The 144,179-nt window shown below is 41.6% G+C and overlaps 1 protein-coding gene across 2 annotated transcripts; it reads right to left on the reverse strand.

Moving 5' to 3' along the window:
- Positions 1-50,576: 50,576 nt before the first annotated feature.
- CHKA (choline kinase alpha) lies at positions 50,577-107,538 on the reverse strand. 2 transcript variants are annotated; one of them, XM_073605277.1, is made up of 13 exons: positions 107,095-107,538; positions 86,851-86,959; positions 78,388-78,441; positions 75,361-75,387; positions 74,975-75,088; positions 70,300-70,433; positions 68,878-68,982; positions 67,895-67,953; positions 65,923-66,010; positions 63,008-63,116; positions 62,428-62,534; positions 60,365-60,446; positions 50,577-56,337 (listed from the first exon to the last, which is right to left on the reverse strand). In XM_073605277.1, the coding sequence occupies exons 1-13, from the start codon at positions 107,352-107,354 to the stop codon at positions 56,278-56,280; spliced, it is 1,308 nt and encodes a 435-aa protein (XP_073461378.1). In that variant the 5' UTR covers positions 107,355-107,538; the 3' UTR covers positions 50,577-56,277. The 2 variants fall into 2 exon arrangements, with proteins under 2 accessions (XP_073461378.1, XP_073461379.1); XM_073605278.1 differs by lacking the exon at positions 75,361-75,387 and having other exon boundaries at positions 107,095-107,536.
- Positions 107,539-144,179: the final 36,641 nt, after the last annotated feature.

Below are 144,179 nucleotides of genomic sequence, written 5' to 3' on the forward strand. Positions count from 1 at the left end.
AAATATATAACAATTTTATTTAAGAGACATTAAAATCCATATGTAGACATAAAACATGTTCTGAATGACCATATAATACATAAACAAATGCAGACTGATTGAATCTCCACATGTTTCGCCACATCATTGGCTTCTAAAACTAAGGCACTAAAAACCAAAAGATAAAGACTTTTTTTTAGAGACACAAAATATATTATATTACAATTTTAAACACGTAAATACACCTTTAAATTTTAATTTCCTGAATCGGCAAATAGGTTGAACAGCAAATCATGGGTCAAATAAATACTTGTATAGTCAATGGATAAATTTGAAAAATGTACAAGCTCCAGAGTCATAGGGATGGATCAGTTTGATCAATTGGTAAAACCGTAGAGAGAGGTAGATAAGTGCTCACCGGGGGTCCATCTGTGAGGAAGATAGCAAAAAATCAATATCGCTATGATACAGATTAATAATCCCAGTATTTGGCAAAAAAGCATACCTGAGGCCAGCAGTTATAGAAAACAACTCCTAAATACCATAAACTTGTTAATATCCAAGTTTTGATTCACTTCCCAGATAACAAAGGAAGCCACATAGGCTATGTTGATACAGCTCCAATTCGTATAGAGACACCCAAGGAATACTGAAAGATATAGCCATAATCAAAAGACACAAAAATCAGTATGGTTCTTCAAATAACTAAAAAACTGATTGGACTGCATAAATGTTGCCATTTAAGGAAAGTTCATTACCTGCCGTGGGAAAATCACCAAGGTCCTCTCCCCCTCCTATGCTGGACCATCGCAACTCAACCGTTGCTGGCCTCTATATAAAGGGGCACCTCTAATGGCGGCATTGTCGCCAAAAGAGGTGCAGACGCTTCAGAGAGCCAGTGCGCATGTCTGGGTCATGCCGGAAATGACGTTAGATGTAAAAAAACGTCACATATCCAATGTGATGATGGAAAAGAAACACCGTAAGGATGCCTAGTTAAAATTAACCTAAAAAAACTCCCAAAAGCCACGCTAAGATTGTTTAAAGCTGCAGCTTTAAAATAGGGGACAAAACAAGTGCAATGGCAAATGGCGCCACCTAATGGAGTCCAAGGAAAGGACAACATCAGAATGACGCCCTGGGCGTCTGTATGGTTACCTAACCCAGATCCATTTCCTAATAATTAAACTCATAGCTACAATTCTAAAGGTAACACATCTCAAAAAGAGACATGCCAAATGAAACTTCAGACAAAGACGACTTGGGAGAAAAACTTAATCAGATAATATTGTGACCCATATCTAGAATAAAAGGATAAGATGCCCATAGGATGCTGCTCAAACCTTAATTATTGCCAATCAAGATTACAAATCAATGTACAATACAACAGATTATAAATTCAAGAGAACATAAACAAAAAATTATTTATGAGAAATTAATCTCTAAAATAATGGCAAAGAAACTACAGAAAAGGCTTAAAGCTGATGGATTCATTCAATCCTGGATACATGGTGGCAGCCAGAGAATGAACCCATTTGGTCCCCCTCTTTCATGTGTGGGCACATATTCAAGAGCACAGAATTTCATCTTTGATGCCTGGAAAGAATGATAGAGTCCCACGTGCCTACTAATTGGTGTCTCCATTTTCTTTTTAAATACAAGCAAAATATGGACCCTAATTCGGTGGAAAAGGGGCTTTTTGGTCTTTCCCACATAGAATGCCCAGCATTTGCACTCCATGTAGTAGACCACTCCTGTCGACTGACAGTTGACAAAGAAGTTTGGATTATATAGATTGCCATTAGGGATAGCTACTTCCACAGGGTTCATAAGAAAACTGCAGAAATCACATCTCCGCAGAGCCCCTATGAGATTGTCCTGCTAGCTTTGGGATCAGATGGCTATGCACCAACTGATCCTTTAGGGATTTCGACTTTCTGTAGGTAATCTGAGGATATGAACTCACATATTTGGATATCACCTCATCAGTAGCCAGGAGGTGCCAGTATCTTTGAATGATTTGTCAAACTTTTCTATGTTCCCCCGCATATCGTGTTATTAATCAGACCTTTTTGTTCTCTTTTTTTATATTTCTTTGAATGAATTAAGTTATTTCTATCACTCTGTTTCACTCTGTGATAGGCTTTTTTTAAACAAGATCGACTGTAGCCTTTCTCAAGGAGGCGAGTCTGTAAAGCTCTTACTTCATGCTCAAAATCCTCATTACTACTACAATTGCTTTTTATTCTGAGGTAATGACTATATGGTATACTTTGAACCAAGGGCTTAGGATGGGAGCTCGTGGCCTGTAGGATTGTGTTTCCAGCTGATGGTTTTCTATACAAAGAGGAACCAGTGGTTCCATCAGGGTTAACATAGACAGTGATATCCAGGAAGTTGATAGTTTTCTGATCACAGGTCATGGTGAACTTTAAATTAAATTTATTGATCTTTATCCAAGAACGAGAAAAGTTCCTCTTTTGTTCCTGTCCAAACGATAAAAATATTGTCTATAAATCTGCGCCTCTCAAAAAACTCCTGAAATTCTTCAGAAGAGAAGATTTCACGCTCCCACCCCCCCAGGTACGAAGGGGCACATTTAGTCCCCATTGCAACATCCTGCACCTGAAGGTAGTGGGAGCGTCTAACAGGAAAATATTATTTGTCAACAAAAAAGCACAATAACTCAAGAACAAAGTTGTTATATGGACTGGCCCTAGGGCCGCGCTCGGAAATAAAACTCTCCACCACTCGAACCCCCAGTGTAGACGGCCTCTACATCGATGGCCACCAACCATGCTCCCTTGGGCACACAGACTCTATCCAGGGATTTCAAAAGATCTACCGTGTCCTGAATATATGAACTCAGAGCCTTCACATGAGGACGTAAATAATCATCTATCAGCCTTCTAGCTAATTCGGTTAAACAACTGTTTCCGGGTACAATTAGGACGTCCAGGGGGACATTCAGGATTTTTATGTATCTTCGGTAAAGCATATAGGGTAGGGTGGGGGTTTTTATTGTCAAAAAGTCACACTTTTTTTACCAATCAGACCCTCGAAGAAAGCTCAAGAGATCAAGATTTGATATTTAGTTTGGGCACAATTCACCTGGGACAGAGGAATAGGCCTATACCATTGACGGTTCAACAGAAGATCCATAACCATTGCTTTATATTTTTCTAAATCCATAACCACAATATTACCCCCTTTGTCAGCGAGTTTTATAATTAATTGGTGGTTATTTTTAAGCGAAGTTAAAGCTTTTCGTTGAGCTAGGTTTAGATTGGATGATCTGTTGAAACGTTTCCAATTGGTGGTTTGAATTTCCTTGGTTACCTGTTGAGTAAATGCCCAAATGTTTGGATTTCCCTGAAGAACGGGAAAATAAAGTGATTTCGGTTTATAGAGATGTGGTGGTGGAAAACCTCCAATTGGAGAAACCAAGTTAGAAGATGGATTTAAAGCTGGATCCTCTAGAGCAGTGGTTCTCAACCCTCTAGTGGCGTGACCCTTTGAGAAAATTTCCCAAGTTGTGGGGACCCCTAACAGTAAAAATATTTTCATAGCGTGGGTTGTCAGCACCCAAGGCAAGACAAGTAATTTTCGCCCCTAACCCACGGACAGTTAGCGCTCTGAGTCCCTTCCACTCATACAGTATTAAAACCCCTTATGGTACATTTTAGAATGTACCACTCTTTCTCTTTGTTCTTCTTTCTTTATCTTTTATCCCTCTCTATCCTAATTTCTTGTTCCCCCCCCATCCCTCTCTCTAGCCGTCTTTCTTGTTCTTTCTCTTATTCTTTCTCTCCCTTTTTTGTTTGTTCCTCCCCCTCTTTTCCTCTCCCTTCCATGTATTCTCTTTTTTTAATCCTTCTCTTACTCCTTGGTGGGGGGTGGGGGGAATAGGATGAGTGGCAGTGCTGGTGGGGGGTGGGATCAGTGGCAGTGCTGGGGGGAGTTCTGATCAGCCAACTTAGGTGCTCTTGATCAAGGTCATCTGCTGATCTGAGAACTGTAGTAGGGACTTTGAATGGCAACTATAATCACATGTATTGTTACTCACTGTGTCTCTGGATTCACTGTGTCTCTGACTTTGTGGTGTCTCATAGCAGTGACACCTATGCCAAAATCAGGAGATAGGGTCTTCTCCAGCCCCTCCCACTTAACATTCCCCACCAGTCAGCTGACCTCTAGTCTCTGTCCCCCAGCCATGCCGTGAACTGAATGGGCGGCTGCAAAGAGGCTAAGTGGGTGGCCACGGGCTCCAGGAATAGACCAGCTGGGCAGCCACAGGCTCCGGAGACAGCCCTGCTGGGTGGCCACAGGCTCCAGGGACAGCCCCGCTGGGCTGCCTCAAAAAGGCTGGGAGAGCGGTGCAGGCTTCAGGAACAGCCCAGTATTCGGTGACCCCTGGCAAAACGTCATTCAACCCCCAAGGGAGTCCCGACCCCCAGGTTGAGAACCAATGCTCTAGAGGGTCATCAAAGGGATTGCTTTCTTCCCATAGTTCCATTAGATCATTAAGGGCTTTTATTTAATTTATAGTTAGATTTTTACAGATATCTTCAGAAAGTGAAACCTTCGGAGGATTTCTTTGATCCTTATCAAAGATGATCTTAAACATAAGTTTCCTTGCAAAAAGGTTGACATCTTTTATCACTTCAAAAGCATCTACCTCCTGGTCAGGTCAGAATGTTGCATGCGAACTCTGACAAAGTGCATCCGCACCAAACATGTAAGTTATGGCAACAGAACAGAACAGTGGATGTTTGAAGCACTTGACCTCAGTGATTCCCCTCTACTCTCCGGCATGGCATTGACGTCACGGAAGGCTCGCTGAGAGTATCGACTTTGCTCGGCTTGGGTGTTACCCCCTGGAGCGGTTACCATCATTACAGGCTGCCTAGTTCATTCCTCCATACAGCCACAGAAATTACTCTGGAGCTAGCAGTTCCAGCTAGCAGCCAGTAAGTTTTTCTCCACTCCTCCGGATGTTGATTGGGGTTTAACCATCCCCAAGCAAGCCTCCCGGATGATTGTTTCCCCCTATCTATCCTGAGGTCACTGGTAACATTTACCACTATCAGTTATTTTTATTCTGATTGTTATACAGTGCCTTGCAAAAGTATTCACCCCCCTTGGCATTTTTCATGTTTTGTTCCCTCACAACCTGGAATTAACATGGATTGTTTGAGGCTGTGCATCATTTAATTTACAGAACATGCCCACAACTTTGAGGATGTTTTTTTTTTTATTGTGAAGCAAAGAACAAATAGGACAAAATAACAGAAAAAATCAATGTGCATAACTATTCAACCCCCTAAAGTCAATACTTTGTAGTGCCACCTTTTGCAGCTATCATAGCTCAAAGTCGCTTTGGATAAGTCTCTATGAGCTTGTCACATCTTACCACTGGGATTTTTGCCCATTCCTCCTTGCAAAACTGCTCCAGCTCCTTCAAGTTGGATGGTTTGTGCTTGTGAACAGCAATCTTTAAGTCTGACCACAGATTTTCTATTGGATTGAGGTCTAGGCTTTAACTAGGTCATTCCAACACATTTACATGCTTCCCCTTAAACCACTCAAGTGTTGCTTTAGCAGTGTGTTTGGGGTCATTGTCCTACTGGAATGTGAACCTCAGTCTTAGCCTCAAATCACACACAGAGTAGTACAGGTTTTGCTAAAGAATATCCCTGTATTTAGCACCATTCATCTTTCCCTCAACTCTGACCAGTTTCCCAGTCCTGACTGCTGAAAAACATCCCTACAGCATGATGCTGCCACCACCATGTTTCACTGTGGGGATGGTGTTCTTTGGGTGATGTGATGTGTTGGGTTTGCACCAGACATAGCGTTTTCTTTGATGGCCAAAAAGTTCAATTTTAGTCTCATCAGACCAGAGCATCTTCCTCCATACATTTTGGGAGTCTCCCACGTGCATTTTCGCAAACTCAAAATGTGCCATTTTGTTTTTTGCTGAAAGTAATTGCTTTCTTCTGGCCACTCTGCCATAAAGCCCAACTCTATGGAGCGTACGACTTATTGTTGTCCTATGTACAGATACTCCAGTCTCTGCTGTGGAACTCTGCAGCTCCTTAAGGGTTACCTTAGGTCTCTGTGCTGCCTCTCTGATCAATGCCCTCCTTGCCCAGTCGGTGAGTTTTGGTGTGCGGCCGTCTCTTGGCAGGTTTGCTGGTGTGTCATGTTCTTTCCATTTGGTTATGATAGATTTGATGGTGCTCCTAGGGATCATCAAAGATTTGGATATTTTTTTATAACCTAACCCTGACTTGTACTTCTCAACAACATTGTCCCTTACTTGTTTGGAGAGTTCCTTGGTCTTCATGGCAGTGTTTGGTTAGTGGTGCCTCTTGCTTAGGTGTTGCAGCCTCTGGGGCCTTTCAAAAAGGTGTGCATATGTAATGACAGATCATGTGACACTTAGATTGCACACAGGTGGACATCATTTCACTAATTATGTGAATTCTGAAGGTAATTAGTTGCACCAGAGCTTTTTATGGGCTTCATAACAAAGGAGGTGAATACATACGCACATGCCAATTATCAGTTTTTTATTTCTGAAAAATTGTTTTATGTATATATTTTTCTAAAAACGCAGGAAAGTAGGGGATGGAGGGAGTTTTGCGGTGTCTAGCATAAATTTATACACTTGACTTATTATAAGTAAAAAATGTAATTTTTATTAACATATTCATTTTAAAAGAAAACACCAAAAATGCAAGCTTTTCAGTTAGCAATAAAACATTGTATACATTTGGTGGTCATCGTCTTATACAGGTGGATTATGAATCGCAGCAAAAGATATTGCACATTAGCCCGACATGTTTCGCTATTCTAGCTTCCTCAGGGGATGTGCAAAAGATTTATTAAATTGAGACCACTAAATAAACAGAAAAGAAAAAAGTTATAACAACAATTTAAGGATCATTGTAAAAATTCTGCACATACAGTATCAGTGTTGGTTATGAACCCAGTTACCTATAGATGTCAGACACTTACCCCATGCAATGGTTGCACCTTTAAACTGCCTGGCCAGTTCCCTGACTTGGTCCCAGATACATCGAATCCAAGGAGGTCAATATGGCAAGATCATAGAGGGCCGATAGGGAAACACTAAGGAATAGTGGGTTGCCAATGGATTAAATGAATATGGTAAGTCTGGAGCACAACAGTACGGAGACTCTCTGGGACAAAGCAGCGGTCACAAGGTTTCTCAGGAGGAGCATGGACCTGAGCGGCAAGAATTTTGTCACCCAAAGGAGAAGTGAGACTGGTGCAAACCGTAGCCAGGATATGATCAGGAGGAGTCCACTTCCATCTTGGAAGTGGAAAAAAATTGTAGTGACAAAGCGACAGCCCTTACATTCTTAGTACCAGGTAAGAATGAGACAATGTAATTGAAACTAGTCAAGAAAAGAGAAAGGCGTTTAGCCCCAGACAAGAATGTGAGATTCTTATGGTCAGTAAGAATGAGAACCGGCACAGCTCTCTGTCACCAATCTCGTAATTGCACTCCGCAGGTGACAATTTCTTGGAAAAGTAGCCACAAGGAGGAGCCAACTCCAGTCTTAGAAGCATCATCCTCAAGGATAAAAGGTAACGTAGGATCAGGATGTGCCAACAAGAAGCAGAAACAAAGGCAGCCCCGAGACTCTCAAAGGCCTTAATGGACTCCGGAGACCAACTCTGTGGGTTACCGTCCTTTCTGGTAATATCAGTCAGGGACTTGACCAGAGACGAGAAGTTACAAATAAACTTCCGATAATAGTTGGCAAAGCCAAAAAAAAGCTGCAGCCACTGCTAGGACTTCTGAAAGTTTCTCTGGGTCCATCGAAAAACCAGCAAGGGAAATGACATTTCAGGAATTTAACATGTTCACAATGGAATTCGCACTTCTCCAATTTACAATAGAGATTGTTCTCTCTTAGATTTTGAAGCACATGACAGACATCTGTGTGGTGGCTCTTCAGGGACTTGAAAAATATGAGGATATCGTCGAGATAAACCACCACATATAACTGCATCAAATCTCGGAAAACATCGTTAATAAATTCCTGGAAAACTGCCGGGGCGCTACAAAGGCCAAAAGGCATTATGAGGTACTCATAATGACCTGTTCTGGTATTAAACGCAGTTTTCCACTCGTCGCCCTCCTTAATACTCACGAGATTGTATGCCCCTCTCAAATCAAGCTTTGTGAAAACTGTTGCTCGCTTGAGACAGTCAAATAACTCCGTAATCAATTAAATCGGATAGGCATTCTTAATCATGAAACGATTGGAACCCCTATAATCAATACAAGGTCTCAGCTCACCACTTTTCTTCTTCACAAAGAAGAAACTAGCACCAGCAGGAGATGAGGATTTGCAAATGAAATCTTGATAAAGTGCATCTGCAACATACTCCTCCATGGCCCTATCCTCCAAGACCGACAAAGGGTAGCAGCTGCAGCGGAATCGAGTTTCAATACAAAGGCAGCATCAATGAACAGGCCTGCAGCCCCAGAGTTGATTAGAGCCTGTATCTTGATGGACGACACAGCCCAACAAAGGGTAACCAAAACCAGGAGCTTATTCTTCTGGATAACTGGGAACGAAACAACGTCACCTAAGGTCTGTCCGTGACAGGACCTCAAGGTTCAGGCGTTCCCTGGATGGGTAGGACAAGACTTCAAAAAGTGACCTGCCTGGCCACAATAAAGGCACACTCTCTTCCTCCTCCTAAGGTTTCTCTCATCCGCAAAGAGACGCGTGAAGCCTGAGTGCACGGGCTCATCTTCACAGACCTACTCAGTACCAGGAGGCATGGGAGGTGAGGGAGGCAAGGGTGGGACTGCAAAGTTCAGAGACAAATGTACAGGAGGCTTACGCAAGCGCTCCTTAAAAGGAAGTCTTTCTCTGAGTCTGGAGTCAATGAGGATGCCAAACGTGATCAACTTATCCAGCTCAGTGGGTATATCTCGGGCTGCTATGTCATCCTTAATGGTATCTGAGAGATCATGAGAAAAAGCAGCCTTGAGGGCCTCATTGTTCCAAGCAACCTCTACTGCCAGAGTACGGAATTCAATGGCATAATCGGCAACAGTTCTCGTACTGTGTTTGATGAACATGAGGCACTTGGCAGCAGAAGCGGACTGTGTGGGAATGTCAAATACCCTTTTAAAAGAAGCCACAAACTCTGGCTAACTCAAGACAACAGGTTTTTGTGTCTCCCATAGAGAGTTTGCCCAGGCCAGGGCTCTTTCAGAAAGCAAAGATATCACAAAACCTACTTTGCTTCTGTCCGTGGGAAACGCCTGGGGCAGCATCTCAAAGTATATCTAACCTGGTTGAGAAACCCTCTGCATTGGACTGGATCGCCCCCAATCGCTGGGGAAGCAGAGTGGAACCACACATACCTCTTTTATTAGGGTTAATACTTGTGGCGGGTGCCTGCACAGAGACTGGAGGAGCAGCAGGGACGGTCTGCAACAAAGGTTGTACCGGAACAGACACAGTACGAGATTCCAGGTGAGCCGTGTGACTCAGAAGTGTTTGTAACACCATGGCAAACTGATCCATGCGGTGATCCTGCTCATCCAATTTGGAAAAAATATTACCAACAAGTGGATTGACTGCATCTTCTGAATTCATGGCCTTCGCCTACTGTCAGAAACCATAGCCAGTCAAAACATAGCCAGAGTTCAGGAAACGGAACGGATAGTCAGACAAGCCAAAATGTCAGGGAGCCAGAGATGAGCATAGTAGAATAGCAAGCAGGATCTGGAGCCAGAAGGAATGTCAGCCAAGCAAGTATTTAACAGGAACACAGGAGAGCGTCTCCAGAGATGTGACCAGGGCGAAGGCAGAGATCATCTGGGCTTGACGGCTTAAGTAGGCAGGACTGATGAGCAGGATATCATCAACAGGTGAGTGACTGTGGAGGGAAAAGAGCTGGCAATTAGCCAACAGCTGAGCGGCCAGTTTTGAGAAGGAAGGGCTGAGCCCAGCCCTGACAGTTTGCTTATAGCAATGAATTACTTTACTATAAGCAAGCATTTTACTGAATGAAATCGATTCATTGATTTTGTTTTATTGTGATTATCTGTGTTTGCCAAAGCTGATCATATGGCACAGATGGAGCTGTGATTGGTCCAGTCTGTACCATGTGATCACTGTGACCAGTCACAGCTAGCAACACACTTGTACAGAATAGATGGCATGAAAGGAAGCCATCCATTGTTTACATTGTCATGTGAACTGCTGTGATTGGTTACAGTGGTAGCATGGTACCGGCAGCAGGCCCGTACAGTGATCAGTCAACAGTCAACAATCCTTAAACAATCCATGCTAATTCCAGATTGTGAGGCAACAAAACATGAAAAATGCCAAGGGGGTGAATACTTTTGCAAGGCACTCTATTTGAGCCCCCCTTAGGGGCCAGATCACTTAAGAATTGCACAGGAACGCAGTGCAATTTGGCAGCCCTGTAATACTATTGCCATTATACACAGGGTTATATGGGAAAAACATATTTGGGGGGGGTGACACCAACCGTAATGAATCCACTGCCTCATCAGCATGCATCAGTACAGCCTCACCAAACAATAGTGCACCTCAGTGTATCCTCATCTGTCCCAGTGTCCCCATCACAGCAATGTGTCACCATGCACCAGTGTACACTATGTCTAAAAGATTCTTTACCAGCAAAGAGGCATACCAAATTCTCAGTATGACCAACAAGAGCAGCGGGGAGCTCTTTTTTTCTGGTTCTGGTTTAGAATACGAACTGGTGTTAAGTAGTGGGTCTGTAACAGAATCAGAGAAGAAAACGAAGGCATTCTGGCGAGGAGCAGGTAACCACCAGTAATGCAGTGGCAACCACCACTAGCGCAGTACCTCTGCATGAAAGATCAGCTAACTAGTGGGGTGGTACATCAGCCACAAAAGGTTAGGGCCCATGCCAGTCTCCGATATGCACTTGAAAACCCTGTAAGGCTTCCCACTAACTCAGGAGCAGCCAATATTCCCCCTTTAACTGCAAAGCCAGGTATCCTGGTCAACATGGAAAATTTTGAACCCATTACCCACCCACTACATTTAATTGTGGAGCAATGTGACCTTTATGCCTGACAATTTATAGCCAACAAACAAAACTCAAGTTATGCCCATGCCTACAAATGGAAACCGTGGAGGAATTCAAAATCTTTTTTGGCCTCACATTTAATATAGGACTTACAAAAAAAATGAGTTACACTCTTACTAGTCCACCCACCCTATTCATCACATGCACATTTATTTGTCAGTTATGCCAAGAATACATTATTTCATGATCACGTGGTTCCTCCATTTCAGTGATAACACCCAGTGCAGTCATTCATTCACAGTGCTCTGTGAATGAGAAACTACAAGTACTGACAGCCTTTGCAGCTGTCGACTTGTAGTTTCAATTAACTAACATGGCACTGTTGAGCGCTTTGGTACAGTAGTTCATCCTCTCTTCCTGTCAGTGTGTATCTACCTGCCCATATGATACACAGACAAGTCTGCAGGAGTCCTGCATGGCACCCACGATCTGCAATGCTTTACAGACTCCAAGTAAAAAAAATAATAAATGCACATTTTTTTTTACCTGCAAAAAGATGTGCATTTATTATTTTTCTTTTAAAGGGTGATGTCAGGAAGGGCACACCAGCAATCAAGATGGCGACCATTGATGTCCCGATGTTCTGCATGTCCCACTGAGAAGGGCTGCGCGGGCACGTTTGCGCGCACCTATGCACACGCGCACACGCTTGAGCACTAGTGCCGCATGAGATGCCAATGTTGGTGCGCACTCGTGCGTGTCCAGTGACGTTTGTAGCGCTAACAGACTTTTTAAACTGCCTTACTTCCTTGGATTGGTGCTGTCCGGTCTACAGCGTTACCTGTGATCCCTGATTATCATTTGCCAGTACCTGCTCCAGTTGACCTACCTGGCTTGCTCCTGACTATCCCTGCTTATCCGTCTGCATCTGACCTCGGCCTGTCTTGACTACGTTTCTGCCTGTTCCTTCATTTACCTTGCTGCCAGCCTGTTGCCGAACCTGCCTGTACCTGAGACCACGTTCCTGCCTGCTCCATCTGCTACCTCGCGGCCAGCCTGTTGCCGAACCTGCCTGCACCTGACCCTGCTCCAGTGTCCACCTGCTCTGGACTCTTGTGCCAACGCTTCCAGTCCATTTGCCTGCACCTGCCTGAGCTCCAGTTTCTAGTCTACAGCTGTTCCTGGGTCCGTTCCAGTTCCTGCTTCAGTTCCGGTCCAGCTCATCCACTAGCAACCTTGCCTGGCACTCGTGCGACTCTGCACTCCTGCGCCTCCTGTTTTCTGTATCAGGGGCCTCGAGTCAGAGGTGTAAGAGAGGCCTCCCTCTGCATTCCAGGCTTTACCACCAGGTACGTGACAGGTGAACTTATCCTTTAACAATCTACTGAGCTGGACAAAACTATTTCTTGAGGGAGCCTATTTCACATTTTCACACCTTTTACTGTGAAGAAACTTTCCGTATGTGAAGGTAAATTCTGTTTCCTCTAGAAGTAGTGTCCCCTTGTCCTCTGTATTGACCTGAAAATGAATAACTCTACACCAAGTCCACTATATGGAGGAGCGAAGCAAGCAGTGAACCAGAGAGAAAAGAGAACTTTGGGGAGAGGTCAGGTGAAAACCCTTGTAGACTGTGGAATGAGGGGCATGACATACTTCCAACAAGGGTTAGGCCTTAGTAAATGCAGGACTCCTGGATAATTGTAAAAATGCCAGGTGGTATTTAATATCTACCTGGATTTGTCTATACTATAGTGGTGACAGTGTTCAGAGACAACATACTGCAGACAGGATAGCAATGCGGAGAAAAGGGAGCACATAATGACAGCGACAAAAAATGGAGATGAGGAAACAGCCACAGAGCTCAGTTTTGAGGTTCCATACATACCCCATGGGATGGGAGACTGTTAAGTGCCGCAGCAAAATGGTAACATAAAGAGAAGTCATTGAAGAATGTCTGATGAAGAAGAGAACATAGTGTGAACAGTGGTTTATATTGTGTAGAGGGGTGACGATGCCAGAAAAGCAGTAGCTGACAGTAAGGGGAAGCTGCCAGAAAAACTCTTACAGACAGTGCAGGAAAGCTGTGACATGATCTAATGCAGCCAGTGGGGGTGGTTGTCAAATACACGGATCCATAACTTTTTAATATTGTGGACACTGCTACAAGAACATGTGGATGTGTAATAAAGAACAATGTGTGTCAACATTGCAGGTTGGAAAAAAGAAAGGTCTCCACCAGGGCATAGGCTCTACTGAGTGAACAATGTACGTACGCATGTGAGGGCTTGTCAACATTGCAGGTTAAAACTCCAGACCCTTAAAATAGCTCTAGGCAAACATATTTCTCTCAAGAGCTAGGAGATATGTGCCCAAATTTGAATAACTCAAATTTAGCCACGACTGCACTTCCAAACCTGGATGGACAATCTAGGACACGTACAGTGAAGTTAGTTTTCTTCATAGATAAAGAAATATTCTGCTGTGCACATATATTCATACAGTTTTGACAGATGTGGAGTGCAGTGGGTTTCACATGTGAACTAGAACTGATGGAGAAATCTACACCCGTGGTTATTATTTTGTCATGCTTTGTGTGGCTTTGCTTTTATACCTCTCCATAAGTCATTGTAAATGCATCTCATATTCTCCTTAAACCGACCTCAAATTGATCTCACATGCAATCTATTTTATACATTTTAGACATGTCACAATATACACCAGCATTATTCTTTTTTTACTGTACCATGTATCAATAAAAGAAGTCTTTGGAATCCACTGAAGTAACAGAGAGGGATCAATCTTGGGACAAAGCTAGCACCAGCCTTCTTGGAGGAAATTAATGCGTTAGAATTTGGGGGTCTTTGGGTGGTCGAGAAAATGTTCAATTTAGCCCTGTAGCCAGTTTGGCTACTTTTTATTACTTATTATACCAAGCTGTCGATATCTATTCAACGCATTAACTTACACTACTATTTTAAAACTCAAATAAAAAAAGTCTTAACTATCCACATTATCATCGTCATCAATTCTATCATGTACATTTGTATGTCAGTCAGAATAGATAGAAAGTGCCAGAAAATTTGATGCATAATAAAGAACAGGTCCCCACTGCATTTATGGCACTCATAGGATATGTGGTTAGTTAAATAAACCTAAAATCCTGATACAATAGACCACATTAATTTTAATATAAGCCTGTCATGAGACATATGCAGATGTTTATTGTTTGTATATTAGAGCTGGACTAGACATGTGCACTGCTGAAAAATGTTTTAGTTTTAAACGTTTGTTTTTGTTTATTTTTTTGTTTTTCGGGTCATTCGTTATGATCGCAATTTGTAAATTCATAAATTAAAAAAAAAAACGTAAATTCAAAAATTCTGAAAAAATCTGAAATTCAGAAAAAAAATCGGAAATTCGAAAAAAAATCGGAAATTCAAAAAAAATTGGAGATTTGGAAATTCAATAAAAAATCAGAAATTTGAAAAAAATTGGAAATTCTAACAAATCGGAAATTCGAAAACCCGAAAATTCGAAAATCTAAAATAATAACTAACTAATAATAACTTAACTATTACTTTGAATTTCCAAATTTATGATTTTTTTTCTAATTTCCGATCTTTTCGAATTCATGATTTTTTTTTTAATTTACAAATTTTCGAATATTCGAATTTACGAATATTTGGAAAAGTTCATTAAACAGGTTTTCGTTAATTCGGACATTTACGAATCAATGAATTTGTCGAAATTCGTTAAAAAACGAATTTGGAACGAAACAAATTGCACATGTCTAAGCTGGACCACTGAAAGTAAAAATTAGTTCTGATAGATAAAGTGTATTTTCCTTCAACAAGGCCTATGATGAAATGTACACCATTCCTACTGTGAAAAACTGAGATGGATCGCTGATGTTTTGGGGATGTGTGAGCTACAAAGGCACAAAAAATTTGGTCAAAATTGATGACAAGATGAATGCAGTATGTTATCAAAAAATACTGGAGGAACATTTGCATTCATCAGCCAGGAAGCTGTGCATGGGACATACTTGGACATTCCAACATGACAATGATCCAAAACACAAGGCCAAGTCGATCTGCCATTGGCTACAGCAGAATAAAGTGAAGGTTCTGGAGTGGCCACCTCAGTCTCCTGACCTCAATATCATTGAGCCACTCTGGGGAGATCTCAAACGTGCAGTTCATGCAAGGCAGCCCAAGAATTTACAGGAACCAGAGGCTTTTTGCCAAGAGAAATGGGCAGCTTTACTATGTGAGTAGATAAAGAGCCTCATCCACAAATACCACAAAAGACTTCAAGCTGTCATTGATGTTAAATGGGGCAATACACGGTATTAAGAACTGGGGTATGTAAACTATAGATCAGGGTCATTTGGGTAGTTTCTGTTGTCATTATGATTTAAAAAGAGTAAACACAGTTGATTGATAATAAATGGCTTCAGCCAAACACTAACTATGAGTGAAAGAAAAGTTTTTGTGTTATTATTCATATTCTCTGAAAAATGGCCAAGAAAGCATAGATTCTGCCAGGGTATGTAAACTTATAAGCACAACTTTATGCTTGTTTGGGGGAAAAAAGAATGCTTACTGTGCAAATTTTTCTTTTCTCTGTTTTTTTTTTTTTTTTTTTTTTTTTTTTATAAATAGGCACCAATGTTTTGTAGGTACCCACAATAAAAAGGGAAATAAAGAGGGAGGAAGGAAAACTAGGAGACTCAGCAAGCACATACATTCACTAACCACAACATGAGGCTGCACGCAATGCTACTTTTTAGTTAGTTTTGTGTTTACAGAAAAAATACTTTTACACAGTTTCATAATTAAAAACAAAAAAGATAAAATTGTTAGAGCCAAGAAAATGAAAATGATTATTATAGTGGACTACTACCCCTAGAGGAGCCGCTGAATTGTTTTGTGATTTCTCTGCACACCTAAGGATGACACACCTCGGTTACCCAGCACTCACCAACACACCTGGAGGTATTTTAAAGAATTTATTAGGCAAAGCATAGCCTGTAAGAAAAGAGAACTGACAAGTGCACTTATGCAAACAATCATTAATACAATACCTTTACTCTGAGAGCTATGGTTAAACACCTGTAGTATTGTTTCTAACAGAAATACAGTAATTAACAGAACTGAACTGCATTTTCTTAACAACAGTATATAGAGACAGCCCTAACTTGCCATAACAATCCCTGTTTTGTCACACTCGGCAATGAGTGAAAAAAAAATATTGGTTGGAAAAGTTGGGCGTTGAAGTAAGCACAACAGTTTCCAGCAGACAACAGATTAACTTGTATGATGTTAGTTTCTTACCAGGCCCAGGGCACCCTCTTCTTGCTTTGATTTAGTAAAATTGAAGTTCAAGTTAGACAGAGATAGAAGTTGCTTTGATCTCTCTCTTTTAATCCTGCTGAGACAGTCCCTCTTTTCCTTCTTTACTGGTGGTGGGTGCATTCCTTAGTACAGAATCTCTAATCCAAAGGGTCACTGGATTGTTCCCAAATAAAGGGGAGGCAACCCCACTGGGGCAGAACTATTTCACAAAACTAGGAAACAGGAAAAGTTGGTGGCCAAGAGGCCTCTCACCACAGAAGGCACTCTCTGAACCCCAGGCATTTCCACGTGAATTTGCGAAAGGGTCCTGCCTTGCAAACTAGCACCCAGCAGTAGTAGCCAGTGGCCCTTTCCTGATGGTCAGGGGTTAGCTGATGGGGACAGAAACAGATAGCTCTGGCAAACTCTGGTCACACATCACTGTTTCCCCTTCATTGCAACCTTGTGGTTGCTCCCTCTCAGCTTCTCAGCACAGGAAATGGTTGCAGTAACACATGGTCCCCAAAGTGGCTTCCTCCCTGCATTCTTCAGGCTGGTTCCACAATACAGCTCCCTTTTCCAGCAGCGCCGTTCACTGTCATCATTTTAATAAATATGTTACATTAATAAAATTGTAAAAATATGATTTATGCCGCGTACACACGGTCGGACTTTTCGTCTACAAAAGTCCGACGGACGCCGACGGACTAAAGCCGGCTGACAATCCGATCGTGTGTGGGCTTCCCCAGACTTTCAGCGGACTTTTCCAGCCGCAAATCTGACGGACTTTAGATTTGAAACATGCTTCAAATCTTTACGTCGTAACTACGCCGGACCCAGAAATCCGCTCGTCATTATGCTAGTCCGACGGACAAAAACCCACGCTAGGGCAGCTATTGGCTACTGGCTATCAACTTCCTTATTTTAGTCCGGTGTACGTCATCACGTACGAATCCATCGGACTTTTGTGTGATTGTATGTAGGCAAGTCCGTTCGTTACAAAGTCTGCCTCAAGTCCGCCAAAAGTCCGCCAAATGTCCGTCGAAAGTCTGTCGGACGGGCTGTCGGACTTTTGTAGCCGAAAAGTCCAACTGTGTGTACGCGGCATAAGACTCCATGGGAGTAGGTAGTCATAATGAGGTTGTTACTGGTGTCAGAAATCAGTTTTTCAGAGTATAAATAGGAAGCCAAATCTACATAACTAGTCCCTGAATGGACAACATGTATCAATTGCGCTCCAGTAATACATAAAAACAAAAAATACAAAATTGTAAATGCAAACAATTTTCTACATTATAGAGGGCTGTTAGGAGCATCTGGCATGCTCTCTCCCCAAAGCTGCTGCGCCTGCACCATTTCCACCTCCTTGGTCTCTCTTCCCAAGCATCAGTTGATGGACAATGCCTTCTCCTCTGCTATTGGCTGGTGGAGCCACTCCCCTTGATTGTCATCCTTGTTACGTGATAGCAGGTTAGCCCCATCCACCTAACTTCTTCCCCCTTGGATGACTGGCAGCGTTGTGGCTTTATTTTTTATAAACACAAGAGTTTGTAGTAGCATTTGCTACCTGGCGCCTGAACCTCCATATTATCTTGTCTTATCATATTTGGATTCTCCTGCTGCTGATCCCTTGCCTGCAAGGTGGTCTTCTCTCTGATTGCCACCTACCTGACCCTAATTTGCATAATGGACCTGTTACTGATTGTCAATTGTCCTGACCCTTTTTTGGATAAGGGTCTCTGCCTGTTTTGGGCATTGCAGGCTTGGCATCCTGCCATCACTAGTCCTGGTCACTCCTGCATACAGTACCTGCACAGTATCTTTTTCCACATCATGAAGCCATATGGCATGATACGTAAACCTTCTCTCTCTAAGGTCAGTTGGAGAGCATCCCAGTCCTGGAAATATAGCACTAAGCCTTCAGTCCCAGGGGCATCCATGTACCTTAGCCATACTACCTTCAAGGGAAAGACAGCTGCTATAGGTGAAACTATTAACGAAAATTATTAGTGCTTTTTGCTCATGGATCAACGTCGGCACCAGGTTTACACTCCCCAATGGGGAAACCTTCACCCCAACCTTTTTTGCAGATTATGAGACACAAGGGTTAATTTACCTTATGTTCTGCAAATGTGGGACTTTTTGTGGGGGGAAAACAGCCAGACAATTTCGACAAAGGATCAAAGATCATATATATTATTCGGCTAATGGAAAAATGGTGACGTTGGTCAGTAGACATTTGGACCTGTGTCATAGGTTTGAAGTTTCTCTTGTTTCGTTCATTGCTCTGGCTGTGGTCCTCAGGGATCCTAGAGGTGGGGAGTGGGATAAACATATTCTTTGAAGAGAAGCTATGTGGATTGAACGCCTCAATGCCACTGGCATCAATGAGACCCAGTCGTAAAGACCCTTTCTGTGATCAAAGGTTCCAACCCTTGACAGACCAGCCCTTTATCTGGTCTGTTATTTATTCCTCTATATTAGTGGCCTCCAAACTGCGGCCCAGGGGCCATATGTGGCCCTTTGTTATCCTCTATCAGGCCCTTGGGGCACTACTTCTCTGACACCAATGATTGGACACCATTCCTCTCACTGACAGCACCAATGAGGGACTATTCCTCCCGCTGATAACAACAAGGGGCAATATTATTCCCAATAAAACTAAGGATGAGGCATTGCTTGCTTCTACTGACCACAGTTCGGCCCGCCCAAAACCTGAAGGACAATAAACTGGCCCTTTATTTAAAAAGTTTGGAGACCCCTGTTCTATATATGGTCCCTTTAAATTGCAAGATCTTATCTACAATTTTTCTGATGTTTTGGTTAACACCACTGATGTTGGTATGTCTATGCTTGCAGTTTATGCTCATTCAAGAAGGTTTACCACCTTCGGGTTCATCATGTCAGGTTTGTTTAGGGCGTACCTAATCTCATTTTACTGTACATACTTGCACCCTATAATTCATAGTCTATAGTATATTACATAGTTACATAGTAGGTGAGGTTGAAAAAAGACACACGTCCATCAAGTCCAACCTATGTGTGTGATTATATGTCAGTATTCCATTGTATATCCCTGTATGTTGCGGTCGTTCGGGTGCTTATATAATAGTTTTTTTTAAACTATCGATGCCCCCCCGCTGAAACCACCACCTGTGGAAGGGAATTCCACATCCTTGCTGCTCTTACAGTAAAGAACCCTCTATGCAGTTTAAGGTTAAACCTTTTTTCTTCTAATGAGTGAGTGGCTTATTAAACTCCCTTCTGCGAAAAAGTTTTATCCCTGGGGTCACCAGTATGGTATTTGTAAATTGAAATCATATCCCCTCTCAAGCGTCTCTTCTCCAGAGAGAATAAGTTCAGTGCTCGCAACCTTTCTTCATAACTAAAATCCTCCAGACCCTTTATTAGCTTTGTTGCCCTTTTTTGTACTCGCTCCATTTCCAGTACATCCTTCCTGAGGACTTGTGCCCAGAACTGGACAGCATACTCCAGGTGAGGCCAGACCAAAGTATTGTAGAGTGGGAAAATTATTGCTTTATCCCTAGAGTTAATCCCCTTTTTAATTCATGCCAATATTCTGTTTGCTTTGTTAGCAGCAGCTTACTGAGCCTATCATCTACTAGGACCCCAGGTCCTTTTCCATCCTAGATTCCCCCAGAGGTTCACTCCCTAGTTAGTAGATTGCATTCATATTTTTGACACCCAAATGCATTATTTTACATTTTTCTACATTAAACATCATTTGCCATGTAGTTGCCCACCCCATTAATTTGTTCAGATCTTCTTGCAAGGTTTCCACATCCTGCTGAGAAATTATTGCTCTGCTTAGCTTAGAGTCATACGCAAATACAGAGATTGAGCTGTTTACCCCATCCTCCAGGTCGTTTATGAACAAATTAAACAGGATTGGTCCAAGCACAGAACCCTGGAGGACCACACTTCCCCATTTATCACCACCCTCTGAACTTGCCCTTGTCGCCAGTTTTCAATCCATGTACTCACCCTATGGCCATGCCAACGGACCTTACTTTGTACAGCAAACGTTTATGAGGAACTGTGTCAAATGCTTTTGCAAAATTCAGATACACCACGTCTACGGGCCTTCCTTTATCTAGATGGCAGCTCACCTCCTCATAGAAAGTTAATAGATTGGTTTGGCAAGAACGATGCTTTTTGAATCCATGCTGATCACTGCTAATGATACCGTTTTCATTACTAAAATCTTGTATATAGTCCCTTATCATCCCTCCAAGAGCTTGCATACTATTGATGTTAGGCTAACTGGTCTGTAATTCCCAGGTATCGCCTGTAAAAGAGTAACTCATCTCTTTTCTTGCCAAAGACATACTTGTCCTCCCACTCCCCCATAAATAAATTAGTTATACTAGGCGCGAATTCGCACCCATAGCTACACCTTTCCTTTGTGAGAAGAAATTATTGTTAAACCAAAAATAATTATGAGAGATACAGAATTCAAGGGCATCTCGCAAGAAAATTTTCTGGTGATGGGGCAAATCTTCCCTTTTGCTTAATGCCCAATTAAGGGCTAATAACGCATCGTCATGCTGTATAACCATATACAGCAAGAGATGTCTGAGGTGACAAGAAAAAATTCACCTCTCCCAGCCAATTTAACCTCTTGCAAGAGTTGCAGTAAATTTTTCGTATCTTTAAGGTAAGCCTTAGTGACTACAACACTTTTTTGAAGGAATTGGTAAAGATATTGTCCCATTCTGGATGTAATCGACCCAATCCCATTGACAATTTGCCTTGCGGGTGGGTTTTAGGGGTCTTTGTGTATTTTGGGGAGGGTATAGATAGTAGGGATGCGGGTACAACTCAGAACAAGGTATTTTTTCTCTTTCATTGTTAATATTCGAGTTTGGTAACCGTGTTCTACCAAGGCCTCCAGCTCCTTATTATATTGGGAAGTTGGGACATTCTCTAATTTTTTAAAAGTATCTACATCAGAAAGCATTTCGCTAAATTGGTTATTGTAGAACTCTTTAGGCATCTCTAACATCTCTATTGCTTCCTTTATATATCTGGGATTAACTCTTTTTTTTAGGGACTACCATCTCCAGATCCCGCAACACCAACCCTTTGAATGTTTCCAAGTGATGTGCAGCCGTATTGGGAGGATTAAATAATGACTTATTCCTCAGTCTGCTGTCTATTGCAACAGAGGAATTCCCACTGGAGCTCACTGGATTTGAGTTTTTATTCAAAAAATATTTTTTAATACTGAGTATTTATGTACATCGACATATACATCAAATATTCTGATGGGCCTTTTCAAACCACACTTTAAACCTAGATGAAGAATGTTAGTTTCTTTATGGGTCAGTTGAACGTTACTTAAATTGTAGATTCCTGTTGATTTGTCTCTCTTCTCTTCAGCCCCTTCTCTTCAGCCCCTATTTCTTCCCTCTTTGGGCCTTGTTGTTGGGCATGGTCTCTTGCCCAGTATGGTAGCTCTCTCCATTGGGGTTCCCTGTAGATGGGTGTCATTGGGGGATATGGGAGCTGTGGCCTGTCTCTGGTGGTTGAGCTTCTTTAATGGGGTCAGTTTAAAATTGCAGGATTTGATACTGCAAAGGAAAAAGAAGAAAATGAATAATTTGGACATAAAAATTAATCAACTGCAGTTGCAGCTGGACCTTATTAAAGAATTACAACAAATTGCTGATTTTAATAGTCGCATTAAGAAACGATTGGAAAAAGTCGATAGAGGTACCCATAAGAAAAAGACCAAAAAGTTTTATCGAGATCTTAGGCCTCTTTCACACGGATGATCCGTATGTCCGTTTTTCATCCATCCGTTTTCGGATGAAAAACGGACATACAGTCATCCCTATGGAGCGTCGGATGTCAGCGGTGACATGTCCGCTGACATCCGACCCCGCTCCGATCCGAAAAGTGTAACGGAGGAAAAACCTACTTTTCCCTCCGTTTTCGGATCGGATCGGATGACGACGGACACTACGGACCGTCATCATCCGATCCCCCCATAGGGGAGAGCGGCGCTCTGACAGGTCCGTCGCTGCACAGCGTGCAGCGATGCACCTGTCATCTTCCTGCTCAGCGGGGATCGGCGGAGCGATCCCCGCTGAGCCAGCGTGTGTTCACGGGGCGGATCATGACTGATCTGCCCCGTGTGAAAGAGGCCTTACTGATTTTAGAACAAATTCTATTTATTGTTGGCAAACCTCTACAAACCCCGATATGAACAAATCGAACAAGGAAATGGACTCAAGTTGAGAAGTCACAACAACATAATTCTCATGCACAACAACAGGTGTATAGGAATGAAAATCCCAATAAAGGGAATTTATCCCAAGTCAAATGATCCAATCGCTATTAGGGGAAATCATGGTTGGGGGGTAGGAACCTGTACCATATGAGGATTCATATCAGGTTACAGTGATGAATAGATTCAAACCACTGTGGAATTATAATGATAGAAATAGATCCTATTGACCACGCCCTTTTTTTTGGAGAGGGAGGGGGGCAGAGGAGAGGTCGACGGTACCCACCCTGTAGAGACAGGCCACTGCTCCCATACCCCCCAATGACACCCCTCTACAGGGAACCCCAATGGAGAGAGCAGCCATAATGGGAGAGAGACCATGACCAACAATAAGGCCCAAGGAGGGAAGAAATAGGGGCTGTAGGGCAGGATCTAGGGTCTAAAAAAAGAAGAAGAGAGATGGATCAACAGGAATCTACAATTTAAGTAACGTTTAACTGACCCATAAGGAAACGTTTAAAGTGTGGTTTGAGAAGGCCCATTAGAAAATTTGATGTACAGTCAGGTCGATAAATATTGGGACATCGACACAATTCTAATCTTTTTGGCTCTATACACCACCACAATGGATTTGAAATGAAAGGAACAAGATGTGCTTTAACTACAGACTTTCAGCTTTAATTTGAGGGTATTTACATCCAAATCAGGTGAACGGTGTAGGGATTACAACAGTTTGTATATGTACCTGCCACTTTTAAAGGGACCAAAAGTAATGGGACAGATTAACAATCATCCATCAAACTTTCACTTTTTAATACTTGGTTGCAAATCCTTTGCAGTCAATTACAGCCTGAAGTCTGGAATGCATAGACATCACCAGATGCTGGGTTTCATCCTTGGTGATGCTCTGCCAGGCCTCTACTGCAACTGTCTTCAGTTCCTGCTTGTTCTTGGGGCATTTTCCCTTCAGTTTTGTCTTCAGCAAGTGAAATGCATGCTCAATCAGATTCAGGTCAGGTGATTGGCTTGGCCATTGCATAAAATTCCACTTCTTTCCCTTAAAAAAACTCTTTGGTTGCTTTCGCAGTATGCTTTGGGTCATTGTCCATCTGCACTGTGAAGCGCCGTCCAATGAGTTCTAAAGCATTTTGCTGAATATGAGCAGATAATATTGCCGGAAACACTTCAGAATTCATCCTGCTGCTTTTGTTAGCAGTCACATAATCAATAAATACAAGAGAACCAGTTCCATTGGCAGCCATACATGCCCACTCCATGACACTACCACCACCATGCTTCACTGATGAGGTGATATGCTTTGGATCATGAGCAGTTCCTTTCCTTCTCCATACTCTTCTCTTCCCATAACTCTGGTACAAGTTGATCTTGGTCTCATATGTCCATAGGATGTTGTTCCAGAACTGTGAAGGCTTTTTTAGATGTTGTTTGGCAAACTCTAATCTGGTCTTCCTGTTTTTGAGGCTCACCAATGGTTTACATCTTGTGGCGAACCCTCTGTATTCACTCTGGTGAAGTCTTCTCTTGATTGTTGACTTTGACACACATACACCTACCTCATGGAGAGTGTTCTTGATCTGGCCAACTGTTGTGAAGGGTGTTTTCTTTACCAGGAAAATAATTCTTTGGTCATCCACCACAGTTGTTTTCCATGGTCTTCCGGGTATTTTGGTGTTGCTAAGCTCACCGGTGCGTTCTTTCTTTTTAAGAATGTTCCAGTTGATTTGGCAAAACCTAATGTTTTTGCTATCTCTCTGATGGGTTTGTTTTGATTTTTCAGCCTAATGATGGCTTGCTTCATTGATAGTGACAGCTCTTTGGATCTCATATTGAGAGTTGACAGCAACAGATTCCAGATGCAAATAGCACACTTGAAATGAACTCTGGACCTTTTATCTGCTCCTTGTAAATGGGATAATTAAGGGAATAACACACACCTGGCCATGGAACAGCTGAGCAGCCAATTGTCCCATTACTTTTGGTCCCTTAAAAAGTTGGAGGCACATATACAAACTGTTGTAATTCCTACACCGTTCACCTGATTTGAATGTAAATACCCTCAAATTATAGCTGAAAGTCTGCAGTTAAAGCACATCTTGGTAGTTTAATTTCAAATCCATTGTGGTGGTGTATATAGCCAAAAAGATTAGAATTGGGTCGATGTCCCAATATTTATGGACCTGACTGTATATGTCGATGTACATAAATACATGAGGAAACTCAGTATTAAAAATTATTTTTTTGAATAAAAACTCAAATCCAGTGTGCTCCAGTGGGAATTCCTCTGTTGCAATAGAGAGCGGACTGAGGAATAAGTCATTATTTATTCCTCCCAATGCGGCTGCACATCACTTGGAAACATTCAAAGGGTTGGTGTTGCGGGATCTGGAGAAGGTAGTCCCTGAAAAAGGAGTGAATCCCAGATATATAAAGGAACAAATAGAGATGTTAGAAACTAGAAATGATGTAGTAAGAAGGCCAGCAGACAAAAGGGGTGGGGTGGTCATTTTGTCTAAAGAGTTCTACAATAACCAATTAAGCTAAATGCTTTCTGATGTAGATACTTATAAAAAATTAGAGAATGACCCAACTTCCCAATATAATAAGGAGCTGGAGGCCTTGGTAGAACACGGTTACCAAACTCGAATATTAACAATGAAAGAGAAAAAATACCTTGTTCCGAGTAGTACCCGCATCCCTACTATCTATACCTTCCCCAAAATACATAAAGACCCTCAAAACCCACCCGCAAGGCCAATTGTCAATGGGATTGGGTCGATTACATCTAGAATGGGACAATATCTTGACCAATTCCTTCAAAAAAGTGTTGTAGTCACTAAGGCTTACCTTAAAGATAGAAAAAATTTACTGCAACCCTTGCAAGAGGTTAAATTGGCTGGGAGAGGTGAATTTTTTCTTGTCACCTCGGAGGTCTCGTCGCTGTATATGGTTATACGGCATGACGATGCGTTATTAGCCCTTAATTGGGCATTAAGCAAAAGGGAAGATTTGCCCCATCACCAGAAACTTTTCTTGCGAGATGCCCTTGAATTCTGTCTTTCCCATAATTATTTTTGGTTTACAATAATTTCTTCTCACAAAAGAAAGGTGTAGCTATGGGCGCGAAATTTGCGCCTAGTATAACTAATTTATTAATGGGGGAGTGGGAGGACAAGTACGTCTTTGGTAAGAAAAGAGATGAGTTACACTTTTACAGGCGATACATCGACAACTTAATGTTTATATGGGAAGGACCAGAATTTATCTTTTTTTTTTTTTTTTTTTTTTTTTAATAAATTTTTATTAAAGAAAAATAAAGACAAGATATACTTATATCACAAACTATGTACAAGCATGATGAGAAAGCAAAGTTAATTTCCGCGCTCGGAGATTTACAATGAGTGTCGAGAAGCCAGGAATACATTAACCACCTCTGTATATTCAAGAAGGAAGATGAAAATTAATGTAGTAATTGAGTAGAAAAAGGCTTCTTTCTATGCAAACATAGGAATCAAAATATAAAAACAAGATGAAAAACCTTGCTTCAGCTAGAAAAAGAGAGATAAAATAGAGTGAATAAAAAGAATGAAAAGCATAGAACTAGATAATGGGAGAGAAAATAAAGGGAGAAAAAGGGGAAAGTAGGTAAGATAGAGGGTGAAATGGGAAGGGAGGGGGGGAGGGGGATGCTGGCATGCATGTGCAAAATAATGAGTTATCGAAATTTAGCTGGCGATGTATAAATGGTAGATCTATGGGATTTGCACTATAATATCCTTATATGAGGGGGTGGACTGAAATTTTACCCAGGGAGCCCAAGTAATTGAATGTTTTTCTGAAGTCCCTTTAATGTTATGGGTAATACTTTCCATGAGTTGAACTTCATTAACCTTCTGAAGCCAGTCTTTTATAGACGGAATTGTTGTTTGGCCCCATAAGGTAGGTATTAAGGCTTTGGTGGTGTTCAATAGGTGAGGAATGAGTGAACGTTTATATGAGCCTATGGGGGTTTTAGTGGCATGGAAAAGGACAGTCCATGGATCCATGGGTAGACTGACCTCCGAAATCTGTGAGATCAGATTGCAAATGGCCGACCAAAAGGGGCGAATGAGTGGGCAGAACCACCAGACATGTGCATGAGTTGCTTCGTTCCCACAGTTCCTCCAGCACAATGGGGAACTGGCAGGGAACATTTGGTGTAGTCTAACGGGGGGTGTAGTGCCACCTAGTGAGTAGTTTATAATTGACCTCTGCCATTTTAGAAGCAAGGGAGGAGGTGTGAGCTAGTTGTAAAACCTTATCCTTTAGGTTGTCTGAGATGGGGGAGCCCAGATCAGTTTCCCACTTTGCCAGGAAGGGTGGAAAGGCGGGGTTTTGAAGAGCAAAATAGAGAAATACTATGTAAGGGAGGGTCTTTTGGGTGGAATATTTCTTCTATTTGATTTAAATCTTGCAAACTTCTAAGCGGGTGAGGGAGAGAACTCAAGAAACATTGCAGTTGATGATATCTCCATTTATCAAGAAACGTGGCAGGGTTAGGATCAAGGATCATATGTAATGGTTTGAGTGTGTTGCCACGGAGGACGTGATGTAGTAAGAGAGGTTCTCTCGGTCTCCAGGATTTGAAGCCGGGATCTAATAAGCCTGGTAAAAAATATTTGTGATTAAGGAGAGGTGTTAAAGGGGAGTCATACCCCCATGAGAATTTTTTTATGTAGGGCATCCCATATATCTAATGAGGATATGGTGAGTACTGAGGTGGTTCGGTCAAGACTCCTGCAGGAGCGAGGTATCCAAGGAACCACCGAGAGATCAGCTCCACTCAAAAAGTATTCAAGTTGTACCCACAATTTTGAATTAAAAGCATATTTCCAGTCGGCCACCCTAGACAGTATAACCGCTTGATAATACGCCTTAAAATTAGGGAGTGCCAGTCCCCCAGTTCCCTTGGAGCGAAACAATAGCTCCCTAGATATCCTGGGGTGACTGTTCCTCCAAATAAAATGGGAGATCATGGTTTGTAAAATAGTAAAGAACCCCACTGGTACCCCCAGTGGGAGCATTTGAAAAAGAAAGAGTATGCGGGGCAATATATTCATTTTAATAATATTTACTTTTCCTAACCAGGTGTGAGATAAACTGGACCATTTTCGTAAGTCCTCCCTAATCCTGTTAAGCAAAGGGATGTAGTAATGCCGGAAAAGGGAGTGGGGTTTGGGAGTGAGATAAATACCTAAGTATTTCATATGTTGTGATACCCATTTAAAGGGAAAGAGGGGCTTCAGAAAAGTCACCTCGGAGTGGGAGAGATTAATGTTTAAAATTTCCTATTTAGGTTTATTTTGAAGTTGGAAATTGACTGAAAGGTGGAAAATGCTGACATTAGGTTAGGTATTGAGATGCGTGGCTGCTGAATAAAAAATAGTATGTCGTCGGCGTAAGCTGCGTATTTATGGGAGCTTTTACCTACTTGTACGCCCTGAATATTACCATTGTTCCTAATTGTCGCTAGGAAGGGTTCTAAGGTAATGGCAAAAAGGAGGGGGGACAGGGGGCAACCCTGCCTAGTACCATTATGTAAAACGAAAGAGTCACTCAACGTCCCATTGATTCTAATTTGTGCTGATGGGTTAGAGTATAGGGATGAAATACGGTGATACATCTTAGGTCCCAATCCAAAATGTCTCAATGTCATCTTAAGATAGTCCCAGTCCACCCTATCAAACGCTTTTTCAGCATCAGTGGAAAGAAGTAGGGTGGGCTGGGCGCTTCTTTGAACATATTGGATTAGGGAAATCGCTCTGAGGGAATTATCTTTTGCTTCTCTATTGGGAATGAAACCTGATTGGTCTTTAGAGATCCAGCTAGGCAATAGGGGGAGCAGGCGATTTGCCATTACTTTGGCAAATAATTTAATATCAGTATTTATTAATGAGATTGGCCTATAACTGTTACAGAGGGTAGGGTCCTTATCGGGTTTAGGGATGACAGTAATGTGAGTGGAGAGGGATTCTGGACGTAAGCCTGAGGATTGAGAGACTGAGTTTGCATAAGCTGTGAGACGGGGAAGCAGAATGTCACTGAATGTTTTGTAGTATAATATAGTGAACCCATCCGGTCCGGGTGCTTTACCGGAAGGGGTAGACTTCAAGGCAGCCTGAAATTCCTCTACCGAGAAATCTTCCTCCAGTTCTTTAAGGATAGACGCAGGCAATTTAGGTAGATTAGCTTCTTTCAAGTACGAGAGCATGTGTTTACGTCTCTCTTTCTGAGGTAAGGAGGACAAGTCATTTTTGACACAGTAGAGATCTGCATAGAACTCCTTGAAGGCTTTAGCAATGTCTGGAGTGGCATGGGCAATCTCTCCTGATGATAGTTTAATTTTGGGAATAAAGGACTGCGTTTGTTTAGCTTTTAATGACCTAGCCAGTAATCTACTTGGTTTGTTTCCCCACTCATAAAATTTCTGTGATATGCGTTGGAATTTTCTCTTAGTGTCTAAATTAAGAAGAGACTTTAATTCCTCTCGTTTAAGTGTGAGGGATTGGAGATGCTCAATATGGAGAGAGAGTTTATGTTGCTTGTCTAGATCAGCTATTTGATGTAAGACCTGTTCGAGTCGCTGACCATGCTCCCTTTTCTTTCTGGCTCCAAGCTCGATAAACCGGCCTCTAATAGTAGCCTTATGAGCTTCCCAAACAATGGAGGGAGAGGTGTCAGAGGGTTTGTTTTCCTTAAAATATTGTGAGAGATAAGAGGACAGTATGGAAACCTCGGCTTCATTAGTAAGAAGGGAGTCGTTAAGTTTCCAGTTATTAGTGCGGTGTACTAAGGAAGGCATAGTCAACGTTATCGAAACAGGTGCATGATCCGAAATAGTTGCGGTACCTATGTGAGTAGACTGTAAGAGGGGGAGATGAAAATGATCTAGGAATATATTGTCAATTCTAGAATATGAGTGGTGTGTTGTGGAGAAATGCGAGAAATCCTTCTCCTTGGGATGGAGGAGGCGCCAGACATCCATTAATTGGAGGTCCATGAGTCTCCTTTTGACAAATTTCAGGCGTTTAAAGGAAATATTAGAACGGCCTTGGGACGTGTCTATTGTTGGGTCTAGAGACATGTTAATGTCACCTGCTAAAATAGTAAGACCTTTGGCGAAATGTGATAGTTTGGTTAGAATTTGTGAAAAAAAGGTAGGCTGATTTTGGTTTGGGCAATATACATTTGCAAGGGTGCATTGGGTATTACCTATGAAGCCCTTGAGAAAAAGAAAGCGACCTGAATCATCAGCTTGCATGTCAGACAAGCGAAAGGATATATTTCTACTAAACCCAATGGCCACTCCCTTAGCTTTGTTAGTGTCAGATAAGCTGTAGTACCATTGCGGAAAGTGGGGTGAGGACAGTTTAACCGGAGTTGTATGGGTTAGGTGTGTTTCTTGAAGAAAAGCAATAGAGGATGCGGCTTGTTTCAGTTCACGAAATGTTTGGTGCCGCTTAGCTGCGACATTAAGACCTTTAATTAGTTATCTTGACTAGCTAAATAGTAATAAGAATAACATTAAACTTACGAGTAAATGGAGCAAAGAACATATCAATTTCCTAGATGTTAACATATATAGAGTTAATGACAGATTAGAAACCAAGGTTTATTTCAAGCCAACCGACCAAAATAGTTTTTTACCTCTCCAAAGTGGTCATTACCCTTTATGGCTGAGAAATATTCCCAAGGGCCAAATAATGTGGATAAAACGAAATTGCTCAACTGTGGATGACTATCTTGCCCAGTCTGAAATATTAAAAGACAGATTTATAGAGAAGGGCTATAGTCTGCAACAGTTAGATGCAATTGTCGAGAAGATAAAGGACATCCTGCGAGAGGACTGTTTGAAAGAGGTGACACTAGCGAGGACTAATTCGAGTCACGAATGGGGTTTCATCTCGTCGTTTCATTCTCAGTATAGGGAAATTGAGTCTATTTGGCATATTTTATGTCTGGATAAAACCTTTAAAAATGTAATACCCCCGACACCTAAATGTATCTACCGTAAGGCATCTAGTTTTGGTGACGCGGTGGTAAAAAAGGTGTTAGACCCTCCTACTAGGCCAGCCTCTTTTTGGGACAGAGATTTTTTTTTGCATGCCACAAATGCAGGGCATGCAGAGAGGTCTCTGAACCTATGAGGGGTCTAGATAGATTTATATAAACTTCCAACAATAAAGAATTTGTTATTAAGGAGTTCATCACTTGCAATATAACACAGGTAGTGTATGTCTTGAAGTGCCCGTGCGGGCTGATGTATGTAGACCGAACGAAGAGACCACTGAAGGTCCGCATTGCGGAGAACATACAGAATATAAAATTGGGTCTTAAAAATGACAATGTGTCACTACATTTTAAATTACACCATAATCAGGACCCCTCTGACCTGAAATTTTGGGGTGTCGATCGTATAAAGCTCATGTGGAGAGGCTCGAATATGGTCAGGGAACTCTCCATGTGTAAAACCCATTGGATTTATTTGATCGACATGCTCACCCCAAAAGGGTTAAATGTTGAATTAGACATAAATTGTTTCATTAGCGACTTTTGAGGCCTGCGCATTCAGTGCATATATATATATCATTTTTATTAATTGTTCTAATTAAATATACATTTTATGTATTTTTTAACATATATATATTTTTTATCTATTTTTTTTATTCTTATATCTAAAAGTTATTACAAATTTTATTGAGTACATTTTTTACTTTGTACTATTTGTGTTTTAAATAATGCATTATGAATAGGGAGATATAATAGTATGATAAAAATAATATGAACTTAATCGGCTTAATGCACTATTATTATGTAAGGATATATGCTGTTTTATTTATGTGTTATGTACATTTTCTATGGTACTTGGGATGTATTATGAATTTAGGTCTTAATAAGACCAATGTACTGTGTTATGCAGAGGTACGGTCCTATTCTGCGGTGGATGCAGGCTGGCGCGGATTGATTGCAATGCTATGTATACCAGATTCCGTGTGGTGTATTGACAGCAGTTCCATGTGCAATTTAAGAGATTGGGATGGCCGCATGCTGGGATAGTCAATCTGCGTTGAAGCCTCCTCAGATGAAGTCGTGATGACGAAACGCATCAGAGCGTGACCTTACGGCGACCGAAAGTGACGTTTTGCATTCCACAGCCAGGAAGAGGCAAACTGGAAGTAAGCGGTGGACGCCGGCTTCTTAGTATTGGTGTCTCTCATGATAATCCTGTGCTGTGAATAACGATACAGTGTGTAGCATTGTATACTGCTGGATTTTTATTAAAGTGTATCAGTGGAAATCGTAATAAAAGATTTAAAATGGAATTACGCTATTTGGAGCTTTCTTTTCTTTATGCGAGTACACGGTGGAGACGATTTGCAGTGCTGACACTATCCATGTAGGAGGATGACGGTCATTAAAAACATTCCAACAATTGATGTTTTTAACTCTCTGGTGAGTGTGAACCCCTAAGGGGAGTAAGACGCATGTTTTGAGGATCTCTGGTGTGAGGTGCACTTCAACAAACTCCACATTTATATATATATCTCTTGGACTGACTATCCCCCTTTGTTTTACATCTTTTCTCATATGGGAATACCTTATGAAAGCTGTTCATAATAATTAATGACAGTAGAGCTGCTATGGTAAATATAGGTACCTATTGAGGTGCCTGTGGACATTGACTATTTTTTATTTATACAGTTTATGAATTTAAGCGCTGCTATCTTTTGGAAATATTTATATGTTTTAAAGTTTAAGGTTCCATAAGCGCCGAGGTAGTGGATATAGGCCTGTTTTCACTTTTTTTATATATATTTTTACTTTAGAGTTAAGCCATCCAGGACTTTTGTTCGCTCTTTTAAATGTTTCCCAATGGGATGCACTGGCTAATGCCCTTATTTAATATGCTCTTAAAGAAAACCCATCTCTCCTCTGCGTTCTTTGTTTCTAAGATTTTATCCCAATTTATATCTTCTAGCAAGGTTCGTAGTTTAGGGAAGTTGGCTCTTTTGAAATTCAGTGTCTTTGTGTTGCACTTGTGTTTCCTATTTGTGTGATTTATACTGCTTTTTTCACTATGTGACCCTATTTGCTGTTATTATCATATATAGGTTGTTGTCATATATTGGACAGTTGTTTTTTGCATATCTATATGTAAAATATGACCATCTTTATCTCTTCATGACAATATGTTTTGTGTTAGAATCATTATTCCTGTTGTCCTTCCCTAATTGGCCCCATCTCTCTGGGTCCCCTCCTCTGGTGGGTTGGGGCAACATCCCTTCACTATGCGGCTGCCCTGCGCAGTGACGTCTATCGGGCGGGCCGGATGACATCTTTCACAGCGGCATCGATTGGATGATTACGGACAGGACGTGCATACAAATGGATGCTGCAGCAGCGTCTATAGCTGTTATCATCCCCCTGGATGGCTCTGGAGTTGGCAACTGCTTGTTTTTGACAGTTCCCTGTCAGGTAGGGTGAATTCTCTATATAACAACTCTATTGATGTCTTTTGAATGCTGCTCTGTATTATCAATATGTGAAGGTTATGGGAATGATGCCCTTGGTTATTATTATTTTTTGGGTGTGTTGTTGGATGTCAATACCCCCCTTTCATAGATACTACTGCCTGCTTAGCTAGGGTTTCCATTATTTGGTCTTCTTCATACTTAGACCATCTCAATAATTATCAACAATTACCATGCATTATTTTGTTCCATCTTTATGTCAATGTTTTGTAGATCTCTGCACCTGCATGCATTTGCTTAGGGGTTTTTACCTTATCCCCAAGCAGCCACTTTGTCTCACTTGTTTTTAATCACATTGCCGACATTTTGACTATACAGTAAATTAGGTCTTGATATCTTCCTTCATATACATATACAGTGCCTTTAAAGTTTACATACCCCTTGAAATTTTCCACATTTTGTATGTTAAAACCAAAAACATAAATGTATTATATTGGGATTTTATGTGATAGACCAACACAAAGTGGCACATAATTGTGAAGTGGAAGGAAAATGATAAATGGTTTTCAAAATTTGTTACAAATAAATATCTGAAAAGTGTGGAGTGCATTTGTATTCAGCCCCCTTTACTCTGATACCCTTAACTAAAATCTAGTGGAACCAATTGCCATTAGAAGTCCCCTTATTAGTAAATAGAGTCCACCTTTGTGTAATTTAATCTCAGTGTAAATACAGCTGTTCTGTGAAGTCCTCAGGAGGTTTGTTGAGGAACCTTAGTGAACAAACAGCATCATGAAGGCCAAAGAACACACCAGATAGGTCAGGGGTAAAGTTGTAGAGAAGTTTAAAGTAGGGTTAGGTTATAAAAAAAATATCCCAAACTTTGAACATCTCACAGAGCACTGTTCAATCCATCATCCAAAAATGAAAAGAATATGGCACAACTGCAAACCTACCAAGGCCTGGTCGTCCACCTAAACTGACAGGCTGGGCAAGGAGAGCATTAATAAGAGAAGCAGCCAAGAGGTAACTCTGGAAGAGCTGCAGAGATCCACAGCTCAGGTGGGAGAATCTGTCCACAGGACAACTATTAGTCGTTCACTCCACAAATCTGGCCTTTATGGAAGAGGGACAAGAAGAAAGCCATAAGAAGTCCCATTTGCAGTTTGCAAGAAGCCATGTGGGGGACACAGCACACATGTGGAAGAAGGTGCTCTGGTCAGAAAACCTAACACTGCACATCACCCTGAACACACCTTCCCCACCATGAAACATGGTGGTGGCAGCATCATGTTGTGGGGATGCTTTTTTCAGCAGGGACAGGGAAGCTGGTCAGAGTTGACAGGAAGATGGATGGAGCCAAATACAAGAAAATCCTAGAAGAAAACCTGTTAGTCTGAAAAAGACTTGAGACTGGAGTGGTGGTTCACCTTCCAGCAGGACAAGGACCCTAAGCATACAACCGGAGCTACAATGGAATGGTTCAGATAAAAGCATATTCATGTGTTAGAATGGGCCAGTCAAAGCCCAGACCTAAATCCAATTGAGAATCTGTGGCAAAACTTTAAAATTGCTGTTCACAGACGCTCTCCATCCAATTTGACAGAGCTTGAGCTATTTTGCAAAGAAGAATAGGCAGAAATTTCTCTCTAGATGTGCACAGCTGGTAGAGAGATATCCAAAAAGACTTGCAGTTATAATTGCAGCAAAAGGTGGTTCTACAAAGTATTGAGGGGGGCTGAATACAAATGCATGCCACACTTTTCAGATATTTATTTGTAAAGAATGTTGACAACCATTTATCGTTTTCCTTCTATACACAATGCTATCTTAAATTACACTATGTTATGCACTCCCCCATTGTTGTTGGTTTGCTCCTCTCACTTGGATTGGGTACACACCTTGTGGGGGTTAGACAACTGAAATACATTCTTATTTATATTTATGTGTTCAGCATTTCTATTATGTTTTATATGTTAGATGTATCCATTTATATATATGTTGCTTATGTTCTTTCTTTTCACGCATAATACTTCCCTTAATCTCCTGAAGAAGCGATTGGCGCGTAACATGTAGAGCGAGCTACGCCACAACTCTACTACACATCAAGCACTCTGGAATTAACTTTATCTTATAGAATGAATTTTTTTTTTTATGTAGCGCACCAAGTTAATGTTAGAGTGGTGTTTATGCACTTTACAGGCAGTATATTCAGCGTTAATTTTAAGCTTAACTGTTTGTGTAATTTTATATTATGTATTAGACCCCTTTTACACTGAAGGCTCCTGAAAAAATGCCTCATCTGCAGTCTCAGTGTGAAAGCCCGAGTGCTTTCGCAGATGAACTATTCTATCAAGCATATTATCATGTAATGAAGGATTTCTTCCACTTGTTCTCAAAATATCTATAGGTGAAACTATGCATTAGTCTCGTTATTTTTGCAGAACAGGGCAAACCAGTGAACCTTTACAAGCCACACTTCATGGAGATGGAACCTACTCAGACCGTTATTCGCAGATGAACTTTATAAGCTGACCCACAAAGTCCAAGCTGCACCCAGCCCCTACAGTGGCTGTTGCATCAGAGGCCCCTAAACCTGATCAAAGGAGTCCTTTTCCAGAATATTTCAACAGCTGGGACTTTTTACACTTTACAAATTCCTGCAAGTTGTAATGTTGGCTTCATCCTTGGTACAAGTAAAGACTGTAATGATTCTACTCCAAGGGGATCCATTGTCCTGTGACCCTGCCCTGGCTTTTGTGGATATGTTCTTCAATGCTCTAGGACGGTCTACAGCAGAGAGTAATATATATTCTCTATTCTGTCTTCTTTGTACCTGATTTACAGTATGTGAAAGATGAAGCTTGACCTTTTCCACACACTGATCCTGTGATTACAAGCTGGGAGTCAAGTCTGGAGAGCTATCCATACCTGCTGGAGCTGTTTGATGATGTGGAGCCTGAATACCTGTTTTTTAGCTTAAAGGCACACGCTATATGACCTTTGTGATGAGGATCAGATATTAAAAGGTGAGAGCGCACTCAGGAAAGCATGTGAAGGGTCCGCATGGAGAACACCTCATAAGCATAGTGTCTACATAAGGGATTTTGGACAGTTTTGCACTTTGAATTTTTTGCACCATTTGATTTATTGCACTTATTGTTTAAGCACCTTAAACAGATGGTGTACATTGGACTGTTCTATGAGTTTATATTTTTTCACACTGCATTAGTATTAATTATATATTAGGTAATTTTGTTTTCATGATTGTTTTTTATGTTGTATTATCTTTAGCACAACACAGTTTTATCAAATTTTTACAATTGTTTATTGGAGCAGCTCGTACTAAGACCACTTCCTGCAAAACAGTTAGCTGAACATTCTTGATTATTATGGAAGCAAACCATTATCTTTTTCTAAAACTCCACTTTGATGTGGAAATTTTGTAATTAATATTTATAACAAGGAGCTTCAAGGGAACCTTTGTGAGGACTTTCTAATTAAATCACCATGCCCCGTTTTATATATATCTATATCTTTGAGGAATAAATATAAATCAAAGTCTGTGTTTAACCCCTTAGGTTGTAAAGTATCTAAGCGGTTTATCCAATATGCTTCCCTCTTTCTTAGTTCCAGTTCTCTATTACCTCCTCGCCTGTTGTTTGGGATACCATCTATAACCATATACCTAAGTTGTGAAACAGTATGGTTCATTTCAACAAAGTGCCTAGACAATGGTAATTTATTAATCTTGTCACAAATCGAATATTTATGTCTTGCAATCCTGTCTTTTTACTTTTTGTGTAGTTTCACCTACATAAACCAATCCACATGGACATTTAATGATATATACCACGTAGGCTGATTGACAAGTAAAATAATCTCTGATAGTAATGTTGCATCCTTTGTGCGGGTGGCTAAAACTTTTACCTTTTATCATACTGGAAAACTGAATACAAGAGAGGCACGGGAACGAACATAAATTTGGTGGACCAAAAAATGTCGAACAAGGAGCAGGGGTACTAAATTGGTCAGATTTAACCAATCTGCTGTGTATGGTTCTCCCCTTGCGATATGATGGTAATGGTGCATGTTGAAATTCAGGGACAGCAGGATAATTTTTGTTTAATATAGACTCGGGTTTTCAGACAGAGAGGCACCGGAGATAGCCTCTTGTTTGAGCATGATGACAAACTGGACTTGAAATTACAGCCAATCAGAATTTGATGCAACTCTGGACCAATGACAATGTTCCAGGGTGGGTAGAACCTGCATTGGTGGGAGTAGGGGCAGAGGGGGGTAGAAAAACAAGACAGAGAGCTACTCACTCTCTCTTCCTCTCAATGTGCCCCCCCCCCCCCCCCACCTCAAGAATGGTAACATAAGGGCTGTCTAGGTAATGTATCTGTATTATCTCTATTCTCTTTTCTTCTCTCTAACTTTTTTCTATCCTAGGTAATACCATGATAGCATGTGTATGTTAATTGTAACCATATCTCCTTTTTGTATTAACTATCTTTGTAGACTGACAACACTGCATTTGTAACATCACTATGCTATATTTGGTAAGATCTGATTATTCTAACATTTCTTTTCTGTATAAATAAATTAGATCTTTGTATTTTAGCACTATTATCATTCGTTATTGATTTCATGAGTTATAGCTGCAACCGCATTGGTTGATTTATATATAGATAACAGGTTTTTATCACATGTTATGTAACTTTAAGCATATAAGTGAGGTAGGTAAAAATCGCCATAACAGATGGTGCCCTGTGTGAGGAAGTTTAACGTTTCGGTGAATGTGATTTCTTGTATGGAAGACAGAGCTGGTTTATACCTAACCCCAGAAACGCTAAGCATTTTTTTCTTATGTCTTTTACAACTCCAAGGTCGCACGATTGAGAGCATGACTGAAGTTCGACTTTAGTGCGTCTGTGGTGTGGCTTTGAATGCGACTTTGATCCAAATTTACACTCTGGGTCAGAGTCGCATCCAGAGTCACATCAGAGTGGTGAGGGTACCTTTTCATAGTCGTTGCAGCTGTGAGTTGCATAGATTGGAACGGGTGCTATTTAAATCAATGTGCTGCGACTTGTAATGAGACTTTGTGTCCAAAGTCGCATGGCAAATTGCATTAGTGGAAACGGAGCCTAGGTCACACTGAATGATCTTGATCTGTATGAATTAGGGCTGCAACTAACGATTATTTTCATAATCGATTAGTTGGCCGATTATTGTTTCGATTAATCGGTTAATAACCTTAAAAAAAAAAGTGTGGTGTATAATTTAGTTAATATGTAAAGTTAAAAAAAAAAAGACAATTTATTATTAAATATCTCTATGCAGTTGTAAATATAAATAACCAACTATATGGTTAGGGAGCAAAATATTTAATCCACTCTGACAATAACAGACAGAAGAGATATACTATATATACTATTAGAGGAGATAGACTGTATATACCATTAGAGGAGAGCTATACTGTGTATATACTATTAGAAGAGATATACTGTATATACTATTAGAGGAGATATACTGTATAAACTATTATGCCGCGTACACACGACCGGACTTTCCGGCAGAAAAGGTCCGACGGAACAAATCCGTCTGACATTCCGATCGTATGTGGGCTTCATCTGACCTTTACTGTCGAAAAATCTAACAGACCTTAGAAATAGAACATGTTTGTAATCTTTCCGACGGACTTGATTCCTATCGAAAAAAACATTCGTCTGTATGCTAGTCCGACGGACCGAAAACGACGCAAGGGCAGCTATTGGCTACTGGCTATTGAACTTCCTTTTCTAGTCCGCTCGTACATCATCACATTCGAAACGATCGGACTTTGGTGGGATCGTGTGTAGGCAAGTCCGTTTCATCGGAGCTCCATCAAAGTCCTTCGGAGTTCAGTCCGACGAGAAGTCCGCTCTTGTGTACGCGTCATTAGAGGAGAGATATACTGTATATGCTATTAGAGGATATATACTGTATGTACTATTAAAGGGTGAATCTGGTAAATATCATCAGACTCAGAGATCACATTTTTTTTATTTAAAAAACAAACAATGGGGGTCATTTACTATAGCGCCAAAAAATTCTCCTGCAGTACCAAAAAATAACTCTCAAAAAAGGCCAGGAAGACTTCAACTCTCAGAAAGTCAGCGCTAATGCAAATGGAAAGCAGCGCTATTGCGGCAATAATGCCTGTCAGATCACATATGCTGGAATAGTGGAAGTCAGTGGGGCTCGAACCTGCAAAATCCAAAGTTCTCACTGAAGGCTTATATGCAAGTTCTTTGCCATAAAAAGTGTTTGGAGACCCGGGTTCTGCCCCAGGGGACATGGATCAATGCCAAATTTTTTTTTAAAAACGGACGTTTTTTCGGGAGCAGTGATTTTAATAATGCTTTGAGTGAAACAATAAAAGTGTAATATTCCTTTAAATTTCGTACCTGGGGGGTGTCTATAGTATGCCTGTAAAGGGGCGCATGTTTCCCGTGTTTAGAACAGTCTGACAGCAAAATGACATTTGAAAGGAAAAAAAAGTCATTTAAAACTACTCGCGGCTATACTGAATCGCCGGTGTCTTGCCGAGAAAGTTCCCTCGGCGGATAAGGTCCCCCCTGTACTGCGCAAGTGCTGCCATTTTTAAAACTTTTTTGCATTGATACATGTCCTCTGGGGCAGGACCCAGGTCCCCAAACACTTTTTATGACAATACCATGCATATAAGCCTTTAAAATTAGCACTTTTGATTATTCATGTTCGTGTCCCATAGACTTTAACCACTTGCCTACCAGGCCAATTCTGACATTTCTCTCTTACATGTAAAAATCATAATTTTTTGGCTAGAAAATTATATAGAACCACCAAATTTAGCAGAGACCCTAGAGAATACAATGGCGGTCATTGCAACTTTTTATCTAGCACGGTATTGCGCAGCAATTTTTCGAATGCGTTTTTTTGGGGAAAAAAACAGTTTTGGGCTTTAAAAAAAAAAACAAGAAAGTTATCCCAATGTTTTTGCATAATGTGAAAGATGAAGTTACGCCAAGTAAATAGATACCCAACATGTCACGCTTCAAAATTGCACACGCTCGTGGAATGGCGCCAAACTTCCTTATTTGAAAATCCCCTTAGGCAACGCTTTAAAAATTTTTACTGGTTACATGTTTTGAGTTACAGAGGAGGTCCAGGACCAAAATTATTGCTCTCGCTCTAACGTTCGCGGCGACACCTCACATATGTGGTTTGAACAACATTTTCATATGTGGGCGGGACTTACGTATGCGTTCGCTTCTGCATGCGAGCTCAGAGGGACAGGGGCACTTTAAAAGTTTTTTTTTTTTATTGTTAATTTTACATTTTTTATTTTGGCTTGACACTTTTTTTCCCAAAAAAATTTTTTTGATCACTTTTGTTTCTATTACAAGGAATGTAAACATCCCTTGTAATAGGAATAAGCATGACAGGTGCTCTTTACAGTGAGATGTGGGGTAAATAAGACCCCACATCTCACCTCTAGGCTTAGAAGCCTGAAATAAAAAAAAACAAAAAACGATCTCTGCTTCCCAGCCGAAGCGGCGCCGTTTTTTTTTCAATACAGAGGCCGGGCATGACGTCATAACATCACGCCCAGCCTCCGAACGATCATAGAGATTCCGGCGACCATCTGGTCCACCAGAAATCTCTATGCTAAACATTCGGGGCTGGCAGATCCTGTGACCGACTCACCGATCGTAGCGGTAAGTCGGTACAAGCACCGGAGGGTGGCGGGAGGGGGGGACGTCCCCTCTCGCCTCCTGTTAGAATGATCAAGCAGTGGAACAGCCACTATGATCATTCTTATGGTATGCAGATTCGCAGGCTCTAAAAGACGATATCTGGATGATGTCTGTAGCTACAGGCATCACTCAGATATCCCCGCTCAAAGCCGAGGACATCATTTGGCGTACGGCGGGCAGGAAGCCGTTTTAATGGTGTTCGCACAAATTTATTTAATTTATTTGTCTGTTCGCATGTTCTGCTGCGAACCGAACAGGGGGGATGTTCGGCCCATCCCTAGTTCTCATTAAGAATCATGGGGGTACAACTTGTCAAGCAACTCGGAAGTCCAAAGTCGCCCAACTGTGAAACAAGTCATATATATTTTAATAGAAAGGAGCTCTCATTTATACTTGCATTTACATCAGCAGAACAAATGCAGGAAGTGATGTGTGCACATGGGCCAGAAGCAAATGTGTGGGGATGCCAAACAAATCAATGAACCCCACCCACACCAAATCCACCCCGCATTGATTAAGCACAAGTACATATCTTACCCTTATCCGGAAAATGAGCCGCATCTCCTCTTTGCTAAAGAGGGACCTCGCCATGTCCACCTAGATGGAGATCTTGACCAGCACAGGGACTTCTGGGTGATTACAATGACTTATTTCTGGGTCAGAAGGCGAAACTACACTCTTTTGATCGCTGCTGCAAATATTTGATCGCAACCACTATTAGAATTTTATTATTTGCAGATATGCAAATTTGTATTTCTACTTATATTTAAAGGCGGTCGCTAAGAAATGGTGTCCCTGGGTTAGCAGCAGGAGGAAATCATTCAGCTGAAATCACACACACTTTCATTCCCGCATGTCAGTCCCGACTGCAGGGGCAATTTCAGAGACATCTGTGCAGGTTTCTGCACTGATATCAATACAAATTGCACCCCAAAGTCACACCAATTAAAACAGTGCAATTGTCACCGCTTTGACATGTCAAATCGCACCAATGTGAACTAAAGCTGACACAAACACTGCCTATCCACCAGCTGAATTCATTACCTGCAATTCTCCACAGCTGTTATATATAAAGATTCTACCTTTATCATTTACTTGCAGGTGTGCAGAAGCCTAGGTTTACATTGGAGCAAGTTGTCATGCAATTTGAGAGATCAAATCGCATGACTATTGGCAGCAATGGCACTGTTCCAATCGATGCAACTTTTTTTGTGGCACCGCACCAATTTGCTAAAGTAGTTCCTGCACTACTTTTGCCGATTTCTGGTGCGACTTCAATAGACATTTGTGTATGAAGCCACACGCATGTCTATCAAGTAGCACCTAAAATCACGCTGACCTTGCTACTTTGAAATCGTGCTACTTCAAGTGAAGTAGCGCGATTTTAAAGTAGCATCAATGTGAACCAGGGTAAAGAGATTAGTTGTTTGGTGCACAAATACATATTGAAATAAAATATAAGAGATTGCACTTTCCCAAAACCACCACCCACAAACTAAAGAGAAGAAAGTAGAAGAAAAAAAAAAAAACAAAACACCACAACAAGGCTCAGTAATGTACTTTTATTATACCAACAGAAAAACAAAAAATTACATTAATGTACTAGCTTCAAAAAATTTTGGACAGGATATATGGTGCTACATTTAGCAATGGGATTTTAAGGGCCCTGCTCATAGGAGCTTACAATTTAAATTAGACAAAACCTTAGAGTGGACACAGCTTTAATTTCTGTGTATAATGGGCAACACATCACATTATCTGCAAGATTATAGAAACATACTTAACAGTCATTCTTACAAAGCATTCCCACATAATATTACAAAAGACTTACTCAAAACACCCACCACCAGCCCACAATCCACACATACATACATTGGTGACCATGTTCTGCTGGAAGCTGCATTTCGGTGTACACCATTAAACGAGATAAAAAAAAAAAAAAAAAAAAAAAAAAGAGGAGTAGGTCAGCAGATGCTTCCAAACGATGTTTGCATGATCAGACAGGAACAATACACACACAACATTGACAGCATGGCCACATAAACCCACTTTTGATTGAAAAAATGCACAAGAATTTCATCAAATCTCCCAATATCATTCCTTCTCCCCTACAAAGCACAGCAAAAAAAAAACCTGACCTTCTCAGGCCAAACGAACCCCCTACTGCAGGCCTTTATATAAGAGAGGTTGTATCGTTAGCACACTGACACACCCAATAGAAGTACACGCCCACCAGTATCTTTCAATCTGTCTCTTCATGTATGTCTAAAGTGATTGCACCTGATGGGCAGGAACACATAATAGTGTTCGCAACTCTGTTAGCCCTTGGCTATGTGCATCAAATCTCCAACTACAGGACAAAGACCAAAGTCCATTTGCATCCACATAAACAAAGCAACAGTTTTCTAAGCATATGTACCTGTGCAGTGTAAACCCTAAAATTTGAAATGTCCAAGTCCCTGGGCATGATTAGTGCTAATAAACATTAACATCAGTCCCTGGCTGCAATGAGCTTCCAATATAAAGTCCAAAATTAACGTTCTTACATTAGAACCTATTTCGACAGGAGACAAATAAGTTGCCAGCATGTCTTTAGATTGTGGTGAGAAACCCACACAGGGAGAACATATAAACTTTAACACAAGTATTAGCATGTTGGGGAATTGAACCAACATCTCAGGTGCTGCCAGACAGAACTGCTACCCACTAAGCCACCAGGCAACCCCACACATGTTCTCTGCATCTCTGTGGTGTGAACCAGCCCTAAGTCCATAGCCATGCTCAGTGTCACAAGCAATATACAGTATATTGGCCTAAGTATTGGGATGCCTGCCTTTAAACGCACATGAACTGTAATGGCATCCCAGTATTAGTATTGGGTTCAAAACTCATTTGGCCCACCCTTTGCAGCTATAACAGCTTCAACTCTTCTTGTCCACAAGGTTTAGGAGTGTGTCTATGGGAATGTTTGACCATTCTTCCAAGTGCATTTGTGAGGTCAGGCACTGATGTTGGATGAGAAGGCCTGACCTACAGTCTCCTCTCTAATTTATCCCCAAGGTGTTCTGTTGTGTTGAGGTCAGGACTCTGTGCAGGCCAGTCAAGTTCCTCCACCCCAAAATCACTCATCCATGTCTTTATGGACCTTGCTTTGTGCACTGGTCCAAATGATTTGGTGGAGGGGGATTATGGTGCGGGGTTGTTTTTCAGGGGTTGGGCTTGGCCTCTTAGTTTCAGAGAAGGGAACTCTTAAGGCGTCAGCATACCAAGACATTTTGGACAATTTCATGCTCCCAACTTTGTGGGGACAGTTTGGGGAAAGCCCCTTCCTGTTCCAACATGACTGCACACCAGTACACAAAACAAGGTCCATAAAGACATGGATGAGCAAGTTTGGGGTAACTTGGAGAAACTTGACTGGCCTGCACAGAGTCCTGGCCTCAACCCGATAGAACACCCTTTGGCTGAATTAGAGTAGAGACTGCAAGCCAGGCCTTCTCATCCAACATCAGTGCCTGGCCTCACAAATGCACTTCTGGAAGAATGATCAAACATTCCCATAGACACACTAAACCTTGTGGACAGCCTTCCCAGAAGCTGTTCTAGCTGCAAAGGGTGGGCCAAATCAAATGTTAACCCTACGGACTAAGACTGGGCTGCCATTAAAGTTCATGTGTGTGTAAAGGCAGGCGTCCCAATACTTTTGGCTATATAGTGTATCTGGAAAAGACTTACAATGGTGGTGGAACCCTCCTACACATAACTACTACATTTAGACATAATTATAGGACCTGGGAGATGAGACAACTTCTCCACATGCAGTAACATGGTTGGGATTTGAACCCAGACCCTCAGAGATACTAAGCAGAAGTTCTAACCTCTAAGCCACAGAGCTGCCACGTGTGAGACCCTCCTACACATAACTACACATAAATACACATAAAAACACATTAATACTGCATTTCTATGGACATACAAGTGATGGAATTACATTACTCAAGAGTTATTCTTCTTGATTTATTCTGTGATATTTGGTGTTTTTTTGTGGGTGAGAGTAGAATATTACTCTCAAATTTTTAGGAATTACATTTTGATTTCTGATGTTGGTACACATATCACATTTTTTGGGCTCAAATTATGAATATTTGGAAATAATACAAAGCACAAAAAATTGTGATTCATTTTAAATTTTCATCAGCAATGGTATTGTTTGTGGATCGTAAAGACACCTGTGTGAGTTTGGGGTAAAGATTGTTGTGTGATGAAGAATAACAAGTGAAAGTGACAGAGAAAAATATATTTTACCAAAACATCAAAACATTCCACATTGTAGCATTCTTAAAATCAAAATATTTTAAGTAGAAGCAACAATGTTGCAAAGGAAAATTTATTTCACAGAAAGATACATTTCATCTCAACATTAAAAGGTTTTTTTGTGAAAGTTAGAATTGTTCCATTAGAATCAGTGACTGAAACTTCATTTGGACTAAATTAGAGCAGATTTTAACTCCCAAAAAATGCTCTCTAATTAGCTCTCATTTTGGTATTTACTATAGCTCCAGGTAAAAAAGACACTGGAGATAAAATGAGAGTTATTTTCAGGTCTGAGCATGCTCAGTTGTGTTGGCACCTAGTTGTCCAAAACAGGGAATTTTTCACTTTTCAGACTTTTAAAGATATTTCAGTGTAGAAATCACTTTTTCACACAGTTTAAAAGCAGATAATCTTTAAATAATATACCGCATATTTCAGTACCATTTAGGCAATTATATCATGCTCTAAACATTATTTCCATGTGCAATTCTCTAGGTTTTAGCAGAGTAAGGGTTTGGGCTCTATTTAGTTTCAGGGAGCTATAGTAAATTCGATTTTGGGAGTATTTTCTCACCAGCGCTATAGTGAATACCATTTTAGCGCGAATTAGCGCCATAGCGCTATAGTAAATGACCCCCAATGTCTTCCTTCAAAAAAAAAAAAAAATATCATTTTAAGAACGTTCATTTGATTTTCCAATCATTAGTGGGGTCAAAGCGACGTTCATTTTCAACCACAGTGACGGGAAAATTTGGAAATAATAGCAAACTTCTTGGACAAAGGAAATTTCAAACAGTGTATGTGGTTTTCGTTCAGAAATTACATTGCTTTTAAAAACAGAATGCTAAAAACAAGTGAATTTCAAACATTCTTTTATTCAGCCAATGTACAAATATTTTTCGTCTGAATATTCTCGTCTGAAAATTGATCCGTGTGGCCAGCATAAGGCTCGGTACACACCTATGCAGTTTGCTTTTGATCTGTTTCTGCAGTGCTTTTTGCTGTGCGTTTTGATTTTTGCGCACGTGATTTTGCTGCCATTTGCATTTTTGCATTTTTTTTTGGCCAATTTGTTGTTGGTCAGATAAAAAACACAAATTGCTGCAAAAACACATTACATGCTTTTCTGCAGCTTCTCCATTGAAGTATATTGAACCAAAAAAGCACCGTTTTGCGTTAAAAAAAAAAAAAGTCCCTGACCCTTTCCAAATACTCTGTGGCTGAAAAAAGCATAGTAAACGTGTCTCATAGGAAACCATGTGAATGAACTGTAGTGCTTTTCTGCAAAAAGAACCAAAAAACACATAGATATGAACCAGGTCTAATGACCTGTATACACGATCGGACATTGATCGGACATACCGACAACAAAATCCATGGATTTTTTCTGACGGATGTTGGCTCAAACTTGTCTTGCATACACACGGTCACACAAAGTTGTCGGAAAATCCGATCGTTCTGAACGTAGTGACGTAAAACACGTACATCGGGACTATAAACGGGGCAGTAGCCAATAGCTTTCATCTCTTAATTTATTCTGAGCATGCGTGGCACTTTGTGCGTCGGATTTGTGTTCACACGATTGGAATTTAACCAATCTGATTTTGTTGTCGGAAAAATTTATAGCCCGCTCTCAAACTTTGTGTGTCGGAAATTCAGACGGAAAAAGTTCGATGGAGCCCACACACGATCGGAATTTCCGATAACACAATCCGATCGCACTTTTTCCGTTGGAAAATCCGACCATGTGTACAGGGCATAAGACGTTTATTAACATAATGGGGTTGAGAGGGCTAGGGTTGGCCCTTTGTGGTGCAGGGAGGAGCGGATAGTCACTACTGTAAGGGGTTCGTTTTTTTTACTGTAGAACTGTGAAAGTAATATTTACAGTAGCAATTGTTTCCTCTTTTTGTACTATAGAGGGCTCATTTTGTTTTTTTTAACCCCATTGTGTTACTGGCCGATTAATCGATTATGAAATTAATCGATTACTATTTTCACAATCAATTAGTTGTTGATTAATCGATTAGTTGTTTCAGCCCTAGTATGAATCTGTCTTTCTTTGTAAACTACTAACTGGGGATTGTGAGCTTTGTAATTAGACCTGGCTATATTGTAAGGCTCCATTCACACTAGCGCGTTTTTTGATGCATTTTGCATTTTGCAGAAATGCACGGGAATTTTTTAACATGGGTTCCTATGGAACATGTTCACATCAATGCCTTTTTGTTTCTCTGCATTTTTGGAAAGGGTCGGGGACTTTTTTTCATGCAAAAAGCAGCGTTTTGCATGTAATGGATTTCAATGGACAAGCATCAAAAACGCAAGTGCACCGTTTTTGCAGTGTTTTTGCAGCGTTTTTGATGCGTTTTTGATGCGTTTTTGCCGTTTTTTTTTTTTTTTTTTTTTTTTTTAATTTTTTTTTAGACTGTAAAAATAAACTGTAAAAAAAAAACAACAAAAAAAAAAACCGCAAAACGCAAATCGCGGCAAAAACGCGGCAAAAACGCCGCAAAAATGCTGCTCAAAAACGTGGCAAGCATGAAAAAAAACCTCCAAAAACGCCCAAAAGCAACATGCATAGGTGTGAATCGAGCCTAACTGCTACAAATCATATTGAAATTAGGTGTGCCTCAGATGACTGCCTCCTGTACTACAAGCACTCATAGGGCTCTGATTATCCAAGTTTGTGTCAATCATTCTTGAGATAACAGAAGTAATAGCCCTTCTTTAAACATTTCTTGTAAAATACTTCAGAAAAGTCCATGGTGGGGGGGGGGATTGAATTATTATTGGGTTTGGGAAATCTCCAGGCTAATTTTTTGAAGGACTATAGTCAGGATAGGGAATTGTTCGACATCGCCATATCAGCATTTAGTCCTAATGGCCAACCCTCTGTTCCTGTCTGGCATTCCTCCAATACCTGTACACTGACATTCTCCTTCTTTTTTCTGTATTCATGCACGACTGTCCGGAGGCCCACTTGGCCACTACCTGAAGAAGCCATGACAACCAAGTCATTTCTTGAGACAAATGTGCAACGAATAAGACTCTCCTGAACTTTCCTTCACCATGCTGAAAAGTGCTGGCTCGCTGTCTGATCCAATCGGTGCAACTATTACACAATATTCCCAAGTTACAGGACTATATATGCCAGGATTCCACCATCGATGTTGGAGTTCCGCTCTTCCAAGGCAGAGGAGCCACTCATGGTTCAGATGTGGGGTCTCAAAGGCACCAGGATTGCTTTACTGTCTCAAGTCTACCTCGATGGGTTTCGGCGTGTTCAAGAAAGGAAGAGGAGGCCTCAGTGGTGGTGGGGAAGGGTTGGGGCTTCTGGACTGTGGTGGGTGGGTACAGAATCATTGAGGGAGGACATAGGTTCAAGAATGAACTTCAGGGGGAACTGACGTGGAAATTTTGAAATTAATATTTATATCGAGGAGCTTCAAGGGAACCATTGTGGGGACTTCCTAATTAAATTACCATGCCCCGTTTTATGTATGTATATATATATATATATATATATATATATATATATATATATATATATATATATATATATAAATAAATATATATATATATTTTATGTATGTTTTATAGGAATGTATGACTTAATATTTTTAGGTTTAATCATGAGAGGTGGGCCTAGTTACTGTTATCTGTATCTCAAAAGACCAACGTCTTTTGGTCTGTTGTCTGCATAGTTACCCTATTGTTGTAAAGATGGCCATTTCAGACATTGTGGCTCTACCTGACCACAAGTCCTTGAAAAGCTAATTTATGCTATATCAAAGAGGGCTGACTGTTGTAAATCAAGAGATAAGGATTAACACAGGTACTTGGGTTTTCAGACAGAGAGGCACCGGAGATAGCCTCTTGTTTAAGCATGATGACAAACTGGAATTGAAATTACAGCCAATCAGAATTTGATGCAACTCTGGACCAATGACAATGTTCCAGGGTGGGTAGAACCTGGATTGGTGGGAGTAGGGGCAGAGGGGGGTATAAAAGCAGTACAGAGAGCTACCCACTCTCTCTTCCTCTCAGTGTGCCCCCCCCCCCCCCACAAGAATGGACATTTAATGATATATACCACGTAGGCTGATTGACAAGTAAAATAATCTCTGATAGTAATGTTGTATCCTTTGTGCGGGTGGCTAAAACCTTTACCCTTTATCATACTGGAACACTGAATACAAGAGAGGCACAGGAACAAACCTAAATTTGGTGGACCCAAAAATGTCACTCAAGGAGCAGGGGTACTAAATTGGTCGGATTTAACCAATCTGCTGTGTATGGTTCTCCCCTTGCGATATGATGGTAATGGTGCATGTTGAAATTCAGGGACAGCAGGATAATTTTTGTTTAATATAGACTCTGGTTTTCAGACAGAGAGGCACCGGAGATAGCCTCTTGTTTGAGCATGATGACAAACTGGACTTGAAATTACAGCCAATCAGAATTTGATGCAACTCTGGACCAATGACAATGTTCCAGGGTGGGTAGAACCTGGATTGGTGGGAGTAGGGGCAGAGGGGGGTAGAAAAACAAGACAGAGAGCTACTCACTCTCTCTTCCTCTCAATGTGCCCCCCCCCCCACCACCACCACTTCAAGAATGGTAACATAAGGGCTGTCTAGGTAATGTATCTGTATTATCTCTATTCTCTTTTCTTCTCTCTTACTTTTTTCTATCCTAGGTAATACCATGATAGCATGTGTATGTCAATTGTAACCATATCTCCTTTTTGTATTAACTATCATTGTAGACTGGCAATACTGCATTTGTAACATCACTATGCTATATTTGGTAATCTCTGATTATTCTAACATGTCTTTTCTGTATAAATAAATTAGATCTTTGTATTTTAGCACCATTATCATTCGTTATTGTTTTCATGGGTTATAGCTGCAACCGCATTGGTTCATTCATATATAGATAAAAAGTTTTTATCACTTATGTTATGTATCACTAAGCATATAAGTGAGGTAGGTAAAAATCACCATAACAACTTTGTTAGAGAATATATAACATCATGGGAGCTATAGGTTTGGTAATTGGTATATTGGTATATATATATATATATATATATATATATATATATATATATATATATAAGGCATTTGCATGAATTCTATTCACCATCTGTGGTCAAAGTACTTTGATTGCAATCAATGTTACTCTTCTAAAACACTAATGACAAAGGTGTCATTAATCTGAATATTTAAATAGATGCTCAGATAAGATATCTTCAAAATGTGAAAAAAAAACCCACAACACAGATATCTACCATCCACATTTTTATATAAAAATACAGCTTTGCATTTACATTAAAATAAAAAAGTGCAAGGTAATTTTGATATGCATAACAGATGCAGGGAATACATAGAGAATACAAAAAAACTTTTGTATATAATGTCAAGTTTTCTAAAACTTGCCTTAGATAAAAATCAAAAAAACACTGGTGTTAAAAGAATAGTTAGCAAATAGTGTCATGGCATTTCACAGTATAATTTCTAATGTCACATTATCATTTCTATAGATAAAATACCCCCAGTTAGAAAGAAGGCAGCAAGCCTGGAGTAAGCTATCAACAGCATGAATACATGAAAGTCAAATTGCTGCAAATGGCCTTTATTTGTGGCACTATTTTAGGTCTGTGGATATCCATTGCTGAACTAGCAGGATACCCAATATGGCAGTGCCCTACAGCAATATCACACCCAGTTTTTGTGTAGATTTGTTTTAATGGCAACCTCTTCTGTGAGAGAAAGTTAAAGTGTTACTAAACCCAGGATCCTGCATTCACTGTATCTGGTCTTCCACACAACATGGAAATGCAATTATTTTAGTAAATATAAACAGCTAAAAACCTTTTCTCATCACCTGTATATAGCAGTCTTGCGACTTCTATCAGCGTCTGGTTAAAGATTGTAGGAGGACTTTTCATTCTACTCTGACTGTCCTATGAGGCTGCAGGACCCCTGACCCTGTCTGGACAGTGCCTATTGGCCCTGTGCTGATCACATGCACCCTCCCAAGAAAAAAAAACCTCTCTAGCAATACACATCAAACTGGGCATTAGCAGAGTTCCCCCAAGGCTCTGTCTTATCAGGAGATGGATTGTGGACAGTGGAAGAAGGGCAGGATCAGAGAAGATGGGATCAAACAGACTTTTTTCACAATTATTATTATAATCATACAGGATTTATATAGCGTCAACAGCTTGCGCAGTGCTTTACAACATACAGTTAAAATACAATTCAGTATAGGAGGAATCGGAGGGCCCTGCTCTCTAGAGCTTACAATGCAGAGGATTAACCCCTTAGGTTCCACAGTGAGTATAGTAAGCATGCTTTACTGTATATACAGACTGAGTTTACTGTTGTGGGTTTAGTAACACTTTAAGGAATACTACCACTATTAACTCCATACATGTTTATTAGTGCTTTTAGCACTAGTCAACTGCTGCACCTCCATTCACAACAAGGATTATCTTTCTATAGTTACAAGCAAAACATATTAACAATATGTGCTTTATAGAAGGAATGCTAAAGTGTAACCCCACACCATGGTATAATATAGGTATGATTAATTGGTTAATCTAGGGAAATTGTCTGGAAAGCTACAGCAAAAGCAGATCTGTTAAGCATGCTACTCAAAATGCAGCAATCCAACCTTTGCATAGGAAACCTTTTTTTTTGTTTTAACATTTTAACATTCTGCTAAAACTTTTGAGAATCAGTTATATGCTTGGACCTTGAAGAAGGGGACATACCCGGAAAGCTTGTCCTGAAAAATTGTATGTTAGTGCAAATAAAAAAAGTATCACAGACAGTACTGAATTTTGTCTGAAAGAAACATAAGAGCTGCCATTTCAGATGTCTGTGTTAGAACAATTTTACTGGCTGTGATGCTGACTCTCACTTGCTTTAGTACACCGATTCACTAATCCAGAACAGGTACCTATGAGTTCACATATTTTATCCTTATCCACATACTTGTTCCAGGTCAGCAACACACAAGGCGCTAAAAGCCAGTTCAGTTTAATAATCAGATGACTTTGTCAAGAGAAATAAAATGCTTGGCAGCCTTCAGGTTTCTACCAGGAAAGGTTAAAATTTTCATAACTAACCCTGCAGTCCTCAGAATGCCAAATTGCCTAAGGATATACTTCAAAGTAGGCGACAGAATGTAGCAGGGGCCAAGCCTACTACATTACTCAGTCCTGTGCAGATAGAAATGTACATTTAAGCAAAGCCTATACACTCTGACTAGTGAATGCACAAATCATTCTATGCAGAGAGGCAATGTTTGCAATATATCCTTTTACAATCACTGTTAATGGTAAATTGGAGTCACACTGTAAAACTATTCCTGAATTGTGTTTAATATCCCTATTGAGGATATTATACACATTTTCCATTTAGTTCACTTAGTTAATAATAATACACAGTATTAGTGTAATTAGATCATAAAAACCCACTACGAGACTCATTATAAAATGATTATCAAGCAAAGAATAATGAGCTTACAAATATTGTTTCCATTATTTTATATACACATACAAGAAAAGAAGGATACTTTGCCCGGGCCATGTAATACTGATATACTGCATATCAACCTAACTTGTGTCAGGTCCAGCATAGCACAAGCCATGGCAGTGATCTTTTTTCAGATCACAGTATAACATTTTCTTTTCTTAAGTAATCTCCTTCTCTCATTTGGCAGTGAAGTAAACCATTTCACACTGGTTTTTCCTTCTAGTGCTTATGAAATAACAGGAGAAATATTTAGGTTTGCCTCAAAAGCATTTATGGTGGCATATACTACAAATGGTTACTACAGATGCACAGTGATTTTATCAAAAGAAAATGTACTTTAAAATGTTGCTTACAAGAAAAATTATAACTCATGTAAAATGTAATACAGTGCTAAATAAATAAAGATCACAACTGCTTAAAGAGGACCTACACGTCATCTGAGCACCACAAACCAAAAATGCTATTTAATTCATTTTCAATATTCAATGCTTTTTTTTGCTGAGAAGTCACTTTGAAAAACACCCCCTAGCATTTCTGGCTGTGGCCATCTTCAGTAAGGGCAGATGATTCATGTAGCCTTTACTTCCTGGAATCCCTTCTGCCATTATTTATTTATTTTATTTCAGGTACTTATATAGCGCTGTCAATTAGCCCAAGCATACAAGCAGGAGAGGGTGTGCTTGGCTGAGAAAGCCCCTCCTCCCCACTGCAGACTCCTGGGATGTATAGCATCATTTACCTAGGCATGAAAACCAGGAAGTAACTGAAGAAATGTAAAAAAAAAGTTTAACAAGCAATTATGATATACTTGCCTATCCATTTACTAATACCAGCAGCATAAGGATTAATAATAGTCAATGTTGCTTGAGAGACTGGAGTTACGCTTCAACAACAATTTACATTTTTTATTACAACACAAGATTAGCCTCTTGTTGACAATGGCATCATTTGCAACAGAGTAATGCAAACATGGCATCTGTAGAGAAGATGTCAGTCACACCAAGGGCTGGTTTACACCTGCAGTTGTGGGGACAGTGTAAAACAGGCGATCAAGCTTTTGTAGAAGTTCTACTAGTCTTTTCTGGCCAGGTACTGACACATAAAAGCAATAATCTGTCAGAAAAATTACCTATGGTACAGCAAGAAGTCTCCAATAGTCAGAGTATTTAGCAATTAAATGACTGGCAGATACTGGATCTCTTAATGTACTTGATCTGCCAGCGTTTGTGAGACCAATTTGACTCAGCAATAGATATTGCTTTCAATACATCAAATACACATACCCTAGATGGCCTACTTTCCTTGTACACATACAGCTTGCACTGTGGGTTGAATACATACTTATATGCAAGCATCTGGCAACCTTAGTGTTTTTAGAAACTAAAATGGATGGATAATGGCTAAAGGCGTCATAATGCATAAAGATTATGCTGCTAAAGAAATACATCCAAATAAAACATTGGCCATGGGCTAGGAACTGCCATCTTAAAAAAAAAACTTAATTTAAGCCAACACTAGGATCCACACAAACTAGCCTAGTGTACTAAAATTAAATATTTCATGTAGCCTTAGGATGTAATGCCATGCACGTCCTGACACGAGACCATGACCCTAACAACTCAGCAGTGTCAGGGTAGAATTCCCTTTCACATGCTTACAGTTTTGCTTAACTGGCTGTTAAATTGAGCAATAGGCTAACCAAGTCCTGACGTTCAACTTTCATGGCTGGGAATACAAGAACTGAAATATTGAAGTGGGTAACAAATAGCTGAATCAGATCAAAAAGGATAGCAAAGCTATAAACAAAATGTACATTCGGGTAAGTGAAATATATACAAGAATAACATTGTCTCTACGCTACAGAATGTCAATTGCGTATTATACATAAAAAATGACTGCGACTGTGTTGCATTTGCATGGATATTGCACTTTTTCTCTTGCAATGAAATGTATGACAATGTGGCTGGTTGCTGTAGACAATGGAACCTTTCCTTTGCGCATGAAAGTAGTGTTCAGCTTAAGTGCCTTTGGTTGAATATAAAAACTCATCTATACAGTTCTCCCCAAACACTGCAAACATGTACGTCAGTTTGGGCATTACCTTATTGAAATTGCATTTGAAGTGAAATGCATTTGAAGCCTTGCCCAACATTAGTCTATTGTAATAAACAAGAAACTGTATGTGCTATCTAGTTATTCTGCTTACTGGAATGTGAGTAAAAACTCTCTAAGTGTAAAAGCCCAAATCAGTTAACCATTTTTAAATTTTGAAATTCATATTACACCTTTAAAAAACATTATACAATATTTACAATTACAATAATAAACCACTTCACATTACCAACTTGGTTTTAGATTGGGGTTAGAACCAGGGTTGAAAATTATTTTGCACTGGTTTACAATTATGAGAACACATAGCCCATCTATTTGATAATGTCATATCAAAAATGAGTTAGCACTGGAAAATTTGCATGTGATCATATTAAGCAGAATTTCCCACTTAGCACACTCTGTTGAAATAATATCAATGATTACATTAGTTTGGCCCCAATTGCATAAGGATTGCACAATGCATGCTAAAGTCTTTCCTATGTAAATAGTTGGCCTGAAGGATTTTTTTCCAACAAAACTGGAGTTTCTCTGATAGAAGTACTCCAGTGTACAAAAAATACACTAAAAAAGCACTATACTTGCACAGTGTGGAGCTCTATGGAGAAGTGATTACCTCCAATCAGATAAACACACTTTCTAAATGTATCGTCCCTAGTTAAATCTAACTTTGTGTGCATGAAGAGAAGCATTTGCAAAATGCAGCATAAAAGCCATACAACTTTATCAATCACTAGAGAGGTATCAGGATACTTAAATATTAATGGTTAGAGATTTTTTCCCTTACCCTAAGTAATAATAATTGGACAACATAAATCTCTCTGATTGGATAAGAGCACAACTGCTCTCCCCACAAATTAAAAAATATATATTTTTTTTAATGTGGAGTTTGCACGCTGTGGTTTAGTAATCGCCAAATATTACAGTTTTCAATATAAATAGGTTGCATTCTCATATCTGCTCCAGGAGCAAAATGGTGATCTCCTCAGAATGGAGGTATCTGTACAGTTTTGACACATAAGAAAAAATTACATTACTCCATCATTCCAGAAACTAAACTCTGTAAACGTTCACAGTTATATTACATTCAATCTTACAAGAAATGTCCTAAAGAACATTAGAAAAAGTGTTTGAAAGAAGAACTTTGCTGAACAGAGCAACCAGAACCTGTTTCATTTTCTGACCTGCATAGGAAGAATGAAAGGGAGAGTCTAACTGATTGCTATACACAATGCATAGTTCTGACACAGATAAAGTCCCCTCATATCTAAGATATTAACCGCAGTAACAATAGAGATGGGAGAACATCCAGACAGGTGTACATGCAAAATGGAATTAAAGACCGAGCTTCTTCTTCTGCAGGAAGTAGGCATCAAATCTTGCCGTAGCATAGTCCTTAAAAAAAAATCATGTAAAATGATTACTCAAACAATACATGTGTAAGATGACCACTTCAACATTCTCTGTATCCCATCTTGGTATGTGTTACATTTAAAGATATTACCTTCATCCCTGGTACTACTCTGTACTATTATATGTAAATCAAAAACAATAAAACAAAACACTCACAATCTTCCTCACCATGCCCACTCTGCAAAGTAAAATGTTACAAGTGCTGTAGTACAACACAAGGTAGTTACCCAGATAGCAAGCAATTGTGCTGCAAGTGTGAAAATGACTTGCTAAGCTATTGCTAGACCACACAAGTTTAATGCACAATTGCAGCAAGTATGCATTGTATGACTCCAGATCAACTTTTTCTGCAAGCATTCTGCAAGTCGGCTGCAAGTTCTGGTTCAGTTATGTTGTGCAATACTCATCCCACCACAGGGGTCACTGTGGCTGAATTTTCATGCTGTAGACTTGCAGAGTGCTTGCTGTAAACTCACCACTGCAACTTTGCTCTTGCTAGAGACTTACCACACAAATTTGCTACAAATTGCAAAAGTGTCAACTAGAACTTGCGCTTCAAGTGCTCTGCAAGTGTACAACTTGCCAGTGAAAATTTGCAGCAAAATAACAGACTTACAATTCAACACTGCCACAAATTTGTGGCAAGTTATACTAGCTATCTGGGTATACACTTTTTAGCAAAGACACCAATCTTGGCTGAAAAATTCTGCTTACCAGCAGAAACACTGAGGGTATATAGTGTGCGTTAGGGGCTGCTAAAGCTGACCTCTGAAAAGAGTCATTGCCTGGATGTAGTTAAGACTTGCTAAGCTATTGCTAGACTTGCCAGGCTTCACAAGTTTGTTGCACAATTGCAGCAAGTCCGCATTGCATGACTCCAGATCAACTTTCTTTGCAAACATTCTGAAAGTCTTCTGCAAGTTCTGGTTCAGTTATGCTCTGCAATAGTCATCTCACCACAGGGGTCACTGTGACTTGCAGAGCTCTTGCTGTAGACTCACCACTGCAACTTTGCTCTTGCTGGAGACTTGCCATGCAAATTTGCTACAAATTGGAAAAGTGCCAACTAGAACTTGTGATTCAAGTGCTCTGCAAGTGTACAATTTGCCAGTGAAAATGTGTAGCAAGTTAACAAGACTTACAATTCAACACTGCCACAAATTTGTAGCAAGTTATCATTGTTGTCTGAGATAGTTTTAATACTTGGAGTCACTAGGAATATATGGCCATTTCCTCTACAGAGTACTGAAGTTGTTCGACAGTATGTACAGGCTTCCCATTCATGTCTGAAAGCCTTGCTGTACGCACTATTTCTTTTCTTTCTCTGGGATAAAACTGGACTCTAATGCATTCACAATAAACCAATCATTCCTTTTCAGTTGTGGAAGATTTTGGATTGCCAATTGGTCACTGTTTACTCAAAACCAAATGCTGACAGTAGCCCGTGAGAGATACATCTACCTACAATCCTGAAAATGGCTGGTATTACACAGAACTTAAAAAAAAAAAAAACAATACGGTGGTGTCTATCCCATTGACAGAGAGAGGTCACCAACTTACAAAACTCCTTTCCGTAAACTATTTTATATTCACTTGCAAGTTGCCTTTGAATTTGCTAAATAAAATAAAAACGTAATTTCTTTGGGAAGAATCAGTTCCCTAGCACAGCTTTTTCTATCCTTGCATGTAGGCCTCCCTCTTGTAGGAGCTGGCCTAGCATCTTCACCCCTCACCTCCTCACATAACATTATTCCATAAGTATCTTCCAGAAAGGAGGAAAAAAAGAATACTATAGAGTGTCATTAAATGTTTGTGCACAAGGAGTATTAAATCTCATAAAGTGATATGTGATTCAAAATTTACAAATGAAGGTATAACTGACATGTACTAAAATATAATAAATGCTAGAGAATTAAATTGACAAATAACACTAAACACCCTGTGACAAGTGAAGTGATATGATGTGACTAGTGAAGCCACAAAAGAACGAAAAAAATTTCACAAAATATAGAAAAATAAAGTCCATAAAATATTGAAGAGGATCTATAGTCGATGTGAAGATCTCTTAATCCATTCACCACACCAATGTGTCTGTGATTCCACTCCCTTAAAGAAACGCACTCACCGAATTCCAATGCCTACATTCTCATGTTAGGCTAAAACGCATTTAAACCCCATGGATAGGGTTTTAGAGCAAGCATCCAAACTCCAGCCGTGCGTCTCATATAATCTCCACATGTGAATAAAGAAAGTGTACCAATAGTGTAATACCGTAAAAAAGCTTTAATGAAAACACTAAACAGCCTCCAAGATTTAAAGCAGAGTTCCACACAAAAATGGAACTTCCGCTTTTCGGAACCCTCCCCCCCTCCGGTGTCACATTTGGCACCTTTCAGGGGGGAGGGGGGTGCAGATACCTGTCTAAGACAGGTATTTGCACCCACTTCCGGCATAGACTCCTACGGGAGTCTATGCCTCTTCCTGTCCCTCCGCGCTGTCTCCTGGGAAACACATAGGTCCCAGGAGATAGCGGGGACCAGTTACGACGCGCAGTGCGACTCGCGCATGTGCAGTAGGGAACCGGGAAGTGAAGCCGCAACGCTGCACTTCCTGATTCCCTCACCCAGGAGGGCGGCGGCAGCTGCCGAGAGTCGAGTGATTTATCGGCGTCGGCTGCTGACATCGCTGGACACTGGGACAGGTGAGTGGCCATGTATTAAAAGTCAGCAGCTGCAGTATTTGTAGCTGCTGGCTTTTAATATTTTTTTTTTGGGTGGACTCCCTCTTTAAACTCACACGGTACAAGTTAAAAGACAGCAAAAGTGACTGAGGTAAGCCTTTTAAAGCTTGCAGAGCAGCGGATAAAAGGGCCACAGCGAACCCAAGGTGTGCAGGCATAAGGTTGAATCTCACCCCTCCCTTGGTCCTGGATCTAAACCTGCTCGTCAACTTGCTGGTGCTGGTGTGTTAAGCAACGTCCTGTCTCAATGATGAGGGCCCTCATCATTGAGGCAGGACGTTGCTTAACACACCAGCTCCACACCAGCAAGTTGACGAGCAGGTTTAGATCCAGGACCAAGGGAGGGGTGAGATTCAACCTTATGCCTGCACACCTTGGGTTCGCTGTGGCCCTTTTATCCGCTGCTCTGCAAGCTTTGAAAGGCTTACCTCAGTCACTTTTGCTGTCTTTTAACTTGTACCATGTGAGTTTCAATCTTGGAGGCTGTTTAGTGTTTTCATTAAAGCTTTTTTAAGGTATTACACTATTGGTACACTTTCTTTATTCACATGTGGAGATTATATGAGACACACGGCTGGAGTTTGGATGCTTGCTCTAAAACCCTATCCATGTGGTTTAAATGCGTTTTAGCCTAACATGAGAATGTAGGCATTGGAATTCGGTGAGTGCGTTTCTTTAAGGGAGTGGAATCACAGACACATTGGTGTGGTGAATGGATTAAGGGATCTTCACATCGACTATAGATCCTCTTCAATATTTTATGGACTTTATTTTTCTATATTTTGTGAAATTTTTTTTGTTCTTTTGTGGCTTCACTAGTCACATCATATCCCTTCACTTGTCACAGGGTGTTTAGTGTTATTTGTCAATTTAATGCTCTAGCATTTATTATATTTTAGTACATATCAGTTATACTTTCATTTGTAAATTTTGAATCATATATCACTTTATGAGATTTCATACCCCTTGTGCACAAACATTTAGCGCCGCTATTTTGACTTTGTGTCATTATCCCAGATTGACCAGTGGTTAAAATTCAGCTTTTATATTTGATCTTTTTAAGTGGCAGCTTCCATATATTTTTTTATCTATCCAGAGGCGCAGTGGCGGTATTCTGAGTAGTGGCGACGATTTCTCAATTATACCCACAGGATTATATAGAGTGTCATTGAGTGACAGGTCCAAGTGTACTGGGGTTGCTGACATTGATCTAAGATGCATGCTTCGGCAGTGTGCAAACAAAATAAACTATCTAAAAGTATTACTCACCATATAACCAAATTCAATTGAAGAGATTTTTGCCTGTATAATAGACCAGAGGCCCCAGAATAAATGTGATGCAAGGGCAAACCTAAGTTAGAAGCAGAAGCAAAACAATAAATATAAGTTAGCAGATTATAGGAAAGCACTTTCTACTATCACTTGCTGTGGTGTTAAAGATGCACATGAAAAAATTTCTACTAAAAACATGAGGAAAATTAAATGGCGATTTAGATCTGCAAAAATCTTTACATTTAATCAATGTCTTACATTTCTCATTGCTCTTTAGTCAGAATTTTTTAAATATTATGCACTAGCTCATGTAGTGAGGACACTGCAATACAACGGCAGCAATTCAGCTACTTTTGCTGAAGTGTGTACTGGAGGCCAAATTGTTTTGAGGGTTGCCTGGAGTTTAGCTTTAAACTACTTATGTTACTATACCCTTACAAAGTTATTTAAGGGTTTAAAATACGTCCATCAAGTTAACTTCTCAAACTCCAGAAGTTTTGGCCCAGAAGAAGACAAAAAATAAAACAAAACAAACAGCCAACTATGATCATTTTGTTTTAGGGGAAAAAAATCCACTCTGACCCTAGAAGGTCTTGTATACTTAAAGGGGGTGTAAAGTCAGAAGCCTTCTGTGTGTAGCAGCCCCCCCCTAATACTTACCTGAGCCCCATCTCTATCCAGCAATGTCCACGAGTCCCTCGGACGTCCGGGACTCTCCCTCCTGATTGGCTAAGACACAGCAGCGGCACCACTGGCTCCCGCTGCTGTCAAAGTCAGTTAGCCAATCAGGACAGAGATGGGGCAGGGCTGAACCACAGCTCTGTGTCTCAATGGACATGGAGCTGCAGCTCAGCGCAGGTGCCCCTATAGCAAGCTGCTTGCTGTGGGGGCACTCGACATGAGGGAGGGGCCAAGTGCAGCGAAGAGGGACTCAAGAAGAGCATGATCCAGGCTGCCCTATGCAAATCCACTGCACAGAGCAGGTAAGTATAATATGTTTGTTATTAAAAAAATAAAATAAATCGCAAGGAACAACAAGGAACAATAGTCCTTAAAAAAGGGAAAAATGTATCTTTAAATGTAATGATTTAAAGTTCATATCGATGTTGGTAGCAGAAGAGCATCTAGCTCCTGTTTCCTATAGGTCTGTTTGGCCCATGCCATAGGTAGAGTGAACAAAGACTCATAAGTCAAGAGATATGGGATATCTCAGTACATGAGTGAACTATTGCACTTAAAAGATAACTTTTTTTTTTCTCCAAGTTGGCCACAGCTGGATCGAAATTTGGCAAGTTAAGCCGGAATTTCGATCTGACTGCAGTCCCCATTCGAGAGGAGCTGACCTAGTGATCAACTTCTGTTGTAAAATTTGTGCTGCGGCACTGATCAGTGTATTTTGGCAACGGAGGAATCCCGCTGTTATGCCCCGTACACACGGTCGGATTTTCCGACGGAAAATGTGTGATAGGACCTTGTTGTCGGAAATTCCGACCGTGTGTAGGCTCCATCACACATTTTCCATCGGATTTTCCGACACACAAAGTTTGAGTGCAGGCTATAAAATTTGGATTTGTGTACACATGATCGGAAATTCCGACAACAGATTTTGTTGTCGGAATTTCCGATCGTGTGTACACAAATCCAACGCACAAAGTGCCACGCATACTCAGAATAAATAAAGAGATGAAAGCTATTGGCTACTGCCCCGTTTATAGTCCCGACGTACGTGTTTTACGTCACCGCGTTCAGAATGATCCGATTTTCTGACAACTTTGTGTGACTGTGTGTATGCAAGACAAGTTTGAGCCAACATCCGTCGGAAAAAATTCTAGGATTTCGTTGTCGGAATGTCCGATCAATGTCCGACCATGTGCATAAGAATGCATAAGAATACAATGACAAAGTGTGGAGGATTGCTTCAACCACCTTGAATGAGCATGGGGAATCCATGTGTTTTCTTTTGATCAGCTGGCTGGTTTATGAGATAAAAAAAAAAAATCTATTTCTAGCTTTACTTACAGTGAGGAAAAAAACGAACTATAAAGTGTAACTTCACTAACCTGTTAACTTCAATTAACATTTCATTCTCAATTTTACTTCTTTCTTCATTGCTCAGGTTTTCAAACCCTGGCTGAAACTCTGCCATGTAGTTGGAAATGAAGTGAAGCTGAAAGACAGAAGAACACCAAATGGCTGTCAGACACTCAACTCTGGTAATATTCAGACACACAAGAGCCATCAGCTGCTAATATGAAGTATTTCAAGAGAACTATTGGACTTGCAGCTGTCACCGTGCCATGTTACACAGGCTGCAGATTGACTGGGATTTTCATGCAACAGCCGTAGATCCACTTGGCCGAGGACCAGGGCTCAATATAGACAGAATATTTCACCTGATATGACCAAAAATCCAACTTCTGTCCTCCTTCCAAATAATTAAATATCACCCTGTTAATGACATCAGTGGTCTGAGCTCATGAAAGAGACAACTGTGCGGCTTGTAGTTTATTTTCCCAAATGATAAGGAGATGGTTTGGAAAAACGGTTGAAAGAGATAATAAAACTAAATGATAAAAAACTCATCTTAGCTAAGCTAGGTAAAGTTATTTAGAGAGCTCACATATTAAATGAAGCCAATACCTGTTGTTTCTTTGAGGGATAATTTGAGAAACTGGCTTTGAAGAAAGGAAACTTCTCATTGGTGTAATCATACATCCATTCACAGAAGTGATTACCGATATCAAAACCCCTGGAGGAAGAGAATCATGTTAAGCGAAAACTCCAAATATAAATAATACAGTTTTAGGATTGAGGTTGTGTCCATAGACATTAACTGCGATGACAAATCAACAGCTGCAGGTTTATAGGTTTTGCTGATCCAGCATGTTAACAATTTATAATCCTTTCAAGATGACAAACGTGCATATCTGTAATCTGATCTGCATATACCAGGCTATAAGCTACACAACAGATGATCATAAAGCTAAGCGGCTTACAGCAGAGCCTACCTTTAACCTCATCATCATCATTAGAAACTGATGTGAATGCTGCAAAGTAATACACAATATATTGTCAAAAGTATTGGGACACCTGCCTTTACATGCATATGAACTTTAATGGCATCCCAGTCTTAGTCTGTAGGGTTCAATATTGAGTTGGTCGACCCTTTGCAGCTATAACAGCTTCAACTCTTCTGGGAAGGCTGTCCACCAGGTTTAGAAATGTGTCTATGGGAATTCTTCTAGAAGTGCATTTGTGAGGTCAGGTATTGATGCTGGATGGGAAGGCCCGGCTCGCAGTCTCCACTCTAATTCATAAGTCAACCCAAAGGTGTTCTATCTGGCTGATGTCAGGACTCTGTGCAGACCAGTCTAGTTCCTCTACCTCAAATTCGCTCATCTAAGTCTTTATGGACCTTGCTTTGTGCACTGGTCCAAATAAATTGGTGGAGGGGGGGGTGTTTTTCAGGGGTTTGGCTTTGCCCTTTAGTTCCAGTGACGGGAACTCTTAAGGCGTCAGCATACCAAGACATTTTGGACAATTTCACGCTCCCAACTTTGTGAGAACAGTTTGGGGATGGCCCCTTCCTGTTCCAACATGACTGCACACCAGTGCACAAAGCAAGGTCCATAAAGACATGGATGAGCAAGTTTTGGGTGGAGGAACTTGACTGGCCTGAACAGAGTCCTGACCTCAACCTGATAGGACACCTTTGGGATGAATTAGAGCAGAGACTGTGAGCCAGGCCTTCTCCTCCAACATCAGTGCCTGACCTCACAAATGCGCTTCTGGAAGAATGGTCAAACATTCCCATAGACACACTCCTAAACCTTGTGGACAGCCTTCCCAGAAGAGTTGAAGCCATTATAGCTGCAAAGGGTGCGCTAACTCAATATTGAATCCTACGGACTAAGACAGGGATGCCATTAAAGTTCATGTGCGTGTAAAGGCAGCTGTCCCAATACTTTTGACAATATAGTGTATATATAGTTTGTGTTATTTCTTAGGGCACAGTCACATTGCCCAAATTTAAATTTAAAGTTGAATTGTATGTAAGCCCCAACATTATCTTCTGTTCAGTATAGCATTGCAAGAGTTGATATATGCGCTTGAAGAGTGCAAAAATACCAACTGATTCTGCTAGAAATCCAGTGAGCTGACAAGTTACTGTGCTCACTGCAGTGTTATGATCCGTGGCCAATTCAAACTATAGACCACCACCACCCCATTCTATGGAGTTGAGGAAAGAGGTGGCTTTCTGTAGTCCAACACCTCCTGTCTTTAGTTGAAAAACACTGCTCCTTCATGAATCTAATACACTGAATGAATGTTGTCACCCTAGGTGTTACTGGCAGGATTACCAGATGAAAACAGAATGACGTCTAAAAAATTAAAATAAGAGAACTAATATAGCCAAGACATCTAAGGACTGGTAAGCTGTAATATATTATATTTTAGCTCTTTGGTTTAAAGTGTGTCTTCGAGAGCATACAGCATATATGAGCCTGCTAACAGTAGTCTCTTCTGCTGTGAAATGCTGTCATTGTCTTCTTATTATACAATAAGCAATGAATCTAAATATTGTTGGCTAAAACAGTCCATAAAACTCTTAGGGAAAATAAGAGTAGGACTCTGTAACCAAATGATGTGAAAATCCAACCCATGTTTAACCGCTTCAGCCCCGGAAGATTTTACCCCCTCCTGATCAGAGCACTTTTTTACAATTTGGCACTGCGTCGCTTTAACTGACAATTGCGGGGTCGTGCGATGCTGTACACAAACAAAATTTGCATCCTTTTTTTCCCACAAATAGTTTTCTTTTGGTGGTATTTGATCACTTTTAGGCCCCTTTCACACTGTCAGACCATTCAAGTCCGCCTGTCAGTTTTGTCGGCGGACCTGAACGGGCGCTCCATGCAAGTCTATGGAGCGACGGATGTCAGCGGTGACATGTCCGCTGACATGCGACCCGGTCCGATCCGCTAAAATCAGACGGATGCCCCTACGTTCGCATCCGTCCCTGGCGTGGCGGATCGGGTGAGATCTGATGAAAACGGGCATGCTGACCGTTTCCGTCCGATCTCTTCATAGTAACTAGCGGCGCTCGACAAGCCCCTCCCCGCTCAGTGAGCAGAGAGGGACCTGTCATCCGCCGACTCAGCGGAGATCAACAGAGATCTCCTGCTGAGCTGGCGGACAGAGTCGGGCTCCGAGGCAGCAGATCCGCCTCGTGAGAATGATGCCTTATTTTTTGTGCTATAAACAAAAAAAGAGCAACAATTTAAAAAAAAATAATATTTTTAACTCTTTGCTTTAATAAATATCCCCAAAAATGTTTTTAAAAAACAAATTTCTTCATAAGTTTAGGCCAATATATATTCTTATACATATTTTTGGATAAAAAAAAAAAAAATCGCAATAAGCGTATATTAGTTGGTTTGTGCAAAATACGTGCCATTCTGCCATACATGCCATTCTGCCGACGTATATTGGCATGAGCTGGTCGGCAAGTGGTTAAAGAAGCTACCCAACCCAGACATTATGTGATATCTTACCTGTAATTGTAGCTACTGTATTCAAAGTCTATAAGCATAAGCTTCTGTTTTTCAGAATGCTCTCTTCCTTCCAGTAATAGGACGTTACCTGCATGGACAAGCAAGGCAAACAGTAGGTAACAATGAACAATTACATTGGATTGTGAAGTCTTATGCCACGTACACACGAGCTGACTTTTCGGCTACAAAAGTCCGACAGCCTGTCCGACAGACTTTCGACGGACTTTTGTCGGACTTTTGTCGGACTTGCGGCAGACTTTCTTATGAACGGACTTGCCTACACACGATCACACAAAAGTCAGACGGATTCGTACGTGATGACATACACCGGACTAAAATAAGGAAGTTGATAGCCAGTAGCCAATAGCTGCCCTAGCGTGGGTTTTTGCCCGTCGGACTAGCACACAGACGAGCGGATTTCTGGGTCCGGCGTAGTTACGACGTAAAGATTTGAAGCATGTTTCAAATCTAATGTCCGTCAGATTTGCGGCTGGAAAAGTCCGTTGAAAGTCCGCTGAAAGTCCGGGGAAGCCCACACACGATCAGATTGTCAACCAGCTTTAGTCCGTCAGCGTCCGTCAGACTTTTGTAGACAAAAAGTCCGACCGTGTGTACGCGGCATTAGTTAGCAAAGTTGAAGTTTCACAGTCAACAGTACTTGATGTGATTGTAGCCGTATTAGTGCAATTGTGACAGAGAAAATTGAGTACTGTCCGTGATACTTTTTTTATTTGCACTAACATACAATTTTTCAGGACAAGCTTTCGGGGTATGTCCCCTTCTTCAAGGTCCAAGCGGTACTGATTCACAAATTTTTAAGCAGAATGTTAAAATAAAACAAAAAAAAAAACACATCTCTGAGGGAAAGGAGAGAGAAAAAAAAGAGAAAAACAAACACATGCTATCTTTATTACCATTGATTTGTATGTGTTTGTTTTTTTCTTTTTTTCTCTCTCTCCTTTTCCCTCAGAGATGTGTTTTTTTTTTTTTTAACATTCTGCTTAAAAATTTGTGAATCAGTACTTCTTGGACCTTGAAGAAGGGGACATACCCCGAAAGCTTGTCCTGAAAAATTGTTTGTTAGTGCAAATAAAAAAAGTATCACGGACAGTACTCAATTTTCACAGTCAATAGTACAAAGGCAAGTATATGAGCAATGATTTTTGCATTGTAGCAATCAGAAAGGATTTTTGGATTATCTGTGGACTTCAACGATGACTCCCTTTTTTTCTACAGAAAAGCTTATTTTCACTTTAAATGAGCATTAATGTATGCCACTCATCGTTTTTGTGAGAGATTTGTTAGTGAATTAGAGGCTTTAAGTAGACAATGCTGCAAAAACAGAGACTACCACTGTGCAATGCTGCATTCATTGGTCTCCCACATTGAGGCTAGGTTCACATATATGCGAATTAGATGCGTTTTTACCCACATCGAATTCGCATAACATGCGAATGTGAACGGCTTTCACATGTCCGGGGCAGCTGCAGTGCGGTTTGAAAAAGGGTCCTGCGCTTTGTTGGGTGTGGTTCAAGAGCGAATTCAGGGAAAAAAATTGCCCCTGAATCGCACTTGAATCACTGAACAGAAATGCATCAGACTCCGGACTGAAAACCACAGTCGGACATGTGTGAACCCAGCCTAATACATTTCAATGCCAGCAGCAAAGCTTAAGGGTGGCCATACATGGATGGAAATGTGGCTGGTTCAGCAGGAACCAGACGAATTTCGATCCAGGTATGGGCAGGCTGGTTGTACAGAAATTGATCTACCGACTGACGTCTGTACAACCAGCATGTCTGTTTTTTCCGAACGATCAGTGCTATAGACTGCAGCACTGATCAGTGTATTCCAGCAACAAGAAAGTCTTGCCAACATCAGAACACAAAAGCACAGCACATTCAATTTGTGGATGGGGGAATTAGCTCTTTTTTCTTTTTAATAATTAATGTATGGCCAGCTTTAGCCTTACCTTCCTGGCAGTCATTGTGACAGAATACAACAGGTGATGGGGTTGATTCCAGCAAAGACCTACAAAAAAAAAAAAGGAAGAAAGTTGAAGACCATGCTTTTACATCCTCACGGATTTAGCTGTGCATATTCTAAGGGATATTTATCCATTACAACATTTACATTTTCACATTCCACAAAGTAACACCATATATGCACAAAATATTTTTCTTTCAGCATAACTAATTATAAAATAGATATTATTGCTAACAAACAGACCTAAATGACATGTACACGTTTGGTGCATTTACTCTTGTTAGGGTTTATCCCCATGACCCAGTGATATTGAAATCTACTTCCCACTAAAGCAGCTCTCTGTCAAATAATTACTGCATGGCCAGCCTGTTTCCTCACTGTAACTCTTCAAAACTTCTGTACAGACTGCTCTCTATTCATTTCAATGGAAAGTCTGTATTGCAACTTTCTTAGCCGTTGACAGACTTGTAAAGTGAATGGAATGTTGGCCATGAGTCCATCAGGGATGAGGTGCAAAAGTGGGAAGATATTAAATATTTTCTGATATTAAACTATTTTAGTTAAATATATAATAAAAACACTGTGACGAGAGGACTTTAAGCAGGATAAAAGCACCTATATCTGAATATTTTTATTCTCTCAGTTTTCATTCTACCTGCTCACACTTTATTATAACATTTTTGTAAGTCAATAAACTCCAGCTTATACCTAACATTTTAGTTCCAAAAGCAACCCAAAAAAGCAGAGTTTGGAACCCAGGGGTACATTATCAAGCCTACACAGTGCTGTCCATGATAATGCCCTGTTTATTATATGTTATTGCAAACATAGGAATTGCTCTAGCTGTGTCCTCTTTATCTCTATGCCTGGAATTTAACAGATATACAGGACTGCATGACTTTTTAATGCTTCGATGCTATTCATAAAAATCTAAAAACCAAACAAGTCTAGTATCAGAACTGGCCTTACCTCAGAGTGTCCATCTCTTTGGGAAGATTGTAGCTTAAAAACTTATTGAGTTTCCTGATATGAGATTCTCTAGTGAATTTGATTTTCAAGACTTGCTTTAAGTACCTAAAGGAAAAGAGTCAAGTAAATGAGAATACTATGCTAAATTCACTGTACGTTATGTGAATAAACTCTCTAGATTCAAAACTGAAACTGTCCTCTATGTTTCCAAGGTTAAATTTTATGGGTTTACCACTACCCATACATCCCTACTTTGCCAAAGTAACATACCACAGCAGAGAGCTTGTAACCCTACTTCTAATGAAAGCTGTTGAATTAAGGAGACCCACTAACTGTGATCCTGCTCCAATACAACTGTTTTATCAAGAAAAAATTGGTGTAAGCCAGCCTGCATACATATGCACAGACACTTTAGGGCAGCCATTCTCAACCAGGGCTTTGTGGGTTCCTCCCTGGGTTGCCAGGGCTTCCTTGAACTCTGGCTGATTGATGGTAAAATAAATAAACGTGTTGTACTGTCATATGTATGGTGCAATAATCCTTACAAATAGTTCTATTTATAAAATAAAAATCCAAAAAAAGTTAATTGATTAGTTTAGTGTCTAAAACACACAAAAAAAAACAGAAAACGTCTATTCAGACGAAAGAAACGTCAGGCAAGGCAAGGAAATAGCGGTGACGTTGTGATGCCCGTGGAGGGTGTGGGACAAAATGTTTGTTATACAACGCCTGTTTTAACTTTGCTGCTGTAAGTAGATTATTTTATTAAACTCCTATGCTTTTATTGGATGCTGCGCAATGAGTTTTTCTCTTCTTATTGGTATACTGTATGACCGGGTCTGAAGATTCCTTAAGGGTATTTATCTGTAGTGACTTCCATTATTGTTATCCACAAGGAGGCTGAAAAACTGAGATGGCCTATACCTAGTGTGAGGGGTAAAGCTCATTTATTCCTTATAAATCGATTTTTGTAAATGGTTCCTCAAGACCTGACAATTATTTTAGGGGTTTCTCTAGTGTAGAGAGGTTGGGAAAGGCTGCTTTAAGACTTCAGCTCTGATCCACCAGAAACTACATACTGACTATTTTCTCCTGAACATAGGCTCACCCCACCTCTCACAATGCAATACCATTGCCTTTTGGAGAACGGGGGCATTATGCTCAAATTTTCTTAACAAATTTGAAAAAAGAAGTTTGAGATGCAGGAGCATTGTGGTGGTCTGGAATAAAACACAGATGGCAAAAAGGTCTGCAATAAGGTTATTTATAAATTGCTTGAGCTGATCAATCAAAAAATGCTATGTACTAAATAATTACATATTCCGGGATCATCACAGAAATCAAATGAATGCAAGAGATAAAACAATCTATTAAAATAATAGAAAACAAGAGAAGAAATAGAAAAGAGAAATATCAACCTACTTGTCCATTGTCCCAAAGAGCCACTTGGGTTCCTTGTTGAACGGCATGCTCATTCCATGAAATCGAGCCATTTTCTCAGCTATTTCAGCAGATATCTCTGGCAAACCTAACTCATTAGTCTCAAGCTTTCGACTCTATAAAAGGAGGAAACGGTTATTATTAAAATGTTAACATGCTTATTTATTGTTTTTAGCGTTGGTGTTCCTATTTTTAATTTAGGGGCAAACATTAAGCCCAGTTTCACAATGATGCGGGTTAGAAATTGTGCGAGTTCAGCTGAACTCGCACAATTTCAAACCGGCAATGCAGTCCGACTTTAGGGCCGATTTGACAGACATCTGTGCGGGTGTCTATTCAAAACGCACCATGAAGTCGCCAAAAGTAGTACAGGAACTACTTTTGGTAATTGGTGCGGCGCCGCAAACTCAGCGTTGCACTGATTCGGACGGTGCCATTGCCAGCAATTTTACATGTCTAATCGGCCCTATGTGAACGTGGGCTGAATCTCAAATCTAGGTCTTTATAGTTTTAGGTATCCTACTACTTTTATTAGTGCACTTTCTGCTTATACTGCTTTTCATTACATACACAATCTTTTCTTCCCATGGTAATTTTCTAATTCTTTAGTTTAGGAGAATAATTGAAAAATGTTTAAACTGATCAAACTGCTTGAATGTAGTAGATACAAAAACTTGACAAACTAAAAGCTGTTGAATAAGCTAGAGCCTCTGACACACACGCACTGTGTGTGTGTCTTTGCACACACACAGCCTGGCTTAGAAGCGTGCCCATAAAGTGCCCCTATAGCACAAAGCTTGCTATGGGGGGCACTTGAAAAAGTTGACAGCGCCAGGATGTGTTGACAGGACCAGCGGGAGGGCTCCAGAAAAGGAGGTAAGGAGACGCTCTGCGCAATACCCTCGCACCATGTTTGTTTGGAAGACGACAGAGGGAGGGCACCGCTCATAGGTTGACCTCTGAGATCCTGTGCCACTGTATAAAGCTGGGTGCCCGCCTGGTTTGCAACCAAATCAACAATGCAAAATAAGGAGAGATGGCAGCACTTCCAGAGTGTAAAATCCCTGTCTTTATTAAGAATCCATTAAAAGCCAAGACATGACTTGCACATGCAGCACATGTAAAGTCAGCAAACGCATTTCACACTCCTGTGCAATGATTAAGCACAGGAGTGTGAAATGCGTTGGCCGACTTTCCATGGGCTGCATTTGCATGTCATGTTTTTGCTTTTAATGGATTCTTAATAAAGACACAGATTTTACATGCTGAAAGTGTTCCATTTACATCGCCCCCATATTTAACGTTTGCTGATTTTAATTAAAAAAAAAAACAGCCTTTACATATACTTTAAATCTTGATAAAACATCCACATGTTCTGGAAGGTCAACAATGCCTACATTATACACAAAACATGTAATGCTTAGCTTTTTGTTTCTTTAAAAGTATATAGATGTGGAATGAAAGTTTAAACTGTTAGGGAACCTACATAAAATTCTCAGTATCCCATTTTTTGCAGTCCAGACTGTCTCAACTGAGAAGTGTTATGAGAAAACCAGTATGCTTTCTTTATTAAGCTGGCCATAGATGGACCGAAATTCAGATGGTACAACAAGAACCTCACAAATTCCAGTCGATTTATGGCCAAATGTTCGACTTCTCTTGAATTGGATTGTTGCTAACTTTTTCTCAAATCTGTGCTGCAGCTGCTGATTGCATTCATGTATTCTGACAGCAAAGGAATCCCCGCTTTCAGAATACAATAGCACAGTTCAATAGATTCCTCTATTCACCTCGCTTGTGTGGATGGGGAAATCCATTTATGTAAGGCCACCTTTAAACTTCTCCATCAAAAATCATGCCCTTTTTAATCCAAGTTGCTAGAGACAATACCAGAATACTGGAAGGGCAAATAACCAGTCACTGCTCTTCTTGCCTTTAGTTTGGACAAAAGTGGTGTTGGACCAGAGGGATTTTTGGAATCCTGATAGTATAAAGGATTGTAAGCTTTCCAAGTGTTAGCATAGCAATTAAGGGGGTAAACACGGAGTGAAAATCGGCTGGTTTAGCAGGGACCGGCTGAATTTCAATCCGTGTGTGGCCCTCCCTGTTTGACAGAATTTGATTAGTAGCTCAATTTCTGATGACCAGGACTGTTGGAAAACTTTAATTCAGCGGCTGCAGTATATCCGGGAGGATTCCTCCATCCATCTACCCTTGTGTGAAAGGGGGAATCTGTTCATCAAAAAACCTAAGTGTGAATACCCAGCTTTAGGCTTCTCTAGACCAATAGTTGCATGCCACCAGTTCAGGGACCTTTGGGTAAAAACACAGTACTGACAAAATCCCCCCTTAAACCTCCCCAGATACCCCCTACTGCACCCCAATTTCTTAACTACAGTTTTCCATTTAATATAAAACAATGAGCAAAATTACCTGGACCCATAACTGGTGACATTTATGTGGTTATATTTTTGGTTATAGCAGCATAGGAGCTCTCCCTCAGAGGGTTTGTTTTCTTTCGTACTAGACAAACTAGCTTTATTGAATTTATGAGCCAAATATTTTTATTGTCCTAATCCAAAGATTTTAGCAAAGTGCCTAAAGTATATCTAAACCCTAAAAACAAACATTTATTTTACTGCAACTTGCCAGTCCATATACACTATATTACCAAAAGTATTGTGACATCTGCCTTTACACGCACAGGAACCTTAATGGCATCCCAGTCTTATGCCCCGTACACACGGTCGGACTTTGTTCGGACATTCCGACAACAAAATCCATGGATTTTTTCCGACGGATGTTGGCTCAAACTTGTCTTGCATACACACGGTCACACAAAGTTGTCGGAAAATCCGATCGTTTTAAACGCGGTGACGTAAAACATGTACGTCGGGACTATAAACGGGGCAGTGGCCAATAGCTTTCATCTCTTTATTTATTCTGAGCATGCGTGGCACTTTGTCCGTCGGATTTGTGTACACACGATCGGAATTTCTGACAACGGATTTTGTTGTCGGAAAATTTTATCTCCTGCTCTCCAACTTTGTGTGTCGGAAAATCCGATGGAAAATGTCCGATGGAGCGCACACACGGTCGGAATTTCCGACAACACGCTCCGATCGGACATTTTCCATCGGAAAATCCGACCGTGTGTACGGGGCATTAGTCCGTAGGGTTCAATATTGAGTTGGCCCACCCTTTGCAGCTCTAACAGCTTCAACTCTTCTGGGAAGGCTGTCCACAAGGTTTAGCAGTGTCTCTATGGGAATGTTTCATCATTCTTCCAGAAGGGCATTTGTGAGGTCAGGCACTGATGTGGACCTGAAGGCCTGGCCTATAGTCTCCGCTCAAATTAATCCCAAAGATGTTCTATTGGGTTGAGGTCAGGACTCTGAAGGCCAGTCAATTTCCTCCACCCCAAACCCGCTCATCCCTGTCCTTATGCACCTCTCTGTGCACTGGTGCCCAGTCATGTTGGAACAGGAAGGGGCCATCCCTAAACTGTTTCCACAAAGTTGGGAGCATGAAATTGTCCAAAATGTCTTGGTATGCTGATGCCTTAAGAGTTTCCTTCACTGGAACAAAGGGGTCATGCCCAACCCCTGAAAAACAACCCCACACCATAATCCCCCCTTCACCAAATGATTTGGACCAGTGCACAAAGTTGGGTGTCCTACGTGTGGATGTTGCTGCATTGTGTAAAACTATTGGAATATTTTTTTTTACATTTTGGAATAGGGTGCCTTGAGTCTGCCCATAATTTTAAAGGGTGCCTTGAGATTGTCTATAATTGTAAAGGGTGCCTTGACTGAAAAAAGGTTGACAAACAATGATCTAAGGACTGGTAAGCTGCAATATATTACAATTGTATTATTGGGCATATTTATGCTTTAATGTTTATTCTTTAAAAAAAAGACTCTCAAAAAACCTTGCAGCGATTAAACAGGAACCAGAAAGCTAATCTGTTGAATTTTAGGTACAGTATTCTTATTTCTTCTAGTTTTAGCATCTATTTTTGCATCAATACATCATAATTACAGTTAACTCATTCTAGCCAACCCTGTATCAGCAATTCTGAGTGCAATGATATGTCAGTGTTTGTAGTCAACCATCTGTATGATTTAACTTGGATAAAAAGTGGAGGTGTTGCCAAAAGCAGAGAAAATCCACCATTTCATAACAAGCAACTGGGAAGATGAGATGTAGCATCTGGTGGGCTCTATGGTCAACACATCATATATTTCCCTAAAATCTGATACATCAGGTCAAATGAAACAAGTGCCAGTATAGATTAAACACTGTTTTTTTGTCTTTATACATTTATCTACCTAGAAATTTAGTTAAAGTCTACTGATCCTACAAAGGAAATATCACTTCATATATTTAGCAGGACTTAAAATACGTCCACTACTAAGTGGGTTTTTTTGAGACACAATGAAGCAAAGTGGTGTCAGACAATTGGCATTTAATTGCCCAGAATAAAGATTCCACTCCTGAAACAAAACTGCTCTTATATAGCCAGTTTTTGGCACTTGTTCACTGGAAACCAAGAGGATAATTCAGAAGCCAATGGCATTTACATAATCAGGCATTCCACTACTTCATAATGCTGATTCATACAATGCAAGACCCAAAAAATTCTGTCCCTGCTTACTGGAATGAATTCTTCAAGACGTCCTTGTGGCAAGATCCCATACAGCTTGGGACCAAGGGATCTCTCTGCCAAGATTGCGAACATGACACTCTCCATTACCATGGCTGCAGCACCCTGTGAAGAAGAAATGTGACAATGGGATTATACTGATAAACATTACCAGGAACATGGAAAAAGGATTTGACAGCCTTATGACTAAAAGGCCACATGCTTTAGCTGTAAACCAGGTTAAAGTAAAGTCACTGATGTATCAGGTTAACTGCATGCAGACAGTAGACTAAGTCAATGAAGCATCTAGTCTGCTTAACTTAATCCAGACAGCAACAGAGCAGCCCATTAAAGAACAACAGCAGACAAGTCAGATTAATGATGCAGGGGGTATTTACCCTTCTTATAGCTTGCAGGGAGGTTACCTGGAGATAAAGGATGTTCTCTAATCAACATTGTATACTCAGCATATACACACAGTCTAGAAATAACCCTTGAATAGTCTGTACATAAAGACTCGGAAAGTTGAAGGTAAAATGCAGATAAAAATATACATCTGTGTGTACAGAGGGTAAAGCTATTCATATGAAACCAACCTGTAGAGTGATAAAAATTTAAGAGAAATCAACCATCAAAAACAGCCTGACTGGCTTCACCTTTTGGTGACAAGCTATCAAATGATCAGCAAAGATTTCTCATTGTAATCCCTCAAAGTAAACCTACAACACTATCCTCCTTGAGCTGCATTCTTATAGTATATCTGGAGGCAAAGTCTTTGTCACCATTGAGGAGATTCAACCCTCTATTTGTACTGGTGATCACTGTCACATGGGGAAGACAGCTAGAGGAAATCCAACATTTTAATGTTGTCCCCACAACAAGGAGGTAGGGGGACTCATCTAATGAGGACATTAATCATACTTACCTAGGTGGATGCAGCATCAAACCGATGCTGCAGCTGTCCCCCGCCGTCTCTGCACTGAGAACTGAACCACCGAACACCATCGATGGCTCGGTTCTCACTCCTCCCCGAGCAGAGCGATGCTGACTGTCAGTCAGCATCGCTTCTGCTCTGATCCTCCATGCTCATTGGAGCGATGAGCTGTGGAGGGGCGGGGAGCGGCCGTCACGGCGGCTCACTGAGCTGATGAGGCTGCCATCAATCAAAGCAGCTGGCGGATCCAGACTTGGGAAGTCGGGATGACGCACTGCCTTGACTGATGGCAGTGATGTCAGCGGAGAGGGGACTGCTCTCTGCTGAAAACGGGTCACAGGAGTGCAAAATGAATTGCACTTCTGTGACCCATAGGAGAAGCACAGTCTAGCTCATGCTGGACTTCTCCTTTAAGTTAATACCAAAGTACAAAAATGTTATACATAACACCTTATTTCGCATTAGATGTGGCAGTTGCATTATTTTTTTTTTTCAGGCTAAAAAACATGTCAAGCGAGTACAAAATCTTGATCTTGCCAAAAATGCAGTGCCCTTGTCACATTCTGTGAAATAACTGCAAAAGCTTATATTCCTTCTGTAAACTACTGATATCACCATGTCTCATATAAAGGAGATGAACAAAAGTAAATATGGCTGTATTCCAGCCTGGATGGCAACCACTGTTTCCTCCAAAGATACACAGGTGGATTGAGCGCAGCTACCCAGGAAGTGTATTACTCCCATGTTCACCCGGTGACAATAAAAAAAAAATCCCTGAAATAAAAAATCTAATGCATTCACCAAATCCAAGGACTGGTAACCTGAAATATACATGTTGTTTTTTAGGGTTCAGAAGTCAGGGTAGAAACTGTACAACCCCAACACTGGACAGAAATGAGTTATAGCTTAACTTTACTAAGAATATAGGAAGGATGTCCCCATTCATGACAATTCCTTCCACCTGTAACTGCTAAAGATAAATAGATTGATATGGGTAACAATCGTGTGGAAGGTCCGGTCTACACAACAAGCCAGCTTCCAGCATGCAATTACAGGAAAAATTCCAAAATGGGGTCAATTAGTATGAGATGCACACCTGATGATACCTGTAAAACACAGAATATTTTTTTTTCTCCACTAGGACCTGGTGAAATCAAGACATGTCTTTTCATCCATCACTTCCCTACTGGTTAATGGAGCACACAAACAACATTCAGTATAATTTCCAGCTTCCATGGCATTGTGCCAAAAACCGATGAAGCACAGAGTTCAGGTCAAAAGAAAAACACAGGAGCCTTTGATGCATAATGAATCCAACAAAATAATGCATATAAACTTCAAATCAACTGTATCACATGAATTATGCAACTCATGTGTCTGGGTATTGAAGCACAAATCACTGGCTATATGCCTTAAGGAAGTTTAATTTGAAGTACTCGTACATGCTTTTCCCTCACCAACAAAATCAAAGCCCCTAAACAGGCAAACTCAGAGCCCCTAAACGGCAAACTCAGAGCCCCTAAATGGCAAACTCAGAGCCCCTAAAAACTGCAAACTCAGAGCCACTAAACGGCAAACTCAGAGTCCCTAAACATGCAATGCCATCTGACCAGATTTCAGCCACAAATTTCCAAAGCTTTCCTAATTATTCCCCAAGCTGAATTTATCATATAGCTTAGAAAATGATGTCAGAGATCTGATCTCTGTACTTGGGCTCCAAATGGGCCACTTAGGCCACAATGGGCAACTTAAGGGGAAAGGTTAATGGACTAAGCTGCGCATGCTTCAATGTTTCCGCATAGTCAGGTGGATAAGCAAAGACATTCTTAATTTTGTAGATAAAATAAAATAGTGAAATATTAGTAGTTCAATTTACCTTTGACTGTTTTTTACAAAAAGTAAGCATTGAATTGAGACATCTGGTCAAAGCCCAATAGATCTAATAGATCTAGTGACCAATATTACCATATAATACCATTTGTTTAAAAGAAGTAACAAGACTCTGATAACCTAATCTGAATTTCAAACAAGAACACAACACAAATGCAAGTTATTAAACCCTGCAAGGTTAGAGCTCATCTAAAACTACCAAAAGGTGGCCAACACCCTATAGTCCAGTTGTATACATCAAAGACCATTCACCTCTGAATTATTAGTGCTGAATCAAGGTAGTCAAGATGTCAATGGTCAGCCAAGACTAGAAAATGTCGAAACACACTGAGCTAAACAAATATGACATATATTGCACACCTATAATCCTTCTCCTCCCTAACCTAAGTGTCTTGAACCGTCCTGTTCTTCCATCGATCAGGAAAGGGTGACAAGCTCACTAGAGGCACAGCTTATTATTTTTGTTATAGTACTTTTAGATCCCTTCCTTAACAAATTATTTCCAGCTAACTGAAGTCATGAAGTTTACTACACGTGATCTATGACACAATGCATCTGATTCTCTGTAGGGCATTTGACTCCGATACAAAAAAGTACTTACTTGAAAAAAATTCTCCCTCTGCATCTCTTGATTTTCACCCTTGTTACAGGACATCTGTTGAGATCATAAAAAAGCTGTTATTTTAACCATCAAAAAAACCCCACCATAATACAGGTTGGTGCAGAAAGAAATAAAGACACAGAAATTTCACATACATATACTTGCGCATATCTTAACAGAAAATACCAGATTTAGCTGCTTAGATTGACAGAAAAATACTGCTAAAGCATTTTGCAAGGGACATAAACTCATCTTTGAGATAAAAGCTTTCACAAATGCACACAAAACATTTTTTCTTGAGGACATGTCTAAATAGGATCAACTAATAACCAGATTTTTTACACATTTTTATTTTGCTTGTTGCCAAGTACTTAGCAAGGCAGACTTCTACAAGGATGTTAAATGATCACTGTAAATGCTAATTTACAAATGTTTCAAACGTTTTAGCTGTCAGTGGCCTGTTTGAGATGCACTGCATTTACTGGAAACACTTGATGCAAACCGCTGCATTTACAAAATATACTAGGCCAAGAATCCTTATTTTCAAAAAAAAAAAAAAGTGACAGTTATTTTCAGCTGAGTCTAAGCAGATTTGAAAATGACAGTCACATGGGTCAAAGAAAGATATTTAGTATTTGTGTAAAAGCTTTGTGAATTGAGCCTAATGTGTTTTATGGATTTCCCTTCAGATCCTAAAAAAGCAGAAGGTGTGTAGAAAACTAAGCCAAGGATTAGAATATTGTGCAATGCGGTACTGTCTGAAGATCCTAAATGATTAAAGCAGTGCTGTAGTAAGGATAAGTTGCCATTTAAGCAGTTTTCCTATACTTCATTTTTAACAGCAATTGAGGACTCGATCATTAGTAATTAAGTTTTGTTGATGACCATACTGTACAGCTTGTCTCCATTAATCTGAGTCCTGCTGACTACTTAAAGCCAATCTTGTAGGTTATTTTTCACTTATGACACAATTCCTCCTTGCAATATTAACTTGTCTTTATTACTATACAGCTTAGCTAGACATACCTTATTCTAAACAGTTATCAAAATTCCTAGAACATAAGATAAAGAATAAAGCAGAAAACAGCAGGTCATATTTATAACCCAGAAAGCCATTTATTGAGCCAACCATAAGAAATATCAGAAATCAGGTATCAGAAGAAAAAATATATTTCTTTTTTTTACATGCAACAGAAGTTGCAAATAAACTGCCCCATGTAAAAAAGATTTTTCTTTCAGATAATAAATTGGAGTCAAGCATCAATTCTGTTCAATAAACTTGCAAGTTAACCAGCACTAGGGCACTTCTTATAATTAAAGAAAATAGGCCCTTTTATGTGCACTTAAAAAACATTACATATTAATCTACGCATTAAAAATATTTGCAAAGGTAATCAGAATGCTTAAGCAAATCAGATAATTATTAATTGCCTGTGATCAACTTTGCCTATGATAAGACTCCATGTTCTTGATTAATCAAATGCTGCACATTGCCCATTATAAAAACCTGGTTTCTGATGATAGGTGGTATCAATCACCTCATGGGGGGATGTAGGACACCAAAATAAACTAGGCAACTTCAGAGGTCTACCAATAGAGTGTATTTATTTGTGTGAGATTATAATACATCTATAATATAATCTATTATAAATGATATAACCCATTATTAACACATAAAAATCTCTATGGTCTTTGTCATTTTTTTGTAATTTTAACTAGTACCTAACTGACGCTTGTATAATTCGCAAATAAAAGATGCTATGAAATTGAAATAATTATGTATTTTTTTCCCCCTCCAACATTTTAAAGCTAAAATAAGGAATATTAGGTTTATGCAATAAAAATGAGCAAACCGTTTGGGTGGGGCAGTTGGAGGAATGCGTCTCATTATACGCGTATAACATGCTACTGTACCTTCAGGACCCAGGTCCCTCACTTTTGGCTGCCTTTGGGCTGATCCAGGAGTTCGGGGACTATTCTGGTTTTCGCAATAACTGGGCTAAGTCATCCCTTTCTCCTATTGATTAAAATATAATGGTTTCCGAAGACTGCCCCATCCCATTATCCGGGACTTTCAAATATTTGGGGATCCAAGTTCAGCTCCCCATCTATAAGTTCCTGAAGGTCAACTTAACACCGATCAGAGGATCCTTTCGCAAGAAGGTACAAAAATGGCAGATTCTACCACTCACGGTGATGGGAATAAATCTATTTTAAATCAATTTTTCTTCTTAGATGTTTGTACATTCTTTCAAATTGTCCTGTTTTTGTGCCAAAGGGAGTCATCCGGGGCATAGACTCAACTGTGGTGTTTTTTTGTGGGGAACTCGCTCTCCAGGGTATCTATAGCTATTGAAATTACCCATTAATATGGGGGGGGGGGTTAGACCTCCCAAATTTACTTTCCTATTATTTTGCCTCTCAACTCTCTTTCTTACATTGGCAATTTTTTTCCTAGGCTCCAAATGCGACTACGTTGCTGGAAGCTGCGGTAGTCACTTCCCAGGAGACCCTTTTAAATAGTGTTTATAGGAGGGGTGTGCTAGGTAGGAGGGTGGGCTCTGTGATGGCACTTCCTAGTAGGATTTTTCACATCTGTTCCCAGCAGGCAGGAGATACGCCTTTAAGGCTCTCTCCTAATAGCCCACTATGGTGATGATCAAGGGACCAGTTTGGGATACCCAGGACCTGGCGCTTCAGATATGCTCAAATGCATCATGCAGCAGTAGCACAGTTTGGTGGAGGGTTCAAAATACCTCTTTGGAAACTACTCTATTGGACCCTGATCCAGCTAAGAGAATTTTTAGGTATTACCTGGCGGTGGGGCTGGGGGTCCTGGGTTGATAGGTAGGGCGAGATCTAGGTGGATAGCCTTGGCACTGAAGTTGTCGGATGAGCTGTGGCAGGAAGTCCTTGATACTTATCTTACAACGGTCATATCTTGGACAGGTAGGATGATTCAGCTTAGGTACCTCCATCAGATGTACTATACGCCGGTTAATTATTCCGTATGCATAAAAGAGACTCTACAACTTGTCACAAATGCCTGGGGGCTAAAGGGACTTTTCTTCACATGGAGTGGGAATGTATAAAGATAAGGCCTCTATGGTCTATGGTGACTAAATTTATAGCTGACAAATCTGAACTTCCAAATATATGCTCCCCCTTGCGTTGCCTCTTGGGTATTTTTGAACAAGACGAGTTGGATGTGGATACAAAATTATTCCTTAGAATTCTCTATTTTGGGGTACAAAAGGTCGCAAAGAGGTGGATATATATATGGAAATGGGGATGTGAATGAAGGTAGTAGTAGTAAATGCTGACATTCTTTTGTATCGCATGATGTATTAGGCGCAGGGTTCCCCCAGGAAGTTTAGGAAGGTGTGGTTTTGGTGAGTGGACTCGAAAGATACATTGGAGGGGAAAGTGGATCAATGAGAGGTAAAGCGAGTGAGGAGATGCTGCATGATAAATGTGTTGTTTTTTTTTTTAATAAGCCTTAACTGAAGTTAGGGGTAAAAGTACTGCACACAGTTATAAATGATGGGGTTCTGGAGTAGTATACTCCATCTGCAATTGCCCATGGTTTTATGTATATAGTTTGACTTACTCAAGGGGGAGGTCAGTGGACTCCTGGGTTTTTCTAAGGTGTTCGGTGGTCCTTGTGGGAGGGAGGGGGAAATTTCCTGAGTACTCTTTTGTTGTATACTGGATGGGGTATACAGTTGTGTTTTTTCATAATAATAATAAAAAAAAAAAAAAAACAGACTTTTTGGATAACGGATGCCAGATATGCGACTCCGGTAGGAGTCTTATGATTTGATATGCTGGCCTTTATGGCTGATTACTTTGATTCATATAATGTTCTTTGGTCAGTTTTGCATTTATTTGGCATTTTGTATGTGAACTATATTTTCTGCTAATAAAAAATTATTTTGAAAAAAAAAAAAAAGAGCAAACCATAACGGTAAAGTTCTGTAATTTACAACAAAACCAAACGTCATCTGACATCTTTTTTTTTTTTTTTTTTACAGAAGTCTACAGAGCATGCACATGTTTGATAAAAAAAAAAATGTAAATACTGTATGAAAGGCTCGACATTAGCTGTGCTGTGTAACAGCTGTAAGGGTTTGAAAGGCACATGAAATATTTTAGACTTGCAGTCACCTCACTAGCTCATTTTGGTCCTGCAGCTCCCCATTAAAGGCATTTCAAAACAGACTAAGACATGCATCATAAACCAATGCATATGAACATTAATATGTAAATCTTAAAAGAATTTTCCAATTTCAGAGGTCGCATACTATACCGTGTATCGTGTCTGTCACCTGGTAACCAGTGTGTGCAAGGCACGATCGCATGGGCACGCCTGCAGCAAAGAACACATGCACATACAACTAAAGAGGTATAAAACCCCACCCCATCCATAATTACCATTCCCCCCATAATAACCCACCCAGTAAGACTTAAAAAAAGAAGCCATAAAAACAAGAAATAATTTTTTAGAATATATAAAATATGATGTTGCACCTTATAAAGTGAACTTTAACATGTTGGAACATTAGTAGGTAATTAGTATAAGGCAAAGATATCAAGATTTCCAACACCTTAAGGTCAATAAAATAGTTGGTAAATATTTTATCCTAAACTTCAATAAGTAACAAAGATGACAGTGTTACATAGATATTAAGTATAAAAATCAGGCTTTATATTGACTAACCAATCAGGTGACTGGACCACTATCAAAGGATTTAAACTTCAAGTTACCAACCAGAATAGTGTGCAATGCCGGTGTCTTGTGCTTAAGTCCATATTCTTATCCTTACCTATATTCCTAGTACAAAAAAAGAAATAGACATTTGCCTACTCTCTTAATAAAACAGGATAGAAACATGGTCTTTTGCCACGGAAGCAGTAAAAAACAGGCCAATATTAAATTTTTTTTTTTTTTTTAAAGCTGTTGGAAATTGAAGATAGGCTATGTTGAAACAAGGCCAAAGCATTGAATGTGCATGGTTTAATGTAACACTTTATCTGTACAGAATATATTACACAGCAAAGGGTAAACTATACTGAAAATACAATTCTATTTCATAAATTCAATTTTCTGAATGTTTACTTTTTGCATTCGGTTTATAACTATCTCACCCACAATACATGTAAATTAAAGTGGTTCTAAAGGCTGAAGGATCTTTACCTTAATGAAATCTCTGCAATTAGGTAATAAATCTTCTGAGTCCAGCTTACCTGAGCCCAATCTCAATCCAGCACTATGCACGAGAGCAGTGGCTCTCTCCCTCCTAATAGGCTGAGAGAGCCATTGGCTTCTGCTGCTGTCAATCACAGTCAGTGAGGAGGGAGCGGGGACAGTGCCAAGCTGTGCTCTGTGTGTCAAGCGACACACAGAGCACAGCTCGGGAGTGAGCCCAAACGGTTGCCCCCATAGCAAGCAGCTTAAGCACTCAGCAGGGGGAAGGTGCCAGGAGCGCCGGTGGGAGAGATGAGAAAAGGATTGGGGCTTGCACAGAGCAGGTAAATGTGACAGGTTTGTTATTAAAAAATTGAGGTTTTCAGTCACTTTTAGAATATCTACCGTATATCTATGGGGGTTTTAAGTAATTTACGCTTTGGAAAACAAAGTAGACCTGAATTTAACAATTTAACAAAAAATACAGGGGGGAATTTCTGAAGCCCCAGTCCCTTTCTTCCCTGTTTAATTAGCCCACCCTACCAAAAAATAAACAATTGTTTTGAGGTTAATAGCTAAATGAAAAGAAAAACAGCTAAGAACTACACAATTTTAAACAATAAGCTTGACATAGAGAGGGAGAAATGTGGAACATCTGGCTGTCCTTGGTTGTGCTGGGACCCATCTGTGACTACTATTCAATTCACCCAATGAGAAGAGGTGGTGTTTGCATGGACACTACCTTCATTCAATCTTGAAAAAGGATTGGTTACTTAGAAAATGTCTGTTGGGACAGAGCGGAAATATTTACAGCATTAAAGTGGAACTTTAGGCAGAAAATTAAGTCCTGCTAGAGCACTTCAGGGTGGCCCCTTTTGACGGTATAGCTATGTACAACATTAAAAATATGTGCCTATACTGTAATACACTGTGTTACCCTGATCTGCACATGTTCAGTTGCTCTCCATTATTAGGCACTGCTGAATTTATAGAGGCCGATCTGCTGACAGCCTTAAAGTGAAATTAAACCCTTCTATCCTTTACAGCTAAGGAAGCTGCTTCTGTAACTGCCATGGTGATCAGTTATGACACCAGCCATTTGACGGTTTGACAGGAATGTAACTGTTTTTTTAAACTGTTAAATCAATGTGTTTAGTTCTGCTTTATGATTTACTGCTGTTGAAGGGGCTCTGGGCTTCAACAAAATGGCAGCCTCCAGCAAGAAGAAACAGGAGCACTGCTGGAGGCAATTTACAGCACACACTAATTTTAGTAGAACAATTATTAATGTGGAATATATGTACTTTCCTAAAGAACATTATTTTTTTTATCAAGTTGTTATGGGTAAAGTTCCGCATTAATGTCTTCCAAAACATTGTGTGCTGCATCAGGCAGTTGGATCAGGGGTGGAATGGAGACAATTTTAAGCTGCATGCCCTAAAGACATTGTATACTATATATTTTGTCCATAGCGCTATAATAAAGTTAAATATACATATTTCCTTCTACAATTAAACAAATAAAGGTGTTGTAGATCAGGTCTATATTGGCAATGATGTGTATTGGGGAAGATGTTATCTGGTATCTCAAACAAAAGCTTGACCTATTAGTACTAAGCAGGTAAACCAGCTCTGCCAGTCTTTAGTATTGTAATATGTCTACCAGGAAGAGAGGAATGAAACTGTAAGCCTGAATTGACTGTACGTGGGTGTGGCAATCAAAGGAAAAATACCAGAAATCCTAGGAGAGTTAGGTATCTGTGTGAAACTTTTTTTACAAAGTCAAAGTCCATGCCACACTGCTCAGTTATTCTAGACTTTGACCTGTGACTAAAATGGAAAAATACAGAGCCATAAATACGGGAGCTGGCAAAGTCACTTACAGCTATAAATACTCCAGTGTAGCATTCAAGCAGAGTAAAACTTAGGCAAAAAGAATGACTACTTGTCATTCATAAAAGCATGACATGTGAGCATTCTGGAATGTTCTGACTAATGGAAACGTGATTCTTTCGATCAGCCTACATTTTATCTCTGTATGATAATTTACAGTCTAACTGGCCCCTATGTTGCAAGTACTGCATGGTACATTCTCTTGGCACAAAGATTTATGGCCATCATTTAATGGCACAAAGTTTGAAGTTTATATTTTAAAAAGTTAGATTTGGACTATTCAGAAACCAAATGCGTTGCAATAAGACAATTAGGCTTATAGGGAATTCCACAATTTACAATTAAACTTACCTAGGGTGAAAAGCCTAACTTAATATGTTAAAGCACCTTTACCTCTAAACCTGGCATGACCAATCTACGCATTCCAGCCATTTCTTCCGAACTACAACTCCAGACATCCACAGCCAGTATGACTGAATCTGGAAAGCACAGGATCATCACCTTTGCAAATCATAGTCAGGCAGGCAGTTCACATGTTGGTAAGCACGAAAATTATACACACACTGTGCATTGGTAGGCTCAGCACAAGTTAATGATGTATCAGTCACAACTTGTGTTTACGTTGGTCATGTGCCTATTACGCAATATTATTATTAATATTATACAGGATTTATATAGCGCAACAGTTTACGCAGCGCTTTACAACTTGAGGGTAGAACATACAAATACAATACACTTTAATACAGTAGAAATCAGAGGGCAATACACTCATCTGATATTAAAACAGTGTATTTTATGCAGTACAAGTTGTTTCACTGGATATTTAGTAAGTTCAGTAATGCAGTTTATGGCTCCATGAAAGCTATACAAGTGACAATTACATGTGCCTAAAAAGACAGTACTATAGTAATGCCACCTTTTTGCTGAAACAACTGCTGTATGTTCCGTTTCTCTTACATTTCTCATCACAGTGCATTATATGTCTATATATGATCAGCCAACAAACTGAACATTCTGGATATGAGCATATTCAGATAAAGGCTTTCATGCCTCAATAAATATCCTTGCAAAGATATGTTTTTCTTTAACATGCATTTTGGGCTGTTTGATAACAGAGATATGATCTATGATACAGTAATAATCTACAGTCAAACATTAAATGTTTGTGATACAGTACATTACAATCTAAGGTGGAGGCACACAATTTGTGCTACGAGTATCCAAACAGCGAAGACACTGAATGGCCTATATACCCTATTTGTTTTAGAAATCCAACACCTACCAACAATGGGCACAGACAAAAGGCTAAGCATTATACTTACCATACAAAATTTCTCCTTACCTAAAAGAATACAGTTAGGTTTTTGGTCAGTTTTCACCCACCTGTAGAATAGCGCCGTATAGCCGCAGCAGTACACTCCTCGGCTCATTGCCTAAGCACTTTTCGTCATCCGGTAAAGAGCAATGAAAGAGCATGTTGCTTAGACCACCTCTGTAGGAAAAAGACGATTTGATTAAACACGACACCACAGAATTTTTTTTTTTTATACTTTATCTCTTTATTGAAATTTTTTTGTTTTTTACAACACACACCAACAGGTGATAAGAAAAACATACCCCCAAATTCCCGCCCCCCTCCCGTTCTCGCACCCGCCTGTCAGATTAATTAAAAATAAGTGAAAAAATCTTCAGTTACGGCCTGGGTGTTTCCTGAGTGAAGGGTGTCTATGTTCACTTAGACCTGTCTAGTTCTTCTTTACAACACTATCATCCTAACCCAGCCATTAAATCCAATCACCCCCATCCAATTCGCCCACTCATCCATCCTTTTCACTCTCTGTTATCTTATTCTTAGTTTCTATTGGGTCACCATTATCATTTAAGTTCTATCGTATCCTAGTTATTATTTAAATGTTGAACCCTCTTGCTTCCCACCAGAGTTTCCAGATGTTGTCATACTTCTTTAGTCCCCCTTGCTTCACATATATCGATTTCTCCTTAAGAATTACCACGTTCATGCTATTTATCCATTCGCTGCTGGGTGGAGGCAATGCCGACTGCCATCTCAGGGCGATCAGCTTCCTGGCCTGAAATAGACATCTCAAAACCGCGATCTGGGTGTTTCCTGGATTGCCCACTCCTTCTACTAATCCCAGGAGACAGTGCTTCGCCTCCAACTCTGTAGGGGTTCCAAACACCCGGTCGATAGTTCCTATTACCTCCCTCCAGTAGCGAAACAGCTTCAGGCATCTCCAGAACATATGGATCAGGTCCCCCTCTATATCCCCACACCTGGGGCAACTTGCGTCCGGTCTCCGACCAAACTGAAAAAGTTTACATGGCGTGTAATAAGTTCTATATAATAAAAACAAGTGTGACAACCTCTGGGAGGGGGAGAGCGAAACCATTGGGGCAAGTTCAAGAATTCTGTTCTACTGTCTTTCAGATATGTTACCCACATCTTGTTCCCACTTCCTCTTGTATGTAGGGGCCTCTATCCCTCCCAATCTCCCCTTATTTATATGTGGACACCTCTGAAAATTAGTTTGTATATTAAAATTTTGAACAAAGTCAGTTGTGGACCGTCCAAAACAAAGATACAGCATGCTTTAATGTGGACAGCATCGGTGCCCCCTTTGGAGTGAAAAAACATGTGCAATGATTAAATGGAATGGAAGCATTACAAAGCAAACGGCATGACACAAAATTAGAAAATTATTGTCATAAACTAAATATAACTACAATTACTTATGGAAGGGCTTAGGCCGGCCATACACGGTTTGAATCTCGGCCGGTTCAGCAGAAACTGGCCGAGATTCGAACCATTAATAAGAGGCTGAATGTACCAAGTTGATTGATTGACTTGGGTACAACCAGCCTGCAAGATTTTCCTGCAATTATCGCAAACGGCTGCTATAGCCGCTAGCGATAATTACTGTCTTCCCCCAGCAGGGACCGCTTCCCATGCCCGCCCCCACCAGGAGAAGACACTGTCTGTGTTGATGGGAGAATAGAGTGAATTCACTTAGTGTATGGCCAGCCTTAGGTTCCGTTCAGACCTTTATGATAAGGGAACGCATTAACGTGCAATAGAACAGTGCGTAGCAATGCATGCCACTTTTGTTTGTGCAATGTGATGCAATTCTAATGTGCACTAATGTGTGCTGTACTGCCAGAAAAAGTGCATAGCAACTGGTGAGCGAGTTATGTAAAAGTGGTAAGGGATAATGCAATCCATTGTTACAATTATGGCACTGTACTTTTTAAATAGGATCAGAAGTGAAACTTTTATCCTGTTTAGTGGGTCAACTTTACAAAAGAACATTGTGACCTTGTGGCAGTAACTTTGTTGTCAGGCCAAAAGACCGAACTCCATGAATAACTAGATAATCATATTCACTGACCTGTTTAATAAGTTACTACAATGGTAGTTGACAATGTCACAGAAGTTTATATAGGAAAAATCTGCTTATGTCAGGCTGGGAATTGATTACTAATTATTAATTGGGAATTCATTTGTGTAACAAAAATGCATAAGTGATTGCAGTGATGTTATACTTTTTGAGAATTTTACATTCTCTGTAGCACAGGAGAATGTCGAAGTGACTTAGGATGCACAGGGTCACTTGTATACCAATATATGGTAACAGAATATACAATATACATACATTTCCATCAGCAAATGTCTTATAGTACAGCTGCTTCACTGCTCCCCGACTGTGGCACGTATTCTACAATTCTATGAGTGTAATTCCCAGTTTCCTCTTGTAATATCACCTTTCCTCCTCTAGTGTTACTGCCTTTCCTACTCCTGTAATACTTCCTTTCATGCTACCTGACTGCAGTATGTATTCTACAATTCTGGTTGTGTTTAATACCTGCTTTCTCCTGTAATACCTCCTTTCCTTCTCTGGTGTTACGATCTTCCTCCCCCTTCCCCCTCCTCCTGTGTTACCAAGTTCCTTCCATCTGTAATACCTCCTTCCCTTCTCCTGTGTTACCACATTCCTTCCTCCTGTAATATTATCTTCTCTGCTCCTGTGTTACAACGTTCCTTCTCCCTGTAATACCTCTTTACCTCCTCCTGTGTTACCAAGTTCCTTCCCCCATAATACCTTTTTCCCTGCTCCTGTGTTACCACGTTCCTTTCCCCTGTAATGCCTCCTTCCCTCCTCCTGTGTTTCCAAGTTCCTTCTCCCTGTAATACTTCCTTCCCTCCTCCTGTGTTAACAAGTTCCTTCCCCCATAATACCTCCTTCCCTTCTCCTGTGTTACCACGTTCCTTCCTCCTGTAATACCTCCTTCCCTCCTCCTGTGTTACCACGTTCCTTCCCCCGGTAATGCCTCCTTCCCTCCTCCTGTGTTTCCAAGTTCCTTTCCCCTGTAATACTTCCTTCCCTCCGCATGTGTTAACAAGTTCCTTCCCCCATAATACCGCCTTCTCTTCTCCTGTGTTACCACGTTCCTTCCTCCTGTAATACTTCCTTCCCTTCTCCTGTGTTACCACGTTCCTTCCCCCTGTAATGCCTCCTTCCCTCCTCCTGTGTTTCCAAGTTCCTTTCCCCTGTAATACTTCCTTCCCTCCGCATGTGTTAACAAGTTCCTTCCCCCATAATACCTCCTTCCCTTCTCCTGTGTTACCATGTTCCTAACCCCTGTAATACCTCCTTCCCTTCTCCTGTGTTACCACGTTCCTTGCCCCTGTAATACCTCCTTCCCTTCTCCTGTGTTACCACGTTCCTTCCTCCTGTAATACCTCCTTCCCTTCTCCTGTGTTACCACGTTCCTTCCCCCTGTAATACCTCCTTCCCTTCTCCTGTGTTACCACATTCCTTCCCCCTGTAATACCTCCTTCCCTTCTCCTGTGTTACCAAGTTCCTTTCTCCTGTGAAACCTCTTTCCCCCCTCCTGTAATACTCCCTTCCTTGCTCCCTGACTGCGGAATGTATTCTACAACTCTGGTTGTGTGTTTAATACCTGCTTTCTCCTGTAATACCTCCTTTCCTCCTCAGGTATTACTGCCTTCCCTCCTCCTGTGAAACTTCATTCCCTCCTGTAATACCAGTTTCCTTCATGCAGCAGGAAAAATAGGTATTCGACCAATCCAACCAGTTGAATACTTGCAGTACCTAATAGCAGCAAAGCACTGACGTTTCAAGACATATGCCAGCTGAAAAGACACACTTTTTCTACATCTCACTCCACAGTGACAATTGCCATTACTATACTGCAGCTGACAATGGGTTTCCTTGCAAGAGCCTGTTAAAATTGAACTCCATCAGACTAAACACACAGTTGAAATACAAACATGTGAACAGTGTTTCCTGGTAAAAGATTTGTAATTCTGCCAATCTTGTAATTGTGCACTCCAGTCACACAGTAGGTGACCTCTTTTTTCCACTGCAGTTAAGAAATACAGCTTGATCACCAGGCCCAAACTTGTGATTAGAAGCATCACACCGAGGTCATCTTCTGCTCTGTCTGTGAGCAAGTTTCCACTCCTCGTTCACATACAGTGCAGTCTAGCAGAGCCTGACTGCTTCATACTCTGGCCCTCCTTAGTCTCAGCTCTGCAGATTGCCAGAAGCGAATATAAACCGAGATTTAAAGATCCTTCTAGATGCATTTTAAATACAGATAACGATTAATATACAACCGCCATAATTTATGTCTTCTATATCTGCCCGGAAATCAGCTTTGATATAACATGTTGCACAGAGTAGGAAACCATGTTAGCCACAAACAGATATGGCTTTGTGCAGTCAAGTTGCTATTCTGGGTTCCTGAAAGCTATGGAGAGAGCCCAAAATGTCTGCATAGATAAACACAAGCTCAATGCAAGAGCACACAGAAAACCATTGCTTTCTATGTGGGCTGTTCACACCATAGAGATGTGTTATGGTTTGCTACAGTGGCATGCAGCAGGCCTGCATTGTAACACACCACACCTCACTGCATGCCACTGTAACATATCACAATGTGTGCTTTGAGATGTATGGATTAACAAAAGGTTTTCCAATTTTGCAGAGCTTTAACAAAAAGGTTCTGTTAGTTGTACACTTAACATAAAACACACATCCACACAACAGGGAGGCACATATCCAGAAGCTCCCATAACCATATCAGTATGGCAAAAACACTTACAAAAACATTTTTTTTTGTTTTTTTTTTAATTAAAGTAATTAACATAAAGGTTTTTAATATTAACATGCTTATATATTAGCCCTTCAAACTAAAATTTAGAGTGGACCAGGGCTGAAACAACTAATCGATTAATCGTCAACTAATCGATTATGAAAATAGTTGTCAACTATTTTCATAATCGATTAATCGGCCAGCCGATTAGTTGGCCTGCATACAGAATGCATTATTTGTTTACATATCAGGAAATACAGTGCAGCACACATACAGCTCAGTACACCGTCCATACGTCAGTAAGTGCCTGAAAACTTGTGAATGTGAATGTGTGAGGAGCAATGCCTCATGGAACATGTAGTCCTGGGCAGGAAGTGAGTGGGTCTAAAGGCAGAAGTTTTTTTACCTTGCTATAGGGGCACGCTATACTATAATTTGCAGCTTGCTACTGGGGCACTCTAAAGGCAGGAGGAGCCAGAGGCATCGGTGGGGGACCCCAGAAGAGAAGAATCAGGACTGTTCTGTGCAAAACCATTACACAGAGCAGGTAAGTATAACATGTTGTTTTAAAAAAAAAATTTTAAAGACTGTGCAGGGAAAACCAGCATCTGAACCCAGAGAAGATGGAGGCCGATAAACTAAATGTAATAGTAATGCCTTCTATTACTTCCAAAGTAAACTTTTACATGGAGGCAAGCCACATTACGTGGAAGCAGGGCACATTACATGAGGGCAGGGCACATTACGTGGGAGCAGGGCACATTTCAAGGAGGCAGGGCACATTACGTGGGACCAGGGCGCATTAGGTGGGAGCAAGGCGCATTATGTGGGAGCAGGGAGCATTATGTGGGAGCAGGGTGCATTAGGTGGGAACAGGGTGCATTATGTGGGAGCAGGGTGCATTATGTGGGAGCAGGGTGCATTAGGTGGGAACAGGGTGCATTATGTGGGAGCAGGGAGCATTATGTGGGAGCAGGGTGCATTAGGTGGGAACAGGGTGCATTATGTGGGAGCAGGGTGCATTATGTGGGAGCAGGGTGCATTACGTGGGAGCAGGGCACATTACAGGGGGCAGGGCACATTATGTGGGGGCAGGGATAATTATGTGGGAGCATGGCACATTACATGCGCCCCAGTGTGAAAGGGGTCTAAATAAAAAATGTGATCTCTGAGTCGGATGATATTTACCAGGTTCAACCTCCAATAGTATATACAGTATATCTCTTCTGTCTGTTATTCTCAGAGTGGATTAGAGATTTTGCTCCCTAATCATATAGTTGGTTATTTATATTTACCGCTGCATATATATTTTTAAGAATAAATTGCCTTTTTTTTAAACTTTACATATTAAATTTTACACCACACTTTTTTTAAGGTTATAATCCGATTAGTCGAAACAATAATCGGCCAACTAATCGATTATGAAAATAATCGTTAGTTGCAGCCCTAGAGACCCATGATTAAGACCCTAGCCCGAAATGACAAATGATAATTCCCTCCCACAAACATTTTATCTAATTTCTAAGATCTTAAATGTTATCTATACCTGAAAACAAATTTATGTACTGCAGTTTGCCAGTCCATAAGCCTAGTACACACCATGAGTTTTTGTTTTGTGTACACACGGGCCGAATGTCAGCCGGTTTTTTATTGAACTGGCCGATGTCGCCAGACATTCGGCCCATGTGTACTAGGCTTTAAACGAATCGTAAAGTCTCTTTTTAAAAAAAACAAAACAAACATGTTATACATACCAGCTCTGTTGCAGTTGGTTTTGCACAGAGCAGCCTAGATCCTCCTCTTCTCTGGTCCCTCCTTGTTGCTCCTGGCCCCTCCCTCTTGTCGAGTGCCCCCACAGTAAGCAGCTTGCTATGGGGGCACCCAAGCCGAGCTGCAGCTCCGTATGTCCATTCGGACACGGAGCTGCCATTCGGCCCCGCCCCCTCTCTCTCCTGATTGGCTGACTTTGATTGAAGGCCTAGGGACTTGTGGACATCGCTGGACACAGATGGGGCTCAGGGATGTATTAGGGGGTGCTGGGGCAGCTGCTACACACAGAAGGCTTTTTATCTGAATGCATACAGATATAAAAAACCTTCTGCTTTTACAACTCCTTTAAATTCAGACTCCAGGAAACATAATAGTCCTCCTATGCAGTGGGGCTGCACCCGCAAGGGTCAACTGCTAGTTTCAGACTAGCAACTAGGAAAAGCAGTTACTTAGCTGATTCTCCACTCCGACCACAGGAGGCTCTTCCCCATGCTCTGGCAGAGGACTGTCCCTCTGAATCTTCATGTCCAGCCCAAGGCTATAGGCCCTGATGACATCAGAGGACCTCAGATGCACGAAGCATAAGGCCCGGTTAACATCTGATTGATTTTCTGCTTAAAGCTTGTAGCTCTTAAAACGCTCAACATGCCAAATCCCATTCATTTCAATGGCCCCTGTTCGCATCTGAGCGCTCTGTTGTCTGAAGCAAAACGCCTGAAGCTCAAAAAAGTACATGATCTTCTTTTTGGCAAATTACAAGCATTTTTGGCCCCATGGACTTTAATAGAAATGCCTGACTTGAGCGTTTTACAAGGGTTTTCTGCTCAAATAGCAGCTCTCCACCCCTAATTTCCTCTCCCTCTCCTCCCCCTAGTGCTTTCTATTGGCCAAAACAAAAATGCCTGAAGCTGTAAAACGCTTCTAATACACTTTTAAAAAGCTGCAAAAAAAGCTTAAAAAGAAAAACGCCTGAAAAACACCAGTGAATTGATACGCTCAGGTGTGAAAGAATCCTAAGGGAGAAGAGGCTTCAGGGGCTGGTCTAGCAGAGCAGAGGAGCCTGCACGGTCGCATGCACAGTACCTTCCTAGGGAAAATCTATCCATATTTCTGCTAATATGTGTGTATTTGCGCAGATTTTTCAATTTTTTTTTTTTACTCAAGACTACGAAGCGTTGGTTTACTCGCCTGTGTGTACAGGCACGTTGTAAACAATGGGCTGCATTTAAGATCTGTAAAAAAAAACGCTGTACTGAGCTTTTTTCAAGCTGCAGTGTGCAAGAGGCCTTATGGTCATTCCATGTAATCGTGTACTCAAAAAATCAACTCTGTGCCTGGAAAAGGAATTAACATCTGTGACCTCTGGTGCAAGATTTCTTTAATGTTGGATCAAGGATGCGGTCCCAACTGAAGGTGTGTCCTAAGACTGGACAAGGAGTCCTGGTGTGAGATCCCTTCAAAATGAGTGTTAGCCTCGAGAGGATCCTTTTTTCCTCCTCTCCCAGTCACCTTATTCCCTTTCCCCTATTTGTAACTATAATCTATGTATTGTAGATACAAATGTAGATGTATAATCTACATTAGTAAATTACCCAACCCTAATTTTAAGATCTGGTCATTATTGGGGGGGCGGCAAAAAAAAGATCAACCCCCCCCCGGCGGCGTGGTAAGGCACTAAACACCCCCCCGGGCATTCCAGCACTTACCCACGGGGCTGTGGTGTTCTCTCCTCCTCTCCTGGAGTGCGGGCAGCGGCCATGGAGGCTCCAGTGTCCGCTTCTCCAGCGCCTTCCTCCACCGTGTGTCTCCTCTCCCGACAAAGCACTAGGCATCCACTAGGATCGCCTGATGCTTTGGCCAATCGGGAAACAGGTCTCACAGACGTGCCACCTGATTGGCGGGGAGGAACTTTAGCGTGAAAATAGCAAAAATTCTTTAGCTATGGTCACACAACTGGGTGGCCTCGGAGCGCAAAGCTCTGCGCTCCGAGGCCATCCTTTTTTGAAGCCTATTAGAGTCCCTGGCTCTAATCAAGTGCTTCAAAAAACACCCGCCCCACATTGAAATCCATGGTCCGGCGCCACTGATATGTAGATCAGGGGACCAGACGCATGGATAGGGGAGACGGCGCCCGTGCACCCTCTATGGACGGGCTGTCACTGGATCTGGTGGTCCTTTCATTAGAAGCAAGGCACTCCAAACAGAGCAAATTCTACAACATGTAATGACTGATAGGTTGCAATAGATTACATATTTGTTCGCAGGTTTAATTATCCTTTCACTATTGTTTTGGCAAACTCCCAAACCCAATAAAAGATTGTAGGCTCTGGGGGTATGGGCGAGTCTCAGCCAGGGATCCTAAATTTCTTATACCATTCATTTTGTTACTTTTGGGATAAAGGTTTTACATTAATAAATAAAAGCTGATCAATGTAAGCACCCCTGTCAGCGTTATGCCGGCTATAGACAGTCCGAATCCTGCTGAAAGCCGAGATTCAAACTGTGTATGGGCAGGCTGAATGTACTAAATTGATTGATTGATTAGCTTGGGTACAACCAGCCTGTCAGATTTTACTTGCGATTATCGCTGTCTTCTTCTAGCAGGGGGCGGCTTCCCCTGTCGGTGGATGAAAATGTCTTGGCAGGAAGGATTACTGCATCAACACTGTCTGTGTTGATAGGGGAATAAAGAAAATGTCTTTCCTGCAACCCGTGGTTGTGGGAAAGAAATTTGCACCGTGTATGGCCCGGCCTATATGGAGATCTTGGCTGAGCATAGCTTGTGCAATAGAAAATGTAAAACCACTGTTTTAATTGCTGTCTGTGTGCCTGCTGAGTAGACGACTTTACTACTGGTCCTGCTGACCACGTCTCTGGTATGGGAACTCAAAGTTTTTGAGTTGTCAAATAAACACAAATTCTTCCAATAGGGAAACTCGTAGTGGTGACAACTATCATAGGTGGATCGAAATTTGTATAGTGGTGTGCTACTTATTGGGGTAGGAAGGAACCTCCCCCGCCTGCGGGCTTCCTCGCTTTTTTATGAGGGATCATATACTGTTTACAGGGAGGGTTTAGACAGATTGGTGGGATTCCCTTTACCGGTATTCCCACCATATCTGCCTTTTAGGGGTGGTTGTGTATACATTTTTCTGTGTTCAGCTTTGTATAGCTAATAAAACCTTTTTGTAGTTTACTCTGTTTGGTGTGCCTTGGTAATTTAGTTTTTTATTTTTTATTCATATATAATTTTTTGATCACACCCCCTTTAATATATGTGGTGAGTACTACTAAATTTCTCTCCTGACGGGATTCCCATTTTTACATATTTTTTGGATCGAAATTTGGCCAGTTTAGCAGGGACGGCCGAATTTTGATCCATCTATCGGCAGGCTGGTTGTAGAGAAGTTGCCATCTCGATAGTCTTCTGAACAACCTGCCTGTTGGGTTCTTGTTGCATTGCGACTGGCTACAGCTGGAAACACTGATCATTGTATTCTGACAGCGTGGAACTTTTCCTGCTGTTAGAATACAATAGCTCAGAGGGAGGGATTTCCCAATCCACACCCAGTGTGCTGATGGAGGAACCGAATCATCAGGTTCAACGAAAAAAATGCATTATCTATGGCCTTGCGTAAGAAGGGAAATTCCATCACTTCGAAGAAAAGGCTGTTTGATCCTGTTTTCTTTGGTCCTCCCCTTTTTTTACTGTCCCCAATCCCTCTGCTGATAGAACAGAGCCCTAGGAGGCACGCTGCACATGCTCAGTTTTGTGCGCATTGATAGAGTTTTTTTTTTTGGAGGGGGGGGGGTGCATGTGATCAGCACAGGGCCAATCAGAACTGTCTAGGCAGAAAGCCAGGGGTCCTGCAGCCTCATAGGTCAGTCAGGGAATGAAAACTCCTCCTATAAGCTTTAACCAGTGCTGGAATGGACACTGACAGAAGTTACAAGACTGCCATATACTGCTGATGAGAAAGGGTATTAGCAGTTTATATTAACTTAAAGTGGGGTTCCACCCAAAAAACAAAAATACCTGTAAAAATTCTAAAAAAAAAACCAAAAAAACATTTGGATATTTTTTTTTTTTTCACTTACCTCTAAATGCCTGTTGCTAGGTGGTCCCTCGTAGTCTGCCTGTTCCTTTGCCTGGGCTGGTGACATCACTTCCCCCCAGGCACAGGAAGGGCTCCGCTCTGCTCCCTCCCTCCTGTCAATCATCTGGGACCCAATACAGGTCCCAGGTGATTGAGCGGCCAATCACGGCGCGCGGCGCCGCTCGCGCATGCGCAGTGGGTGCCAGGCTGTGAAGCCACAGCCCGGCGCCCACAGTTGAAATGCCGGCGCCGAAGAGCGGAGGGCGGGGACGAGCGGGGCTTCGATCCCCCGCATCGCTGGACCCAGGGACAGGTAAGTGTCCAATTAAAAGTCAGCAGCTGCAGTATTTGTAGCTGCTGACTTTTAATTTTTTTTTTTTTTTGACGGCCCCCCTGGGTGGAACTCCTCTTTAAATAAAAATTGTATTTCCATGTTCTGTGTACTGTGTGAGACCAGATATAGTGAATGCAGGTCCTGGGTTCAGTAACACTTTAAGGCCACAGGTGTGGCAGGAGCAAGAAAAACAGCCATTAGCCCTCGTTAACACTGAACATGGGTTTGAAATTGCGCAAGCTCAGCTGAACTCGCACGAATTTAAACCTGCATTTCAGTGCGATTTCGGGGGCCATTTGAAAGACATCTGTGCAGGTTCATATATTAACTGGTTGACAATATATATCACGATTCACTCGTCCCTACGGGTGATCTGGCATTAGTCTGGAGTGTCTGGACTGTGGATGCAGTACTTTGTCGGATTCCATTTTTTTAATCTCAATCCCACTTTGTCTGGGCCTTAAACTCACAACATGAGATAGGGCCCTCTGGTTTCTGTTTTAGGGAATGTCTCTTGCCTCTTTTTCAAATACAGCCATAGATTTACATAGGATATATTTTGTCGATAATTGTTGTACTAATTAGTATTTTTTCTCTGTTTTCATTGCACAACTAAAGTTGTTGAAACATAGGTCTCAAAATTTAAAGAATCTTCATGTTCTTTCCTGAAGAAGCCATATGGCGAAACATGTAGAAAACCAGAACGTGACTACAGTAAACCATTGCCATTTATAGGATATTTTGCATACAGTGCCTTGCACCCCCCTTGGCATTTTTCGTGTTTTGTTGCCTAACAACCTAGAATTAGCATGGATTGTTTGAGGATATGCATCATTTAATTTACAGAACATGCCCACAATTTTGAAAAAGTTTTTTTTTTTTTATTGTGAAGCAAAGAACAAATAGGACAAAATAACAGAAAACGTCAATGTGCATAACTATTCACCCTCCTAAAGTCAGTACTTTGTAGAGCCACCTTTTGCGGCTATCACAGCTCCAAGTCGCTTTGGATAAGTCTCTATGAGCTTGCCACATCTTACTACTGGGATTTTTGCCCATTCCTCCTTGCAAAACTGCTCCAGCTCCTTGAAGTTGGATGGTTTGTGCTTGTGAACTGCAATCTTTAAGTCTGACCACAGATTTTCTATTGGATTGAGGTCTGGGCTTTGACTAGGCCATTCCAACACATTTACATGTTTCCCCTTAAACCACTCAAGTGTTGCTTTAGCAGTGTGCTTGGGGTCATTTTCCTGCTGGAAGGTGAACCTCCGTCCTAGCCTCAAATCACACACAGAGTGGTACAGGTTTTGTTTAAGAATATCCCTGTATTTAGCACCATCCATCTTTCCCTCAACTCTAACCAGTTTCCCAGTCCTGACTGCTGAAAAACATCCCCACAACATGATGTTGCCACCACCATGTTTCACTGTGGGGATGGTGTTCTTTGGGTGATGTGATGTGTTGGGTTTGCACCAGACATAGCGTTTTCTTTGATGGCCAAAAAGTTAAATTTTAGTCTCCTCAGACCAGAGCACCTTTCTCCATACATTTTGGGAGTCTCCCACATGCCTTTTCGCAAACTCAAAACGTGCCATTTTGTTTTTTGCTGAAAGTAATGGCTTTCTTCTGGCCACTCTGCCATAAAGCCCAACTCTATGGAGCGTACGGCTTATTGATGTCCTATGTACAGATACTCCAGTCTCTGCTGTGGAACTCTGCAGCTCCTCCATGCTTACCTTAGGTCTCTGTGTTGTCTCTCTGATTAATGCCCTCCTTGCCCGGTCCATGAGTTTTGGTGTGCGGCCGTCTCTTGGCAGGTTTGCTGTTGTGCCATGTTCTTTCCATCTGGTTATGATAGATTTGATGGTGATCCTAGGGATCATCAAAGATTTGGATTTTTTTTATAACCTAACCCTGACTTGTACTTCTCAACAACATTGTTCCTTACTTGTCTGGAGAGTTCCTTGGTCTTCATGGCAGTGTTTGGTTAGTGGTGCCTCTTGCTTAGGCATTGCAGCCTCTGGGGCCTTTCAAAAAGGTGTGTATATGTAATGACGGATCATGTGACACTTAGATTGCACACAGGTGGACATCATTTCACTAATTATGTGACTTCTGAAGGTAATTGGTTGCACCAGAGCTTTTTATGGGCTTCATAGCAAAGGGGGTGAATACATACGCACATGCCAATTATCAGTTTTTTTACTTCTAAAAAATTGTTTTAGGTATATATTTTTCTAATTTTACTTCACCAACTTAGACTATTGTGTTCTGATCCATCACATCTTGTCTGTTTTGTATGGTTTGCACCTTTAACCACTTCAATACCAGGCGCTTTCGCCCATTCCTTCCCAGGACAATTTTCAGCTTTCAGCGCTGTCGCAGATTGAATGACAATTGCGCGGTCATACAATGCTGTACCCAAAGTGAATTTTTATCATTTTCTTCCCACAAATAGAGGTTTCTTTTGGTGGTATATGATCACCACCGGGTTTTTTATTTTTTGCTAAACCAACTAAAAAAAAAACGAAATTTTTGAAAAAAAAAAGTTTTTCTTTGTTTCGGTTATAAATAGGGCTGAAACTAACGATTATTTTCATAATCGATTAGTTGGCCGATTGTTGTTTCGATTAATCGGTTAATAACCTTAAAAGAAGTGTGGTGTATAATTTAGTTACTATGTAAAGTTTAAAAAAAGGCAATTTATTCCTAAATATCTTTATACGCAGGGGTAAATATAAATAACCAACTATATGGTTAGGGAGTAAAATCTTTAATCCTCTCTGAGAATAACAGACAGAAGAGATATACTCATATACTATTAGAGGTTGAATCTGGACTCAGATCAATTTTTTTATTTAAAGAAGAAAAAATTCTAGACTGTTTTGCAGATTTTCAAACAGAACTGTAATATTACATGCTTTTCTGCAGCTTCTCCATTGAAGTATATTGAACCAAAAAAGCACCGTTTTGCATTGAAAAAGGTCCTTGACCCTTTCCAAATACACAGCAGCTGAAAAAAGCATAGATGTGAACATTAATTGAACTGTAGTGCATTTCAGCAAAAAGCACCAAAAAACACATGGGTGGGAACCAGGCCTAAGTCATTCAGTAACATAATGGAGTTAAAAAAAAATAAAAAATGTTTTTTTACTGTGCAACAGTGAAAGTAATATTTACAGTAGAGATTAGTTGCTCTTTTTGTACTATATAGGGCTAATTTTAGCTTTTTTAACCCCATTATGTTACTGGCCGATTAATCGATCATGAAAATAGTAATCGATTAATTACATAATCGATTAGTTGTCGATTAATCGATTAGTTGTTTCAGCCCTAGTTATAAAATTTTATTTTCTCCATCACTGATGGGCACTGATAAGACGGCACTGATAAGTTGGCACTGATAAGGTGGCACTGATATGTAGAATTGATGGGCACTGATAGGCGGCACTGATGGGCACCAATAGGTGGCACTGATATGCAGCACTGATGGGCACTTATAGATGGCACTGATAGGTGGCACAGATGGACACTGACTAGCGGCTGTGATGGGCACTGACAGGCGGCACTGGCAAGTGGCACTGATGGGCAGCACTGATGATGAGGTACTGATGAGGTTTTGACAGGTGTTACTGTAGGGCACTGATTGGCAATGTGATGGGCACTGACTGGCACTGTGGTGGGCACTATATGGCACTGATTGGCACTTTATTGGACACTTTATTGGGCCCTGATAGGCGATCCTGAGGGGGCACTGACTGGGTACCTTTTTGGCACATCTGATGGGGCTATGCTGATAATCAATGTGCTGATTATCAGCACAGACCCCCCCCCCGACAGGGAGAGCCACCGATCGGCTCCTATCGGCTCTCCCTGTCAGTGCGAACCAAGGAATGCCGTTTACCGGCACTTCCTGGTTCACGCGATGATCAGCTGTGATTGGTCACAGCTGATCACGTGGTAAGAAGCCTCAGACAGAGGCTTCTTATCATGATCGGAAATATGGCATGTCAGACTGACACGCCGCAATCGCCGCGAGCGCGCGCCGGCATGTTATCCTGCTGGACGTTATATGACGCCCAGTCAGGATAACAGAACCACTTCCCGGACGTCAATCTGTTATTGACCGGGTGGTGGTTAAAGTCCTATATCTCCTATATGTTTTTCTTTCAGATGTCTATTGAAATCGTCCCAGAAGACGCCAAAAGGAGTGCAGGAATTACTTCTGGAAATCGGTGCAGCACCGCAAAGTTGGCGTTGCACTGATTGGGATGGTGCCGTGGCCGGCAATAGGCTGCAATTTGGCATGCGATTTTACATGTCAAAACGTGCCAATGTGAACGGGGGGCTTAGGCAGCTTCTGACTTTTAGAAAAAAAATATAATGTCTTATGAGAGGCTGTTAAAGCAAAAACTAAACTCTTCTCTCCTTCTCTCAGCCAAGGAAACTGCCATCTTAGCCTTTGATCTGCAGGTGCCAAGGTGTGGCACGTGTAATCAGTTATGACACCAGACATTTAATAGATGAACAGTTCAGTTGCGACAGCAAGACACTGCGACAGTTATTTTTGGCATGACTTGTAATGTAAATGTTTTGTGAAACCATTAAATCAAAGAAGCTCATCATCAGCAGGCAATGACCAATGCAATCTGCATGAATATTTTTTCACTTATCACCTGATTTAGAAATGAGTCATGGGCAGAAATAATTGGCAGCTGACACACCACTACGCATTATGAAATTGTGACAAGTGTACAATAAGCGTCCCTGATGTCAGGAAGGAAGTTCTGTAGAGCTGCAAAGAATTTGGTATAAGCAACAATCGCATATACAGATTAGAAATAAAGGGAAGTCCAGATGTTAAAATCAAATACCCACACAGGAAATGTACAGTTAGGCAGAAGACTATGTTATAATGCAAATACAATTGCAGTGGATGAAAATGGCCTCTGCCAACAAAGACAATGCATTCCTTGTCACACCCTAAACGATCTCGAGCCCCTGAGCTTCACACCGGAGCGTGTTGTACCTTAAAGCTCCAAAACTCCATGATTTTACACTGTGCCTGTTCACATGAGCGCTCAGACGCTTGTTAGCCTGAATACTAAAAATGTAAAGCTGGACTCCAGGCACAAAAACGTTCATCGAAATATATTCCTTAATAACTACACAGGATATAAATCCTCATTGGGGGAGATTTACCAAAATTGGAGCGTGCAAAAATCTGGTGCTGTGTATGGTAGCCAATCCACGTTTAACTTCAGCTTATTCAATTAAGCTTTTTTTGCACTTTTGATTGTTTTTGTTTTTTTTAATAGGCGGTCCCATTAAAAGTTTATAGGGCTAAAAACACACAATTATGACCCAAAAAAGCTTGCGTACTTTTTGTAGTATCATATTATAGGAGGCGAGCAATACAATGCTCAGGTGTGAATGGGCCCAATGAAAATAATGGGAATTTTTCATCTAGAGCGTTGTTGTGCTATGGGACTCGTATGACAAAATACTAAACTGAGAAAAGAGCCTAAAGTCTATAGGGCCAAGAATGCATGATTCTGCCCCAAAGAAGCTCTTTGCCTTTTTCAACTCCCCTTTACCCTGGATGCTCTGCCCGGCCGCTGAGCTATTTACCTATCCCAACACAGCTCTGGTGCGGTTTAGCCATGATCCCTGTCCTCTGCCTCCCCAGGCGTGAGCCCTGTCCTCTGCCTCTCCAGGCGTGAGCCCTGTCCTCTGTCTCTCCAGCTGTCATCCCTGTCCTCTGCCTCTCCAGCTGTCATCCCTGCCTCTGCCTCACCAGCTGTCATCCCCATCCTCTGCCTCTCCAGCTGTCATCCCCATCCTCTGCCTCTCCAGCTGTCATCCCCATCCTCTGCCTCTCCAGCTGTCATCCCCATCCTCTGCCTCTCCAGCTGTCATCCCCATCCTCTGCCTCTCCAGCTGTCATCCCTGTCCTTTGTCTCTCCAGGTGTGATCCCTGTCCTCTGCCTCACCAGCTGTCATCCCCGTCCTCTGCCTCTCCAGCTGTGATCCCCGTCCTCTGTCTCTCCAGGTGTGATCCCTGTCGTCTGCCTCCCCAGGCGTGATCCCTGTCCTCTGCCTCTCCAGCTGTAAACCCAGTCCTCTGCCTCTCTAGCCATGATCCCTGTCCTCTGCCTCTCCAGCTGTGATCCCTGTCCTCTGCCCACCCCAGGCGTGATCCCTGTCCTCTGCCCTCCCCAGGCGTGATCCCTGTCCTCTGCCCTCCCCAGGCGTGATCCCTGTCCTCTGCCCTCCCCAGGCGTGATCCCTGTCCTCTGCCCTCCCCAGGCGTGATCCCTGTCCTCTGCCCTCCCCAGGCGTGATCCCTGTCCTCTGCCTCTCCAGCTGTGATCCCTGTCCTCTGCCTCTCCAGCTGTGATCCCCGTCCTCTGCCTCCCCAGGCGTGAGCCCTGTCCTCTGCCTCCCCAGGCGTGAGCCCTGTCCTCTGCCTCCCCAGGCGTGAGCCCTGTCCTCTGCCTCCCCAGGCGTGAGCCCTGTCCTCTGCCTCCCCAGGCGTGATCCCTGTCCTCTGCCTCCCCAGGCGTGAGCCCTGTCCTCTGCCTCCCCAGGCGTGAGCCCTGTCCTCTGCCTCCCCAGGCGTGATCCCTGTCGTCTGCCTCCCCAGGCGCGATCCCTGTCCTCTGCCTCTCCAGCTGTGATCCCTATCCCCTGCCTCTCCAGCTGTGATCCCTATCCCCTGCCTCTCCAGCTGTGACTCCTGTCTTCTCCAGCGGTGATCCCTGTCCTTTGCCCTAATTACCTCCTGTACACTGCCCTACGAATTCCTGTACAATCCACTGCTGAATCTCTGTACACTGCCCTACAAACTGCTGACCCTATCCTCTGGCCTGCTGACCTTCCATCCTCTGCCCTCTTGACATTGTTAACTGCACCCCCAAATCAGACTAGATCTGACCCTGCTGTACAGTGTAATCAGAAGGTAGTAGCAGTGCATATACTGTACAGTGATCGGTGGTAGTAGCAGTGAATATACTGTACAGTGATCATATGGTAGTAGAAGTGTGTATACTATACAGTGATCATATGGTAGTAGAAGTGTATATACTGTACAGTGATCAGTGGTAGTAGCAGTGAATATACTGTACAGTGATCATATGGTAGTAGAAGTGTGTATACTGTACAGTGATCTCTGGCAGTAGCAGTTTATATACTGAACAGCATGATCAATGGTAGTAGCAGTGTATATATGATTAGGTGATTAGTGGTAGTAAGTGTATATACTGTAAAGTGATTGGTAGTAGTAGCAGTGTGTATACTGTACAGTGTGATTAATGGTAGTATAGATGGCAGTGTACATACTGTACAGTGATCAGTGGTAGTATAGATGACAGTGTACATACTGTACAGTGATCAGTGGTAGTATAGATGGCAGTGTACATACTGTACAGTGATCAGTGGTAGTATAGATGACAGTGTACATACTGTACAGTGATCAGTGGTAGTATAGATGACAGTGTACATACTGTACAGTGATCAGTGGTAGTATAGATGGCAGTGTACATACTGTACAGTGATCAGTGGTAGTATAGATGGCAGTGTACATACTGTACAGTGATCAGTGGTAGTATAGATGACAATGTACATACTGTACAGTGATCAGTGGTAGTATAGATGGCAGTGTACATACTGTACAGTGATCAGTGGTAGTATAGATGACAGTGTACATACTGTACAGTGATCAGTGGTAGTATAGATGGCAGTGTACATACTGTACAGTGATCAGTGGTAGTATAGATGGCAGTGTACATACTGTACAGTGATCAGTGGTAGTATAGATGACAGTGTACATACTGTACAGTGATCAGTGGTAGTATAGATAGCAGTGTACATACTGTACAGTGATCAGTGGTAGTATAGATGGCAGTGTACATACTGTACAGTGATCAGTGGTAGTATAGATGACAATGTACATACTGTACAGTGATCAGTGGTAGTATAGATGGCAGTGTACATACTGTACAGTGATCAGTGGTAGTATAGATGACAATGTACATACTGTACAGTGATCAGTGGTAGTATAGATGGCAGTGTACATACTGTACAGTGATCAGTGGTAGTATAGATGGCAGTGTACATACTGTACAGTGATCAGTGGTAGTATAGATGACAGTGTACATACTGTACAGTGATCAGTGGTAGTATAGATGACAGTGTACATACTGCACAGTCCACGTGCAGAGCCCGCCAGGAAGTCGGCACGGCGCTGCACTAATCACCAGCAGTGAGACATTTCCCAATCTCTGCAGCCGCACATCGGACAATGTGGCAAGTCTCTAGCAAGAGCAAAGTTGCAGTGACGAGTCTACAGCAAAAGCTCCGCAAGTCACAGTGACCCCTGTGGTGGGATGACTATTTCACAACATAACTGTACAAGAACTTGCAGCCGACTTGCAGAATGTTTGCAAAGAAAGGTGATCTGGAGTCATGCAATGAGGACTTGCTGCAATTGTGCATTAAACTTGTGAAGCCTGGCAAGTCTAACAATAGCTTAGCAAGTCATTTTCAAATTTGGAGCACAATTGCTTGCTATCTGGGATACTGTACAGTGATCAGTGGTAGTAGCCGTGTGTATACTGTACAGTGTGATTAGTGGTAATAGCAGTGTATATACTGTACAGTGATCAGTGGTAGTAGCCGTGTGTATACTGTACAGTGTGATTAGTGGTAATAGCAGTGTATATACTGTACAGTGATCAGTGGTAGTATAGATGTCGGTGTACAGAGGTCAGTATACAGATGTCAGTGCATAGATGGCAGTGTACAGATGTCAGTATATAGATGGCAGTGTATAGATATCAGTATATAGATGGCAGTGTATAGATATCAGTATATAGATGTCAGTATATAGATGGCAGTGTACAGAGGTCAGTATATAGATGGCAGTGTATAGATATCAGTATATAGATGGCAGTGTATAGATATCAGTATATAGATGGCAGTATACAGATGTCGGTAGTATATAGATGGCTGTGTACAGATGTCAGTATACAGATGTCAGTATATAGATGTTGGTAGTATATAGATATCAGTGTACAGATGTCAGTATATAGATATCAGTGTACAGATGTCAGTATATAGATATCATTATATAGATATCAGTGTACAGATGTCAGTATATAGATATCAGTATATAGATATCAGTGTACAGATGTCAGTAGTATATAGATGTCAGTATATAGATGTCAGTAGTATATAGATCCTGTCCAGTGATGATGTGATATGATTCCCTGGTCGGGGTGTAGCACTGACCGTATGACAGTGATGTGGAATCGCTCCTCCTCCAGGAACTTCCAGGCCCCGGGCAGGAACTGCTTACACCATCGGTACGCCTTGCACTTAGTCCGGGGGTCGGGCTCGTCCTCGGGCGCTCTGCAGTTCTCCTCCTTCTCCGGACTCTCCACCACCCCCGGCTCCCCGATCCTCTGCCCGCTCACCAGTCCTCCGGCTGAACTGATCAGTAAGCCCAGAGAATCCGGCAGATCATCCCCGCAGGAGAATTTGGTCTTCATGATGGGAACAATGAACAGGAGACACGAGGATTGCTGTGTGCAGAGAGGGCGGAAGTGTTCTTATTTATTATTATTACTAATATAGAAGAATTCGTTACTGATGGATACAATGTCTCTCCCCTCACACTGTCAGATCTCGTCTGCTCTGCCAATCCTGGATTCCGCTTTATATGTATTCACAACGTCACAAAGGCTGAGGGGTGTTAGGCCCCGCCCAGTGCCGAGCTGTGATAGGAGGAGGAGGAGATGTGGAAGGTCTGGCTGCTGAGCTGGGATGGTTTCCATGGAGACATGTATGGTCACCTTTACTCTACACCCTGACTCCATCATCACTGACAAGGCTGCTGCAGTTTCCATAGTTACAGAGCTGTGATTGGTAGGAATCAGGGTGTATCCTCCAACTATTAGAGACTCAGAATGAGGATACAAGGTATAGCAAAATCCTTTCTTGTATGTAAAGAGGTATGGACTGCAGAGGAGGAGATGTCACTTGCCCAGTACAAGTCATTAGGAAGGCCAGTTCACAAAAAGGGAACTGGAGAAAGTGTAGAGAAGGGCAATCAACCTGATAATCTCAGCTATGAGGAAAGATTAGAGCAGGGGTCTCACACTGATAGCCCTCCAGCTGTTGCAAAACTACAAGTCCCATGAGGCATTGCAAGGCTGACAGTTACAAGTATGACTCCCACAGACAGAGGCATGATGGGACTTGTAGTTTTGCAACAGCTGGAGGGCTACCAGTTTGAGACCCCTGGATTAGAGCAACTGAATGTATTGTCTCTTGAGGAGAGATTAAGGGGGGATATGATCAACATGTATAAATACATGAGTGGTCCATATAGTGAAGTTGGTGTAGAGTTATTCACCGTCCGGGACAAGAGGTGGGCAAGAGGGGCAGCTGCCCAGGGTACAGACAAGCAAGGGGGCAAAAAAATATGTGCAGGGTGGTACACCCATGCTATAGCATGTATTAACAGTGAGGGAGGGGGGCGCAATTGTGGATCCTTGCCCTGGGCGTTGGACGGCCCTGTCCCGGGAATGTTATTCACTTTAACCACTTCAGCTCCGGAAGATTTTTACCCCCTTCCTGACCAGAGCACTTTTTACAATCAAGCACTACGTCGCTTTTACTGAAAACTGCGCTGTCATGCAATGCTGTACCCAAACAAAATTTGCGTCCTTTTTTTCTTTCTATTGGTGGTATTTGATCACCTCTTCGGTTTTTATTTTTAAACAAAAAAAGCGACAATTTTGAAAAAAAAAACATTATTTACTTTTTTATCCCCAAAAATGTTTTTAAAAAACAAATTTCTTCATCAGTTTAGACCAATATATATTCTTCTACATATTTTTTGGTAAAAAAAAATCACAATAAGCGTATATTGATTGGTTTGCGCAAATGTTATAGCGTCTGCAAACTATGGGAAAGATTTATGGCATTTTAATTTTTTTTACTAGTAATGGTGGCGATCTGTGATTTTTAGCGGTACTGCGACATTGCGGCGGACAGATCGAACACTTTTGACACATTTTTGTGATCATTGACATTTACAAAAATGCACTGATTACTGTGTAAATGTCACTGGTAGGGAAGGGGTTAACACTAGGGGGCAATCAAGGGGTTAAATGTGTGTTCTAACTGTATGGGGATAGGACTGATTGGGGGAGGAGACCTATCATTGTTCCTACTTAGTAGGAACAAACGATAGGTCTCCTCTCCCCTGACAGAACAGGGATTTGTGTGTTTACACACACAAATCCCCGTGCTGGCTCTCATGCACGCGATCGCGTGATTGCCGCCGCCCACACACATCGGGTCCTCTGCCGTGCAGTGCACACACGCCCTATGGTGGCTCTTAAAGGGGACGACATACCCAAACAGGGTTTTGCACAGCAGTGCCATACTGCTGCAGTATATCTGGGTGAGGCGGTCGGAAAGCGGTTAAAGAGGAAGTAAACCCTGATGGGTTCTACTTCCTCTTTGTTCCAAAGCAAAAGCATAATGGGCTAGTATGCATCGCATACCAGTCCATTATGTGCCACCTACCTACAGCAGAAGCCGGCAATGTCACCACTGTCCCCGCTGTGTGGCCGCGTCCATCTTCAACCCCTCTTCCTCCTGGGGCCGTGGACTTTGGCTCTGTTACTGGCCAGAGTCGCGTGACGTCACTCCCACACATGCACGCGGGAGCTGACGGTCACGGCACGGGCACTATAGAAATCGTGCCCTTTCTTCAGTGCGCATGCGCTGATGACGTCGGTACAAGTGTATATGGCGAATATCAATAGCAAGCTGCAAAGTATAGTATAGAGCGCCCCTACAGCAAGGTGAAAAAAACTTCTGCCTTTAGAATCACTCACTTCCTGCCCAGGACTACATGTCCCATGAGGCATTGCTCCTCACACATTTACAAGTTCTCAGGCACTTACTGACATGTATGGACGGTGTACTGAGCTGTATGTGTGCTGCACTGTATTTCCTGATATGTAAACAATGAATGCATTCTATATGCAGGCCAACTAATCGGCTGGCCGATTAATCGATTATGAAAAAAGTTGAAAACTATTTTCATTAATCCATTAATCGATTAGTTGTTTTGGCCCTATCCCAGGTTGTTGATGTGCTAGAAAGGCATAGTTATGCTCATATGCAGCAGGGTGCGCATAGTAGCCTTTCAGTGGTGTTTGCAAACCCTAATTTGCTGTCCCCAGATTCAGCAGCACCTGTTTACCCCCCCCAAATTCATAGCCAAGCCCGAGGTTCAGGTAGAAATAGCAAACTTAATAACGCCTAGAGCTGCACGATTAATCGTCAAGAATCGTTATCGCGATCTTGATAAAAGTGTTTCACTATTCTTGCTATGCAAAAAATTCTCTTTGCTCTTCTGAAGCCACAGCTGTCAAAAGAAATGAAGAAAAAAATGGACAGTCTGCCAAGAATCACAACATTCTTTAGCAGTTTAACTTAAATATAAACATTGTAACAATTTGTCAATGGAAAAGACTTTGTGTGTAAATGAAGAAAGTTTAACCACTTAAACACTAAACCTTTTTCTGACTTGGTTTCAAGTTAAAATCTTTTTTTATTTTTTTGCTAGAAAATGACTTAGAACCCCCAAACTTTATATATATATATTTTAGTAGAGACCCTAGAGCAGGGGTCTCAAAATGGCGGCCCTCTAGCTGTTGCAAAACTACAAGTCCCATCATGCCTCTCTGCCTGTGGGAGTCATGCTTGTAACTGTCAGCCTTGCAATGCCTCATGGGACTTGTAGTTTTGCAACAGCTGGAGGGCCACCAGTTTGAGACTTCTGCCCTAGAGAATAAAATGGTGGTTGGTGCAATATTTTATGTCACACTGTATTTGCACAGCTGTCTTTCAAATGCAATTTTTGGGGAAAAAAATACTTTAATGAATTAAAAAAAAAAAAAAAACAACCAGTAAAGTTAGCCCAATTTTTTTTATATAATGTGAAAGATTTTACGTCGCGAGAATCGTGATCTTTTTATTCTAAGCAAAAAAATGGTGATTCTCATTTTGGCCAGAATCGTGCAGCTCTAATAACGCCCCTTGATTTTTTTTTAAGCTGTTTTTCACCGAAGACCAAACTAATGTTTATGCCCTACAATACATCGCTGCCAATCCAAATTCGTACCTTGCCAGACCATTTGAGTAGAAACCTGTCATGGTTTCCGAATGTCAAACTTTTTTTGGGCCTAACCCTCAACATGGGCATTACAAAAAAAAAAGAACAAAGTGCGGTCTTATTGGTCCACAGACCCGATTCATCATATGCCCGTGTTCTCTGCTGCAAGTGCCAGGCATAGATATGAGCATATAATGCGTTTCATGCATTTCAATGACAATACACGAGGGGTGACCCTGACTATTAACAGCTCCACAGAATTCAGCCCCTCATAATTTATCTTTCATCCTAACAAAACATCTACGTAGACGAGTCCCTGGTACATCTTACTGGCAGGCTTGCAATTAGGCAATTATTCCCCAGCAAGTGTGCCAGATGTGGGATCAAACTGTATAAGCCCTGTAAGCGGGCGACAGGCTATACATATCGTTTTAAAATGTATGAAGGAAAAGACACTCAATTGGAGCCCCCCGGATGCCAAAACTACATGGGGAGCAATGGTAAGATAATATGCGACCCTTTTTCCGTATGGGGTTCCGTATGGGGTACCATTTGTACGTAGACAACTTTTACACAAGCCTGACACTTTTTTAACATTTGATTATTAAAGAAATTGGCTGCTGTGGCATCATGTGACCCAGTCACAGGGGCTTCCCCCAACGACTTGTTAATACCCCACTAAGAAAAGGGGAGAAAGCCTGCTTGCAGAATGATGAACTACTCACATTGAAGTGAAAGGACAAATGGGATGTATTCATCCTGTCTTTCATGCACCCAGACAAGACAGTCCAAATTAACATGGCATCTGGTGTCATTGAAAAGCCTCTCCGTGTCCACAAAATAATCATTATATGGAAGGAGCAGAATTTAACAACCAAATGTTGAAGCCATTTAGTGTGCCGCAGAGTTTGACACTGGTACAAAAAAGTGTCTGTATTTTTATTTCAATTGGTTCTATATAATGCTTTTGTAATTTACAAAGCAACTGGAAGAACTGGCTCCTTCCTAAAATTTCAGGCGGCGATTAGACATGTGCACTGACAAAAAATGTGTTTGCTTTTTTTTTTCAGAAATTCGAAAATTCGGAAATTCGGAATTCAGAAATTTCGAAAATTCGGAAATTCGAAAATTCGGAATCCGAAAATCTGAAAAAAAGAAAGACTGCACTGACAAAAAATGTGTTTGTTTTCGTGTCATTCTTTTTTTTGCTTTTTTCGGAAATTCCAAATTTCGGAAATTCTAAAATTTGTAATTCGGAAATTCGGAAATCCAAAAATTCTGATTTTTGAATTTCCGAATTTTTGGATTTCCAAATTCTCAAATTTTTGAAATTTTCTAATTTCCGAATTTTCTAATTTCTGAATTTTCAAATTTCCAAATTTCAAATTTTCAAATTCCGAATCTCCGAATTTTCGGAATTCGAAAATTCAGAAATTCAAAAATGTGAAAATCCGCAAATTCGAAAAATCTGAAAAAAAGAAAGAAAATCAGTAAAATTTGAAATAATAACTAACTAATAATAATTAACTATTAAATTATAGGTATTGGAATTTCCTTTCAAATTTGGCTGTTTGTGAACGTAACGAATACAAATTTATCTGAAGTTACAAATTATACGAAATAACGAATGCCTCATCGAAACAAATGGAACGGAACAAATTAATAATAAATAATAATAATGAAAAGGTTTTGTTATTGTTATTTATTAATATTTTACGTTCTCTAACAGCCAAATTTGAAAGGAAATTCCAATACCTATAATTTAATACCGTATTTAACAGCGTATAACACGTACCCCAAGTTTAGGAGGGAATTTTAAGGAAAAAAACTTTTTAAGGAAAAAAAAACTTACATTTAAATGCCCATCAATGCAGCCTTATCAGTGTCCATCTCCAGCTTTGTCACTGTCCATCTGCAGCCTTGTCAGATCATCTGCAGCCTTATCAGTGTCATTTGCATCCTTATCAGTGTTATTTGCATCCTTGTCAGTGTCATTTGCAGCCTTGGCAGATCATTTGCATCCTTGTCAGTGTCATTTGCAGCCTTGGCAGATCATTTGCAGCCTTATTCGTGTCATTTGTATCCTTATTATTGTCATTTGGAGCCTTGTCAGATCATTTTCAGGTTTAAATATGGCGCCGCTGCCGAGATACACAGAGCCGGTCTCTGCTCTTCTCGGCTCCGCTCGTAGTCCCGCCCAGTCCCGCCATTGGACCTGTGTTATGTCCATCACAGGGCGGGACTACGAGCGGAGCCGAGAAGAGACAAGACCAGCTCTGTGTATCTCTGCAGCGGCGCCATATGAGTGACTGAGCGGAGCCGAGAAGAGCCGACATACATAGCCAAGTGTACTCGGCTAGGTTCGGCTAGCTCCGCTCACAGTCACGCCCAGTCCCTGTGTTATGTCCATCATAGGGCGGGACTGGGCGTGACTGTGAGCGGAGCTAGCCGAGTACACTCGGCTATCTATGTATATCGGTGGCCGACTCGCTGCGCTCACAAAAAGCAGGAGTGATCGGCGGGGATCGGCGTATAACACGCACCCGCGATTTTCCCCTGATTTTAAGGAAGTGGTAAAAAAAAGCACATGTGGGTTTAACAAATCTTGTTTTTTTGTACAGTTCTCCTTTAAGGAGGCGTGGCAAGGGGTTGTGCCTGCATACTTTGCTGATAGGTGTTCCTCATTCCCATCTCAAAAGATTGGGAGGTATGCTCTTACACAAGTTCATATATTAACTACTTCCCATCCGGCCAATGTACATAAACAGCTGGGTGGGCGCTCTCTCCTTCTGAGTGGACATTCAGTAACTTCCCTCGGAAGGAGGGGGATCGTGCGCGCGTGCGAGCCTGCGCAGTGGCGCAATCCCGATGCGCTCGTGTCGCCCAATGCACTCGTGTCACGGCGCATGTCCGATCGGCAGGAGGACTCTGTGATTGGCCTTCCTGATCACATGATGGCCGTGTCCAATCACGGCCGTCATGTGATGTAAACAGAGCCGGTTGCTAGGCAATCGGCTCTTCTCTCCTCACACAGAAGTTGTCAGTGAGGAGAGCGGATCGCTGCAGCCGGCGCGTGATCAGTGAGTATGAGCTGTTTTTTACAGCTTTTTACTCACTGATCACCAACCTAGTGTCACCACACAATGTAAAACACACATGTCCCCTCACAATGTCCCCAAAACACATGTGCCCAAAACACATATCCCCAAAACACATGTCCCCAAATAATAAAAACACCTGTCCCCAACATATGTCCCACTAAAATCACATATCCCAATGAATATCTGCACACATATGTCCGTGATCCCCTGCGCACATCTGTACATGATCATTTGTGTACATCTGTCCGTGATCACACGAACCAATTATTATACACTTAACGGACATTTTTTTTACCAAAAACATGTAGCAGAATACATTTTGGCTTAAATTTATGACAAAATTTGATTTTATTGGATTTCTTTTAAAACAGAAAGAAGAAAATATTTTTTTTCCCAAATTTCTGCTCTTTTTTTGCTTATATCGCAAAAATTAAAAAAAAAACTGAGTCGTGAATAAATACCACCAAAAGAAAGCTCTATTTGTGTGAACAAAATGATAAAAATTAGATTTGGGTACAGCGTAGCATGACCGCACAATTGTCATTGAAAGTGCGAAAGCGCTGAAAGTTGAATATTGGTCTGGGAAGGAAGGGGGCGAAAGTGCCCTGTATTGATGTGGTTAAATGTTATACCTTTAATTTCAGCGCATGGAATAACTGCTCCAGGGCATTACATTAAGGCCATGTGTGTAGTGTGCAGTGGCAAATTACTAAATGGCAATGTGTGTAGAGTACATAAACACATTCCAGACTGTAGAAGGAAAACAGTTTTAAATGAAGGAAATTGTATAATGGGTATGTAAGGCATAGGTCCCCTGGGAGCTGTGGGCCTTGGGTGGCAGCCCAAATAGCTGCCTTTACTAAAACCATTCAATCTGCCTGAAGTACTGCCATTTCTCCTCGTGCATTCATCAGGATGTAAAATAATACCATAGCAGGTGCACAGATCCATTATCCCAAGTACAAAGATCCCACTAACTCCAGTTTGCAAGATATTTAAGAAAACTGTTATTTTGTTTGACAAAAAAGTAAAATATTACTTTTGGGTGGACTGCCCCTTAAGACCTATCTGTAACCTCTTGAAGCTCCAGGCACAGTTCCACATGTAAAGCCCCGTACACACGATCCGAAAATCGTATGAAAAATGCCGCATTCTAATCAATCGTACCATAATCGGATCGTTAGTACAGAGCTTTCAAGAGCGATCAGGACAGTTCATCCGATATTATGCACAGAATTTTTTTTTGTACGATGCCAGATCGTACGATTTTCGTTTAAGCAGTACAGCTGTTGTTCGAAAATGCAATTCAAATGCATTACAACACATGACATCACTTCCGAATTTTTATTCTGTCGTACGTGAATTTTCGGGACTTTAGTAAACTCATCAGATTCAACGTGAGATTAGCATGCAAAAAAAAAAAAAAAAAAAAGGACGATCATTCGTCCGATAATCGAATCATGTGTACGGGGCTTAATGTGTATTATCTACATTTTAGAGTTTTCCTACAGGTACAGCCATACAGTTGGAATACACTTCCACGTATACACTTTTTCTGGTGCCCTTTTTGTCTCTATTCTGCTTTGTAGGTGACATTTGGCACAAACTTACCATTCGATTAAGGTCAATGAACCTTGCTTGCTATTACAAGGCCAAAATACATTTAGTTGGGTTATGTTTAACTGATTGCAGCTAAAAGAATTCTTTGATGTGTCAATATTGCATACTGCAGAACACTGACAGAACGAGTTCGTTGTAGAATCATCCAATAAAAGCAATATTCAAGAAAGTGAATTTAAGAAGTATATTTAAAGCGCTACGTAAACTGTTGGCGCTATATAAATACTGTATAATAATAATATTTACCCCTTTGGTGAAACTCTGAATAATCAAATTGATGCTCGATGACTGGTATATTAGATCCCGCAGTTATGATTTCTATTTTGGAAGGAATGTAAGAAACAGCTTTAACTGAACAGCTCTAACAGCTTTAATTCTTAATTCTGGTTATTTGGAATATTAGCCTCAGGCAGTATTGTATGAGTGGTTCAGGCTTGACAAGGGTTGAATTCTTTTTTATATTTTTGATTCTATAAAAAAAAAAACAATTTTTTTCAATACCACATTGGGTTCCATGAATAACCTCTGTTTGTGACTTAATCTACTGGTCATAGTAGTTTGGAGGCAAGAAAATGAAATCACCCTCACAAACAAAAGCACAGTCCTACCCTGCGTGATTTTCCAGCGTTTGAAAAATATAATATTATATAAAATATAACATGGTTCGAATCCTGACCACGACACCATCTGCCTGGAGTTTGCATGTTTTCCCTGGGCCTGCGTGGGTTTCCTCCGGGTACTCTGGTTTCCTCCCGCACTCGAAAAGACATGCTGGTAGGTTAATAGGATCCTGTGTAAATTGGCTCTAGTATATGAATGTGAGTTAGGGACCTTAGATTGTAAGCTCCTTGAGGGCAGGGGCTGATGTGAATGTACAATGTATATGTAAAGCGCTGTGTAAATTGACAGCGCTATATAAGTACCTGAAATAAAATAATAAAATAAAATCAATAATATGTCACTGCCTTGGACTCTTTAAAATGATTATTTCTTACAAAAGAAAACAAACACAGATTAATAGCTAAAGCACTGTGGAATTCATAAACTGTACAAACATGTAGGTGGGAACAAGCTTTAACCAGGTAGAATCAGACCTCATGATTCCTTATTCAGTTTGCTGAAAAGTATTTAAAACCTAATGCAAGAAATGTCATGAATATGTCTATAGTGTGCTACTGCCACCTGATGGTGAAAATGCAGTATCACATAAATAAAACCAACAGAGCGATAACGCTAGCCCAGTAGTAATCAATTCTCATGATATGATACGGGGGCCTCATTTGTGGGCCCTGACGTTACAAAAAGGGCTACACATAATATTCAGCTGCCAGAACTACATGCAACAGGAGATGGTCACACTACAAGAATGCTAAAATAGATAGTCATTGACTGTGAACATGCTGTAAACCTTATAGAAGACTGGAGACATGCTTTAGCAGAAATTCATAGACCAGAGAGACAATACATGTAACTTCTAGAGACTGACTATTAAAGCCCAAATCAATGCTTCTATATTTGTGCTCCCTTCTTATGCCATATTTCATATAGCTCTCTACAAGGTCCATTATAAAAGATCAAAAGAAAGAAACACAAAAAGAGAACAAAGAGGAAAAAAAAAAGCCAGTGAAAAAAGATACAAACCAAACCATTTAACTACTAGAACCAAGTCTGAAAATATTTTTATTTACTGGCCTGAGTAAGCACCTAGGTAGGAAAGATACAGACTACGACTGTCTTGTGGGTTCCAAGGGCTGTACAATAAGCTCCAAGGGGTGCATGCAGTCCTGTGCTACAGGTTGTGAAACAAGGCACTAGTTAGTTTTAATTATACTAATGTGAATGTAAGGCTCACCCTTGTAAGGGCCCTTGGTTTGGATCGGGTTTCTTTAGTGAAACAGCAGCCAGGTACACAGCAATAGTCACACTTCTGGCTCAATAAATAGTCTAGGTGTAGCACTAACTCCCGGTGGAGCTGCTGGTTTAAAGCAGGCTGTTACCTTCACTCTCGATACCTCTGTTTCACCGGCACCAGGTCTAGGGTCCCGTTGAGTTTACCTCTGGACGATGTAGGCACCAAACACGAGTATATTTTCCAATGCTTTAATGAACAAGTAATAAAGGAAGTAGCAGGAAAGAGGCAGAAGGAAAGTTGTAGGGAAGCTCAAATACCTTTCCTTAGTATTCTTTAGAACATTCTTTGGAATTGAACACTTGTAATTGAATGCACTCCCCTCGTGGGATTCAATCTTTGCCCGCCTGGATAGGCCTCTCTCACTTGCCTAGCAGCCAGTACGCAGCACGAACAAAAGTCTCTGCCACAGACTTTTTTGGAATAAAACCCGTACGATCCTCTGCCACAGGATGTATTGGTTTGCGATGAATGTCAGACACAGTACTTGAACCTTTAAGCCAAACCGGCAGTACTATGCAGTAAGATTACTTCAGATATGTCCTCCATCCAAGTCACCAGGCCCCTCTCCAGACCAGCACTCTGCATGATCCTTCCATGACGGGTCCTCCCCTGGGATCTCCTCGGTTGTCCAGCTTCTTCACTCAGGATAGACAGCTCAGGACCATTCCTCTGCTGCTGTGGTAGGCCCCACACAGGCTTCTGGGCCCACCCACACGCCACAGCGGCGTGGGCCTCCGGAACGGAAAACCACGAGGTGGTACTCTTAACGCATACCTGTCGGCCAGGAGGGCCAGCAGGTGGCTGAAAACGAACCCCTAAACATGGCGTCTGTCCCATAAATACCCTCTCCCAGAATGCAACTCAGAGGACCACCTCCACCGAGTTGTCTCCGGGACAGAGGAGCACTCATATGCTTCAACACGTTGCACTTCCAACACCAGCCCATGGTGACAACGACACCCACCGGCACAGTGTGGAACTACACGCAACTCAGCCAAGCTGGAACAGAGGCAAATCTAACTTCACCTAACAAGTAACCCATAAGATTCACCTATCAGCAGTAGATTAAAAATCTACCAGCGCTACATAGGGTTTGCCTTTTTTTCAAATTTATTGCTGAATACCTGGGGTAGGGGGAGTAGGAAGCATTCAGTTCGCATTGAGGCGATTCAGTTCGCATTTGCAACGCTATACAAATCATTCATTCATTCATTCATGAACGCTGAACATTAAACAGAGAACACTCTTCACTTTGACGCTACGTCTTAGAACAATCCCTTTAGTAATAGTCCAGAAAACAGACAGCACTGAGACACCATCAAAAACATGCCAGGTCAGGCAAGCTCTAGTACTAATGCACAAGGGATAGCAGCAGCAACAGTTACCAGGATCCTACTCTCATCTCTGTATTCACAGTGTCACTGGATACTTGGATGCCTCCTTCCAATATCAACAATCGTGAAAACTTCCACGCTACCTCTAAACCACTATAAACATACACCATATTACCAAAAGTATTGGGACGCCTGCCATTACACACACATGAAATTTAATGTCATCTCAGTCTTAGTCCGTAGGGTTCAATATTGAATTGGCCCACCCTTTGCAGCTATAACAGCTTCAACTCCTCTGGGAAGGCTGTCCTCAAGGTTTAGGAGTATGTCTATGGGAATCAAACAATATAACAAAATTCTATCATCGCAAATAATAATAACCTTAATCACTAAATGGTGATATGTGTACAGGCAGTCCCCGAGTTACGAACACAATAGGGACTATAGGTTTGTTCGTAAGTCGAAGTTGTCCGTAAGTCGCAACACTGCATTAGTAAGTGTAACTTCCGGTCAGAACACTGCGTTCGTAAGTGTAACTGCTGCCTGTGCATGGATGTGGGATGTTCCGTGCGCTTGTTATGTTATCTGGGGCATAGTATGGCAGTGTGGGATGTGTCTGGAGGTGCTCAAAAGGTATCCAGGACCCGTGTGGAGCACAAGTGGCCGGCATTTGAGGCCGTTTGTAAGTAGGAGTCGTTCGTAACTCGGGTGATCGTAACTCGGGGACTGCCTGTAGTAGGTTATATAACAAACAAACCCACCGAAAAAAAAAAAAAAACTAAATTGAAAAGTTGAAAAAATACACCCCCCCCCCCCACCTGGCGGCTGCACACAGAAAATGCGTTCAGTTCACATATAAAATACAGTGTTGCGCTTCCTAAATATTTTAATGCTTTCATGAGGAAATAAACCGTTTTGATATACAGAGAGCACTAGATTTTGCTTTTTCTATTCCCATGTGCACCAGACTCCATTGAGGGAATTTGTACTGGCTGGTATCCATCTAATCAGCCGGAGACAGCATGGAAGGAATAGGCGTTCCATGACCAGCTGATCCATTTGTATCCCAGAGAGGGAACCTGCTTTTTCTGACCTTCTGGTGAAACAGGGGTCAGAACGTGAGGTGAGTGGCTAGGATATTGAGGTGGAGGAGAGCACTTGCATTTTCAAAGTTTATGCACTGGTGGTGTGTTGTGCGTTTTTTGTGCAGAAGACTCTGAGGATTATGTTTGTGCATTCGGACTTTTATTTTTATTTCATTCATTTTTTGAGTGTGTGGACTTTATCTTTATTGTTTATTGTTCACTATTCCCACTTAGGGAACACATATATTTCATTATTGTGTATTTTTCACTATTCCCAGTCAGGGAACATGAATATTTGATTTTGCACTCAGTATCTTGCTATATTGCAAGTTAATCACATATTCTTATTTAAGGATTTATTGGGAGTTATTTAGGAAGCGCAACACTGTTTCGTTATGTATGTTTATGGGAATGTTTGACCATTCTGACCAGTTAGAGGTAAGAGGTAAGAGGTCTGACCAGTTGTTATGGTGGTATGAAATATAGCAATGTAGAAACTGCTTCAAGGCTTGGTTGGCTGGTTCTGCTGCTCCATTGGACTGCGGGTGATACGCAAAGGAGAAGGAAAGCTGAATTCCCAACTGTGCACAAAAGGCTTACCAGAACATGGAGACAAACTGACTACCCCCCCCGTCTGAGATGATAACCTTAGGTAGCCCATGTAACCAAAAGATCTTTTGAGCCTGCCATATTACCAGCCATCAGCTGTGCAATCCATTTCCCTCTGAGGGCGTGGGTACCTTCTTGGTAAGATATACATCTCCCGCGCAGGTTCTGGTGTCTTGAGGCTGCTACTGATTCATCCATACTACATCAGTAGGCCAGGAGTGTTTCATCAATTGCATCTATCTGTGCTTCTCCCGAAGAAGCGAAACTCTTCTCACAAAATGCATCAAGACCTAGCACAGCTATTCCAGACTACTGACAGTCATCTTTGTGACACATCCAGGTCTCATGGAAAGGTTGATTACATGAATGCAAAATTTACCACTATAATGACATTTAATATATTTTTTTCTTTCTGTATCACATGTTTTTAAATGTGCGTTGAATAAATCATTTATAAATTCTACTTTGTATATTTTGAGGTGGGCTCTTTAAAAGTCCCATGGGCATTTTTGTTTTTAGTTGTGTGCAAACTCCGCCCAAGGTAAGAGGTCTGACCAGTTGTTATGGTGGTACGAAATATAGCAATGTAGAAACTGCTCCAAGGCTTGGTTGACTGGTTCTGCTGCCCCATTGGACTGCGGGTGATACGCAGAGAAGGAAAGCTGAATTCCCAACTGTGCACAAAAGGCTTACCAGAACCTGAAGACAACCTGACTAACCCTGTCCGAGATGATAACCTTAGTTAGCCTATGTAACTGAAAGATCTCACATGCAAAAATGGATGCCAGTTCTTTGGATGTGGGCAACTTCTTTAGTGGAATACAATGTGACATTTTTGGAGAACCGATCAACCACCATAAGAATAATTGTGTTCCCTGGGAGTTGGGTAACTCCACAATAAAATCCATGGACAGGTGGGTCCAAGACACACGGAACAAGCGGCTATGAAGGTGGTCACATCAGCACAGAGACTAGGCCACCAAAATTGTTAAGAAACAGCCCAAGTGAGTTTATTCTTCCCTGGGTGGCCAGCTACCCTAGGTGAATGGTAAGTCTGGAGCAAAGCAGTGCGGAGATTCTCAGGGACAAACAGCAGTCACCAGGTTTCTCGGGAGGAGAATGCATCTGAGCAGCAAGAATTCTCACCCAACGGTGAAGCGAGACTAGTACGAACAGTGGCAAGAATACGATCGGGAGGTATGACAGGAGCAGGAACCGACTCCATCTTGGAATTGGAGGAAAACTGTCACGACAATGCGTCAGCCCTTAGATTCTTAGTACCGGGTAAGAATGGTCAGTCAAAATGAGGACCGGCATAGTGGTACCTTCGAGGAGATGCCTCCATTCTTTAAGAGCTAAGATGATAGCTAACAATTCTCTGCCTCCAATCTCGTAATTGCACTCTGCAGGAGACACTTTCTTAGAAAAGTAGCCACAAGGATGCATAGCGCTCTCAGAGGTAGGACGTTGAGATAGAAGGGCTCCTACTCCAGTCTGAAGAGTAACGTAGGATCAGGATGTGCCAGCACAGGAGCTGAAACAAAGGCAGCCTTGAGAGACTGAAAGGCTTTAATGGAATCCGGAGGTCATTGTCTCTCAGCCTCTGTAGCACACAGGAGACATCTGTTTGGTGGCTATCTAAGGATTTGGAATGTATGAGAATATCGTCAAGTTAAACATCACACATTGCTGCAACATATCTCGGAGGACATCGTTGATGAATTCGTTGCAGAGACTAAAAGGCATTACAAGGTGTTCGTAATTGTCCTGTCCTGGTATTATACAAGTACATATTTGGGGGGCACACCCTACAATGCGTTTAAATTCAAGATGGTGCTGTTAGAAGACCTACAAACAGTACAAAATATTTTACAGCGCACACATACAAGAATGACATTTCCTGCAAGGCTAGTTAAAAACACCTGAACATATTCAAAAAATACGGGGGTTTGGTCACACTATATGGTCATATAGTGCTAAGCCCACTTACTGCGACAAAGTACCCCGAATTAGACGGAGACAGAAAATTCAGTTAAAATCACACTTTTTAATATAATGGTAAAAAAATGGTACAAATAGAAAACGTAGTCAAAACATAGCCAGGGTACGGTAGGCAAAGCGGGTAGTCAGAACAAGCCAGTGAATCAAGAAGCCAGAGATCAGTGTAGTCGGAAGCAGCAGATAGGATCAGGAGCCAGAAGGGACGTCAGCCAGGCAAATCTTCAACAGGAACACAGCAGAGAGTCTCTTGATATGTTTGACCACGGCGAAGGCACAGGAGAAATGAACCAAGCAGTTTAAATAGCCAGAAGGGGCTGGCTGTAGGCTGGAGTGACGAGCAGGAAATGATCACAAGGTGAGCCACAGTGGAACGATGAGTGCTGACAATACACCACTTAAGGACCGGAAGATTTGCCCCCTTAATGACAAGGCCACTTTTTGCAATACAGCATTGCATCGCTTTAACTGACAATTGCGCGATCATGCGACGCTGTACCCAAACAAAATTGATGTCCTTTTTTCCCACATATAGAGCTTTCTTTTGATGGTATTTGATCACCTCTGTTTTTTTATTTTTTTGCGCTATAAACAAAAAAAAAGAACGACAATTTTGAAAAAAAAAAACAATATTTCTTACTTTTTGCTATTATAAATATTAAAAAAAAAATGTAAAAAAACAAATTTCTTCATCAGTTTAGGCCAATATGTATTCTCTTACATATTTTTGGTAAGAAAAATCGTAATAATCATATATGGATTGGCTTGCACAAAAGTTATAGCGTCTACAAAATAGGGAATAGATTTATGGCATTTTTATTATTATTATTTTTTTTAATAATAATGTGATCAGTGATTTTTAGCAGGACAGATCGGACACTTTTGACACTTTTTTGAGACCATTGACATTTATACGGCGATCAGTGCTATAAAAATGCACTGATTACGGTATAAATGACACTGGCAGGGAAGGGGTTAACAATAGGGGGCGATCAAGGGGTTAAATGTGTTCCCTGGGAGGTGTTTCTAACTGTGGGGGGAGGGTACTGACTGGGAGTACAGAGAGATCGCTATTCCTAATCACTAGGAACAGACAATCACTCTGCACTCCCCTGTCAGAATGGGGATCTGTTTGTTTACATTGACAGATCCCTGTTCTGGCTCTCTGTGGAGCAATCGAGGGTGGCCTGCGGACATTGCGGCCACGAGCATTGGCTCCCCCGCTGTGCCATGGGCGCACGCGCACGCCCCCTGTAGCTGTTAAAGAGACCGCTATGGTGATTTGCGGGAACAAGCTGACCTGCCGCTATATAATGATGGCGGCTGGTCGGCAAGTGGTTAACCGACAGCTAAGCTACCTGAGAGCTGAGAAGGGAGGGCTGAGAGCCCAGCCCTGACACTCTCATAGTGTAGTACATAACAAGATACAAATTTATTAAAATAATTGCACTTACATAAAAACAAATTGTGTCTTTAAAAAAAACTGTGTGCAGCCACGATCCAACACTCGGCAGCTTCAGCATCACCCAGCTCCTCCCACGCACTTTGTCACTACCCTCGTAAGTTAGTTGATTTGAACACATAAACGCATCCTTCCAATATCAGCCAGACATTTCTCCAGTGCTCTCTCCAGACCAGATCCTCAGTGAAATCACTTGGTTAGATCCAGAAATATGAATCCAACTTCCAGGGACAGACAGAGATTGGAAATGCTTCAGGGAAGCCCACACCTATCTCCTTTTATATAGATGGGCCGTACACATTTGTGACAGTTGTGTAGATCACACTCCAGATTACATTATCCATTTAATTTAGAGCATGAACCTCCCTGACAATTACGTACACTTCTCCTAACCCAGCTGTGGTGATTCTTGATTCTACGACCACTGTTGTGGTGACCTATCTGGCCCAGCCTGCACATCTATACCTAGCTACCTACTGTATGTTTAATATCACCAAGTCATGAGACATAAATTTAAGGGCTGATTCACACCACCATTTCTGGATTCTGGATGCGTTTCTGCATGTGCGTTTTTTATGCCTTTGGGTGGGTGCATTTTTATGCATTCTGGTGTGTTCTTGATGCATTTTGCCACATTCTATACAGAAAAAAAGCAGCATGTTCTACTGCACTGGAAATGCACCGCACTGGCATGATTTAGAGCCATTGGAATACATTGAAAATGCTGTTCATGCATTTTTTATGCAGATTAAAAATGTTAGGATATTTTGACAGACCTAACCAAGACAGGGGCTTTTGAAGGAGACTAGGAGCAAGCCTCAAACCCACTCAATATGGGCCCTGGCTTTTAAGAGAACACTACTCTTTGGGAGATGTATGCCTGGGGGATCCTTGGAGTAGTCTTGTTTCTGATTCAATTTCATGTCTCCCCAAAACACACAGACTCTGGGAATATAGGCCATGGATCCATGTTTAAAGCGTTCCACCCAAATTTTGAACAATATCTGTATGTATTCCTTGCCTAGATGCTGACATGCCGTTTAAAAAAATTTAAATTGCCGTAATTACCTTTTATTTTTCTATTCTTCTTTGCACTTCCTAGTTCTCCTCCCGTGGGAGTAGGCGTGTTTCTAGCCTCTCCCAGACTCCTGGGAGCTAGTCTCAGGCTTCCCAGGATGCCACTGAGCATGTGCGGGAACGAGCGGTGAATGCTGGGAGCACAGCATTCACCACATCCAGGAAATAAATGCTTGTGGGCTTCAAATGCCCACAATGAAGATGGAAACCACCTGCAGTGAATAATATAAGTTATTCTTTCCGACAAAATCTGACACAGGCGGACATATTACGCACAATATGTGAGTATGTAATGCTGAGAAGAAAAGTTTGTGAATGAACTCAAAAAAAAAAAAAAACGATAGATAGGTGGAACCCCGCTTTAAGGCTTAGATGCCCCATTACCAACAATGACTGCTCCACACCGTAAGACTCATAGCAGATGTTATTATCACCACCTCAAGCCACCTGTCTGGGGTCTCCTTCTATAATGAGTTTATTGTAAGTATGTCTCTACCATAGTGTAACTCCTAAGTCTCTTTCATCCATTGCTCATTATGCTAATTAACTCACCCATTGTTTCTGTATGTCTGCTGGCAAACTGTTATGGGATGTTATGTGTTTATACTTATTATGATTTGTAGTGTACTTTGTTGTGACCAACATTGTCTGGGTGGCTAGTTGTTTAATTAACTTATTGTTTGTAGTATATGTTGGCTGTTGATTAGCTATGGTAATTATATTCCTGTTTACAGTTTGTATTGTGAGGGTAATATGGACAGAAGGGAAATATCCTTATGTGGGGTATAAAGTATGTGTCTGAGTTCATAATAAGTCAATAAGGACATTCCTTTGGATTTTACCTCACATCTCTGTGTACAATGTTTGGGGTAAAAAGGGCAGATATTAGCTCTCAGTCTGCTGAAATAGTCTAGAGGGCAGGAGGCACTGTTATTGGCCGAAGAACCTAGCAGTTCTGTTACAGATACATAGAAAATGTAGTCATATCTAGGATTTTGAGAAGGAAGCACTCAGGAATAGGTTAAGAAATAATTTATATAAGCATATGATCTTATGCAAGGCTTATAAAGGGGCACAATGTAATAAACAGATAAATAAGAGATGACAGATGGATCAAGATTGATTAATTATGATCTATTGCAATCGGTATGATGTAATCATACAAATATTGCAGAAGCATTAAATGATCCTTGAAGAAGATAGTAGATTTTCTAAATGTATTACTGATAGGCCACCAATTGTATAGAAGCAGGCTATGTCACTAAAAGACAGATTGGTATCCAGTGAATATGACCGCTGTAAAAATGAGGTGTACAAAGGCACCTATTTCAGAAATGTGCATTCTGCAGGTTTATTCAGTTAGTTACTTCAGTGAACACCCCTCTGGGGTACACAGTATCGGATAGTCATTTTGCCAACCGTGATACCCAGGGAGTGATATGCCTACTAACTTGTACAGCTAATAAATTATACACGGGTAAGACTTTTAAAATGTTAAAGGATAGAGGGGTATAATTTGGGATAAGCCCCTCCTACACAGAGATTATAGGTGAATCTATCAGCTTAGATATAAAGTCAACACCTAATCTGAAATGCATGATGTTCTCATTTCTCCTTTTACTTACTGTTGTCATAATGATAAAAGAAAAAAAATGGAGGTGTTTGAATAACTTGGTCACAAACATAAAAGAATATATCCGTCAATAGTCCAACAGTCCATATGAAGCAACAATCATATGTACAGTAAATGAAAATATTTTTAGGTTACTTGTAAATTCATGGGTTTAAAGGTCGAGCCAACAAGTGATGTTGTGAAACCGATATCTTTATTCATCCCTGTACTTTGAGTAGACACATCACTGTTGCCACATCCTTTACTTTACCTTATTTGGTTTTTAGTGAGTGTTTTTAAAGAGTTCTACAGAAAACAAAATCAACAAAAGCAACTGTGCTCAGAAGTTGTTACTGAAAAATAAAGTACCTTTCTCTCTTGTATAAACCAAGTGTGAACCCCCAAGGGACAGTATAGGCCATAAGTAACAAAACCAAGTATGGAAATTTATATATAAAAACAATATTTTTTTTCTTTACTTTATTTATGATAAATCATAAATGTAAGTTAAAAAGAATTACTGTTCTATCAATTATTTCTCACCAAGATTACAAAAAAGTAGTGAGATGGTACTTCACGATTCCTGTTGATATTACAGTAGTCTCTCGGGGAACAATCAACAAGAAATCAACTGACGTGTTTCAGAAATTGATTTCTTTCTTCAGTGGTGTATAGTATGCAGGATATCATCACTCTGGAACAAAGTGTATGATGGATAAGTACATATATGGGCACATACAGCACTTAACAGTATAGCTACCGAATTACATATTGAATCACAGTGTGGTATGTCACAATCCAACTTCTAAACAGCTCCCAATTTAAAACCAAGTTGTCACCTGTGAAGCTGCTAAAAGATCGCAACAGCAATCCTTCTGTTTATATGCCAGTAGTGTTCTACTTGAATTAACAGTCACATAAAGCTATTTGCCTGATAAATGCTCTATATTGGAGAGCACATTTAACACATGGTCATGAATTAGAGGTAAGACCTTCTGCAGGGCTACGTTTACTAGCTGCCACAAAATCTATTGTATGCTTTTTTTTTACAGAAGACTTGCACCCACTGTATAGCCACCACTTCTGTTGGAGTTATCCTCCTATTTCTCCCATAACAGTAGCGCTGATGTTATCCAACTAACAACTATACTGCTGTGATAATTGATGTGTTCAACATTTAGTGAACCCCAGTTGCCCCTGGTTCAGTCCTTGAATATTAAGACTTAGGGGCATTGCTGGGATTATAAAAGACCTTGAGAAAATAGAGGGAAAAAAATAAGTCAGTACATGTAGTGCATCACAGCCTATAGTGGGCACAGTCAGATAGGACCCAAGAGTGGGAAAAGCTTTGTCACGTACCTGACTGTGGAGCCTGAGTTGAGGAGGTTGGCCTCTTGCACAATTCCCATCCAAGCACCCCTGCTGGTGGAGACAAGGACTGCTAGGGCAGAAGAAGGGCGCAGGTGTCAGGAAGCTGAAGCAGTGAACTTGAGCTTGGGTACCCAGGGATCCTCCCAGAGGCCATATGGAGTCAAGTCACAAGCTATGTTCAACAGTAGCCAGGCAGACAAGTGCAGAATCATGATTGGATTCAAGGCCGATGACAGGCAGGAGTCGGCAACGTGCTGGCAGTGAGGTACCAAGTCAGGAAGCAGAATCGTGGTAAGAAGTCCAAGACAGGATTGATAATACAGATAAGCAGCACACATAATAGGCAGGGGTGATCCAAAAAGAAGTGTCAGGCATAGCCAGGTTAGTTACAAGTTTAGCAGATTTTCAGGAACTTGGTATGCAGGAAGCAGAGTTGAAGACACCCAGCCATGAGGATAGGCAGACCCAGGTTTAAATAGGCCGCTAAGCTCAAGGATCTGTAAGTGTGCTTTCTTGTCCTTGTACGTCTTGTTAAGCTTGAGCACCTGCTACATGAGATTCCTGACAGGCTCCACTTTTGTTGAGAAAGAAATATTGCCCTCTGGGTGATCTATGTACATTGCAAGGATTTTAACAAACTTTGTTGCAGATTCCTACCTTTTGTTATTCTGGAGAAATAGCTGTTTGTTTGTCTGTGTCCATGTGCAGAGCAAGTCTGTATGGGAGAGGTTTTGTAATTATCAATTAGCTGCTGCACCTGCAGGGCTCTAATGAGGAAATTGCAGGGTCTGCAATCCTTTTAGATGTGATTTCCTTTGGAAGTATCTCACCAAAAATGACATTTTTGTTGCAGGGGATGCTCAAAATCAAATTTGTATCTTAGTGCAGACTTCTGGGGAAATCAGTATGCCAATTACACAAGCAGGAAATTACATAGCTGGGGGTGTTCTGTACAGTATATGTGTACAGAACACCTCCAGGTAGCCATGTTGCATTGCATTCTACAGAAAATGACAGAGCTGTAGTTTGAAAAGGAAGGACGTTTTTAATAACATTTAAATACAATATGACTTGTGTCACAATTGTATACGCTATATATATATATATATATATATATATATATATATATATTTTTTTTTTTTATTTGCTATTTTTTTTCCCATGAAAGTGGAGATACCCTTTAAATGAGAATGGTTAAATAGAACCTGAGCCTGTTTGCTGTATACACTGCAAATATACATTGCTTTGAAAAAGTATTCATACCCCTTGAAATTTTCCACATTTTATCATGTTACAACCAAAAAAGTTAAATGTATTTTATTGGGATTTTATGTGATAGACCAGCCATCACTAAATGGCAGCCCGCGGTCCGAACATGGACTGAGCAACGCTCCTGTCTGGACCATCGGGCCACCAGTATACAGCACCAAATCCCACTCCTCCTCTCAGCAGTCATTGATTGCTGGGACCGTGGGCTTTCCTGCAACCAATGACATTGCGTGTGCACCCGCCCCCTGCTGCTTACTATCTCGTGGCTCCCAGCCGGGCTGCAAGATAAGCCACATTGTCACGTGCATGCCCAAGGTTTACTCTGATGTGCCCATCAGCGTAAACCTTAGCATAAAATGTGCCCATCAGAATGCCCCTTATTTTATTTTAAGGGGCACACTGGTGGGCACATTTTCTCTTAAGGGGCACACTGATGGGCACATTTAATGTAAGGTTCACTCTGATAGGCACAACAAAATATGCCCATCAGAGTTCCCCTTAACATAAAATGTGCCCATCAGATTGCCCCTTAACCTAAAATGTGTCCATCGGTGTGCCCCTTAACATAAAATATGCCCATCAGTGTGCCCCTTAAAATAAAATAAGGGGCATTCTGATGGGCACATTTTATGTTAAGGTTTACTCTGATGGGCACATTTTCTGTTAAGGGGCACTCTGGTGGGCATATTTATGGTTAAGGGGCACACTGATGGGCACATTTTCTGTTAAGGGGTACGCTGATGGGCACACTTTATGTTAAAGGGCACACTGATGGGCACATTTTGTTGTGCCCATCAGCGTGCCCCTTAACATAAACTGTTTCCACCAGAGTGCCCCTTAACATTAAATATGGCCATCAGAGTGTCCCTTAACATAAAATGTGCCCATTAAAGTGCCCCTTTTTTTATGTTAAGGTTCACTCTGATGGGCACAACAAAAAGTGCCCATTTGCATGTCCCTTAACGTAAATGTACCCATCAGAGTGCCCCTCAACGTAAAATAAGGGGCATGCTGAAGGGCACATTTTATGTTAAGGGCACACTCTGATGGGGAGACCTGATGTGATGGGGACACCTGATGTGATGGCGACACCTGATATATAGGGGCACTCTGATGGGAACACCTGATGTAAGGTGGCACTGTGATGGGACACCTGATGTAAAAGCGGCACTCTGATAAGCACACCTAATGAGCCAAAAAAAGCAAAGTAGACACGCACAATCTTTCATGGTACAGACTTGTGATTTAGACCTTGGGCAAAAAAATTTTTTAGTTACTGGACCTCCTTGAATTTTCATTCGATACCCCGGAGATAGACCAACACAAAGTGGCACATAATTGTGAAGTGGAAGGAAAATGATAAATGGTTTTCAAATTTTTTTTTACAAATAATTATCTGAAAAGTGTGGCATGCGTTTGTATTCAGACCGCCTGAGTCAATACTTTGTAGAACCACCTTTCGCTGCAATTACAGCTGTCAGTCTTTTTGGGGATGTCTCTACCAGCTTTGCACATCTAGAGAGTGACATTTTTGCCCATTCTTCTTTGCACAAAAGCTCAGGCTCTGTAAGATTGGATGGAGAGAGCATCTGTGAACAGCAATTTTCAAGTCTTGCCACAGATTCTCAATTAGATTTAGGTCTGGGCTTTGACTGGGCTATTCTAACACATGAATATGCTTTGCTCTAAACCATTCCATTGTAGCTCTGGCTGTATGTTTAGGGTCATTGTCCTGCTGGAAGGTGAACCTCCGCCCCAGTCTCAAGTCTTTTGCAGACTCTAACAGGTTTTCTTCTAATATCGCCTGTTTTTGGCTTTATCCATCTTCCCATCAACTCTGACCAGCTTCCCTGTCCCTGCTGAAGAAAAGCATCCCCACAACATGATGCTGCCACCACCATGATTCACGGTGGGGATGGTGTGTTCAGGGTAATGCGCTGTGTTAGTTTTCTGCCACACATAGGGTTTTGCTTTTAGGCCAAAAAGTAAAATTTTGGTCTCGTCTGACTAGAGCAACTTCTTCCACCACATGCTTGTTGTGTCCCCTACATGGCTTCTCGCAAAATGCAACCGAGACTTCTTATGGCTTTCTTTCAACAATGGCTTTCTTCTTGCCACTCTTCCATATAGGCCAGAATGGTAGAGTGCATGACTTATAGTTGTCCTGTGGACAAATTCTCCCACCTGGCTGCTTCTCTAATTAGTGCTCCCCTTGCCTGGCCTGTCAGTTTAGGTGGAGGGCCATGTCTTCGGAGGTTTGCAGTTGTGCTATACTCTTTCCATTTGATGGACTGAACAGTGCTTCCTGAGATGTTCAAAGCTTGGGATAATTTTTTATAACCTAACCCTGCTTTAAACTTCTGCACAACTTTATCCCTGACCTGTATGTATACAAAAAGTGCAGCGCTGGATATAAATGAACATTAGAAAATACTGTGCTAAATACAGACAAACACTAAAAATATATAAAATTAGAAAACTGTGCACAATAATTCACTTGAAATAAATATTATCCATGAGTATTCCCAATAGGTGAAAACAAACTGAAATGTGAATAAAACGTGCTTATTCATTTAAATGGTGTCCATAGAGACATATGTGAGAATCACTGTTGGATATATGACTTCCACTGCTGTTGAACCCGTCACCACAGAGAGATTAAAGGCTTACCAGACAGCCCTTAATGAAAGGCATGAAACGACCTCCACTTTAGATGCTGTCCCTTCTGTGGATGGGTCCTGTTCAGAAGTGTTAAATGGATATTCACAGATTGTCATCAGTGGAGGGGAGTCATTCCCAGCGATGATTGATATCCAAAAAAAAGGAAGAAATGCTCCGATAGTGTGATAAAGTTTAAGGTTCCTTTATTAAAATCGCCATGCAGGCATCCAGATATACACAATCCTTGCAAGGAGTATTTAAAATCAGCTCCGGTATAAACGAAAGTTCGCGCATGCGCAGTCCACACGGACTGCGCATGCGCGAACTTTCGTTTATGCCTGCATGGTGATGCATGGATGCATGGATGCCTGCATGGCGATTTTAATAAAGGAACCTTAAACTTTATCACACTATCGGAGCATTTCTTCCTTTTTTTTGGATATCAATCATCGCTGGGAATGACTCCCCTCCACTGATGACAATCTGTGAATATCCATTTAACACTTCCGAACAGGACCCATCCACAGAAGGGACAGCATCTAAAGTGGAGGTCGTTTCATGCCTTTCATTAAGGGCTGTCTGGTAAGCCTTTAATCTCTCTGTGGTGACGGGTTCAACAGCGGTGGAAGTCATATATCCAACAGTGATTCTCACATATGTCTCTATGGACACCATTTAAATGAATAAGCACGTTTTATTCACATTTCAGTTTGTTTTCACCTATTGGGAATACTCATGGACAATATTTATTTCAAGTGAATTATTGTGCACAGTTTTCTAATTTTATATATTTTTAGTGTTTGTCTGTATTTAGCACAGTATTTTCTAATGTTCATTTAAATCCAGCGCTGCACTTTTTGTATACATACTTAGTGGTGCCCCCTATCAGGGTTATAGTGTTCAGCCGCAGGACACCTCTTCATAGGTTTTATACTTATAATTTCATTATATTTATAATTTCACTCACAATATTTGTACACTTAGCGCAAATTTTTCTTTTAGAATAATTTTTATCCCTGACCTGTCTGGTGTGTTCCTTGGCCTGCTGTCCTACTCTTCTAGCTGTAGGGATACCTCTGACCAGCTCTGGTTGCTCTGGGTGCCTCACAGTCTCAGAAAAGTGACATACACCAGGCTACAGTTTCCCTACCACTACAGCTTCAGTACTAGCACAGACCAGAAGCTAGAACTGGCCAGCAGGTGACTTGTGGCTTTGCCCCTGTTTCGGGTGCCAGCAGGAGTACAGGACAGCACAAACCACCATGAAGGATATTGTGGTATATGGATATGATGCTAATGTAAGCCTGTGTAAGCCCAAGTTTGTGACACTGCAGTGGTGTCCCAGCTGCAGGCAGGAGTCCTGTCAGACAGTTAAATGGGGGGCGGGGGATAAGCTTGTTGATAAGTACAGGTCTACCCTGAAAATACTCAAAAGCCTCCTGCAGCCACCAGGTCCAGTTGAACTGCAATGCACATAGTAGGTGGCAGGGAAGCGTGCCATCTACTGCAAGGATGCTGTGTGCGTGACTCTGGGGAAGGTGGGGGGGGGGGGGGGCGGCTAGATTGGGGATTGCACTCACTTTTACATTCTCCTCTTAAAGTATAACTAAAGGCATTTTTTTTTTTTGGGATAGAGTGGAGAGGGATTAGAACTAGGGTTGTCCCAATACCGATAATATCGGTATCGGCATCGATACCGAGCATTTGCCCAAGTACTTGTACTCGGGCAAACGCTCTTGCTGCTTCCCCCGATACCTTGAGAGTCAGCAGTGATTGGCGCGTGGGGGAGTTACAAGCTTCTCCCCCAGTGGCTTTCAGCTGCTTTAGTGAAATCAATACAGCAGTGTTTGGTGCTTGTAACTCCCCCACACGTGATCACTGCTGACTGTCACCGCATCCTCCATGCTCCCTCCGTTCCGCTGTCCCCCTCCGTTCCGCTGTCCCTCTCCGTTCCGCTGTCCCCCTCTGTTCCGCCGTTCCGCTGTCCCTCTCCGCTCCGCTGTCCCTCTCCGTTTCGCTGTTCCTCTCCGTTCCGCTGTCCCCCTCCGTTCTGCTGTCCCCCTCCGTTCTGCTGTCCCCCTCCATTCTGCTGTCCCTCTCCGTTCTGCTGTCCCCCTCCGTTCTGCTGTCCCTCTCCGTTCTGCTGTCCCCCTCCATTCTGCTGTCTCTCTCCATGTCCTCCTTCCTTTGTGTATGGACAGAGTCAGCTGACCCTGTCCATTCACATAACTGAAACATTGTAACCTCCTGTGATTACGATGTCAGTTTATGAATGGAGAGGAGCCGCTGTCTTCTCTCCATTCATTTTCAGTGCAGCTGAGGCTGCAGAGAAAGGGACTGGGGAATCTCTATCCTCGGTCTCTTTCTCTGTCTCAAGGGGGAAATATCAGGGGTCTGTTAAGACCCCTGATATCTCACCAAAGCCCCCCAACAGGGCTGATTAAAAAAAAACACACGAAGTAATGCAGTAAATAATAGAAAAAAAAATTATTGTAAAAAATAATAAAAATTTAAATAAAAAAAACACAGACAGCGTCCACCCCCTCCCCCGCTAAAAAAGAAAAGAAAAAAAAGAAGGCATTGTAAAAAAAAGAAAAAAAAATTGTAAAAAAAAAAAAAACACTGCCACGTGACATTAAAAATAAAAGTATCGGTAATCGGTATCGGCGAGTACTTGAAAAAAGTATCGGTACTTGTACTCGGTCTTAAAAAAGTGGTATCAGGACATCCCTAATTAGAACACTTGTCAGTTTTTATTGCTGTCTGTGCCCCATTTGGGAGATTCGCCCTCTCTATTTGTCCTGTTTACCATTATCATTGAAAGTGAAAGAAAAAGAAAATCGCAAATTTTGGGTTATCCCCAAAAAATTAATAGAGGGGAAATCTTCCAATGAGGACACTAGTTCTGGTGACCCGGGGGTCATTTACAGGGATTACCTTTCACTTCCTGGCTATGGGACAGGAAGTGAAAAGATATCTCTGCAATGGGACACAGATGGGACACAGGGGTTATAATTCTCCCTTGCTCAATCCAAAATTTTTCTCAAAGAAGTTTATTAAAGAGAAAAAAAGAGAACAAAAGACAAACATGTCATAGATTCCTATTCCAGATAGTACAGTGTTACAGTCATTATAAGCAGCAATCACTTTACACCATTGAATTATTCTCTATACACGCCCACCGCACAATTCAGCAGGGCCAGCTAAGCTTCACACTAACAGGTACTGTTACAATCCAAATCTCTATAACAAATTTATTAGAGTAATATTCTGTCCAATACCAGATCCACTGGAGAGATTTCAGGGGTATCTAACTAGGGTGACCACAGTTTAGTAAATTTGCCAGGGTGTCCTCTGTGTTGGAAGATATACTTCATAAATTCTTTCACCATGAGAGGGTCAGCTGCCTTCCAGTGGCGGTGCATCCATTAAGGGCGCACGGGTGCTGCCCCCTCTCTCCAGCCCCCCCCTTCTGTGTAGTATGGATAGATTCATGCATTGCATGAATCTATCCATGGGTGCTGTAGCCACCCCCTATTTAGGCATCCGTCTGAATTACAGCGGTGGGGGGGGGGGGGTTTGAATCGCCTGATTAGAGCCATAGGCTCTAATAGGCTTCAAAAAAGGTGAACTGCGAGCGTAAACCATTGCGCTTGCAGTCCACCCAGGTGTGTTGGCAAAGCAAATTAATATTTGCTTTGCTAACACAGAACCACCTCTCAGCCAATCAGGAGGTGCGGATGTAATACCGGTCACCTGATTGGCTGAAGGCAGAGGCGATCCCATTGGCCGCCTAGCAGAACAGGAAAAAGACACGCACGGAGGACACAGGAGCCATCGCTGCACTACCCGTCCCACAGCTCACTGCCTGATCCCCTGCCTGACCCGCCACCATGATGGGGTAAGTGCCGGGCAGACAGCAGGCGGGGGGGGGGGCACAGTGGCTGCATATTATTGCCACAGAGGCTGCAATTGATGGGGCACAGTTGGCTGCATTTGCTGGGCATAATGACTGTATATTATGGGCACTGAGGCTGCAATTGATGGGCACAATTGACTGCATTTGCTAGGCACAATGGTTGGGGCACAGTTGGCTGCATTTGATGGGCACAGAGGCTGTATATGATGGGCACAGTTGGCTGCATATGATGGGCACAGTTACATAGTTACATAGTAGGTGAGGTTGAAAAAAGACACAAGTCCATCAAGTCCAACCTATGTGTGGGGATTATATGTCAGTATTACATTGTATATCCCTGTATGTTGCGGTCTTTGAGGTGCTTATCTAATAGTTTCTTGAAACTATCGATGCTCCCTGCTGAGACCACCGCCTGTGGAAGGGAATTCCACATCCTTGCCGCAACAACAAAATCCATGGATTTTTTCCGACGGATGTTGGCTCAAACTTGTCTTGCATACACACGATCACACAAAGTTATCGGAATTTCCGAACGCCAAGAACGCGGTGACCACCACGTACGACAAGACTTTAGAAGGGCAGTTAAATACCAAGCGCGGCACCCTTTGAGCTCCTTTTGCTAATCTCGTGTTAGTAAAAGTTTGGTGAGAGACGATTCGCGCTTTTTCAGACTCGTGGTTTTCAGATCGTATTTCTGTTGTTCAGTTTGTGCTTGTGGGTTTGCATCTGGTCTTCAGTGCGTGCAGAGAGTTCCCATTGACTTGTCATTGTGTTCTTGTCCGTTCGTTACTGATTTTCAGGTTGCTCCTCACAGGCCTTGCTGTTTTTCAGTGCGTTCTGTTACTTTGTTCTGACCAGCCGACTGTTTTCTAGCTATGTTGCGTGTACGTACTCATCGAGTTCGTGCTGTGCGGGGGCTTGGTGTTGGGGTCCTTACTTTGACACAAGCCCATTCCATGAACAGGGGAGGAGGACTTCATGGACCAAGAATTAGCTGCTCCAGTGTGACCAATTCTGTCACATGCCTTTGCTCCGTGAGATCCGTGAGAGTAATCCTGACGATTTCAGGAACTTTCTCAGGATGACGGACCCCATTTTTCACAGTTTGTTGGCTTTGCTGACCCCTTATATCAGCAGGCAGGATACCTGCATGAGGCAAGCCATCACTCCGGAGCAGAGGTTAGTCGCCACTAGGGATGAGCCGAACACCCCCCGGTTCGGTTCCACCAGAACCTGCGAACGGACCGAAAATTCGCACGAACGTTAGAACCCCATTGACGTCTATGGGACTCGAAGGTTCGAAATCAAAAGTGCTCATTTTAAAGGCTAATTTGCATGGTATTGTCCTAAAAAGGGTTTGGGGACCCGGGTCCTGCCCCAGGGGACATGTAACAATGCGAAAAAAACTTTTAAAAACAGCCGTTTTTTCGGGAGCAGTGATTTTAATGATGCTTAAAGTAAAAAAAAAAAAAGTGAAATATTCCTTTAAATATCGTACCTGGGGTGTGTCTATAGTATGCCTGTAAAGTGGCGCGTGTTTCCCGTGTTTAGAACAGTCCCTGCACAAAATGTCATTTTTAAAGGAAAAAATCTCATTTAAAACTGCTTGCGGGTTTAATGTAATGTCGGGTCCTGGCAATATGGATGAAAATCAGTGAGACAAACGGCACGGGTTTCCCCGTCCATTACCAGGCCCTTTGGGTCTTGTATGGATATTAAGGGGAACCCCGCACCCAAATTAAAATAAGGAAAGGTGTGGGGCCACCAGGCCCTATATACTCTGAACAGCAGTATACAGGTGGTGCAAACAAGACAGGGACTGTAGGTTTGTTGTTAAGTAGAATCTGTTTGTAATTTTGAACGGGTACATTTTTAACGTGTTTAGCTCCAGCCAAAAAATCTTTTTTAAGCTTTTTGGAAAACATAGGGAAGGGTTATCACCCCTGTGACATTTGTTTTGCTGACTGTCCTCCTCTTCAGAAGATTTCACCTCACTTTTTGTCCCAATGACAAATGTTTTTTGAAAATTTGGGTGTTTTTGTGGAACAAGGATTGGAAAGCATCAGTGGAAAGGAGAAATGTTTTTCCCATATTAACTCTTACAGGAGAGAATTTCCCTTCCTAGGGGTAGATTTCATCTCACTTCCTGTTGTCTCCTTCCGTTTGCAAGTAGGAGTCGTTTGTAAGTTAGATGTTTGAAAGTAGGGGCCTGCCCTATATACTCAGCAGAAATTTGGGCCTTAGGTGTTGTTGTGGCCACAACACAGTAAGCCCTCACAGGGCCCTGCTGTGAAATATTAGATCAAGAATTGTAATTACATGCCCCTGTTGAACAGGGGCAGAAAAATTGGGCCTTTGGTGGTGGTGCTGGTGCCACAACATTGTAAGTCCTCACTCGCTCTTGGTGGGCGCAGAAATGGGCCCTGCTGTGAAATATTGGATCAAGAATTGTAATTACATGCCCCTGTTGAACAAGGGCAGAAAAATTGGGTCTTTGGTGGTGGTGGTGGTGGTGGTGGTGCTGGTGCCAAAACACTGTAAGTCCTCACTCGCTCTTGGTGGGTGCAGAAATGGGCCCTGCTGTGAAATATTAGATCAAGAATTGTAATTACATGCCCCTGTTGAACAAGGGCAGAAAAATTGGGCCTTTGGTGGTGGTGGTGGTGGTGCTGGTGCCACAACACTGTAAGTCCTCACTCGCTCTTGGTGGGTGCAAAAATGGGCCCTGCTGTGAAATATTAGATCAAGAATTGTAATTACATGCCCCCGTTGAACAGGGGCTGAAAAATTAGGCCTTAAGCACTGGTGCTGGTGCCACAACACTGCAACCCCTCACAGACACTCTAGTTGAAACGCAGGAACGAGCCCTGCTGCAAAGTATTGCATCAAAAATTGTAATTACACGCCCCTGTTAAACAGGGGCTGAAAAATTGGGCCTTAGGCACTGGTGCCACAACACTGCAACCCCTCACAGATACTCTAGTTGTAACACAGAAATGAGCCCTGCTGCAAAGTATTGCATCAAAAATTGTAATTACACGCCCCTGTTAAACAAGGGCTGAAAAATTGGGCCTTAGGCACTGGTGCTGGTGCCACAACACTGCAACCCCTCACAGATACTCTAGTTGTAAAGCAGAAATGAGCCCTGCTGCAAAGTATTGCACCAAAAATTGTAATTACACGCCCCTGTTAAACAGGGGCTGAAAAATTGGGCCTTAGGCACTGGTGGCGGCACCCAGAACCAAAAATGTTCTTACAAGCTATCAGCGTGATCATTGAGGAGGAAGAGGATAATTACTCAGGGATAGTCACTCAGCATCAGCATAGGCAGTCTTTGAAGGGATCTGAGATTCAAAAAAAATTATTCGGTTACATTAGCATCAGGTACTTGGTAGCTGGTGGTGATCCAAGACTGATTCATTTTTATGAAGGTCAGTCGATCGACCGAGTCGGTGGACAGACGCACCCTGTGATCGGTTACAAAGCCTCCAGCAGCACTGAATGTGCGTTCCGAAAGAACGCTGGATGCAGGACAGGCCAGTAGCTCAATTGCATACTGTGCAAGCTCTGGCCAGTGATCCATCCTCAAGACCCAGTAACCCAGAGGATTTTCGGTGGGAAAGGTGTCCAAGTCAGATCTTGCCCCTAGGTAATCCTGCACCATGTAAAACAGACGCTGGAAATGGTTGCTGGAACCGATCATACCTTGGGGCTGCAGACCAAAAAATTGTCTGAACACATCGGTCAGACGGCCACCTTCTCCGCTCCTTCTTTGACTGACCAAAGCCTCAGCAACACGTTGTCCAGAAACAGGAGTATGTAACCTCCCAGTCTCTGGAAACGCGTTGCACAGACCTTTCTGCAAGGCCTCCCGAAGATGTTTCATCCTCTGCTCCCTCTGCGATGGCAAGATAAGGTCCGCAACCTGACCCTTGTAACGTGGATCAAGAAGGGTTGCCAGCCAGTATTGGTCCTTCTCCTTGATACCACGAATACGAGGATCCTTACGGAGGCTTTGCAGGATCAGGGAGGCCATGCAGCATAGGTTTGCTGAGGCATTCGGTCTGGAGTCCTCTGGGTCACTAAGGACGACATGGTCCGCAGCCACCTCCTCCCAGCCACGTACAAGTCCATGTGTTTCTTGGGACTGATCCCTTAAAGACTGCTGCTGATGCTGAGTGCCAGGCTCCACCTCCATACTGACACAATCTTCCTCCTCCTCGTCCTCTTCCTGTGTGATCGGCGGGCACGCAGGAACACTGTCTGGATAAAGGGGGCCTTGAGAGCTAAGGAAGTCCTCCTCTTCCTGCCTCTGTTCTGCCTCAAGTACCCTGTCCATTATTCCACGCAGCGTGTGCTCCAACAGGTGGACAAGGGGGACAGTGTCACTGATGAATGCACTGTCACTGCTCACCATCCTCGTGGCCTCCTCAAATGGTGACAGGACAGTGCATGCATCTCTGATCATGGCCCACTGGCGTGGGGAAAAAAACCAAGCTCCCCTGCCCCTTTTCTGGTGCCATAGTCGCACAGGTACTCATTGATGGCCCTCTGCTGCGTGTGCAGCCCCTGCAGCATGGCCAACATTGAGTTCCACCTGGTGGGCATGTCACAGATTAGGCGGTTCTTGGGCAGGTTAAACTCCTTTTGGAGGTCCGCCAGCTGAGCACTGGCATTATATGACCGGCGGAAATGCACACAGACTTTCCTGGCCTGCCTCAGGACATCCTGTAAGCCCGGGTACCTGCCCAAGAACCGCTGCACCACCAAGTTAAGGACGTGAGCCAAACAAGGCACATGGGTCATTTGTCCCTGTCGGAGGGCAGAGAGGAGGTTGGTGCCATTGTCGCAAACCACCATTCCTGCCTTAAGTTGGCGTGGCGTCAACCACCTCTGAACCTGCCCCTGCAGAGCTGACAGAACCTCTGCCCCAGTGTGGCTCCTGTCCCCCAAGCACACCAGCTCAAGCACCGCATGGCATCTTTTGGCCTGCGTACTTGCGTAGCCCCTTGAACGGCTATGGAGCACCGCTGGTTCCGAGAACAAAGCACAGGAAGAGGCCATGGAGGAAGAAGAAGAGGAGGGGGTGGAGGAGAGAGGTGTGTCACAATCATTAGCATTTTGGAGGCGTGGTGGCGGAACAACCTCCAACACTACTGCACCTTGTCCTGCATCCTTCCGAGCTGCCAGCAGAGTCACCCAATGCGCAGTGAAACTTAGGGAACGTCCCTATCCATGCCTGCTGGACCATAAGTCAGCGGTAATATGCACCTTACTGCTGACCGCCCTGTCCAGCGAGGCATGGACATTGCCTTCCACATGCCGGTAGAGAGCCGGAATCGCCTTCCGTGAGAAAAAGTGGCGTTTGGGTACCTGCCACTGAGGAACCGCACATTCCACAAACTCACGGAAGGGGGCAGAGTCTACCAACTGAAAAGGCAGCAGTTGAAGTGCTAGCAATTTTGCCAAGCTAGCATTCAACCGCGGGGCATGTGGATGGCTGGGAGCAAACTTCTTTCGGTGGTGCAGCAGCTGGGGCAGGGAAATTTGCCTGGTACAATCTGACGTCGGTGTACCAAAAGCAGATTGTCCACAAGTACTGATGACATTGAGCCGAGGGAAGAGGCCGCTGCTTTGCCAGACAAAGTACCCTGGGCATGGGTGAGAGAGGATGAGGAGGATGAGGACGGCTTGGTCATCCACTCGACCAAGTCTTCCGCATGTTGTGGCTCAATACGGCCAGCTGCCGAAAAAAAGGCCAAGCGTGTCCCACGGCCACGTGCTGATGAGGATGCACCGTCTCCACGACCAGCACTAGACACAGAGCCTGCTTGCCCTCTCTTATTGGCTTGTGACTGTCTGCCTCTCCTTCTTAGCCTTCCAGACATACTAATGGCCTGTAGCTGCACTAAACTGGGATATATATATATATCCCAGCTTAGTGCAGCTACAGGCCATTAGCAAAATACAGGCCATTAGCAGCTACAGGCCAGCTAGCAAAATCAACTGCCTGCCTGTAGTATGAGAACACCACCAACCTTCTACAGGTAGCTTTAGCTGAACACTGTGCAGAGCTCGCAAAAAAATAACTTGTAGCTTTTTTAGCTGCCTGCGGTAGTGATAGGATCAGGAAAACACCACCAACCTTCTACAGGTAGCTTTAGCTGAACACTGTGCAGAGCTCGCAAAAAAATAACTTGTAGGTTTAGCTGAACACTGTGAGGAGGACGCACCACACTAACTTGTAGTTTTAGCTGAACACTGTGAGCAGGACGCACTGCACTAACTTGTAGCTTTAGGTGAACACTGTGAGCAGGACGCACTGCACTAACTTGTAGCTTTAGATGAACACTGTGCAGAGGTCTCACTACACTAACTTGTAGTTTTAGCTGAACACTGTGAGCAGGACGCACCGCACTAACTTGTAGTTTTAGCTGAACACTGTGAGCAGGACACACTGCACTAACATGTAGCTTTAGATGAACACTGTGCAGAGGTGTCACTACACTAACTTGTAGTTTTAGCTGAACACTGTGAGCAGGACGCACCGCACTAACTTGTAGTTTGTGCTGAACACTGTGAGCAGGATGCACTGCACTAACTTGTAGTTTTAGCTGAACACTGTGAGCAGGACGCACTGCACTAACTTGTAGTTTTAGCTGAACACTGTGAGCAGGACGCACCGCACTAACTTGTAGTTTGTGCTGAACACTGTGAGCAGGATGCACTGCACTAACTTGTAGTTTTAGCTGAACACTGTGAGCAGGACGCACTGCACTAACTTGTAGTTTTAGATGAACACTGTGCAGAGGTCTCACTACACTAACTTGTAGTTTTAGCTGAACACTGTGAGCAGGACGCACCCCACTAACTTGTAGTTTTAGCTGAACACTGTGAGCAGGACGCACTGCACTAACTTGTAGTTTTAGCTGAACACTGTGAGCAGGACGCACTGCACTAACTTGTAGCTTTAGATGAACACTGTGCAGAGGTCTCACTACACTAACTTGTAGTTTTAGCTGAACACTGTGAGCAGGATGCACCGCACTAACTTGTAGTTTTATCTGAATACTGTGAGCAGGACGCACCGCACTAACTTGTAGTTTTAGCTGAACACTGTGAGCAGGACGCACTGCACTAACATGTAGCTTTAGATGAACACTGTGAGCAGGACGCACCGCACTAACTTGTAGTTTTAGCTGAACACTGTGAGCAGGACGCACTGCACTAACCTGTAGTTTTAGCTGAACAATGTGAGCAGGACGCACTGCACTAACTTGTAGCTTTAGATGAACACTGTGCAGAGGTCTCACTACACTAACTTGTAGTTTTAGCTGAACACTGTGAGCAGGACGCACCGCACTAACTTGTAGTTTTAGCTGAACACTGTGAGCAGGACGCACTGCACTAACTTGTAGTTTTAGCTGAACACTGTGAGCAGGACGCACTGCACTAACTTGTAGCTTAAGATGAACACTGTGCAGAGGTCTCACTACACTAACTTGTAGTTTTAGCTGAACACTGTGAGTAGGACACACCACACTAACTTGTAGTTTTAGCTGAACACTGTGAGCAGGATGCACTGCACTAACTTGTAGTTTTAGCTGAACACTGTGAGCAGGACGCACTGCACTAACTTGTAGCTTTAGATGAACACTGTGCAGAGGTCTCACTACACGAACTTGTAGTTTTAGCTGAACACTGTGAGCAGGACGCACCGCACTAACTTGTAGTTTTAGCTGAACACTGTGAGCAGGACGCACCGCACTAACTTGTAGTTTTAGCTGAACACTGTGAGCAGGACGCACCGCACTAACTTGTAGTTTTAGCTGAACACTGTGAGCAGGACGCACCGTACTAACTTGTAGTTTTAGCTGAACACTGTGAGCAGGACGCACTGCACTAACTGTAAATAGTCTAGCTGCCTGACTGTGGTACTAATAGGATCAAAAGAACACCAGCAATTTTCTTCAGGTAGCTGTAAATACTGTAACAAGACAAGCCTGCCTGTCAGTAAGAAGATAACAGGAACGGATCTAGCTAAACTGAATACAGTATATATATATATATATATATATATATATATATATATATATATATATATATATATATATATGCAACACCTGGGATGCATATATATACACAATA

Source organism: Aquarana catesbeiana, linkage group LG11 (genome assembly GCF_042186555.1).
Source record: "Aquarana catesbeiana isolate 2022-GZ linkage group LG11, ASM4218655v1, whole genome shotgun sequence".
Lineage (NCBI taxonomy): Eukaryota > Metazoa > Chordata > Amphibia > Anura > Ranidae > Aquarana > Aquarana catesbeiana.

Excerpts from the sequence above, each read along its gene's own strand:
- CHKA (XM_073605277.1), bottom strand. The coding sequence starts at position 107,354 with ATGAAGACCAAATTCTCCTGCGGGGATGATCTGCCGGATTCTCTGGGC. Across the intron at positions 78,442-86,850 it reads TATACGGCGCTATTCTACAG|ATGTCCTGTAACAAGGGTGA; the intron begins GTGGGTGAAAAC and ends TGATCTCAACAG. Across the intron at positions 56,338-60,364 it reads CAATTGAATTTGGTTATATG|GACTATGCTACGGCAAGATT; the intron begins GTGAGTAATACT and ends TTTTTTTTTAAG.